The sequence below is a fragment of the Vicugna pacos genome, chromosome 23, assembly GCF_048564905.1.
Source record: "Vicugna pacos chromosome 23, VicPac4, whole genome shotgun sequence".
NCBI classification, from domain to species: Eukaryota; Metazoa; Chordata; class Mammalia; order Artiodactyla; family Camelidae; genus Vicugna; species Vicugna pacos.
The window spans coordinates 24,456,480-24,600,658 of NC_133009.1; the positions used below are offsets into that span (position 1 = coordinate 24,456,480).

At 43.7% G+C, this 144,179-nt stretch overlaps 1 protein-coding gene and 2 long non-coding RNA genes across 3 annotated transcripts; 2 read left to right on the forward strand and 1 right to left on the reverse strand.

The window, feature by feature from the left end:
* Window positions 1–1,442: 1,442 nt before the first annotated feature.
* Window positions 1,443–11,547, reverse strand: LOC140688630 (uncharacterized). Its single transcript, XR_012063333.1, has 3 exons — window positions 11,391–11,547; window positions 8,061–8,230; window positions 1,443–3,682 (listed from the first exon to the last, which is right to left on the reverse strand). It is a non-coding gene; the product is annotated as an uncharacterized lncRNA (long non-coding RNA).
* Window positions 11,548–57,448: 45,901 nt separating this feature from the next.
* LOC140688631 (uncharacterized) lies at window positions 57,449–59,145 on the forward strand. Its single transcript, XR_012063334.1, has 2 exons — window positions 57,449–57,646; window positions 58,808–59,145. It is a non-coding gene; the product is annotated as an uncharacterized lncRNA (long non-coding RNA).
* A 13,587-nt stretch (window positions 59,146–72,732) lies between these two features.
* On the forward strand, window positions 72,733–109,687 carry DUSP10 (dual specificity phosphatase 10). The gene is made up of 4 exons (XM_006198860.3): window positions 72,733–72,932; window positions 75,133–75,986; window positions 104,222–104,599; window positions 108,408–109,687. Exons 2-4 carry the CDS (start codon window positions 75,176–75,178, stop codon window positions 108,671–108,673), a joined length of 1,455 nt encoding a protein of 484 aa, XP_006198922.1. The 5' UTR covers window positions 72,733–72,932; window positions 75,133–75,175; the 3' UTR covers window positions 108,674–109,687.
* Window positions 109,688–144,179: the final 34,492 nt, after the last annotated feature.

Consider the following 144,179-nt stretch of genomic DNA (forward strand, 5'->3'; position numbering starts at 1 on the left):
CCACTTGGGGCACATAATCTATTGATTCTCCTAATGGTTGACAGCGTCAAGGACCACCTTCTGCCCTTGACTTTCCCTTCGTTTAATGTCGTCTCTGTCTGATGAATTTCAATTGCTATTCCTTCTTCCATTCACTCATACATTTTTTCCATTCCTTCATTCACTCAACGTTTACTAAGTGCTTGCTATCTGACAGGCTTACATGTCACGTCCTCCATGAAGTTTTCCACAACTTCCCTAAAAAGACTTAGTCACTTCCTCTCTGTCTTCCCACGGTGCTCTGTTCACACCTCTGATTATGTCTTTTACACACGTCCCAGTAACGCCTTACCCGCCTCCTCTACTCTGTAGACCCATCATGTTCCCACTGGAAGGGAGAACCAGTCTTACTCGGCTTTGTGCCACTGATGTCTGGTGCTCTTTGAGTGCTTATTGATGAAAAACGAAAAACAAATGGAAAGAGAGTGATGAACTTCAATAGAGAGGCTCTTACTGCCCAGAGAGGCAGCAAGGTTTTGTGGTTAAGGGCATAGCCTCCAAAGTCAGACACCTTGGTTTTCATTCTGGCTCTAAGATCTACTAGCAGGATGATCCTAGGCAGGTAATTGACCACTTTGTGCCTCACTTTACACCCTTGAACAACAGTAATAATAATAGTACTTCCTTCACAGTGTCACTGTGAGAGTTAAATAAAATAGCACAGAATAAACATGTAGAGTGTGCTAGGCATATAGTACATGCTCAGTAAATGGTAACTCTTGTTGCTTGTTCTTCTTTCCCTGTGGATTTGATTCTTTTTGGTAAAATGCTTATGCACTTGGATGGCCAGTTGGTTGCGTGTCAGATGTGGAGGACAGAGAGAAATTCAGGTTTAATTTTCAGGGAAAAGCAGAGAGGAGAAGTCAAGGAATTTCATGCTTTGCATTTATTCTCCCAGCTGGACTCGAGCTGTACCTCCTGATGCTCACTTCCAAGCTCTATAAGGACTCTGGTGCAAGAAGAATGCTGGAATAGAGTCAGATGGAGCTGTGAGGGGAATTTCTAGCCAAAGAAAATACAATTGAAGGGTAAATTATATAATCAAATAGGAAAAAAATTTGCATTTTTCTTATTTAAAAGCAAAGTGGGTTGGGACAGGTTTTGCTACATTAACTGCTAAGATAACTATGAGATAAGCGACCACGTTTAAGGAGCTGGCAGTAGGTCCTACTCTGGAGGCCTAATTTTGATGACCATTTAGGTCATCTCAAATTTTGCCTAGCTTCTCAGTAAAGAGTAAAAATAAATGTCGAATGACTTTCTCTGAGATTCCATCAGATGCCCCTCTCTGGTCTCACCACTCTAACCAGTGCTGGCCCTCTTGGTTCACTGTCACACCTTTGATAGTAACTTGTCACAGAACTCTTGGAATCAGTCAAATGAATCATTGAAAAAGTGCCCATAAACATGGGAAACCACTTGGATAAAAATGGATATAAACAGAAACAGATTCAAACACACAGAAAACAAATTTATGGTTACCTGGGAAAAAAGGGGTGGGAAGGGACAAATTGGGAGTTCGAAATTTGCAAATATTAACTACTATATATAAAATAGAGAAACCACAAGTTTCTTCTACATAGCACAGGGGACTATATTCAATATCTTATAGTAACCTATAATGAAAAACAATATGAAAGGAAATATATCTGTATAATTGAAACATTATATTGTTCACCAGAAATTAATATAACATTGTACACTGACTATACTTCAATTAAAAAAAAATAGATGTAAGAGGAAGAGTCAAAACACACAAAACGCTGCCCCCAAGTACCAGTGCATGGAGGACACAGGCTTCACACTGGACTGGGGAGACTGGGAAGAAGAGTCAGGGAGCAGGAGGGGGCGTAGAATAAGCACCGTGCAGAGCAGCACGAGGGGAACTCAGCGAGCTCCAGGCAAGTGGGGTCTAGACTTGCTCACACCCCTCCAACTGCCTGCTTCTCTTTTCCTGGATCTCCTGATGTTCAAACTGGACATAGTCCAGGTTTAGTCGAGTAGTAAGAGTGATGCAACCCCCATAGTCCCCATGTTCCAGCGTCTCTTCTGAGAAGTCCACATTTTTGCATGAGATCATTATGAGCTAAGTCAGGAAAGGCAGGGAGATTTCTAAACTGAGCCCTAGAGTCCGTGGGAGGGCTCTGGTAACCAGAAAAAGGGAATTACAGCGTATCAGTGTATGTGGCATAGAGTTTCTCAACACTTCATTGATTTATGCTGGCATGGTTCACCTAGAGCTGGGGCCCCCTGAGGTTTATTTGTATTGATTACACCATCACTAATAAGATAGGGAGATGTAATGGATGGCAGATCTCCAAACCTGAAATTAAAGAACAGGGTCCATGCAAGCCAGCCGTGCCTGCCGCTAGTCCAACCCAACAGTTGTTAATTGCACAGTGTTACAAGGAGGCACTCGGCCGGAGAGAGAGAAAAAAAAAGAAAAGAAAAAAAACAGAAAACTAATGAACTGGTATCTGGTAAACATCAAGGAGGCCCAGCCAGGCACATAGAGAAAATCTAAAACCTACCTGCATCTTGAAGTGTGGACTCACCATTTCAGAAGCCTGTCCTGTTTTGGGCGTATCAGGTGCATTCTTGGAAGATGACTGTTACAGATATTTGGGATAACATTTGTTGAGGCAGTAGGGTAGACAGCCGAGGCGGGTGGAGAATAGCAATGCCTCTTCTGGGAACTTGACTTCCTGCTGCTTCTCCAGCTTATGTCTTGAGAAGAGTAGCTCAGAAAGCAGAAGGGGTCAGCTCACCTGTCCTTCACAAGGACACGCTGCCAGAGTCGGGCCCCGCCGCCAGTGTCTGCCTTAAAAGTCTTCAAGCAAGAGTCTGGTGGTGGATGCCTCTGCGAGATCATCAAATTTAAATCCACTGCTCTTCCCCAATCATGTGCCAGAAAAGACCCCCCCAAATAAAGGGCTATACAAGGATGCACATGAAATAACATGTTCTCCCAGACCTCTGCCCGCCCCTGTAGCACATCTGCGTGTGGTGGTACACTAAGCACAGGGTAGTTCTAAAAACGCACAGTGTAAGCAAAAAAGGATGGGCTGGCGCATCCAAACCCTGGGTCCAAATCCTGACTCTGCCACTTTAAGAAAGTTGTTTAGTGATTTCTGATTCTCTGTTTCCTCACCAGCAAAACGAACAAGAACAGAAGCCTCATAAAAGGATGTCACCATGAATCATATTACTATATCTAATCATGGTACAGCAGCTATCGTAGAGTAACGGGTCCTCAGTAGATGAGAGTGGGCATTCTTGCTACTCTTCTAGAGGCTCCAGTTAAACTTCAAATTGCCTCTTTCTTTCCCATTTGTCAAAGCCCCAGGTCACTGCACCAATTGCACATGTTTCCAGGGAGATGCATCGCCTGATTGTAGAGCTGATTTGGGATTAAGGCTCAGAGGCCTGAGAGTCTATTCTCTCAGATTCAGGTTCTAGGGTAAGTGACCCCCACACAGGAAACAGTCTCAATGACGACAATCATCCCTCCCGCTGACTCCAGTCTCCTGGGCACCAGAGACTTCTTCCCCAGGGGAGAGTCAGGCCAGAAGCTCTGCCCCAGCCCATTAAAACTCAGTGGCTCTCTCTCAGGGGCCAAGATCACCGGGTGAAGCCAGGCAGCCTGTGATAAACAGAAAAGCATAAGTTTTTCTTTGTGGTCCATTTTAAAATTACTAATTCAATCTATTTACTTGAATGTAGGGTCACATGTTAATTTTCAGTCATCCCTGCTGCCTTTCTCTAACAAATGTCCTGAGTATATAGGAAAACATCCTGAATCTGTGGAACTCAATCCGTCATCAGTGCGGGTCCACTGCTGATCCACCCTAAGCCGCTCTCTGGGCCAACTCAACAATCATGATTGGATTATTTCACCACCTGACTATACTAGCAAAGCATCTATGTCCTGCCATTAACATTAACATCCATCTATCCATCCCTCCATCCATCCATCCATCCAACCGCAAATCCACACATCATATGAAGCTCTCACTATGTGTGGATGCCTTCTTGAAGCTGCAGATACTTGAATGAGTATGAGATCTGTTCTGTTAGAAGAAACATGAGAGTATCAGGCTGGGGGTTAAGCCCTCAATCTTGGTGGCCTTAATCTGTCCCTAGATAGCCAATACGTGTATGGAATGTACAATCAGTCCAACACCAAACTGAGCCACTGGAAGTGTTTCTCTTGTGCCCACCCATGGTCACAGACCTCTGCTTGAGCCTCTAAAAGCACCAGACAAACCTGGAAATGCTTTAGAGTAGCCCCCTTCTCGCTGACATCGGGGTTGGAGAATAAAGAATACTTTGCAAATCAAGCAATTTCCCTCTCCTTATCGGTGTGTTTCACATTTCTTCAGATTTTTTTTCCCTTAAATCAAAACATAGGTACATATTTGTTTTCAGATTTTTTTCCAAGAAGCTGTTCCATTCCAGAGAAAATCAAAACTCTGGCTGGCTCTGCCGGGAGGCTCCTGGTAGACCTTGACCATTTTATCTTCAGGGGAGGACAGTATAGAATCTGTTTAGCCATGTTCAGGGGGTAGGGGTTGGGTAGTGTTTTTCCCCAGACAAACGCAGGCAGCGAATCCCCCTGAAGGCTCCCACAGCCAGGCCTGCGAACATCACCAGTGACCTGGCTGATACAAAAGCAGCGGCGTTTCAGTGGCCTGTCTGATTTCGCTCTAGCACAGGTGGACAGCATCACGTGATGTTAGACATCTGGAGTCTGCAGTGCCTGAGATTCTCGGCCCTTTCTTTAATTATGCATTTGTTTGAAATTCACTCCACAGGCCTCCCCCAAGCCCCAGATTTTAACCTGAGAGTCTGTTCTTTTCGGTCTGCAGCTTTATATTTCACTACTGTTTTGTGCTACAAAGTCAATTTTCCCCTGTAACTCTGTTTACATTGTGATATCTTACTTACTTTTAGGATGTCAGAGACAATCATCATACTTTTTCTCTCTTTAATAAGCCCTCCTAGGTAGGTGTTTATGACACTGGAGCCTAAGTTTTACTGGTTTTTCTTCTTGATGTCACAACTGGGTCAGCATTAACAACACAGAGGTCCCCACCTTACAAAGGTGACTAAGTTCCTAATGACAGCAAAGTACAGACAAAGCTGGTCCAGGTGTCGGGTCGCAACTCATAGGGTCATAAGAGACAGGAAGTGAAGAGAGGGCTGGAGCAGCACTTAAAATGCCTTTCATGTTTATCGATGCTGAGGAAGTGATTACAATTAGTGATGACTAAAGAGAAACATGAAAGCTTTTACTGTTAATTCTTAATTCTGTTACTTCTGTTATCACCACCATGAATGGAAACTCTATTGAAGGAGGAAGAAGGGGGAGCTTGGGGTTGGGGAGCAGGGAGGAAATTGGGTGGGTCGGTGCTAATAAAGGTAACTTGAGAAACAACAGACTCTCCATTGTCTGTTCAAAAGGGAAAGTGATAACAAAGGAACACAACTTTGGGGACCTGCTATGTGTTGGACACTCTTCTAGGTCCTTTTTCTGTGTTACACCACTGAATTCTCAAAAACCTCGATAAGGTAGGAACTATTATGATCTCTTGGGGAAATAAATTGCTGTCACCTTGCAGATAGAAGGGCAGTATTACAATTAGAGAGATCGATAGAGATATTGCATGTAGACTGTGTGCAGAGAGATACATTCAGATCAAAGCACCATATGTCAAGATGGCAAACCTCCCTGGAGACTGACCTTTCCCTGAGCTCATAGTTTAAACCAGTGGCCCAGTTTAGAAAGTAACCTTGTGTCTCTAGGAAGAGTCAGGAACAAAATCAACTGGATAAACACCCCAGAGAAGATAGCCGATCTCAGATAGGTATCTAAGGCCAAGACTAAGTGTATGATCCCCTAGGAAGCTGCCGATGGGGCGTAACTTACAAGGAGGGAGAAGGAAGAAGCAAATACCTATGTGTCACAGGTCCTGAACTACAGGAGACCCCAGCTTTCTAATCATCTTTCCAATTTAATTTATTAATAATCTCTCAAACTAGCAGAGCCGGCACACATTAGGAACTCAATAAAAGTTAGTTTCCTTATTTATTTGGTAAGATGCAAATACTCTTATCAGTAAAGTACACCTTCCTAAGAATTTATTTGTAAGATTCATTCTCAAGAGTGTGTTTTGCTGAACGAGAAGGAGTAGAGATTTTGGAGGTACCAAGCCCCCGGGGGGTGGAAGGAGCAAACACTGCAATTAAGAGGAAGGATGTGGGAAAGACAGAGTGGCCCACCTAAAAGATACCTCTCACCATCTGCCCCCTATTGCCTGGGGCAGCCCTGGGGCCCCACCTGGTGCCCACGCCCACTCGGTGGGCATCTGGATGCAGCCACATTAGTGCCGCAGCGAACACACGTGCCCTCACTCACACACCTTATGCATGGCCATGTGTTCACTTAGCAGAAAAGCCACAAATGATTCTTCCAACTGAGGGGCCATCTGGGCAGTAGTTTGTGCGTATAAGCAGGTGCATCTGGCTTTGCAAGCTCTCCCTGCTTGCTGCACAGCATGGGAAGGTGCGGAACACTGATGGTGCTAATATTTAAATCCTTTCCAAATACTCAGCAACCTCTCACCCTTCATGAGACAGAGACCTCTCCATATTCCACTATCCTCTCTGCAGTCAGGCATCTTAATCATAGCAAACCTCCCTTAACCCCAAGGGCACCTCAACAACCAAGTAACATTCCCAGCAACCTTTACCTGTTAGCCAGTGACTGTGGTCTGAAGGGTTAAGCTTGCTTTCATCTGCATAGCTCTACTGCCTGACACAGCAAAGGTGTTCAAAAGTGAATTCGTAAGTGGTTTTACTATTTATTTACTCTTACTGATTACTATTTATTTAATATCAAAATATTCATTGAAAAGTGCCAGTCCCGTACCTAACATTGAGTTAGGTACAGCAGGAAACTAAAACAAGCCTTTTAGAAGTTTACAAAGCATTTACTAATAAGACAGACAAGTAGAAATAGCAAGGTATGATTAAATACTACAATTAGTCATCTATGTGTTATCTGTGTTTCTCAACCCTAGCTGGTGAATTGCTTGTGAAGCTTTGTAAAACCACAGATGCCTGTAGCTCGCCCACAGACATTCTGATGAGGTCTGTCTGGTCAGGGTCTATATTTTTTAAATAGTCCCCAGGTGATTCACAAGAGTATCCAGGATATGAATCACTGTAACAAGTGCTAAAGAATACAGTTTAAAGAGATGCCAGTGAGAGCCCGACTGGCAGGAAAACCTTATGATATAATTGGAACTTGTTTTGAACTTTGAACCAGAGAGGGGAATTAGATGGGCAGTGATGGAGAAAGGAGAACATTGTGGATGGGAAGGCGGAGTGGAGATACTATGAACAAAAGGAATTGGGAATCAAGTTGATTTGTATTTGCTGAATGTCCACCATGTATTGGAGGAAGGATGCAGAGGTTCGTGTCTAGGGTGGTACCACCCGGCTACATGATGGAGGAAGGAGCAGCCTTGGTGACCAGAGGAAGGACACAGGGGGGACGTATCCTTGGGCCAGAAGCCTGGAAAATAATGCCCCTTAGTTTGTGCCCACAAAACAGCCAAGAGTAGTAGCTCTCAAACTTGCCTTAGGGAAAGGTTGAGCTGGACAAAAAAATGCATGTGTTCTAAATTGAAGATCATATTATTCAGACTCTAACATGAAGCAGGTGCCTGTGCTCGGAGCCCCAGGCTCTTGGAACTGTTGCTCCTGGGGCTTCACCTTAACAGTTGACAGTCTTCCTGGCCCTCCTCAATTTTCAGATTGTCAGATGTCTTTTCCTTGATGGCAAAGTCGTTTGCCTTTTGGCTTCCGTTCTGGGGAGTCATAAAGAAGCTGGCTGGGGTCGGGGGTCAGGGTCATTGGAGGTAGGGTGGAGGTTCAAACAGAGGAACCAAAAAAATCTTAAGTGAGAAATGCTATAAATGGAGGGTAAGGGGGGGGTGGATATGCCTGGTTCTTACCTGTTAACTTGCAAAATAAGATAATAAAATAGAGATAGTTGTTGATGTTGTCCCAAACGATCAGGTGAGATTGTTGACAGCACCCACCGAATTTCGTCAGCTCGCTCATGTGCGTATTAAGGAAGGTTGCTGTGCATGAAGTCCTTTGAACAGCATTTGTGGGGACACACCTGAAAATTATGAAAAAAGCAACTCATCAGAGCAACTCAAGACATACTGATACTTTGCTGATTTCCTCCACTTACCACTGGTCTGTTTTGCTCCCCAGCTGAGGGCAAAGAGAACCAACCCCACAAAACAATAATAACAAATAAGAACTTACAGAAAATTAGAAGGTAAGACCCCCCAAATCCCCAGGGTCAGGATCGTGAGACGTATGTTGGTGTCCCGTCTGCCTAACAATGGAGCTGTTGTTAGAGCCGGAGGAAGCAGCAGCAAGAAAGACCTAAGGATCATGCCCAGAGGCAGAGCAGACAAAAGAACAAGTTTCCCAGGAAAGCAAGATGATTCCAGTTTAACTCATCCAACAAAACTCTTCCAAGAATGAAGCCAGAAACCCCAAGTGCATCTTGGAGGGAGCTGGAGGCTGTCCCATTACAGTGACGCCAGCTGCTGCCATGGGTGCCAGGGCCGGAGTCATTGTCTGCAGGCTTCGGTAGATGGCACGCCCATGTCTGTTCGGGGCAGGCAGCAACCTAAATTAAGGTAATTGTCTGGGTCCCCTGTTCAGATCAGACACGGGCCAGGCCCTCGTAGTGAGGATGTCTGACAAATCCCAGCTTGCCCCCTGCTTTCCCTCTACAGGCTTCCGATCTCTACAGCCAGATGCACGGGTCCCCTTAACCTCTGGCCTCAGTCCCCAGACCAATGTAGGCTCGAGACAGGAAGTACTGAAGCAGGCTGAGTACCTCCCCTCCTCCCAGCAGTGGCACCTTGATACCGAGTCATTCTCCCCACGAAGGCTGAGCCAGCTGACCGGGCTCCGCATCTTACCTGAGTCTCCCTCACTCTTTTTTTTAGCTCTGATGCAGCCCAGTGGGCTTCCTCCCTCTCCCTGGGCTGAAGTTCTTCCATCAAATAACAGCCCCGCTGTGATTACAGGGCACTTATATAGAGGCTTCTCTTGGGGAGATATTGGGTTGAACTTTCTGACCTGGGTTCTGCGAATGTAAAATATTGCCTACCATACCAGCAAACAAAGGACACTGCAGCCATCTGCCATCAGCCATCACCCACTCCCACCCCCAACGGTGAGCTGGAGGGAACTCAGGGTGGAGACAAGCAGGCTGCCTGCTGTCAAGCTCTCAGCCACGGCAGCCACCCCCAACAGTGCCCCTGAGGGGACGCAGGATGGGAAGTACTGGATGCTGGCCCTTGGTAGCTAAGGTACCTGTCCAAGGCATGTTTCCAATGAGCTCAGACTTTGCACCTTCCCATACGTAGAAATTGCCAAATTCCTTAACTTGAGATATTTGTTTTTCTTTAACAGTAATCTTTTGTTGCTCCAACCATCTGGTGTTTGTTGCAACAGCTCTTATATATCCTGGCTCCTCCTCTGCCTCTCTAAAACAGTCCTGCAGAGCAATCTGAGAGGCCAGGTCCAGAGCTTAAGTCCTCAGAAACGTCCACCGAACAAAGCCTAACTCTCAACTTCGACGTTGTGCACTTTTTTCAGTGGACAGTTCCCATCCCAGTGACTTGCTCTTGACAGTAACTCCCCATCGGAGGGAGGGTCGGGGAGGATTTAGCTCTGAATCTCAGCGCAGTGCTGGGGCCTGGATGCCTGTGGACAAAGCTACCAGAGGCTGGCAGCCGGCCCTGACTTCCAAGAATGACCCACCCCCTATTCCCAGCAGGCCCTGCTCACCTTTTGGCGTGGTTTCCCACTCCAGTCGGGACACCTGGTGCCAACTGTTCCGTTGAACGGGAGTGTGGAAGGCTGAGCTCCCTGCCCGTGTGCCTTCCCTGAATCTCTTTCAGCAGGGGGGCCTGCCCCACCCTGGAGGGCACGTCTCATGCCAAGTCTCAGTCCCTTTCCTTCCTCTGCTGCGCTGAGGCCAACAAACCTTCACACCTTCCGATAAAGCCTGACATGTGAGAAGCCCACGTGGGAATGTCAGATAGCTGAGAATGTGGGGTGGTGGGGAGGCCTCCTGCCCAGAACCTAATGTTAGAGTGGGCAGATCTCTAGATACGCGCAGAGAAATGGGGGCATGCGTCAAATGGCAGAAAACCACACATCTTGTGAACAACGGGGGACCTTGGGCAGACAGAGGAAAGCAGGATCCTCTGGACTGATAAGAAATCACACATTTTGGGGTGACAAGTCCTGAAGGCAGGTGAAGAAAGGTGGGAAAAGTCAGGAATCTCCAGTGTCTGAATGTAACTTTTGCCTGTTATGCCCTCATTACAATAAAATTAGCCTCTCAGATTAGAAGTATCCATCATGCACCAATGCCATGATGCTTCTGATCCAGACTAAATAAGGACAAAAATCCTCCTCCCCTCAGGAAGATGTGCCTGGGATGAAAATCGGGGAAAATGACCTCCAAGCTCCTCCCTCTTCAATGAATATTCCACCCATTCATTTTACACCCTATGTATCCATGTTGCCAAAGAAACTCACTGCAGCTACTTACCTGAATTTGCCCACTCTCCCCTTGAGAGCATCCTATCACATAATAAATCCTCACTTTACTTTCTTGACCTCTGTGTCTTTGAATTCTTTCTGCGACGAGACAAGAGCCTACTCTACTGCAACACTATCACCCACCTCTCTCCTCCCTGAGGATGCTCATTGATAAAAGATACCTGTATTGTTAAATGAAGATCATATCAGTTCCATTTAGGACTTTTTGTAACAGATAGAATAATGTAGGAAAACTTCCTGTTTCCGACTCAGAATTAAAGACAGCTGCCAGGCTGACTTATCCACCCAATTCCAGGCCAAGATACTGAGGAAAGTTGGGCTTCCCTGCTCTGAGGGGGCCTCACCAAAGGGCTCACCCACAGAGACTGACAGCACAGAACCCATTGCTCTGGGAACACAGGCTAATCCAAGAGAACTTGGGACATGGGGGAGCACATAGAAGCAGTGACCTTGACTGTTTAAAACTTTGTCCAATAGAAACATGGCCAACGATTGTTTCATCAATATTACTGCTCACATAAGTCATTCCTCTTCCTCTCAGGTGGAAAGTTATGGGAATGAAGTGAAGCCTGGAAATCCCCCCAGCCCTTCCCCCACATGATGAGTATTGGAGGCAGCAATGGGCTATGGAGATGATGTATCTGGGTCAAACGACATGTAAACAATAGAAAGAGTCCTACCTCCATGCACTGCTGGCATTCTGTCTTCCTCCTGTGTGTCACTTTTAGCAGGCTGCGGCCAAGAAAATCTCTGTGGTGTAGCCTAGGGTCAGCAGTCCACCTCTGCAGGCTACATCCCATCCAAGCCCCACCCTGCACAGGTCAAAGCTGCTGCACAGATTGGTTCCTGGGCACTGGATAGTCAAGAGACTTCTGATGGTGATGCACCCAGAGCAGAATGACACAGTGACAAGTAGATCTGGAAAATCAAGTTTTACCAAAAGTCTGATGAGCACATGCTTTGCATTGTTCTCACATCCTTTTCTGTGAGGAAGTTTTCCTCCAGCATTCCACGGTGCTCCATCCTGAGGCCAGGGAGAGATCTAAGCCTGGCCAAGGTTTTTGAGAAGTTGACCTTGATGCTCTGGGGTTCAGAGGGTCACAGAGTGGGTTACAAGTAGCCTCTATGGGTGGAAATTGGTTTCCTTGGAAAAGAAAAATGTGCAGGTCACCCTTTTCTTGGCAGCCACACACCAGAGACTATTTATAAAAGTTTTAGGAAAAGACAATCCCCCACCCACTGGCACAGTTACTGGCTACCCTTTTGGAAACAGACAGCCAGTCTGACTGAGCTCGCAGGGCAGGAGCATAGCAGGGAGGGTTCACAGCCTCAGACATGGTCCCCTTCAGAGCCATTGTTTTGATACCTGGTGAGATGGGAACTTCTTAAGATTATCCAGGACTTAGGAAGCCTGACTTCATTTTAACCCTTTCAGAAATATCTCATAGAATCATCCAAAGCTTGCCTGAAATCTCTAATTCCTAGATGTCAGATTGAGAAGTCATTTTCAGCTTTATGCGGTCAAGGGTTTCTACTTTCTACTCCTTTCCTATGGTTTAGTACTGGAAATGTATCCTACTCTTGAGTGCTTTATCTCCTCCATTGGTCCTCAAAATGTGGCGCCTGAAACAGAAGCACTAGTGTTCTAGAAATGCAGAATCAGATACCCTGGGGGTGGGGTTCTGCAGCCTGTGTTCATCAGCTGTCTAGGGGGTGTCTGATGCATCCTTGGGTTGAGAACCACTGTTCTGGGGCAACAGATGCTTTTGGCTTAACTCCTGCCTCTGATAAACTGTTGGGTTCAGACATCCAAGAAGGAGAGTTTTCAGGCAAGTTTGGGCCAGAGACCAAAACATGATCCAGTCTTGCTTAATATTTAATCAATACACAATTATTATTCAAGTCCTTTTTGGGAGGCTGCACTGATCACTAGAATCTATGGCTAGAACTCAGTTCTCTGGAACTTAACTTGTCAAAGTCCTCACAGTTACATTTTATCATCTTCATGTGCTCCAGATTCTATCAAATAATTTGGTATCCTTGGCATGATTCTCTTTGTCAACTAGCTCTCGACTGCTATTTCTATAATAAGATCCACTGAGAGAGACACCAAATGCTTTGTTAACGATCTATTCTATCCACGCTAATGAAACCCCCATTGTCGACCAAAATTGGAATGGTGTCAAAGCGCGTCATGGAGTTTTCTGAAAGGTTTCTTTGTTTCCTTTACCCACAGCTCACCTATTTATACCCTGTGAGGTCAGTTCTATCAGCTTTGGGTGCATTGTCTCACAAGTGAAATTAGTTGAATGAAAGGGTTATTCTGTTTACGCTCCATCTTCCACGGGTTGCTTCACATGTCAGAGACCTCCAGGAACCTTAATGTGTCTCCAGGCAAGGGATGCCAGTAAAAATCAGGCAGGGAGAGGAAAACCTTACCTGATCCCAGAACTGTGTCCACCACCCTGGTTATACCTTCTGCTCCCTGATTTGGCTTGACTCGCTGTTCCACTCCTCCAAATGGGAAAGAGCTATCAGAGCCCTTTGGCATGAATTTCTGCTAGTAGCCTGCTTCCCCATGCTGCCCATCTCTGTCTCCACATCTCAGACCAAATCCGACACATCTGTGAGAGCTCCTGTGACTGACCACGCTCACCTCATAGTTTATTTCAGCAAAATCCCATTAACTAGCTCAATGTGTCTCAAACCTCAGTGTGCATTTGGATCACCTTGGGGCAGGGTGGAGGTGGTGGGGGTCTTGATATAATACAGTTGTTGAGCTGTACCCTCACAGTCTCTGATTCAGTAGATCTGGGGTAGGACTCAAGAATTTGCATTTAAGAAGTTCACAGGCAAGGCTGATACTGGGACCACACTCTGAGAAACCTTGTTGTAGACTGGCTAATGGCAACATCTGGATGTGTTCTGATTATGGAGCCTCAATACCCTTCTATTCTCAATGGGTGCAGTGCTTCATTTATTCCTCAGTTTCATTCATTCCATTTACAGCATTACACCTCTTGCACGTTGCCAGGCAACTGTGATCTATTGTTTGAGCAAGCAAAATTACTACAAATCTCATCATCTTCTCATGACTTTTGTTTGGTGCAGAGAATTGACCTGGCTTCCAGAAAACAACACACCTCCTTGCCAAAAGTAAAACCTTTGGAGGGTGTTAAAACCACACGATATCCTATAGAAATTCAGTGCATCCCATGATATCTACTGATAGACACCCAGACACATGTAATAGGATTATAGATCAGCTTCATTTAAGATAAAGTTTGCTGGGGGAGATCAGAACTGCTCCCTATGGGGCTTAAATTAGGTACAAAGCAATTACCTTTAAGCAACCAAAAAATTGGCTCTATAAAAATTCCATTTCAAATTAGCTCTTAACTACGAGCTCATTACCAGTTACCTTCACTGCGTAAGAGACAAACAAGTCTCCAGAGATGGAAAACATGCACTCAATTTTTGAGACACTTTCTCAAATATGGAAATTGATGAAGCCTTACATCGGATCTCTCAACAAGCATCAGCTATTTCTGAAGACTTTCTGACCTTCCATTCAATGCTCTACCTGGAAAGACAAATCTGCCTATTCCTGAACACAAATATATTTGTTTTTTAATCACTTTGAAAGTATTTTATGCAGTTTTTAAAGGTTACTTTCCATTTATGGTTACTACGAAATATTGGTTATATTGTCCGTGTTGTAGGACGCATCCTTGAGCCTGCCTTACACCCAGGAGTTTGTACCTCCCGCACCCCCTGCCACCTTATATTGCCCGTCCTGCCATCCCCACTGGGAACCACTGGTTTGTTCTCTGTATCTGTGAGCCTGCTTATTTTTTGTTATATTCACTAGTTTGCTGTAGGGTTTCACTTTTGGTGATGGTTCAGTTGTATAGTATTAACTACATTTTCTTTAATTCCATTTCTTTCTCAGTGTGAGAATTTTAAGCAGCTTTTATTAAGAGCAAACACATCAGTTCAACAGACTTTTCACAAAGGGGGCTTCTTTGCCTGACACATGGAAAGAGCTTTGTAAGTGTTTGTCAATCAAAACATTATCAGACCATTAATTCACTGATTGCTTAGTTTGTAAATTAATGAAAGTAATTAAATTTTACACATGATTATAAAGTCACCTGGAGGCCATGGTCTAGAGATCCCTCCTTCATGTGAGAACCAGAGACATTGCACATCTTTGCAGAAATTCACTGGCCATTTAGATTTTCTCCTTTTAAAAAAAAAATCACAAAATTTGCCCATTTTTTTCTATTCACCTTTGTGTCTTTCCCTACTGATTTGTGGAAGTCTTTGGAGATTCTGAATAGAAATCTTTTCTCAGTTATATATATTGCCAGTACTGCTCCCATAGTCTGGCTTAGCTTTTCAATTACAGCACAATCTTGACTAAAATCCTCTCTTGGGTTTTCTAAGTAGAATTTGGGTCCTCCAAAAGTAGTGACTTCCTTTCATTTTCCATGGTTCCTCTTATTTTTCTTCCAAGCTTTATTGGTTTGGCCACAACGTCTAGAACAATTAAGATAGTGATGATATGTATGCTATGTTAAGCAGAGTACGTGTTAATCAGATGAATGAATATTGTTTCTGGTGAAGAATGGAATCAAGTTCTGTGTGTCTTGCTCTGTTATAGGAGTCATCAGTCCTTTCAAGCCATGGACTGTCTCTTTGGAGCAAAAGACATTTTCACATTTTCCATGGTACCCATATGCATTTGCACTTGTGTCAATAAAACCTCTGCTCTTTTCTGCATGGGATGTTTGTTTTTATGCCCGATAGTGAGGATTCAGTAGTAGAAAATGTACTTTTAAAGGAAACACATTCTTGTGGGTCATGAATGGATGGATGGACAAATGAATGCACGGACACAGGAGATGAATGACAAAAGGGCCTAAAAGCAAGAGGACAGGGTATGACATTTGGAAGGAGGCCTACAGGGCTGAGGTTTATATCAAAGAATATTCTGTAAAACTAAATAAGATCTATGTAGTGGCTATACAATGGAAAGCTATTATTTGTATTAGTAGCGACCACCATCATGATACTGTCAGTATCTCCACGGGAAATTTCTTGCCACTGGATTGTCCTAAAACTCTCTTCAGCCTCTCCGTGGGCGCAGCTGCAAGGAAAGCTGCACCTGGGCTGCCTCCTGTTTTCCGTGAGTCTAGTACTCCAAAGCCACGTGGGCCTGAGCACCACGCACTCACCTTCATGTTTTCATAACAGCTACGTAACGAGTGACCCACAGTAAGTGCTTGATACACATTTAGAAATTGAAATTATTGAAGTGGGAGAAATTCTGAAGACTCCTGAGCTCAAAAATGATTTACTCAGAAAACAGTAACAAAGAGAATCCTGTTGCTTCCTCACATGTGATGTGAGGATGTGAGAGGCTTTGCCAAGAGATGCAGGATGATATTCGTGTTTCCAGAGTTGGGCATCACTGAGCGTGGAAAGTGTGAAGAAGAGATGTCAGAAGTCTCGCTGAGATTCCCCAAGATGCACTTTGCGAAGCACAGACTTGAAAAACAGGCAGTACTGCTTCTCTTGTGGGGGCAGATGGGGAAGGGTTTCCTTATATTTTTGAAAGGTCATTTCATCCCAGCGTGATTAATTCTTTTAACTCGACTGTTGGAGAAGAATCGGTACCGACAATAAATTGTAAAAGCTCCGTCTGTAGACTATCATCAACCTAAAAATACCGCTACACTCTAATAATGTCAGGGCTTAACCTGTTAGGGGTCAATTCTGGAAAAACAAGGCACACATTCAGTTGTGTCATGTCCGCCAACCCTCACTGTCTCATCAACACCTTTCCTGGCATGCACAGAAGACTTCATCAGAATTGGACCATTTCATCAGGTTTTTTGTCTGGTTATTTTTCCCCCCAAGTGTCCCCAGAACATTCTTTGAATCGGTTTTCTCTGTCCTCTGTCTCTGCTTCCACCCTGAAGCTCATATGGTGCCAGAGTTCACCTATTAAGATGCATCTTGGCCGGACAGCACCAGCTCCCTGGGAGCCTCACACTGACAGGAGAGTCTGACTCTGTGATTTTATTACAGCCATTACTCACCTGCAGGAGACCGAGGCCAGGGAGGCGCACTGACCCCGGGAGCCACTGCCAAGTACGCAGTTGTATCATTAGTTTAACTTTGGACTGCCTAAAGACACAGTATGCTGCCGACTTAGTAGCGAAGTCCATCAGATCGGTGGCAGGAGTGTTTCAGATAAAGAAAACTAGTAACAAAATGTCTGTTGAGATGGAGACAGTGGGTACAGAGGGACGGCAAAACCAGATAAGGGGGCTCATTGAGAGTCCACACAAAGCGGTGCTTCTCCACAGCGGGACTTGCCTAAGAAGGGCGGCCATGGGTGGGGAGAGGATGGTAAAAGATGGGTGTATACAAGGAACCAGAAGTGGTTCCCAAAACACTGGACAAGCAATAGTGAGGAGAGAGTTTGGGGTCACTGTGTCCTGGCCCTAAAGCCCTGTGATTTCCGATCCGTGTCTGCTTTGGGAAACAGGAAGTACAGGACAACATATTACCACTGACATTGTCCTCTTTCAGTAATTTGAAACAAAATCCCTAGTTCTTCTTTCAGAGAACAGATTGGGTTCAAGGCATCTGAATGTAATTGTGTTCACTCTCTGCTCCATGTAGGTGACCAGTTGTCCTTAACCTGGTGTGATTTTCCTGGGGGAGGAAGATGGGCAGGGACGAGAGGGAACCATCTTCAGAATCCTGGGGGTCTGCATCCACCCTTCCCATTTCACCCACCCTCTCTAGGGCATCAAAGATAGCATCAAAGGGCACCAGTAGCATCAAAGCTATGGGAGGAGCCAAGAAGGAAGCGTAGCTGGAACACAGGGTGGATGTTCTTAGGGCAGGGTGAGACTCTTTCCAGTTCCCTTCTTTCACCCTCTATGCTTTTTGTTTTCCTCCTGGAGAATTATTGCGGTCACGAGACTCAGAGGTGGGTGTTAGTGTGTCAGGTGTGCTGTGTGCTCTCAAGGTAGAACACAAGGATCTCTGACACTGAAAGGCAAAGAAAGGCCAGAACGAGTGGACCCAGTTCCAGGCTGGGAAGCCAGGGGTCTGGCAGTGTCTCTCCCAGCTACTGGAAGCAGGAATACAGCCTGGGATCTGGGCTAAGAGCAATGCGTGCTTCATCCCTTGGGGACCTCAGAAGTGGGACAGCAGAGGGCAGGGTGCTGTGAAGAGCCAGCAGAGGGTCATGCACCCCAGAACACCACAGGGAGTCATGAGGCTGTTCCTGGAGCCAAACAGCAAAAGTCTCCAATTCCTTTACATTAGCAGCTAGGAGTATGGAAAAATTGGTAGATGTTTGTTTTTTATTAACAAATTAACATAAGCATTTGGGGAATGCCATTAAATATTTTTAAGATATAATTTTTACTGACTAATGTGTGTTCCATAATTAATCCACTGCTTTTAAAATATTTTTCTAATATAAATAATTCTGGGATGAACATCTGTGTTATGTATTTTTCCCCATTGCTGAAGTGAGATTGAAGGATCAAAGAATGGAAGTTTTTAAAGACTTCAGATGCATTTTCCTAATTGCTTTCTAGAAAAGTGTGCTAGCTGAGACTCCCAGCAGCTGGCAGAAGAGGATGGATAAGCTTGTTCTTGTGACTTAGAGTGTGGAGTTTGGGGAAAGAGGAACACCTGATGATCCTGGATCTCTGGGAATGGTGAATGGGGGGTTGGGGAGAGAGAGTATCCAGTCTCCTTCAGGGGTGTCATTACCCTCAACTGAGAAAGAGGAATTGAGGTCACACTGGATGTAAGACACAAAGTACTGCTTTCCATTTACATGTCAACTTTCCTTCTAAGAGACAATGAGGAAATGAACTTCAAAGAGGAAATCAACCAGGAAAGAAAGCGAAGATGGACTAATCTCTCATCTGGGAGCTCCTGGGGAAGGGCAGAGGGGGTTATCCCCAGGATCTGGGTAGAGTAACTGGTGCCAAGGCAACCTCAGGTCTGTTGAAGATGGCACGCTGCTTATTCTTGGGTAGATTGTCCATTCGTTGACCATGAATTGTCCGTGAGCTGGGAGTTTGAGTTTGGTAGATACAAACTATTATGTACAGAACAGATAGACAACAAGGTCCTACTGTACAGCACAGGGAACTGTGTTCAGTGGCTTGCGGTGTCCTGAAATTGAAAGGAGTATGAAAAAGAACATGTGTGTGTGTGTGTGTGTGTGTGTGTGTGTGTGTGTGTGTGTGTGTGTATGGCTGGGTCACTGTGCTGCACTTTGGAGACTAAAGCAGCATTGTAGATCAATTATACTTCAAAAATATTTTTTAAAAAATCTTATTTCATGCTTTCCTTCATTCAGCATTAACGGAGCACAAGGGGTCAGGCACTGTAAAAAGAAGAGTGGAAAAGGGAGGGTTCCCAGACAGGTGTGTCCGAGTAAAGTCATGGGAACAGGAACAGTTGCCAGACAGTTCCAATACAACACCCAATCCTGCAGAGTAGAGCAGTTACCCTGGCGTGAGTTTAGGAAGACTTCACGGATGAGGACCCTTCTAACCTGTGGAGACCAAGTCCTCTTTGTCCAGGCAGAGAAGAAGAGAGGATGTTCCAGGGAAAGCACTGAGAAGTCAAAGTCTCACTTGTTTGGGATTATGGTAGTATAAACCATGGTGTCACTGGGGACTTGGGGACAGAGGAGGGCAGGGTCACAGTGACAGGAAATGAGGCTGTAAATGGAGTTAATGTTTCTATTGTAAACGTCTGTATTTTGTTCAAAGGGCTTTAACCTCTCCTGTAGGAATGGGGAAACCAGAGAATTGCATTTATATAATCCATGCTTCTGTTATAAACAGATAACAGGGGACAGAGTTAATGAGATGAAAAATAGGAGAGCCTGGGATGGGAAGTGACTAAAATCATGACATAAACTGATAACATAAAGACATCACCATGCACAGATTTTGTGGGTAAACCTATTTTTTAAGCCAAGGGAGAAGGAAGAGAATATATGGCAGAAATGACCAGAAACCACGGATGAGCTCATGGTAGACAGTGAGGAAGTTTGAAGCCAGGGAGGCTGTCATTGCAGAGGATGAAACACAGCCAAGAACATCGCTAAATATTAGAATAATGTCACTATTGTTCCCTTACCTATGACAGTTGACAGGCCAGGGTGATCTATGATCTTTCTGGGGCTTTTATTACGTTCCCATCACTGTGCTGCCTTCGCAATCCACTGCCTCAGGGAACATTTGAGATTTGAATTTGAAAATGAGATTCACAAAATTAGATATTCTTCATAGTTTCCTTATTCTTTCTCCAGCTCCAAACTGACTTCTAACAAAAGGTTGTGAAGGATGAGATCTCTGAGTCTTTTAACCTTCAGCTATGAGATGGCTAAATTTTCAGTCCTCAAGCAAACATTTCAGAAGTGACGTCCTATTCTTTCATTAGTTGCAAATGTATGCTCTTCTCTTGGAGCACCTGCATGGGAGGCAGAGCCTGCCTGGGGGAGTCTTATGACTGGGCTCTCAGAAAGTGAAGGGAGGGGCAAGGAAATTTTAGAGGGTGTTCCGGGGTCAAAGAAATCAACCAATTAATGGCGCAAGGAGGCTGTGTTGAAAGAGGTTCAGTTAGGCAAGGAGCACAGAGAAGTTATTGCCTGGAGGAAGTTCAGTTCAATGAGAGCTTTGACAACGTGAAACCAGGAAGTGACCTTTAGTTAATCAAGCCCTGAAGATGTGAGGACAGAGATGAGCCTGAGGAAAAGAATGAGTGACGAAGATCATCCTGAAAAGGGAAATTCAAATTCCTTTTTCTCTCTTCTTATCATGTGCTCTGTCAGGCTGGTTCTCTGTGTCACTTGGATGCCTGGAGGAAAAGGGAAAAATTTAATTGATGACTCGAACATTTTCATGAAGGCTGAGGCTTTACATCACGTAGATAACACATCTGATGTATGAAGTGACCTTCCCCTTCTCATCCATGTTGTGACTCTGCGTCGCCACACAGTACTTGCTGATTGCCACCTCTGTAGTTTGCTTTGCTCCCTGGTGTCTGATCTTGCCCAGAAACTTAAAGACATCATGTCTACCTTGCCAGCCACCCCTGCCCCCAACACCAACCAAACGTGGGCCGCTGACACCTTCGTCTATTTCATAGCCTTGGAATCCAGCCTCTGGCCCCAGCCAGCCTTGCACTGCTCTTCCTGACTTTCAATTCCTGCTTCCATCCTTGTTCACAATTTGGATTTGCCTTTAGGCAACACAGAGTACACGACCCAGTGCAGTGATGCCCAGCCCCCAGGACATTTCATCGCAATATAGGCACCAGTGAGCAGAGTTTCAAGTGGCCTCCCAGATGATGCTTGAGCAGGTCTGCTCATTCCATGGATGACTTTCCAACACCAAGTTGGTAACACTTCTAGGACCTCGGGGCATCAGGCAGGCCCCCTACCACTGGCTCTTCCAAACTGCTCCAACTCATTTAGCAAATGTTTGAGTGACCTCAGGGTTGTGCCTTTGAATGGACTGCACTCTCTGAGGTGTTCCAAAGAATGCAAAATCCTAACAGAAAGGAGGAAAGGTCGGGAGACAGGGAACAAATTTTTTGTGAGAACAAGGGTTTCTCCATACCAGGGGCTTTATAGCCAAAAGTTGCTTCATTCAGCTCCACTCAGTATCCTATCCTCACTACCGAGCCAGCTTGAACACGAGTGTACAAATGTGACCCAGGTGACACTCACTAGAAAACTCAAACAGTGAGCAACTTCTCAGAAAAGAATGTCTGATGGAAACTTTATCTTCCTGAAAGACATTAAATGAGGGAGTGATGCTGACAGAAAGCAGTGTTTATGAAATGTACAAAAACGAAGTTTTCATTGTGTTTTATTCAGATGTGAATTTTTCTTTTACCTGGTCCCAGTGCATCAGATCCAATGAACCAAAGGCTCATGAGATTGAAATCACCCAGTAAATAAAGAGATCCTTCTAGGGTCCCAGATATTCCTGGTAAAAGGAGCCCTCACTCCCTACCAGCCATTAGTGATGTGATGACAATTCTTTTATTTTCTTGTGGCAAAATATGCACGACATAAAATTTACTATTTCAATAATTTTTAATTTTTCAGTTCTGCGGCGTAAAGTAAAATTCACATTGTCCTGCAACCATTGCCACCATCTATCTCTGGAATATTTCCATCTTCCCCAATTAAACTGCTGTCTTCTTAAACACTGATTCCTACTCCCCTTTTCTCTCAGCTCTAGCAACCACCATTCTACTTTCTCCCTCTATGAATCTGACTCTTCGAGGTGCCTCACGTAGGTGCAATTACAGTATTTGCCCTTTTGGCTGGCTTATTTAACCGACAGTTCTTAACTACCATCTTCCTCTGTCAACTTGTTTACGTCACATAGATCCAGATATACTCCCGGTGCTGGTGGAGGTCCAGACGTCCCTTTTCAACACCATCAGTGAACCAGCAAGTACTTATTGACTCCCTACCGTGTGTTTAGCAGAGGGTCGGGTGCCATGAGAAACAGAAGAATTTTGAAAAATGTACCACTATTTGCGTCCGTAAGAAATTTCTAATTTTGTAGAGCTGGAGGCTAAGCGGACACACACACAAAAGCATGTGCACACAGGTATGCAGACAAACACACACCTACACACATGTAGACACCCATACTCATTGCCTCATCTATGTGGTAATAAAGGCTTTAAAATGGGTGGTTGCAAAGATGACTCCTGAAAGATCAACACATTTTAGGCACGTCCACAAATATTTGGGGACACAGTATTTGGTGAATTGACTTGGAAATTTTTACTTGGGCCAGTGGTTTGGGTAAGCTTTTTATTTACAAAAAAAAAAAAATCTAAATAAATGTTAACTATTGAGGGTTTTTTTGTTTTTTTAATGGGAAGTGGGAACTTCCTCACACATCTGTTTCTCGATGTGTCTATTCACTTTAGATATTTCATTGTATGCCGTTAAAAAGCAGTCAGCTCTTTGCCATCTGTACTGAACAGCTGCAGTTTCCTTCCTATTCAAGCACAACATTCTATTACAGAGAAATTGGCATATTGTGTTTGCCACTTGCTTTCTGCATATCCCTGGCTGTGGCTAGAATAATTGGGGAGGGAAAAGAATCTTTATGTCGCAACTCCTGGGTAGGTCAGGTGACTCCACGTGACACCTGTGTCTCCTCGTCACCAGGTTAGTATTAACTTGCCTAGCTTCTTGAGACATTTGTGCACAATGTTATTTATGAATAGAAGGGAATGTATAAATACCCATGGGACCTCCTGGGAAATGTACTGGATTGAACACAAATATGTGTCTCTGCTCCTTCAGAAATTTTATTAAAATGAGAGAAATATACAAATCAACAAGGAGAAAGAGATCAGGAAAGATACCTCACCAAGTAAGAAGTATCAGTAAAATTTGTATCTGAGAACAGATTGAGGAAGGAGGCACAAGAAATAAGTCAACTTGATTTGCAGGTCCCTAGAAAACTTTAGGGATTGGAGGCAGTAGGTACCCCATGAAATGACTCAGCCCCTGACTTACTGGTCTATGATAAAGCCGGATGATGAGAGGCAACGCTTAACCACCACTCCAGCACACAAATGTTGCCAGAGCTTCTAAACCTCTCTCCCTCTTTCTTAAAGAAATATTTTTATTATGCATGGAGCATTATGTTTAATGTAAATAATCTGGAAAATATATTTTAAAACATAGAGAAGATATGTATATATAATATATATATATAGAAAGAAAATTGATTCAATTATGAAAATTTTTTATAGCAGTAAGTAGAATATTGAGTGCTTAATGCCCCCTTACATTTCTAGTAATCAATATAGCTTAGTTAATATTCCAGATCTGTTTCCTCGAATTTAAGGTGCTAAATGAAAAAAATTATTGTACCTTTTGAATATATCAGAAGGTCATTAAAAACCACTGGTGTGAACATTTGGCCTTTATCACTGAAGATCAATAAAGCCAGCCTTTTAGCTAGACCCTAATTGGACTTGTCACCTGACTCTCCAGCTGGGAATAATCACAAACGAGCATCATCAAATAATGTTAAAGAATAGCTCACAACAGCAGAGATGGTTCCCAGGGTGACCAGACCCTGCCAGTCATTCTTTCATTCATTGTATGTTTGAAGGCTGGTAATTTCAGAGAAGACAGTATCTCAATCACTCTTGGCGTTTTCCTCCGTGGAGTCAGGCTGTGTAACACCTGGAAAGGAGGGAGGGCAGAGAACACAGAAAAGAAAGGCATCAGCAGAACTGGGGCTGGAGGGTGGAGGAGAAGAAATATGAGCAGTTTGTGGCTGTTGTTACAAATTACCGAAGTGAGTCACCTCTTCTGAATCACTCCTCCCTCCCGGGATGAGGCTCTCTGAGTACCTAACCCCAGCATCCAAGTCTGTTTATAGCCAGGCAGCTGCTAAATGAGGCTATGTCGGAACTCATGTCGCCCAAACCTTTAATTACAGGTGCCTGTGGTTAAAACTTGGACCTTACCAATCCGGGAGATCTTATGTGTCTGTGTTGGCTAATTGTTAAGTCAGTTTTGATACCCAGCATTCTGATTGACTGAACACTTTATTCTGCATTCAAATGGGCCCCATTCACTTTCCGCCATGCCAACCCCATCTCCCCACTGCCCCCTCCTGTCACCTCCTGATGACTCCTGTCTTCTGCTCCTGATCCCCATCTGGCCTGGTAAAATGAGCCTGGATCTCTAAGGCACTGTAAGCATTCTTTACCAGAAGCAAATCCCTAAAACAACTAGGGAAAAGAAGTATGTCTGTTTTCTCCCAAGATGTTTGTACTGGGAAAGAGGGAGAATAGAGATCTAAGTTACTGAATGCTTAAAATATGTGCTCCCTGTGCTAGAAGCTTTACTTTTACAGTATGATGTATTCAAAGCAACAGTACTATAGAGCATGCAATGCTAACACAGGAAACAGAGACCCAGATGGGCTGAGTTGTGACCCCAAATCACAGAGCTAGTCAGTGGCCAAAGAAGAATCTGTTAATTCAGGTCTGCCTGACTGGAAATGTGGCCCACACAACGGCAGACTCTGAGCATTAACAAATTTGTGGTTGATGGGAGCCCTGAGGACAAACTGCATGGTTGTTATTATGCACCATGCACAGCAAATGAGGTAATGCATTTGAAAGGGCTGCGTAACTATACAAATATTATTACTGTTATCATGGTTATATTTATTACCTCTTTGCTGGGGGTGAGACTGCACACATCATAGAATAGCCAAATATTTAGAATCACTAGTCCCCAGTGAAGCAGAGTTAAGATTGTGACAAGCCTCCTTAACAGAGCAGAGGCACATCCTTGGGGCACAGTACAAATTCTTGATCAGAAGTCTAAGCTTCATGGAAACCAGAGTACCTGTCTTTTTTCTGCCTCTCACATCCTTTATTTTTTTTCCTGTCTCACTTAACTGTAAGAGGGCCCATGAATTTGATTCATAGTCTAGAGTAACAAGTCAGCTTCAAGGCTATATAACAAATACTATCCAAGAGTATGGCTATTTATGATAAAATGTGACTTTAAAAGGTTAATGTTTTAAATATGTAACCAGCTTTTAAAATCATTAATAAAAATGAAAACCTTTTAAGATCGAAATACAGTTGACATACAATATTATGTAAGTTTCAGGTGTACTACATAGTGATTTGACATTTGCATATATTATGAAATGAATACCATGATAAATTGTAACCATCTGTTCCCATACAAACTTATAAAATTACTATTGATCATTTTTCTTACACGGTATGTTACATCCCCATGGCTCACTTATTGTATAACTGGAAATTTGCACCTCTTAATTCCCTTCATCTAGCCCCACCACCCCCTTCCCTCAGCTGACCACCTGTTTGTTCTTGTATCCATGAGACTGTTTTCATATTGTTTGGTTTGTTTTGTTTTTAAGATTCCACATGTGAGATCGTATGGTATATGTCTTTCTCTGTCTGACTTATTTCACTTAGCATAACACCCTCTAGATCCATCCATGTTGTTTCTTTTTTTAAGGCTAACAACACCCTGTTATATATATATACACACATCACATATTCTTTATCCATTCGTCTATTGATGGACACTTAGATTGCTTCTATATCTTGGCTATTGTAAATAATGCTGCAATTAACATTGGTGTACACATATCTTTTCAAATTATTGTTTTTATTTTCTTTGGATAAATACCCAGAAGTGCATCTGTTGAGAGGATCATATGATTTTTACTTTTCAATGTGTTAATATGATGGATCATATTGATTGATTTGTGGATATTGAACCATCCTTGCATCCCTGAGATAAATCCTTTTGATCGTGGTGCATAATTTTAATGTAATATTGAATTTGATTTATTAAATTTACATTCATCAGTAATATCAACCTGTAATTTTCTTTTTTTGTGATGTTTTTGTCTGGTTTTATATCAGGGTGATGATGGCCTTGAAGGATGGGTTCAGAACCATTATTTCCTCTTCAACTTTTCAGAATAATTGGAGAAGAGGTGTTAATGCTCATTAAATGTTTGGTAGAATTCACCTGGAAAACCATCTGAGGCTATCTTGTTCTTACATTTGAAAGATACCCTCCTCTCTCCTCATTTGCTAAATGCATGAGAGATTCTAGAAGACAGTGGAGTAATGTCTTCAAAGTTGTGAAGGATTTTCAGCCTAAAATGCCACACACCACCAAACTATCCACTGACCAAGATGATGATGGGAAAATAAAGATTTTCAGATGTGCCAAGGCTCAGAATTGCACCTCTCATACACCTTTCCTCAGAAAGCTACTGGCTATAAACAAAAGAGTAAACCAAGAGGCAAAGAGTATTCCTAGGATGATTCCAATGATAAGTATCTGGACAACAGATGTGCATCTGGCCTCTAAAGCAATCAATGAAATTAGAATAAGATGGTAAATTACTCCAAGTAAGATGCCTTTGGGGAATATGAACAGAACTCATTGATTTTTTGATGTATTTAGCAATGTGAGAAGTTGCAGGCAAGTTTGAGGGGAAAAAAAATGATACGGACATAGAAAATTTTACAAACAACAAAAACAAAAATATCTAATTAGTAATCATACAAAAATAAAATGTTGCACATGCAAAAAATTAAATCTAATCATAACATACTACTTGTCTCAGCCAAGAAGAGCATTTTCATAATCATAATAATGTCCATGTTGACTCTTGATTTAAATATTGCGATTGCATTCTAATGGGAGAATTATGAGAGGAGAGATGGTGAGAGCTGTTGAGAGAAGAATGTTAGATTCTCAGCTGCCATCTTATGTAGTCACCAGTTTGGGTCAAAAAACTGATAAATTGAGAGTATTATGTAGTATTTTGTAGAAGCATATAATTTTGAAATATGGAAGTAATTACATAAAATAGTCAAAAACCTGAAAATGTCTGCCATTGGAAGTTGGGCTCTAGAGCAAGGAAGAATGGGCAGGGGTCTTCTCTCTTCTCTTTAAAGTTTTGTATTTATCCTGTAACTGTTTTACATATGTGTTTTATTAGTTTGGTAAAAATAAAAGTTTAAAGCATCTGGAATTTCAAACAACAAAAGTCCAATAATGGACTTGATTTGTTTTCCTGTAATCGAGTATTAAACCTCTTTAATATGATTGATGTGTTTACTTTTTAATGATAAAAAAATGATAATGAGATGATGATACAATTAAAAATCAGGGCACAGAAATATATTTGGCATATGATCCCACACTATTAAAAAAAATTGGTTGGAAAGAGAGATACATAAGTAGAGATGAACTCTATATTTTCAAGTGTTTGCACAACAAGGCTTCATCACTTTAATGAAAGAAAAAGAGTTACTTTTGTAAAAGCATATGGTGGCTCATTATTAAGTGAATATTCATTCTTTTGTAACTCTGCCAAGGACCAAACTAAAGAAATTAGTTTAAAGTGCAGGAGGGGAGATCCCAATTAGGCATAACAAAACAAATGTCACTAAATTTTGAAACTGGATAGCTGGGAAGGTCACAAAAATATTTTAAAATAAGATAGACAAACATCTTAAAATATTAGTGCTGGAAAGAAACACCAGGATGACCAATTTCAAGCCAATACTCTACAGATGAGGATACTGGGTGTCATAGAGTCTATATGCCTGTCTAAGGTCATGAAGCTATAAAGAGGTTGAGGCACAGGTGGATACCAGCCTGTGGGCAACAGTGCTGTGCTCTTTCCACTTGTACTATGTGCCTATCCTCCATGACTTGACTTCAGTGTTATTTAAAGGTCTGAGTGTGGACTTCATATATCTCTGTTCTTCAAGTCTGTTTCTTCTTTTGTTTCTACCTTAGCTCTTAATATCCTTTCCTTTCTGGCCTCTCCACAGAATGCTGTACTTAAAAGCATAGGATATTGCCTAACGTTATATCTTTTCACCTTCCTATGCAGCCATGCCTTGTCAAGGTTTTGTGTCTTCTCTGAGGGTGACATCTTCCCCCAGACAACCACTGTCAACTTCTGCAGGCAGGAGCTTTCTCAGCATATGCTGTGGATCAACATTCTCTCTCTGTATAAGTACACCTCACACTTCTTTCAAAAATCAAACTATACTTTTGTGTTGCCTTATTCTGTTTGAATCATTGAATTTAAGCAAAAGTTTCTACCTAGGTGTTTCTGTGTAACTTGTTTTTCTGGTGGAACACAATCAGGTTTTTAGCTTTGTAAAACTGGCTTGACTTTTGGAAAGAACATTAAAACAGTCTACTGGGAAAATGATATTTGGTCCAACCAATAGTTGGGAGAATTCATAAATAAAGTACTGAATTCATGAATTTTCTAGCTTCTGCTCCGTTAGTTTGGTCTTGGTGAGCTCTAAACCCAGATTTGAACTGGTGTGGAAGTGGTGGAGTTTCCTTAATGTGGGTAGGCAATGTCAGTGTTGAAAGTCAAATGTATTAGCTCCTGAAGGCATGCACCAAAGGTCACATTGCCCTTCCTGCCTCCTCTTTCCCACATTCCCTTTCATTCACTCGTAACAGCCATTTATTTAGCACCAGCTATGCCAGACAAGATGATAGACTTTGTCAACAATGATGCACATACACTGTGTACAGAGAAAGACAGTTCCCTTGTTCTCAGGGTGCTTATGTTTCTTTATAGTCCAAGATCCTGTCTCTACACTGGTAGGTGCACAACAATGATAGATGGTGGTAGTGGTTTCCTGATCATGTATATATGTATGCACAGATGTTCGTATGTATGTATATAACTGTCCTAGTCTGTTCTATCAGAACACAGCAAGAAAGCCATAAACGTAAGAATAGGGCACAACCATCAGGAGAACAGAGTGTGCAGCTGACAAATTCTGTGAGCAAAGAGGCTGAGGATGGGGAAGGGAGTAATAGGAAAGGAAAAGAGGGTTAGAACGCTAATAAAATTTTGACAAGGCAAAAGTTGACTTATGAGAAATTTTTTCAAGAAATATAAGGTAAGGGGGGAGGGTATAGTTCAGTGGTAGAGTGCCTGCGTAGCATGCATGAGGTCCTGGGTTCAATCCCCAGTACCTCCATTGAAATAGGTAAATAAACCTGAAAAAAAATACAAAGTACTAAAATATGGTTAGTGTTACTTTAAAGTGCACTTTGCCTATTTATTGACTTCTATAACAATGGGAGTAGTTCTGATTTGACAGGCATTTAACATAAAAGATATCATGGGCTAATGAAAAATAATATTTTGATCTTTAAAACAGAACTGACATCTGACATAAGACCTTCTGGGGAAAAAGGAAGTTGGTTTCTGGGTTGCTTCTGGGCCCACAAGGAGGTCATGACACCACCTCTGACTAAAAACTCTCCTGTATTTTTATTTTTTATTGAATAATGGAAGAGTTTCCTAGTGTATAGACCTAAGGTCACTTCAGCTATGCTGACATCTTTCTAGGAGGACACAGGCTGGACTCTAGTAGTTTTTGTGTGTAATAAAATATTATATCTACACATTTGCCTCTGGCATGAATCAAAAGTCGCTGGTGATTTAATTAAAAATAAATCATCTCATTTGTGCTGACTCTTCACTCTAGTGAGGATTAATTTCTTCCCCCTGGCAGAGTTGGGGGAGGCATTAATTGGATGGATGAGGAGCGGATCCCTTGGTCCCTAACAAAGACCAGCCCCTTAAGATGAAGGCTTTCCACACACAAGGCCAGGGGATGGGAATTCAGATACAACAATAACACGTGATTCAGGAAGGGCATATATAGTCCCCGGAGGCCCTTGGTGATGACAAGGCTTTTTCTCCAGATGTGATCTACAAAATAATCTGTCACTGATAAGAAGACTTGGAGACTGCACATAACAAGGGTAATACTATTCGCTGGCAAAGTTTTAATGAGTATTAGCAGGTAAGGATGTAAAGCTCCCATATGTATGGATGGCAAATAGAATGTGCTCAATAAATAGTACCTACGAGAGCAATACAATGAAATATAACAGTCATAATAATATTAATAGTAAGTACTCGTAGTTAGTAGCGGTCATAGTAGTAGAAGTGATGGGGCTTGCATTTTCTAGAGCCAGATATAGTACCTGTTTGCTTGTTAAGTTGATCAGAGATAAACATAGTAATTAGGCAGCAAATCTATTTGTTTTAATCAAGTAGTTTCTTGACTGGATTAATTTAATATCTGACTTAGTCAAATGGGCACTTTGAACAACAGAGGATAAAGAGGGTTCCCAAATTGCATAACGACCCTTTGCTTCCTGCCTACCAGCTGTGAGATAACCATAAATAACCCCCATGTGGGCAGCAGTAAGTCAAAGGTCTTCTCTTGGAACAACCCCCCACACACACACACACATACACACGTGACATGTGCAGCCAGCCCTGCCTGCAGCCCCGCCCATCTGATGGACGGGCCTCTTGGCAGGATGGCTTTCTTCTCCAGGGCCTCCACCTCCCCTGTCCCTCCCCTCTTGCCTTCCTCCAAAGCCCTCCTGTCTTACGGAGCAGTGCACCCCACAATCCAAGACTTTTCTGGGCTCAGCACTGACCCCCTCTTCCTGTCCAGGGGCTCTCTCGTAGCCCTCTGCTCCGAAGATCGCACACTCCACACTGAGCTACACGCTGCTCCCTGATGTCCCCCAAGCTTTCCCAGGTTGCAATCTGCAGCGCCTCCCCTCCAGACACAGGAATCTGGGCTAATCCACTTCCGGTCCTGGGCTAATCCACTTCCGGTCCTCGCTGCTTCCTCTGTTCCCCTTGCTCTTTCCCTCTGCCTCCTGACTCTCCTATTCGCCATCATCTTCCTGAAGAAGGCAAGGAACCAGGGAACACAAACTCAGACTCATGGTCTAGAGACTCCTTTAAAGTTTAAATCTACCCTGTGCTGGAAGAGATACTCTTGCTTGAGTAATGGACAAAGTTATCCTAAGGGAACAGGGAGTCCTGCCTGCCTGACCTTGTTTGACCATATTGCTTGAGGGTCCCCGCCTGCTTAATCTCGTTTCTGCAAAGTGCTTTCTCCACCACAGAGAAGAATGAGCATGAAAAGGACAGTCAATGAGGAGAAGACAAGAAGCTCAAAGAATAGATATAAGGACCCAGCCAAGACCCCAAGGACGGGAGTTCCTACATCAAGCCACTTGGGCTTCCGGCTCACGGGCTAGAGCACCCCTTTTCCTTCCCCTTGAGTAAATACAGCAGCCTTGCACTCTGTCCCTCTGCCTCAGCTGCAAATTCTTTCCAGTTGTCAGGCGTCAGGCAAGAACCCATGTTTTGTGGGATCCCCATTCTAGGGGCGAGTCTTGCACCCACTAACATTCCCACCAGCTTCCACTCGCCTGCAGCCCTGCCCCACCCGTGCCCCTGCAGGGGGAGCAGAACAGCATGGAAAGGACTTGGGCCAGGGAGCCTAGAGGGGCGGAATTTGAGCCCTGACTCTGCCCCCTTTAAAGCTGGGTGACCTGAGGCAAGTGTTCCGTGTGTAACGCTGGGTGGTGGCTGAGAAGATCCCGGGTAAAGGAAGGAGCCCACTGTTCAGCACAGAACAGCTTCATTGCCTTTCTGTTCTTAGTCCAAATCTCTCCTTGGTCCCAAAGTCTTCCCCAATACTTTTTATCCCTTGATTCCATTCACAAACTTCTAACGACTTCCTGGTGCTGTTTTATTCTCCAAACGGACTGTTAGATTTGGGTTTGTATGTAATCTATATGTCTTCCCTGTCATTGTGTTTTATGTCCTTGTCATCCAGTTAAACTTATGAGCTCCTGAGGCATTTGTGTTTACTTGTTCAATATATAAAAAATGGTTTATTTATTCAGTTTTCACTGTATGCAAAATACTGCGGGAGAGAAAAGATGAATGAAATATAAGCTAACCCTGTCTTCAGGAAGCACTTACTTCGGAGGTAGAGACAGACAGGTACACGTTTGTTGGCCCTACAAGGGTAAGTCCTGTCTGAATGCCCTGGGGATTCAAAAGAGGGCGACCTCATCTTCGCAATGTTAATCAGAAAGAGGCTTCAGAGGCAAGGGACCAGATGAGTGGGCCGGGAGGATGAGGTGGGCTGGAGTGTCAGGGCTGCCGTTAGGTTTTTTTTTTAAGTCACAGCCGAATTTCAGCATGAGACACGTTCAGGAAATGACTAAGGACCCTTTGTGGCCAGAACATAGGATCTGCATGTGAACATAGTGGGAAATGTGTCTGCAAAGAGGGGCTGAGAGCCGTGAGTGAGAGCAGAAGAATGAGCTGTCTTCCGTAGATGAGGGGCGGGGTTACGTAAGGTGAAGAGGAGAGTTTTTTAATGACAATTAACCTGCTTTTACAGACAATAAGGCTTCATAAGGAGAGCTCCAGGAGGGTTGGAAACTATTTGGAAGGCCTTGGAAAGAGTCTGGGGCTGAGGCAAGGGGAGCTGAACCAGGGCAGTAGCGAGTAAACGGAAAGGAGGTAAAGGGATGGATCATTTGAGACATCGCTGAGCATGAACCAGCGGTTTGGCAACTGATTCATTTTGCAGGATGTGCGTTTGCATCATCCGTGCAAGGGCACCCATTAACTCCAGCAAGAGTCCCATCCCTAGCCTGCTATTACCGATGGGGCCTCGAGTCAAGTCATCCCTGCTCTCTCCACAAATGTAATTACATGCGACGAAAATTGATGTAACGTGGTTAGCCCACAGCAGATGGGTTATTCCAGTGCCACTAGCATGACATCAGACTTCTCTGAATTTGATTATAATAGTTTGGAACTCCCCGCAGAGGCATCATGTTAAATGCTCTGAACCCTGGCATCGTTGCGTGCTGTTGAAAGAGAGGGTTTGAACCGACGGATTTCCTTTCCTTTCCTCAGCTGCTGGGGTACCTCCTGTGTACCAGAATAGATGTCAGGCTTCTGTTGAGGGTAAAAATAATTTGATATAGATTCCTGCCCTCGGGAAATGTACAGTTTTATAGGATAGACAGATCTAAAAACAGATAATTAAAAATACATGTAAAAGAAAGTGAGGAATGGTGAGGGCTACACGATACAGGACTTGGATCTTAAGGGAAAACTGGCTCCTGATATTACACTCATCTCCTTGTAAGAAGAAAGGAAACTTTAAGCAGAGAAAACAGCACACAAGCTACCAGATCATAACAGAGGTGAGCCTGGGCTATTTGGGGACGAAGGATAAAGTCACTGTGGTTCTATCACAAGGGTGGGTGTGGGTGACAGGAAACAAACGAGAGGAGAGGACAGAAATCTGGGTAGGGGTCAAGTCGTAAGAGAAACTGTATGATGACTTCACTTGGGATTTGTACTGGAGACAACAGGAGTCACTGAGGAATTAAGAAGTATTTAGTGGTCTCATAAGGAAATCTCAAATCTAGAAATCACAGCTAAAGGAAAACAGTTTCTCTACTTACAACACTTTTGACACCAAATGTGTGGGCAATCCATTTTCCAACCCTCTGGAAACCAACGAGGTGTCCTATAATTTAATGCAATTCTGACACTAATTACTGGAGTTAGTGCCAGATTCCACAGGTGTAAAGGCTCAGTCCCACACACTGCCGTCACCTCAGATGCCGGGCACAAGTGACGGACCCCTGGGCTACCCGCACTTCTGACGCACTCGACTGCAAAGCCGGGGCTTCCCATAACTCTCTGCCGCAGGCTTGGAGTTGTCTGGAATGACTCAACAAAACTCAGGGAAACATTTACTTATGTTTCCTGGTTTATTATAAAGGGTGTGATAAAGGATGCAGATGAACAGCTAGATGAAGGGATACCTAGGGCGAGGTCTGGGGGAGGAGGTCCCCAGCACAGGCACTTCTGTTCCTGTGGATTTGGGGTACATCATCCTTCCAACACGCCGTTGTGTTCATCAACCCACAAGCTCTCGGGACCCCATACTTTAGGGATTTTTATGGAGACTTCATCATGTACACATGATCAATTATTCACTCATTTTCCAGTCCTTCTCCTCTCTCTAGAGGATGGGGGAGGGGAGGGTAGGACGGAAAGTTCCAAGCCTCTAATCACCTGCAGGACAGGAAGCGGAGGCCTGAGGACTGGAACCCAGGTCTCAAACTCTGTCTCTGTATCTCTGGGTGCTGGGGGAACAGTGCCCAACGGCCCATCATCGTTTTCTCTTCTATCCCTCACTTACTGGGAGAAAGTCTTTCTGGAATTGCCAGAAATCCTTTTGCTCTAATTTCCCACCTGACATAAAGTGAGTGAATGGCTATCACTAAGGAAAAGCAGCATTTGTAGCTATGAGCGTCTGATGCCCTGTCCTCACGGGGCCCCCTGTAGAATTTCTTGATTAGGTCATCAGATCAAATCCGGATGAGCTCGGAACATTGTTGCAGGTTTATCCAGACCTCTGAACTCTTGAATCTTCTCTCATTGCAACTTACCACAGGGAAAGAAATACAGGACTGTATATGGAAGGGGTTTTAACTTTAAAAATAAATTTGAATTAAATGGCCATGATTTTCCTGGGCCATTCAGGCTTCTATTTTAAAACAAACTGCCTTTGGTTGAATAACAAGGAAATCATGTTTACATTTAACCTACCCTCCCCTTTCCCTGCCCTTCCTCTGGTCACACTGGTTTACCTGCAAGCTGTGGCCCCTTCATGGTGAAGGAGATACACAGGGTATCTCCAGAGACTTGGAAGGAAGTGCCTTAAAACTCGTGTTTACAATGAGGCTTCCTAGTCTTTAAGGCACAAGGTGCTCTGGGGTTTCCCCTGTATACAGGTGTGTCTGCATAGGTAGGGCTGCCACTAAGCCCCACGGGGGTACCCTAGGGGTGGTTGAAGTTCTGAGCGCCAAGTGGGGGCCCCCTGGAAGCAGGTTAAAAGGCAACACTTAATGATGGAGTCCAAAGTTTGCATAAATGCAAACCATGGGGAAAGCTTTCACAACAGTTAATATTTTAACGTGGGGAAAGTCAGTTGTTTTGTTTATGGAAGTGGCGTAGAGGAATGGGTTGGGTTGAAGGCAGCAGCTGGAGAGGGCACCGGATGGACTCAAGGGTGAAAGCAGACCATGCGGCTAGGTCTCGGGGAGTTTTCAAATCTTTCTTAACATGTGAACAATGCTCACACAGCCCGCGTCACCACCATTTCTATTTGGATGTTTGTTGGTTGGTTGACTGGTCAACTTTCGCAGGCTCTTGTGTGGACGGGATTGGGATTTCTAGACCTCGTAGACAGGAAAGCAAATGGGCATTCGTGCTGTCCTCTTGGTGTGCGCATAGCGCCTTAGCCATCAGTCTCAACCGACCACCTGTGACCTGCAGGAGGCCCCCGCTGATCCTGGCTCTGTTGACAAAGTGTGTCTGCACTGGAAGTAATTAAAAGGGCTGACTGCAATTGTCAGAGCTGCAAGGACCGAAACGCTATCTCTCACCAGGGCAAGAGTAATAGCCTAGCTCCTTTGCTGGGGACATAATGAAAAAGACGGGAGGGAAGAAAGCGCATTGTCAGCAGCACAGATAACATGCGTGTACCTGGGGTCTGGTTTAAATGCATCGTGATATCGGGAAGCACATTTCCTTATCTTCAGGTCTATTTAGCAGAACAGAGGAAATCATCCTGGTGCAACATTTATTTATCTTGATGTGGGTCCCTAGTAGTAACGACGGGAGTTCTTTAGAAACTTCTTGAGGAGGTCATTGGTCTTGCCTGGACAACTTACTCAGGTGGACACAAGGCTGGTCACCTTGGGCATCTTGCAGAAGGGCAGACCTGAGGAAGAGCATCCAGGAGAGACCCTTTTCAGGACTGAGATTTTTAAAATAACATTTCATTCGAAAATAAAAGGGTTTCCCGTCCCTCCTCCCCATTTGAGATACAATGGCAGGTAATGGGAAAGCAATTAAAAGTAGTCTGGGAAATGCTAGGTTTAAGGAAGCTGAGAAAGCTTTACTCCAGAACATCTCAGCGCTTGGACCTGCTCTGTGACCCTGCAAGGGGGTGAGAGAGAATGCATTAGAGAGCATTTCTCAAACTTACTTGACTATAGGCTCTTCTTAAGGATGGAGCTGTTTGCCAGGTTAGTGTTTCATGGGATGTACTTTGAGAAATGATGCTTTTAGAGCAATATTTCCCCCGTCCCCATTGGCCTGTGGGTTCTTTCCTAAAGCCTTAATTTTTACCTTGGCCACTTTTCTTTAAAAATAAATTTTAGAACTGTTCAGGCATGGCCAGTTCAGTTACATTCCTAGGTCTCTGAAAGACCTTGTCCTGGCCTTTGGCTGGAGATCGAGGACGATTTATATCAATCACTGGTCCCATCTTCCTGTTTCTACTGTACCCGCAGGCTCTCAGATGACAAACCTGGCTTCATCGAATGCAGGTCATTGTAGCTGGGTGCTGGGGTCTCAGTGATTCCGGTCCTCACCACTCTAAGGAGCTGGGGGACACTCTTTATCACGCTGTGATAGTTTGAGTTAGGAAGGGAAGAGACTTGGGGAAAATGGTTTCCCCAGGAAACAATTAGCCCCATGCTTTTTATTCTTTTCCAGTTTTTCCTTTTAAATATGTCTACTTTTTCTGGCCAATTTAATCTAAATAGCTCCCCTCATTTCTGCTTTGTGATTTGGCTTGCAGGATGCCAGTTGTAAAGTCTGAATGCGTTTTGCACCTCACCCATTTTTGTCACGGTCGGGGGCTGGCAAGGACTACAAGTGGTTTTGAGTTTTTGGCACTGAAACAAACCACTTCCCTCTCAGACTCCTCCCTTTGCCTCTCCCCACTCAAATCCTTGTGACCAGTTTCTCCAGTTCCCTCTCTTTTAAATATTAATGGTGGGTTCTGTTTTCCTGGTTGGACCCTGGCTGATGCAGGTATCCTGGAAAGCAGATTGCCTAGCTCAGTTCCTGCCCTCTGCTCGTCACCTCTCTCCCCTGGGAACAGCTTTGTGTGGAAGATGCAGGTGAAATCTGGATGGCGGCTGTCATCCAGCCCAGGATCAGCCCATGGCCAGTTCAGCCAGCCATCTGGAACTTAGAAAGGCCTGACACCTGTCTACCCCGAGTTCACTTTTCCTCCTAGCTGGAGGAATTCATTCATCATTCATTCATACATTCATCCATCATATTTTAGCAAACTCTTCCATCATATTCTAGAGAACCCTTCTATCTGCAGAAAACATTGCTGGAGACCCAATTAGGGAGAGCAGGATGTGAGCTATGAAAAGCACAGACGCTTCCTTCAAGTCTAATGTCAGAATTTCCCAGGCCAGCTGTGCTGAGATGTGATGTCTGGAGGAACTGGGGAGGGGAGATCACAGGCTGGAGGGCTCTGCCCCGATGCCCCCGAGCAGTTGACTCCAAGGGGCCAGTTGCTTTGCTCAGGAGGCTGGTGGATTGTTGAAACATGCACTCCAGCACACGGCTGGGGAAGAATAACGTTCTGCATTTTGTCTGCTGCAAAATGGTTCCACTCTGTTATCAACTCAGACACAGCCTCTCAGGTCAATCAGCTGTGACCTCTCCATGCCTCAGCGAAGAATGGGCAAGTCAATAGTGGTGCACAGACAAAAGATTTTAGAAGTCAGTATTTCTGAGAATGAAATAGACAGGGGAAGAGTGCATATCTGCCTACAGAACAAGACTGCTCTTCACTGATGACCTCGTAGCTGCACCCATCGTGAAGCCAGCACCACGCCAGGAGCTCTCCACACGGGGTCTCACTGTGTCCCCCCACCTCTGCCAGGTGAGCATCTGCTAATCCTCGTTTTACAGATGAAGAGTCTAAGCCTGGATCAAAGTCTGTAATTTGACCCAGAACATGAAGCTCCCGTGAACCCACGCCCATGGGATTCTCTAGTTGACTCTCCCCCAGACTGCTTTTCAGTAAAGTTTTCGTGTGAGCATCCTGGGTTTCTGGGTCACATACCCACAGTGGGTCTGGAAAGCAGGCTAAGTCACTTTGATGGTGCCAGAGCCAGAAAGAATGAGGAAAAGGCAAAATCAGTGCTGGAAAAACAAAATCACCAGTGACAGAGCAGGACCACGGGGCCCTCGGTGGCTTTGGGGTCTTCTAGTGTGCTTCTTCCTTTTACAGGGACAATTGTGAGTTCACACTGTGCCTAGGGGAGCCGTGGGAGACAGGAATGGCCTGGGCCGAATCTCAAAGCTTTCCTGGAAGAGGGTTCCCCATCACCGGTGACGCTGTGCTTCTGGAAACCCAGGATGATGGTGGAAGATGTGGACTGTGCCACTTACCAGCCACGTCAAGTTAGAGGAGCTACTTAAACTTTCTGAGCCTCGATTTCCGTGTCTATAAATGAGGCTCTTAGGAATTCTTCCATCACAGATTTGCTGTGTGGTTAAATGAGGGGCTATTTGTAGAACACAGCACACTTGGTGCCCGCACAGCCAGCTGCTCGCCTTCTCATTTTTTCCTTAAGCTCTCAGGTGGCCAGAGAGCACGGATGCCCTCTCTTGTGGACAAGATGTGGCTCTTTCAAAAACGCCAATGACCAGTATGGCCAAGGCACACTTGGCCCCCGGACCATGCTGCAGGACCTCAACTAACACTGACCCCTTGGGAGAAGGTGTCCCCCAAACTCTTGAGCTGCCAGCAGGACAGCCTTTAGACCCAAAGCCATACTGGGGGCCTACATGCACCCAGAGCAGCTTCTGACTTTGAACTCTAAAGTGATGGCCACGTGCTCTTCTTGAGGTTTCCTGGCCCAGGTGCACTTGACACCCCAAGTTTCTCATTCAAACCCGGTGGAGAGAGGACAACTGATTCTGGAGAAGTTAGTGGCAGAAGCGGGGACTGGCAGGGTGAGCAGGCACTGCATTTCCCCCCTATTTTCCTACCTCCTCCCCTTGGGGACAGGCATGCCACACACATACACACATGCACACACACGTACACACATGCACACACCTCCTGGCTCACTCCTGTCCACCATGTCTTCGTCCCTTCCTGTGACTTGCCCCTTTTTCTCAATGTCAGGCTGGATCCAGAACTTTCACTGCTTCAGCTTACCTCTGGCCTTGCCATCCTTTCACTGGAGATTCGAGCCATCTCCAGACAGCATTTTGGCAGAGGGGAGGGAAGGAGCCCACACGATAAACGCAAAAGCTTGACGCAAAATCTATCTTTCTGTGATGGGACTTTGGAGCTTCCACTCGAGGCTGACAAATTAAACTGACTCTGTGCGGGCACCAGTCAGCGGACTGAGGATGACACTGCATTTCCGAGGCCCGTTCACAAGATGGCCGAGGAGACAATTTATCATTTATTTATTCCAATTTGGCAACTGACGGCGGGGCCCAGGTCGGGGCGCACGCTGCGCTCTGGTACTCGGCTCTGGTTTTGAGGCCTCTGCCTCGCTCGCCTTTACCTCAGGCTCCCTCTTCTGCTCAGGGGGCTCCCGCCCGCATCAGGTAATGATCCTTCCGAGACAAGGCGACCGTGATGGATGGATGAGCAGTCTGTAACTGGGCAGCGGCCAGGTGACATCACATGGCCTCACTCCACTGCTTCCCCAAAGGGAAGTGGGTCAAGTGTGTTGAAGCAGAAAGGCCACGTGTGGCTCAGGACTAGGCTGTGGTCCGTGAAGCAGAAAGGATGACCTGTAGGCAGGATAGAGGCCCAAAAGTAGGGTGTCTGCCGAGGGTCTGAGCCCCTGTATAACCCAAGGCCAGCAGGGGGTCCCACACCAGCCTCCGTTCCCTCATCTGTAAAACGGACACAGGTACACCTAGAGAAAGCACTATTCTCTCTACCTCCAGAGTGCGTCTGCAAAGGGGCCAAACGTGAGGGCAAACCCAGGCTCTCAGCTTGCCTGGGTCTTAGGGACTCCATCCTCCTGAATATCGTCTTAGTGCCAGTCTGGATGTAACAACGGGAATCCTGCCTCAAGAGACTCTTAATTGCGAACTCACATGAAAAGGCTGGTTTTTTCACTCACAGAAAGACAGAGGGTTAGAGGTGTGATGGAATTAGTAATGAAGAGATCTCTAACACATGTCCAGGGCAGGGGACGGGGGTGGGATTGTGGATTGTCCACCAAGTGACAGAGGGTTCAGTGGGAGGAGCACGGCCTCAGGGAAACCCGAGAAGCTGGTGTATTAATGACTGCTGTGTAACAAGTAACCCCTAGACTGAGTGGTTTAACACAAAATGATCACCTGTTATCTTTCATGGCTCCTGTTCATCAGGAATTCAGGAGCTGCTTGGCTGGTGGTTCAGGCTGGAGGTCTCTCACGAGGTCAAAGTTGCAATCAGATATTGGCCAAACCCTGGTCTTTGTATAAATACTTGACTGGATGTGTGGGATGTTTCCAAGATGGTCCAGTCCCCTGCCGCAATCTGGCACTGGCTCTTGGTAGGAGGGTCCAGTTCCCATCCACATGGCCTCTTGTGCGGCCGCTTGAGTGCTCTCCTGGCAAAGTGGCTGGATTTCCCAGCTTACTGACAGATCTCAGAGTCAACGGCAGAGCCTTGGAAGTCACATTGCTGCTGCCACTTCAGCTGCATTCTTTTGTGGTCACACGAATCACCTCTGACTCACTGGGGGTGAAAGCTGCATAAGGATGTGGATGCCCAGAAGTGGGGGTCCATGGGGGCCACCTTGGAAGCTGGCTACCACAGTGGGCGGAAATGCTAGCTGAAAATCCAGGCAAATTGGACTTGAAAATGGGAGTGGCAGGGGAAGGATGAACAAGAGCAGACAGCTGTTAGAAAGGGAACTTGGGGGACCAGCCTTCTCCAACTGGAGCACGGGGTACAAATCCATGCAGAGAAGACTCATCACCATACGGAGCCTGCAAAGGAGGTGATGAGACTCAGGTCACAGCACTGGCCGGATCCCACTTAGGTTAACTGTCAGGGGGTTTGTGAGCCAGGCAGGGTCCCGTGCTCATCCCTGGGCCTGGCTTGTCTAGGAAGACTCCATGCAGAGCCCACTGGGTGGGGCAGAGGTGGCTCAAGAGCTTCTCTGTTCAAGTCAGGATGGGTTTTGGAAACAGAATGGGCGTCTGCACAGGGAAAACGGAACATCTGGGAACTTGGAAGTGGCAGAAGAGTTGGCACCGACTGTCCTCTGGCTGGCGGCCGGGTTCTGCCCAGTGTCCTGAGGAAGTACAGGACCACCCACGACTGGCTTCGGTTTTCAGTGTGAACAGACGCCGGGTCCCAGAGAGAGAGCCCTGAGGATGTGCACGCAAGCTCGGAACCAGCAGCCAGTCTACCTTTTTTATGCACCTTCACCCTCATCACGTGGAATTCGTCTCTAAGATTCCCCCCGACACTTCTACCTACATCTCAACTTTCCAAAGTCCTTTCAACAACATCACCTCCTTTGGGCTTCTGAGCACAAGCCGACACTGGAGATGAGTTGTCATGACTGATGTCACCAAACAGATGAGGAAACGGAGGCAACCAGACAGAGGAAGTTCTGTCCAGACATGCCTGATGGAGCTGAACACTCTGGCCTTGGTCCAGGCACCCCTGAGCTTGATGTCAGCTGAGCAGCCCCACGGAAGTGCTGGGTGCCACATGCCCCCGGGTAAAGGGACCGATCTGGGACCCCAGATGATGGACCTCCAACCATAGTTGTGCACATTTTTATGATTTTTTAAAAAATATACCTCACCATCCTTCTCTTAGCATCCTTCTCTTAGTGAACATGAGTTCACTCTGCTTCTGGCTCTGAGCACAAAGAATCTCTGTTTGAGGCTTCCTTTCAGCCTTTTAAATCGGTTGTTTCCTACTGTCAAATGAATTGCCTATCATCTGCTTGACTTGACTTTTCCAGCAGTCTCAGATGCAGAGTGGGAAACGTATTGGATCCTAGATGTCCTCTTAGTCAAGGTCCTTTCCAGCCCAGGATGATGAATGAACCAGGGCATCACCCCAGCCAGGCACTCTGGCTAGAACTCCGTGTAGGCAAACATGTTCGTCAGAGTGCGTGCACTTCTGGGGTCCCTGTAGAGCAGTGCCTGCCTTCTCTGTGGAGGTGAGGTTTGCGAGTAAACAGAAGAGGTGAGTGCTGTCAGGTTGGACTGGCCCCTCCGCCCCGTTGTGAGAGCTGGAGGGTGATGGCTCTGGGGTTTCCTGTCCAGGTCAGGATCTTCAACTTCCTGGCTTCCTTCTGGTTTGGTTGCAGGGAAGTCATCTCCTGGGGGAATGGGGAAGAGCTAGCCTTCTTGAAACGGCCACCGGGTGCCAGGCATGGAAGCAGGTGCTCCCTGCAGAACGCTTCTGAGGGGCGGGCTCCCTGAGCACTGTGTACAGACGAGGAGGAGGCAAAATCACTTGCTCGGGACCCCACCGCCCACTATTTGCTGGACCTGGGGTTTGAACGTAAGCCTCTCGGACTCCTCTGTTCACACTTTCTCCAAACATGTTGTCACCCTGGGAAGGAGATCTGAAGTCTTCAGATGAAAGTTTCCCCCTGTAGAAAACGATACAACAGTGGAGCAATTGAATGTTCTGGAAAGAAGATTTTGTCCTGCCACCTTGCTCTGAGACCCAAAGCAGGAGAGGGGGGAGTCTCCCGGAGGTGGTGGCCAGGCAGTGAGAAGGGACAATGTTTATGCAAGGCGGCGGCACCTCAGGGTGGTCTAGCATTTCTCAGAGCGTGGTCTACAAGTTGGCCTCTCGTGATGTGGGCACATTTTTTAAGTTATGAAAATGTCTGTACATCTGGTTTCAGCCTGACTTAGTAATCCGCTTACATAACCTCTGTGCCTCCCCTCGGGGGCCCAGAGGGCCGGGAACAGGAGTTTTACGAACATCCTGCTGTGTCTAACCTGCTGTACCTGAGAGTATCTATTGCACTAGCCCAGGTCGTGCCGCTACCACACACGGATCCGGCCAGCGCAGGGGTTGGTTAACAACTGTAACCAGTGAAACCACAGCGTTTTGCTTTAGCAAAAGGGCCGGGAACCGGAAGCAGGTAAATCCCCTCCTGCCCCCACCCCCGTGCTCTCTCCTCCCTTCTGTGAAGTTCGAGTCGGGGGCATTTCACTCCTCTCTGTTCCCGGGGCCAAACTGGGGGAGCCCACGAGCCTCGTATTTAGTTCCAAACACCCCTGGGCTACATGTGGGTTTCAGCACTTCCTTACTGGGGGAAGAAGCCGTAACTGCTCACTTCTTCTCCTCCTCTCTTCTCCTGTCTTTCTCTGTTGTTTCTCCTTCTTTAAAGAACCGTGGTCTTTCCTGGACCACTCTTTCCAAATGGACTTATGCTGGTCAATTCTCGGGTGTACTCCTTAACCAGAACTACGTTCTATTTCCCATAGTTGCCGGAGAAAGCTGAAGTGGTCCCACTGGTTTTCCTGAGAGCATCGTAATGTTTCAAGTACTTGTCCTGTATTTCTGCCCCTCCTCCAATTCTGCCACTCTCCATAAGCACATGACTCACTACTGAGCACATTGTAAATGCTGAAACATCATTAACTAATTAACTAGTTTCTTAATCCCATTTTTCTCCTTTTTTGTTATCACAAACCGTTGTGGGTGAGATGTTTCTCTTCCCTCAGAGAAGTTGCCTGTTGACTGGAAAACTCAAAACAGGCACAGCTTCAGAGAGTCACAAATGCACTAGCATCTCTTCACAAGGGACTTTCTTAGGTACCACAGGGGGAGAGCTACCCCATGGTCCTCCTCCCCAGCCCCTGAGCAAAGAGCTCTTCACTCACTAGCTACTGGCAATGTCAAGGGCTGCCAGCTGAGCGCTGAGAATGGTATAAGGACAATCAAATTGTTGAGACTGCTTTCTGTCTGTGAGTATTTTGCATTTAAACATGGGTTCATGTTCACTCTCTCATGTGGCACTCACCAAAAAAATCCTAAGGCTGACATGGTGAGTGTCTGCACCCATTTTGCAGATGGGGGTCTCAGATGTTAAGTGATTTGCTAAAGGTTGCACAGGTGCCAGATGGTAGAGCTGGGTCTGGTGAGTAGATGTTCTTCCAAGGACCCCTGTCTACCTGTCTTTCTTATTGGAGGCCACGTCAGTCACTTAGTTTATGGGTCAAAAAATGGCTCTAAGAGAAAATATATGTCTACACGAAAACCTGTAAATGAATGTTCATAGCATAATGAACCAAAACCAGCCCAGATCTCCATCAACAGAGGAATCAGTAAACAAAATGAGATGCGTCCATGGGATGAAACAGTCATCAAAAGCAACGAAGTACTGATCCATGCTACAAAGCGGAGAAGCCCTGAAAACGTTATGCTAAGTGAAAGAAACCAGTCCCACAAGGCCACATGGTGTGTAGTCCCCTTACAGGAAAGTTCCAAGTAGGCAAACGCACAGAGGTGAAAAGTAGGCTAGTGTTTGCCAAGGACTAGGGGCTGGGCGGGGGCTTTGTGAGGTGTCTGCTAATGGGTGCAGATTTCTTTTAGGAATGATGACAATATCTTAAAATTGATTGTTGTGGTAGGTGGTGCAACTCTTTGAATAAACAAAAACCTACTGAATTATATACCTTAAAAGGGTGAATCGGATGTCATGCAAACTATATCTCAATACATTGCTATTAAACCCCAAAAAACTGGTTCTGGGCAGTGGTTTCTTCAGGACTCCAAAGCTCCTGGCCACTTTGACCTTGTCATAGGGTGGGACATTCCTCCAGCTCCTTGCCTGCTCCAGGTTGTGGGGGGGAAATCAGGCACCGCATATTCCCAAATACATACAGCTAGAAAGAGCTTCTGTGCATCTCAGACAAGCATTCAGATCATCTGGTGATCATTATAAAATACAGATTCTGATCCAGCTGGTACAGGATGCAGCCCAAGATTCTGCGTTTCTAACGAGCTCCCGAATGGTGTCAGGGATGCTTCTGAGCACCACACTTTGAGAAGGGAGGGTGTAGACCCCATGACCAGGTAGTGGAAATGTTTACTTTCTAGCTGCTGGTTTTGCCACATGAGGATGCAGACTTTGACTCCAAAATGCCAGCCTGTACCATTGAACCAAATATCAGGCTTTTTTAAATGTATGCCCTCCGATGTCTTTTCTCTACTCTCCAATCAACTGTTAGGTGCTAATAACGGAAGATTATTGACCAGAGCTACCACCCGACTTGGGGCACGTTAATCTTTGTGGAAAGCACCTGACGACGTGTTTGAATAATTTTTCTTTGAACTAATCAAACTGGGCTCTCTGTGTTTGCATTAGAGGGAAAACCCCGAGTTGCCCTAAGTTTGTGCCTCTTTACTTACGACCCTACATTTTAAAAGTACAAGATTAATTTCTAACTCAACACACCAAAGGACGTTCAGAAGGCTTCCTCAGAAGGAGACAAAAAGCCAAAAGTTTGTGAACTTTTCAATGAGTTGAGGTAGACTTATGTATATGACTGAATTTTTATTTAATAAGCCTCTGTTACATGGTTGCAGCAAACAAGACCTTGCCTATCCATCAGCGAGGAAACTACATAAAGGGAAGAAGGCACTGTCTGTGCCCTCAGAGGGACCTGGATCCTAACGGGGAAACAGACAAACTCACCGAGAAAAGCAAGAAATGAAAGCGAGGGCGAGCCCCATTTGGAGCGGAGAGAGTGCTTTGCGCCTGCTCTCACTGTTTGGTTGGCTTTCAGTCTTCTCTCCAGATTTTGCTGATGTTGCTGGAAAGCTCAAGAATCCTGGACATCCTCTTAACCTAAATAAAAGTGCCATTTACACAGGCTTTGCTAAAGGCATACAAGGCGAATGACAGCAATAGTGTGAAGCTGTGGAGCGGCTCTTGAAAGCAGCCCTTTGTTGTCCTCCGGCTGGCTGGGATCTGAGGCCACAGGGCCTGTGGGCCTTTGATGAACGGAAGAGGACTGGGTTCCACATCTTAGAAGAGCTATAGATGTGATACAAAAAAAAAAAAATCAGGTTCAAATGCCATTCCTGCCAAGGTTTAGATGTCTGACAATCTAGCTTTGTACACCTGCTGGGCCTTTATTTCGTCTCTAACATCAAGATGATTATACTAACTGCTTCACAGGGGTAAATCCAGGACGACATGGGCTCAAGTATAGAGCAGGGCTTCGTGAACTGGAAAGCACTCTAGGATGTGAAAGATAATGAGGGTTTTTCTTCCCCCATGTTCACCAGGCTCACCCGTCCCTCTCCTCCCCTCAGATTTGCCAAACGTCACCGACCATCCAGCCACCGTTTCAGACAAGCTAAGTGAATGTGGGCTTTTCCTAAAGACAATGTGATGTGACGGTGATCAGGGGCCTTAGGTCTCAGTCCTGTGTGAATTCTCCGGGACTTCATTTCTGCTGCTCTAAAATAAAGGCCTTGACTGCATTTTGAAATTCTCTCTTTGCTAGAGAAATTTCTACCCCCCAGAGCAGGCAGGATTTCTATTTGGGGCACCATCTCCTCTCTTCTATAGGGAGAAAAGTCTGCAGTTCAGTTTTTTCTTCCCTGGGTTTTTTGAGTCTAAGTCCTTATTTCCCACCAGCTGGGAAACTAAACGCTTGGAATTGCTGTGATAACTCCGCTTGGTTAATCATCATCCCTTTTTCGTCATCCCTTGAGAGTGGGAGTCTGCATCCACTGCAGGTCCTCTGCCACCCCCTGCCTAGGAAGAGCCGGGGCGACTTATCAGCCCCAACTTTTCAGCTTTTCAAGCCAGTCCGTGCAGATTTTCTAATTCTTCTTATCCCCAGCCAAATAACAAGCCAGACATGGGACAAACTCTTGATAGGAAAAGTATTACTTTTAAATATGGCCAATAAAATAATAGCTGAGCCAGCAGATCCTTTCCTGATAAAGGCTAGTGAGCATCTCCAGCAGAGCTGCTGTTGAGAAGTTTGGTTTTTTTTTTTTAAACTCAGCCGCAATTAACCCTATCCAAAACTTGCCATCTAAATTCTCGCCTCCCGAAGGCGAGACAAATATGCATAATACAATATGCAGGCATATATATATATGCTCCATAAATTATTTTCAGGTCTCATTTGATGGTTCAAGGCTATAAATCCACTTTCAGGATGAAGAGATGTTCATAATTACTTCCATAGTGTTCGATATTTGCCAAGTGACTTGTGATTATTTATTACGTGGTTACTTTACATAGAACAGGGTTCTCTCTGATAAGAGAGAGCAGAGAATGAAGTCTGGGCTGTTATGAAAGCTCAGAAAGATGGTTTTGCCATCTTCTGTGGTGTCTGTGCTGGGAGCCCTCTCTGATGGAGACCACTGTGTGAAGCCTTATTTCCTTTGGTGTCTGTCACCAAGCACCTGTGGAACAGATAAGACAAGCTGGTGCTAAGTTTTAACTGCATAGCTGGGACCAAAGTCTTCTTTTCTTGACGTAAGGCTGCAACCACTTCCCAGACTTTCTTTCCTGTGAGGATGTCCTTAATTTTTTTTGTTTGGTTGGAGAGGGGCAGATAATAAAGGTTTGGATTTGAGGAGACCTAGGTCCTGGCCCTACTCCCTTACTAACTAGCTGTGTGCTCTTAGTCCAGTTACTCCACTGTTCTTGATCTCTGAGCTGTCTCTTCATGAGACTAGAATGACCACAGCTAATGTGTCAGGATATAGCAAAATTTCTTCTGCAAAAATAAAATAATGCGCTCAAAAGCACATTGAAGATGTTGGAAGTCCATCAGGTGGTGTTATTATTACTGTTATTCAAACAGTTTTTCCATCCCATCCTATCAGAAAATTGAAATTCCTTGGTCAGCATCCCTGATCTAAATTTTTGGGGGGAGGGGGAGGTAATTAAGTTTGTTTGTTTGTCTGTTTATTTTTAGTGGAGATATTGGGGATTGAACTATTGTTAAATAATATAACAGCCACGTGACTGCAGAAGAAGAGAGTGAGAATGGAGCAGAAAAAAAATTATTTTAAGAAATAGTGGCTGACACTGTGGAAAACAGTATGGAGGTTCCTTAAAAAGCTAAAAATAGAGTTACCATATGATCTAGCAATCCCACTCCTGAGCATATATCCAGAGGGAACCTTAATTCAAAAAGATACATGCATCCCAATGTCCATAGCAGCACTATTCACAATAGCAAAGAGATGGAAACTACCCAAATGTCCATCGACAGATGACTGGTTAAAGATGTGGTACACACACAAATACACACACACACACACACACACACACACACACACACACACACAGACACAATGGAATACTACTCAGCAATAAAAACGAAGGAACTAATGCCATTTGCAGCAACATAGATGGACCTAGAGATGATCATATTTAGTGAAGTAAGTCAGACAGAGAAAGATAAATACCATATGATATCAATTATATGTGGAATCTTAAAAAAATAAAGACAAATGAACTTATTTACAAAACAGAAACAGACTCACAGACATAGAAAACAAACATGGTTAACAAAGGGGAAGGAGGGGCCATAAATCAGGAGTTTGGGATTAACAGATGCAAACTACTATACATAAAATAGAGAAACAACAATGTCCTACCATATAGCACAGGGAACTATATTCAGTATCTTGTAATAATCTATAATGAAAAAGAATATAAAAAAGAATATATATATAGTATGTATGCTGTACACCAGAAACTAACACAACATTATAAATCAACTATACTTCAATTAAAAAAAGAAAGAAATGGTGGCTAGAAAGTCCCAAGTTTGAAGAAAGATATCACTTACAAATTTAAGAAGCTTGAGAAACCTTAAGCAAAATGAGTACAAAGAAAATCACACCCGGGCAATTATAGTCGCACTGTTACGAGCCAAAACTAAAGAGAAAATATTTAAAGCAAACAACGGGGGAAAGGAAAGATAAGAAAGGAAAAGGAAAGAAAAGAAGAGAGGCGATCTATCAAGCCATCAAAAGATATGAAGGAAACTTACATTCATACTGTTTAGAGAAATTAGTCTGAAAATGCTACTTATTGTGTAGTTGTATTCCAACCACACAACAGTCAGGAAAAGGCAAAACCACAGAGGCAGTAAAAGGAATTAGCAATTGCCAAGGGTTTGGGGGAGCTGTACATAGGTGGAACCCAGAGGATTTTTAAGGCCATGAAACTACTCTGTATAATTATAATACTGTAATAGTAGATACATAGCATTGTGCCTTTATTAAAACCCATAGAACGTGTAACACAGAGAATGAACCCTAATGTAAACTATGAAATTTAGCCAATAATGATGTATCAATTTTGGTTCATCAACTGCAATAAATGTGTCACACCAATGCAAAATATTAATAATAGTGAAAACTATGAGCAGGGGAGAGAAGGTATATGGGAACTAAAATTACTCTAAAGGTTAAAGCCTATTAGATAAAAAAAAATACACATGGAAAAATAATAAGAAATTAAGACTACTTCTCAATAGAAAAAATGGAGATCTGAAGGCACTGAAACAACGCTTTTAAAGTCTATCAACCAAGATTTCTATATCCTAAAGAAAAATAGCCTTCAAAAATAAGGATAAAATAAATACCTTTGTAAATAAACAAAAGGTGAGACATATACCAAGAAGTTAATATCGGAAATGAAATATAATACTAAACCTGCTCAACCAAAATAAGTGAAAAAAATTAGAGAAATGGAAGAACAAAAAAAAATGGAAGAGAAAAATGAAAAACAAATAGCAAGATAGTAGATTAAATCCAACCATATCAATAATTTCATTCCGTGTAAAAGCTTAGAACACTCCAATTAAAACGGAGTAATTGTCAGACTGAAAAAAGCAATACTTAATTATATGCTGTCTAAATGCAAAGTATGTGAAACAAACATTATGCATATAAAACTGTGTGTCTATATTAATAATCAGGCAAACTAGACTGTAAGACAAAGTATTAGTGATACAGGGAAAGATTATGTAATGATAAAAGAGAAAATCATCAGGAAGATGTAACAACCTACATGTAAATGCAACTAATAACAGAGTTGTTAAAGAGATATGAAGCAAACACTGACAGAATTAAAGGAAGAAATAGACAAATCCATCATAATAAGGATTTTAACACACGCTGTATTAGCCAGGGATCTCCAGAGAAACAGAACGTGTGTGTGTGTGTCTGTGTGTGTGTAAAAATTTATTTCAGCAAATTGGCTCATGTGATTTTGGGGCTGGTAAGTCTGAAATCTGCAGGACAGACCAGCGAGCTGGAAACTCAGGCAGGAGTAGAGATTGGAGTCTTGCTCTTAATGTCTGTCGGCTGATTAGATGATACATTATCAAGGAGAATTTCTTTTGCTTAAAATCGACTACTTTTCTTAAAGTCAATCTCTTACTTAAAGTTAACCACATCTACAAAATACCTTCAGAGCAACACTTAGATTAACGTTTGATTAAATAATGGGATAATAGACCCTAGCCAACTTGACACCCAAACTAGTAATTACACACCCCCTCTCAGTAACTGATATAATGTATACACAGAAATTCACTAAAGACAGAGAAGATCTGAAAAACAGCATCAACCAACATGACCTAACTGACATTTGTACAACACTACAGCAAAAATCTTCAGAATGTGCATACTGTTAAAGTAAACATGGGGCACACGTCAAGATAGACTATATTCTGGGCCATAAAATGAATCTCAATAACTTTCAAAAGACTAAATGCTGACTTGGCCACTTACTGACTGTGAACTTGGGCAAATTAATACTCTTCTGTAACTCAGTTTTCCTCATCTGAAAAATGGAAATGGCAATAAACACTATCATTATTATTGTGCTGTTATGATATTTTATGAAGATTAATTGAGTTAATTTACGAAAAACCCTTTGCAGAGTATCTAATAAATGGGATCTGATAAATGGTCAAATACAAAACAGTATTATAATGACAGTGATGATGATGATGATAATGGTGATGCACTGGCCCAAATGAAACATAAAATTCAGTGAAAGTCAGCATATAATCTATTATTAATAATAGTAATAATCCATTTATTCAGCAAGTGCTATTGAAGTGTTAGTATATGCCAGCATCTCTATAAGAGAAGAACAATGGTGCTAAAACTGTCACTGTCCCCGCTTCCACGAAGCTTGTCATCTAGTGGGAAAAAAATATATAGCAGAAAAAAAAATGTGACAATGAATATATATATGTTCATATATAACTGAAAAATTGTGCTCTACACTAGAATTTGACAACATTGTAAGATGACTATTACTCAATAAAAAAAATGTTAAAAAAATAGAACAAATTAGCCAACTTAAAAAAAAAATCAAATACACCTTGAGATGAGTGATGTGAAGGAAAGGTTATGATTCCATCAGAGCATATCAGGGGAAACTAACATATAAGGAAGAAGAGGGTTCCAGAAAGAGAAGAGAATGTGTGAAGGCTCTGCTGACATGCTGGGAGAAGACCCGTGTGGCTGGCATGAGCCAAGAGGCAGGGAGGTCTGTGCATGATGAGGCTGTAACTCAAGACGAGGCCACAGTTCATGGACCACAGACTCCATGCCATGTGCTTGTATTCTTGCATCCATTCTGAATAAATACTTGAGTGGTTTGATTTACTGTTTTCAGCAGTAGTAATTTCCCTAGAGCTTGGTTTAATTAACCAATAGATTTGTTTTGTTGTTTTTCTTCAGTAACATGCCGAGATTCATGTAGGGAGTAATGGCTTTTTAAAAAGTAACTTTAACAGAATATTTGGTAGTTGGACACCCATCCTGGTTTTCCCAAGTGGAAATACCTATTCCAACAAGGAGGTGACTGGTTGAGATGTTCCTCTTTTAAAGAATTCTGTGAGGGGCATAGATGGGGAAGGGAGATAATAAGGAAGCAGGAGACCAGTTACCTGGAAAGAGGGCTGGCTTGGCTATTTCCAGACAATGTGGCTTTGGGTAAGTTATTTAACTTCTCTTAGCCTCAGTGTCCTGATCTGTAAAATGGGAGTAAGGACTTCTAATACCCCAAGGATGAGGGTGAAGATTGAATAAGGCTACGCAAGGGAAGTGTTTATCTAACACCATGGCTGGCGTACTGTAAATGCTGTTATTATTCTTGCTATTTTTGTTAAGGGCAAAGTGAAGTGTCGTCCTAGGAGAGAGCTGGGGGTTAACAGAGAAAAGACTCAGAGGTAATTGGCTAAAGCCAAAGTCCAGTTATAAGAATGCAGCCTCCGTGGGGAAAGGGCTGGAGGGTGAGATCAGGACCCACATTCTGAGCAGCACAGAGGATCCTGGGCATGTGCCTTGGGGAGCAGTCCCTCCTACCTGCAGCCAGATTTATGCTGGAAACTGGGCACACAGCAGCACACCAGATGGCCAGGAGCTGAGCAGGGGGAGATGAGAAGCTGGATGCTTCAACCTGCCCTCTGTCGGCCCAGGGAGTCTCCAGCTGAGACACAAAGCACCAATGAGGCAGAAGAGTGATGGAAATTTCTAGAATGGGTCAGGATCTGTCTCAGTGCTGACTGCTATCTCTCACTGAGCCAGGCACGGTATTGAGTGAACAAACCAACAGAAGGCCAATGCTCAAAATGAACTGAAGTTAAGGAGAATAAACATCGACTTTTATTTATTTTTTTGTTTATTCTTGTGTTTAAAGCAAGTGCAGCAAGGACAGGAACTGACTCCTGGAACCTCTTCGGTAATTGTGTTTAAGTCAGCGATTTGAAGCTCAGGCTCTGTGGGAAGATGGGAAAAGCTCCTGGACTACTTGCTATGTAAGAGGTATCCATCCGGGGTGGGGTCCGGGAGATTCTGCCAGACATTGGGGATCTACCAATCAGCAAGACCAGTAGAGCAGCTACTGTCACTGCGGTGGAAAATGATGAAACTATAAAATAAGAGAAAGGCTGTCTGTCCTCGTGTCTGGGAGCCATACCTTTGTCTGAGGGATGAAGAGAGTTGGTCAGAAAAGTTACTTAAAACATGCAGACTCTTCCCCAAATTCTCTTTCCTGAGAAGCTTAAGATAAACTTCCCTCCTCTTCCTCTTCCATCATCTCCTCTCCTTTCTCCAATTCTTTGTTCTCCCGCCCCAAAACCTGCTCAAACTGTCTCTGCCCTCCTTTTGCCTAATCTCCTCTTTAATCTTTCCCCAAAGACTCTTCGCTTCTCCTGTAGAGTATCTGACCCTCCTGAGACTTCTCCAGTTTGCATTGTCAACCTCTTGAAAATGTTCAATTTTTCATCATTCATTTTTTCACTCTTATACATAAAACAAAAATTATTGAGCATTTGTAATATGTACCACGCATTGAGCAACTTTTCATATTTTCTAGTCACTTCTACCCTATGAACTATAGGTTCTGGTATTTTCCTGGCTTTACAAATCAGAAAACTGAGTGGTAGGGAAATTAAGTAACTTGCCCAGGGTTACCCAGGAAGTAGTGGCTGCCAGACTCGACCTCGGGTTAGCTGATTCCCAAGGCCACGCTCTCAACTATTATGCTGCCTTGTTTCCAAGTGATGGTGATTCACCCTGTGACCTCTGGATGACCGTCACACAGGAAGGGCGGCATTTCCAATGTAACAGGGGTCACAGGAAACAAGCTGACCCTGTGCATAAAAAGGGCAGCTGTGTTCTTTGGTGGGGTGGGGCGGGTCCAGGGGCCCTGCTACCCACTGTGGAAGTGATGCTCGGACTCAGCAAGATGACGGATAGAGCGAGCTCCCTCATCCCTTGGGACAGGTCTAAGCAGGGTGGCTTACCGCAGGAAGAGGAAAACACTCGAGGAGGCCTAGAAGATGGTCTCGGGAGCTGGCATGGAGGATACAGGAAGCGGAGATCCCAGCCACTGGGCTGGTGGGCCGGTGTCTCAGCATCCAGGAGAAGGACACTGCAAAGCCAGGCCATCTTAGGTGCCAGGGCAGCAGGAGAGAGATGGTTTCAGTCGTGCGACCACACTCCTAACTGCAGGCAGCCTCTGGCAGGATGGGCAGCTGTGAAGGTGGACACTAACGCAGAGGTAAGCCAGGCTCAGGGAGTCCATTTTTTTTTAACTTTTTAAATTCCAGTTTTATTGAGATACAATTGACAAACAGCACTGTATAAGTTTAATGTGTACAGCATAATGATTTGACTTAATATACATCAAGCAGTGATTATCACAATGTGTAGTGAATGTCTGTCAACTCGTATGGATACAAAATTAAAGAAGTAGAAATTCTTTTTCCTCTTATGAGAACTCTTAGGATGTACTCAACTTTCACACACAACATACAGCAGTGGTAACTATGTTTATTATGTTGTACATTACAGCAGGGATTCCTTTTTTGAAAATCGGTCCATTTCTTTGGTCATCAGGTACTCATGGAGGTGCAATTCCTGTGTTCCCGGGTCCAAGTCTGAGTACTGAGCATCCAGGACCGAACAAATCCACACATGCCTCTGCTCAGTGGAGATTTAATTTGTGCCACTTTTGTAGGAAAGTGACCAAAACGCACCAGGTGATGATGGTGATATGGACAGGCCAGCCTTGAAGCACGGTGAGAACTGCCCAAAGAATTAATCAGGCAGCAAATATTCACCGTAACAGGCTTCTTTGCTGAACAGAGAAGCTATTCTGGAGTCCTTTCAAACATGCACCACAGAGCGATCCCTGAGTACGTGCCAAAGGGAATCCAAGTAATCCGAAGTGTATTTATGCCCAATTTTTCAGAAATTCACCCAGGATAGAGAACAGGCTGTTCCACTGAGTAGGTGCTAATAAGGTGGCCTCATTTCCGTGGCTGGCACTGTAATACCTGGTGGAGTGACTCGTTCCACAAGTCATTTGATGGTAAAGCCAGTCCAAACATTGCAATTAACAAATGCCTAGGAACAACAACCAGAAATTAGAGTCTCTAATATTAATTGCGTAACCCACTTTTCTGGTGACCTTGAACAAGTCATTTCACTTTTGTAAATTTCATGCTCCTTTCCTGGGAGAAGAGAGAATGCCTGGGACAATTTCTAAGTTCCCTTCCCAAAGGGACCTAGTATTTCTGCTAGGCTCCAGGAAGGAAACCACTCCAGGGCATTAGTATGAATGGAATGTGGTTAAGATGTGTGCCAGATGCAGAAGAAAAGACCCCAAATCAGCCAGAGGGTCCCAGCTCTGAGAGCCAGGATCTCGGCATCCTCCTGGTGCTCCAGGTGCAGGACGATGCAGGCTGTAGGCATCACTCACATGTGAGATGCTTTGTTTTCCTCCCTGTGGCCTGAGGACATGTTGTTCCTGACCGTGTGTATGAAGACTTGAGGTGTTTTCAGGGCAGCAGCATGTGTAGGTGGCACCTTGGAGAATCAAGTGCTCTGCATGAGTGAATTCCCAAAAAAAACAGCCAAGCTTATTTCTGCAGACATCAACTCTTCCTTCACTAGGTCTAACCTATTTTCCCCAGGGCTGGTATGAGGAACACCCACTACTCTTCTGTGCTGTGCTATGGTGATAGATGTGGTTTGTTTAGGAGTATGGGTCTGACCCCAGACAACTGGGGACTTCCCATTTTTTATTTTTTTGCATTCTTTTTTATTGAAGTATAGTCAGTTTACAATATTGTGTACTTTTTATCTTTAAAGCTGTTGTTTGCTTCCTTGCTTCTTTGTTCTTGCTCTTCCCTCTGCAGTCTGCTGTCTCACTGCCCTTGCTCTTTTGTTTTGATTTGCGTTCGTCGGTTTCAGGCAGAACTGCCCAGTGGAGAGCCTGAAGGCGACTCCGCGCCTCCTTCCCCTGTGTACATTACCTGAGCTTCCTGACAGCTCCTTTCTCAGAATGAGGCTTTTGGAACTTTCTATCACGATAAGAAGCTGAAAGGCTGATCTTCACTGGTTATTTGGGTATGAAAACCTGTATTTAGACATCAAGAATTAATTCGTGAAATTAACAACTATTTGCTTTAATGAATGTCCCGTTTTAAGTAAGGAGGCTGTGGGCCTTGAGGGAAAATCAGGGATTGGCAAGTCAGGTTAGGGCCTTGCTCTATGAAACGTGAAAGACCACTTCCCTCCCTGAACGTCATGCTCTCTTATTTGCAAACTGAGAATAGGAACATGCACCACGGAGCTGGTGTGAAGTTCAAGTGCGATCAAGTGTCTGACGACACTTTGTAAAGAACAGCAGGGAATACACTGGTAACCATCATGAGGACACAGCGGTGCACTGTAATAATTTGTGGGTCTGTCCCGTCCTCTAAACTGTAAGCTATTTTAGGGCAGAAAGTATGCCTTTTATCTGAGGGTGACATTCAAAGTATTTAACAACTCGCAGGGCGTCAGCCAATCAGGTTGCACACTGGCCTCAGCAAAGCAGATGCGGGCTGTAAGGAGCCAGAACGCCTCCGCCAACGTGCAGACCGGCCCTGCTCACACCCTCGGGAACCCTCCAAAGGGACCAGTGCCTACCTTGCACGAAAGGGATGCTCAGTAAGTGAAATGAAGACATTATCTGCTTTGTAAAACTTTTTTTTTTAACTCATGAAGTTTTCAGTGGAACTTTCAGCGTAAAACTATATCTCTCTCTCTTTATTTCCCCAAGACTATTTTAGGGGCATATGATCTATCCCTGCCCTACTTGACTTCCCCACAGAATATTTTTTTCCAAGTTCAGTTCCAGGTACTAATCCCTGAATACCTGAAGCCTCTTTTCTTTTACCTGAGTTATGGATTCATTAACCCAGACTTTTTGGAAATGTTATTATTAGAACTTTAATCACCCATGTCCTCCTTTTAAGTTCTTTCTAAAATTACTTTCTGGCAATAATAATTATGTCAATCAGGGGCCAGCCAAATATAGCTGTGGCCCTTGAGCCAAATCAAGACAGGAGTTTCCAGCCATAATCTATTATTTCGCACCAAACGGCTGTGCTAGTTTTCCCCGACCCCCACCCCTACCCCCACCCTCCCTTCTCTGTCCTATCTGTCTTTCTTTGGCATCAAGTGACAACAGCAAATGGAGTCCTAAAGACCAAGGCAGAATGTCAGAACAGGGTCCTTCTTACCACCTATTGTTATGCTGGAGTCTGGAGCCAGATTCTGCAAGTCATTTCTTCAAGGAATGCAAAGGCAAACATGAGATGGTAAGTCAACAGGGTCTAAGTCAAGGGCAGAAGCCAAAATGGCAGTGCTGTGGCTGGAAGGCAGGGACTGGGAGAACAGTGAGACTAGGGTTGGAAGAGAGAGCAGTTAAGAGGTTCAGACATGAAGAGTAGACGACACAGGGCACAGGTGACAGGACTCTCATTTTGAAGGATAATCTCAGCCCCAGCTGCTTTGATGTGAACCAGGAGAGCTGTGGCGAATGTACCAGACGCAGGGAAGGAAGCCACAGCCAGTAGAAGCATTTCATCAATGACTCACCTGACTCCCAGCCCCTGCAGCCTCCCGCCTCTGTCACAGGAGTTCTGTGGGATCCAGGCTCTGAGATCACCTTGGCCGCAGTCAGACAGCATCTCGGGACCCCTCTCTCATCACCTCGGCTCAGTGTGAGGTGAGCCAAGTTGGCCCTTTCTGCTTTGACTTCATTCATTCATTCAACAAACATGTACTGAGAGCCTCTTATTTCCCAGGTGCTGTGCTGGGGTTTGGTGTGACAAAGATTCTAGCCCTAGGAGTAAGGAACTGAGAAGACAGACAAGGAAACCAAAAATCACATTTGTAGGGAGCAATGTGCTTCAATAGTCAGAGGTCAGATAAAGGGCACATGCCAGTAGTTCACAGTACCTGGCTTGTGAGGAGATGACTGCGAGCTGTTCCAGGGTGTTTCCGTGGACCATAAGGGACCATTCAAGGGTTAACCAGGGGAGTGAGGGGTTTAGATTTGGGCTTTGATAGCCCAATAGGGCAGCAGTGTGGAGAATAGTTTGCCCGCAGCCTGTGGCAATACCCAAGCAAGCTTTTGGTAGTCTGGACTAGGTTGGTGATAGCGAGGATGGAGAGGACTGGATGTGTCTCAGAGGGATGTTGGGAGAGTGTCGACTAGCCTGGTGAATGATGGGCCAAGGAAGGTGAAGGAGGTGTGGGGTAAACTACCCTCTGCCATGTTTCTGGCTCGGAGACCTGGTAGGTGGACGTACCAGCTCACTGAGGAGGACAGTGAAGGAGCAGAAGTTGGTTTAGGAGGTGAGGTGATGGGTTCAGTTTGGGGAGAGATGTCGATGGGTTATTGACATCTGTCAGTAGGAGACTGGACATACTAGTGTTACCCAAAAGTACGTGCTCTGTGCACCGTGATGCAAAAGCGAGGCCAGAGAGAAAGTAAATTAATACTTTGCTCGTTTCAAAGAGAGAAAAAAAATTCAGCTGAGCTGAATAGCATGCTTAATAATGTTGTTTATTTGCATTCTGACGCAAGCTGCTTCTCTGAATTTAGACCAGCCACAGTCAGTGTGTGGTCCCTCACTGGTCCACGGACCACATTTTGAAAAGCTTGGGTCAGGAGAGTCTGGGTACAGGTAGAATGTCAGTGTGCAATGCTCTTCTCACTGCCTGGATTGTCCTGCCTCCTTCTTCGCTTCTCAAACTGTCCTCCTCAATACTTAACGGAATTTTTACTTACATTTCCTTTTCATCTCTGAAAGAAAGGTTCCCCCTGACTTTCTAACACTTGCCCTTGTCCTGCTGACCCATTCACCCATCCTCTCTCCTCCAGGACTTGGTGCTGACAACTGCTTTCTTCCTCTCTTGTACCTTCTGCATCTTATTTCAACCAGCAACTCAACTCAGCATCCAAAGTGCCCAAATCCTCCACTGTGAACCATGCAGAGTCCCCTGGTTCTACTGTTATGGAGTCCAAACTCATTCTACTCGCTGCTCGACAAGCCAATAAATCGGGAGACGAGGTGTTGGGGAAAGGAATAACGACTTTATTTGGAAAGCCAGAAGACTGAGAAGATGATAGACTAATGCCCTGGAGAACCATCTTACCCAAGTCAGAGTTCAAGCTCCTTTTATAATAAAAAGGGAGGGGGTGTGGTTGATTGTTGCAAACTGCTTGGTGCCGAATCCTTTGTTCTTGCAGCTGTCCTTGTGGGCCAGGTCATGATGTTCCTGTAAACTTCCAACAGGACAAATGTTATTTTCTATTCTGCAACTTTTTATCTCTTGTGGATGGCAAAGTATTGTACTCTTAAAGGTCAGAGCCTTGAGAATGGGCTCTCTTGAGTATTTCAGGCTGTAGGCAATATTCTTTTACCAAAGGTGCAGAACCACCAAGACTAAGCACAGGAAACAGAGCCCAGGGTTCGAGTCAAAGAAACAGATCTCTTATGGAGTCAGATTTGCTCTTCCCTACAACACTACCACTTCCTCCGTCTGGCTTTTTAGCTCCTCCCTTTCCTTAATCACAGAACTTCCTGAAAGGGGTGGGTCTTTGACACTGTCACCTCCATTGTCCCTTGGCTTCCACCTCCCTGCCTCTCTGCAACCTGCTCCCAGTTGTTATGCCCAAGTCTCTTCTCTGACCTCGACCTACTAAAATTCCCTACAACGTTGGGTGCTTTATCACTCTTTTCTTGAAACTCCCGTTTCTAAGGTCCTCTTTTTCCTGGTCTTCCTGCATTTCTCTGACTGTTTTCCCACAAATTCTTCTCCTTCCACAAGTGCCTTGCATATAGGACCAGTGTATTCTTTCTGGAACTATTATTGAAATTGTATTCCTGGGTAAGCCACTTCAAGTCTGTAAGTTTGGAGCTTTGTACTAGGACACTTGCAATGTCTACTCCAGGAACAGTTTGATTCAAGAAACGTTTATTAAATGCTTTTTACATACAAATCAATTTGGGAAATGTACTCAAGAAGTCTGAATGCCATTTGCAGCAACATGGGTAGACCTAGAGATTCTCATGTTAAGTGAAGTAAGTCAGACAGAGAAAGACAAATATCGTATGATATTACTTATATGTGGAATCTACAAAAAGGATACAAGTGAACTTATTTACAAACCAGAAGTAGACTCACAGACACAGAAAACAAACTATGGTTACCAAAAGGGAAAGGAGGGGATGGAATAGATTAGGAGTTTGGGATTAACGTATACACAGCACTATATATAGGATAGGTAAACAACAAGGACCTACTGGATAGCACAGGGAGCTACATTCAGTATCCTGTAATGATCTGTAATGGAGAAGAATATGAGAAAAAATGTATATGTATAACTGAATCACTTTGCTGTACACTTGAAGCTAATACACCATTGTAAATCAATTATACTTCAATCTAAAAAAAAGCTTGAATGACATTAGGAGTCAAAGGTCGCCTGCCATCTGCAGTGTGACAGCAGCCTAACCAGCTACTGCAAGCAGTCTGTGGAGTGAGGCAGTGCTAGTCAGGGTTCTCCAAGGAAACAGAACCATTAGGATGCGTGGAGATATAAATAAGAGACTTGTTAATTGAATCGGGTGGCGCAGTTACGTGAGCCCCAAAACCCCACCGTCTGCCGTCTGCAAACTGGAGCACCGGGAGGGCCAGTAACTCAGTCTGAGTCCAAAGGCCTGAGAACCAGGGGAGCTGATGGTGTAGCTCCTGGCTCAAGGTCAAAGTCCTAAGGCATAAGTCCCAGAGTCTGAAGGCCAGAAAACCAGGAACTTCTATGTCCAAGGGCAAGAGAAGGGGGAGAGAACTGGCCCTTCTTTCAACGTTTTGTTCTGTTTGGGCCTCCAAGGGATTAGATCATGCACGTTGGTGCAGGTGTCTTCCTTACTGTGATGATTTCAACGCCAGTCCCTCCAGAAACCCCCTCGTAGGCCTCACCCAGAAACAGTGCTTTGCCAGCTGCTTACTTAACACATAAACAGGCAGCAGACAAATAAGCAAACAAGTAAATGTGATCAGCCTCGTTCACGCTCGCTTTTATTTAGCTAGCCCGCAGCTATTCCCTCTGCCCCTACTCTGTGTCAGACATCATGCTAGCTGTACAAATATAACCACTGTTGCTAATCCTCGCAAAACCCTGGAAGGCAGTGTTATGATTCCCATTCCAAAAATTAAACTGAGGCTCCGAACGAGTAAGGTATCTTCACAGAAGGAAAAAAAAAAGAGAGAGAGAGAGAGAGAAGTTGGGATTGTACTTTGTAATCTGTTTATTCATGCACTTTCTGGTTTAATGTCTGTTTTCTCTTCTAAACTGTAAACTCTTTGGAGCAGAGAATATGTTAATTTTGTTCAGTGCTGAATCCCTAGCATCTAAAAGATAAACACAGGGTAGGTTATGGGACTGAGTAACAAATTGATCCAATTAAACACCAGGGCCTCTGGATTCTGAGGCCCGTGCCCTTTGTGCTAAAAGACTTGGTCCTCTGTAAATACTATGTGTGTGTTACAAACGTTTGGGGGGACACAAAAGAGAGTTTGTCTCATTAATGAATTTTTGAGAAGGTTTCCATGTCCTTTTGACCAGGCCTTGCTAGAGAGCATACACTCTGACAGGTAAGCCCAGATGGCCAAGCAGTGTCGGGAGTGAGTTTAGAACGGGTGGGCAGAGGGGTGCAGAGGCCCTCACTACAGCAACAGTTCTAAGGAGCCAAGGAGATGGATTGAGTGCCTGGCAAAAAGTGTCCAGAGAACTAGGAAATTCACTCCCCCCTTGCCAATGCCTCCGGGGCCAGCTCTGGTGATCTGGGGCAGCACCAAGAAAATATAATGCAAGCCACAAATGCAAACAATATATGATCATTTAAAATTTTCTAGTAACTCCATTTAAAAATGGAAGAAGAAAGGGGTAGAAGTAGTTATAATAATGTTTTATTTAGCCCCGTATTTCTAAAATGTTATTTCAACATGTAATCGATACAAACTTATTAATGAGATATTTTGTCCTTTCTTTTTTCCTATTGATTCTTCAAGATCTGGTATGTATTTGACACTTACTACCGGTAGAGGTTCATTCAGACTAGCCACAGCTCAAGGGCTCAAAGCCACGTGTGGGTAGTGGCTACCATATTAGACGGTGTGGGTCTAGATATGCAAAGTGTGGTTTGTGGACCAGCTGCATCAGAGTCCCCGGAAAGCACGTCAGGAAATGCAGAATCTCCAGTCCCACCCCTGACCTACTGAATCAGAATCAGAAGTTTAACCAGACACCCTGGTGATCTGTGTGTACGAATCTGGTCTAGGGAACAGGCAGGGAACTTCCAGTCTGCTAGAAACTGAGAGGTGTAGTTCATGGTCGAGCACTTCACACATTCCTGAGAAAGAGCCAGGGAAACTGAAAACATTAGGCAGCTGCAAAAATAGAGTACATTTTTGTGTCCAATGCGGTTTTGTGAACCGTGACCTCTTCATTTTGCAAAATCCACTCCGTAGGCCCTTATGCTGAGATCTTGTAAGAATTCATCGGTATGTCAATTAACTTGGGAAAGCAAAAGCAACAAGGAATAAATATCTGCAACAAGATGTCAGCATTAATTTGGGGATTTAAAATCGCTTTCTCAATACATGCTAGAAAATTGGGAAAGCAATCTGTACTTACTGTGGAAACTCCTGATGGGCTCAAAAATTTGGGATGTTTAGATAAAAATTAAATATGCATTTGGGGGGAAAGCAGAAATATTCATAACTTTCTTCCTTCAGGCTAAATGGACACACATCAGAGGCTCAGAAGCATATCTCAGATTTATTTTTATCTTTCCGATTCCTAGATGTCTTTAGAATCCCAAAGCCAGAGCTTCACTGGGTTTTTGTTTTTTTTAACTTTCTCCTAATAAATTATAGTTGGGGGAAGGGGCAAGATTTGTTTTCCTTATTAATTAATAATCATAACTTAGGTTTTCCTATTAAATTTTTTTCTATCCCAGATTTATTAAGTGTATTGTCATCACCTTTTCAGAGTAGTTTTAAACTCTTGGAAATGAAGGCACTCAAGGATGGAGAGGCACTCAGTTCAGTGTGTCTTTAGTAATACAGGACAGGCATGGAGAGTTGTTGGCACTTGATACAATGCTCATCTCCCAGACTTTGGTTTACTTTGTCCACAAAGGGGAAGAAGGATGTATTAGTAAGAGTTCTCCAGAGAAACAGAACCAATAGGATGTGTGTGTATACACATACACACACATACACACACACACAGGGAGAGGGACAGATGGGGGGAGAAAAAGAGAGCACTTTTAAGAAATTGGCTCATGTGAGTATAGAGGCTGGCAAGTCTGAAATCTGTAGGATGGGCCAGTATGCTGAAGACCTAAGAAGGGCTAAGGTTGTCATTGAAATCCAAAGGCCATTTGCTGATAGAATTTTTTCTCACTTAGGGGAGATTAGTCTTTGGTCTACTGAGGCGTTCAACTGATTGGGTGAGGCCCACCTATATTATGGCGGGCAGTCTGCTTTGTTCAAAATCCACTGATTTAAACATTGGCCTTATTTCAAAAAACACACTCCCAAAAATATCTAGAATAATGTTTGACCAGCTCTCTGGGCACTGTGGCCCAGCTAAGCTGACACTTGAAATTAACTATCTCAGATGGAGATCACAGCAGCTTGGAAACACATAGGGAAAGCTCTGCCTCCTCCTGAGAGAGAGGCACAGTCTGTTCCTCCTACTGTGAAATCAGAGAAACGTGTCTTTGGGGTTCTCATAGGTTTGACTAGAGCCTCTGGGCCCACACTTGGACTCACTCAGCTTCCCCAAGGGTCAGTACTAGCTCTTTTCATACTTGAGGCCCCCTGGCCTGGCACAGAAGCAGTCAGTTAGTATCTGGCCCAGAGACATCAAGATGGGAAGCCCTACTGCTTCCTTCTCATCCCAGGAGTGTGAGCGCAGCCTCTGCTGGGGACAGCTGGACTGAGCTTCAGTGCTACCTCATTTGTTGGCTGCAAATTTTCAACAACTCCTTTCTGGGGCCAGATTCTGTTCTAGTCTATTTAGCTCATGAAAACAAAAATGTCTGGTATTGGCAGCATTTCCTCTACTTGACCAGGCCTTGCCCTTTCTCTGCCCAAGCATACCTTTCCCAACCTTTTTATCGAAAATACAAGGGACTAGTTTAAAAACAAAGCAAAAAAAAGAAAGAAAGAAAGAAAGAAAGAAAGAAAGAAAGAAAGAAAGAAAGAAAGAAAGAAAGAAAGAAAGAAGGAAGGAAGGAAGGAAGGAAGGAAGGAAGGAAGGAAGGAAGGAAGGAAGGAAGGAAGGAAGGAAGGGAAAGAAAGAAAGAAAGAAAGAAAGAAAGAAAGAAAGAAAGAAAGAAAGAAAGAAAGAAAGAAAGAAAGAAAGAAAGAAAGAAAGAAAGAAAAAGAAAGAAAGAAAGAAAGAAAGAAAGAAAGAAAGAAAGAAAGAAAGAAAGAAAGAAAGAAAGAAAGAAAGTCTCCCTCTCAGTCTTCCTTTTTCCTGCCTTCCTTCCTTCTTTTGATTCTCCTTTCTTCCTTCTACAAATCATCTCGATGACTGGAAGGTGGGAAGTGGGAAAGGAAAAGTTTGACCTTTAGGGGATGCAGTCACAAATTCTAGATAAGCTAGAAGAAAACACCGGTTCAATATGCTGGCTGATCTCAATGAGTGAATAACTAAGTCTCTAATTTATCTAGTTCATACTCTGGAAAACTCACATAACACATGGGACCCTGCATTGAAAGGAGAATCAGAATTTATTGTCATTTCTGTTCCATGCAGAATATACAGAAATCCCCTCATTGGACGGGTTGCTGTCATGAATCCAACCTAAAGTTCAGATTAGTAGTTTATCAAGGGGCAAGAGTTTTCCTAGTTCCTAGGAACAGGGATTGCAAACTGAAGCATGAAAGAGTTCCCTGTGAATGATATATTTTAGTGTGATTCTATAGAAAGGGGAGATAGTTGTTCACTTACTCAAACATGCCACATCCCAGGTCAGTCTGTGCATTGGCAGATGAATAAAACACAGTCCAACACTTCATTTGGTTATGTTCTGGTCCAATCTATTTATCCTAATTCTAAAGTTTTGTGAGCTGGAGGTTTAGGGCATCCATTCTCCCTTCTCTAAGATTCCAACTTGAGCTAAAAATGCCATCAATTCCAATAGCAATTTTTCTCTTACCTAATTGAATATGTTGAAGTGACTTCACCTGACCTGACTTGAATTCACTTGAGCACCTACTACCGGTACTGCGGACTCAGTACTCAGCACACAGTGAATACTTCAGCTCACCCAGGAAGGGACTCATCCGCCACATTTGTACATTCTTGGCACTTGCAGGCCATGAGTGCAATTCTAAAGTGGTGGGTTTATTCACCACATAAATTGGGATAATACTGAACACTCCATCTAGGTAGGAAGTCTCAGGGGACACAGGCCACCTTCAGAGAACACTAGAAGCAGGACTTCTCGGGTCCTCTCCAAGCACATCATCCAACTCCTAGGAACATGAGAAACTTGTTGACTTTCACTTACAGGTCTTGATGAAATGCCTCTTTCTGGATAAAAGCTATTTATTGGCATCAGTCATATGCTAGACAATAAACACTGGCCAAGTCCTCTGTCAGGGAGATGAGCACAATGAAATAGATGCCTTTGAGTGCTGGAAAAGGGAAGATGTTGAAAGGGAAAAGGAAGATACTTTCATTCTGCTCAAACTCAGTGAAAAATATGGGGACATTTTCCTAAGCATGGAAGATGCTCCTAATGTACAGAGTGCTGGCAAACACAGCAATGCAAGTATTGGGTGGGTCATCATCTGATGGATTATAATGAGCAAGATACTGACATTCTCATAGATACTAGGGGAAAAGAAGAAATTGGAGTTAAACGGTAAATGGAAGACCATGGTAACAAATAAATAAGTCATGGGTAAACAATGGGGATCCCCACAGATAGACAGTTGATTCATATCTGCATGAATAATTCAGAAGAGGATTGAATTTATGGACTTCAGGTGTCCCTAAACTTCCAGCTATCAGAGAAGACCAAATCAGTAGCCGGAAAAGTGTCAGATGAGCCAGAGTGCACATTTGGAAAAAAACCAACAATTCAAGGGTATGTATAAGAAGAATGCTAGTTATTCATCAATTCATTCATTCATTCGCTGACTCATTCGTTCATTCAACAGAAACATACTGAGCTCCTGTGCCAGGTGGTAGTGAGGGAATGGCACCCAAGATGTGGTTGGCAAGAGAGGTGTCACAGGCCCTTCCTTGAACCTGCCAGTTGAGCCTGCAGCAAAATCCAAACACTGACAAAGTTTAGAGCACTATTTGGGAGGATTCTGGAAACAAAGGGGAAGTGTATTCTTTTTATGGCTGAGTAATATTCCATTTTATAAATATACCACAACTTCTTTATCCAGTCCTCTGTCGATGGACATTTAGTTGCTTACATGTCTTGGATATTGTATGTAGTGCTGCTATGAACATGGGGGTGCATATATCTTTTAGATTCAGAGTTCCCTCCAGATACATGTCCAGGAGTGGGATTGCTGGATCATTTGGTAAGTCTGTTTTTAGTTTTTTGAGGAAATACTGATGGACCTGGAGATCATCATTCTAAGTGAAGTAAGCCAGAAAGAGAAAGAAAAATACCATATGATATCACTCATATGTGGAACCTAAAAAAAGAGAAAAGAAGACACTAACGAACTCATCTATAAAACAGAAACAGGCTCACAGACGTAGTCAGCAACCTTATGGTTCCTGGGCAAAAGAGGGTGAGAAGGGATAAATTTGGGAGTTCAAGATTTGCAAATATTAACTAATATATAAAAATAGATAAAAAACAAATTTCTTCTGTATAACACAGGGAACTATATTCAATATCTTGAAATAACCTTTAATGAAAAAGAATATGAAAATGAATATATGTATGTATATATATGAATGGGGCATTATGCTGAATACCAGAAATTGACACATTGTATCTGACTGCATTTCAACTTAAGAAAATACTCAAAGGAAACTTTGAAAAAAATTAAAAAAAAACAAAACAAAACAATACAACAAAGTGGAAGTTTGATTCGGTCCCAAACAAGGAGGATGCGGTCATGAGAGAAACCACAGGAGGACATAACAGACGTTCGGGAGAAAGTAGAGGAAAAAACAGCAAATTCTTCTGAAGAGGCAATTAGAAACATCCTGGAAGCCTGGAGGCTGAGGGGGATATGATAGAAGTTTATAAAATCACAAAGACCGTGAATTAAATAACACATAATGTTTAAAAGCAGATGCTCTGGTGCCGGATTGTCTGGGTTCCAATGTTGTCTCTGCTGCTTTCCAGCTGTGTGACTTGGGGCAGATTACTTAATCCGTCTGCATTTCTGTTTCCTCATCTTTGAATTAAGACCAAAAAATAAAGTACCTACTTATGGCATCAAAGCGGATGGGAAGACTGAAATGAGTTAATACACTGCGTGGCTTTCCACAGCGCTTGGCACCAAGCAAAACACTGACAAATGCTATCTGTGGTCACTTTTTCCCCCCAAGTGCTGAATCTTTAGAATCAATTCAGTCAATGTTTAATTGTAAAGGAAAGAAGGCACATTACGGCACACTTGGTCATCTAAAGGGAACTTGTAATATCCAGAAGCAGTGGGTCTTAACCTACTAGGAGATGCTGAGAAGGTTAGATTAGTTATTTCCTGCTAGACCTGAAACGAGTCCTAAGGGGGCACAGGAATGCTTGGGGTGCACGTTTACTTATCTTTGCACCCCGCAACATACACAACACAGTCTGATGCAGCCTCCTGGGGCTGAGTGAGTGTGGGTCTGCAGGCGTTTCCTAATGAGAAAATGATTGCTCAGCTTGGCAAAGGGGAAAGTGTCAAGGCTTTGATGTAGCAACACGTAATAACAATAATAGACCATCCACTGCAAAGCAGAGCATTGCTGGAGACCTAGGGCCAGAGAGCGCACTTTTGTTTGTTGTTTCCATAAGGAAAGAAGTTGGTGTAAGGAGCCACACACTTGGGCCTAGCCACAATTCTCTTTTGACAAAAGCGTTTGTGAGGCCGTAAATGGGGGTGGGGGGTTGGGGGGAGTTGAGTGGAGGGGAAGGAAAAACTAACTGCCTGGAAAGGGGATCTCTCACTGCAGCTGAGACAGAGAGCTGCTTAATTCCCCCATGCCAACTGGTCAGTCATCTCCGCTACTGCCAGGCTGGATTTTGAAATGAGGGCTGAGGTCAAGTCTTGAGCTCAAGCATGGTATTGACCATGCCCTCTCCATTCTCTGGGCCTCAGATTGGTTTCAGGTAAAAGGATGGACCAGGTTTAAAAAAAAATAGAACAAATAAAACAACCAGGATGTTTTCTTCAAATGAAATCTTACTTCGGAGTTTCAGGAATAAACTATACACACCTCAAGTGTGTGTGGCACCGGGGGTGGGGCTCAGGGCTCCATCAGCCACTGCTGCTCCCTCTTCAATCACCCCTACTTGCATTGCATTCCCCTCCTCTGGCTCATCCTAACACAGTTTGAAAACCACTGGCCTAGATAAACTCTGAAGTCCCCTCTGGGTCTAACATTCTGTGGTTTTTGTGCCTTTGGCACCAAAGTGACCTCAAATCAAACGAGTAATTATAGGCTCTCGAAGAGCACTGTCCAGTGGAAATATGTAAACTGCCTAAGTTACGGAAAATTTTCTAACATAGTCTAAGAATAAATAAAAAGAAATAGGTAAAATTAATTTCATTCACATATTTTATTTCATCCAACATACCGAAAGTATAAATAATTCAATAGGCAATCGATACAAAAGTATCTAAGATAGCTTACATTTTTATATAAAGTTTTCAAAACCCAGCGTGTGTTTTAAACTTCCAGCACATTCCAATTCAGATCTGCCACATGTCAAGTATTCAGTCATCACAGGTAAGGGGCTACCACACCGCAACACACACGCACAGAACCTTAAATGCCTCAGAGCCTTTTCCTGAGTCACAAGTGCCCCCTACCCATGAATTGAAAGGAAAAGACCTGCAGGCCTCCTGCATTCAGACTCATGACAGTGAGACACGTGGATGGTCCTGTCTGTTTCCATCAACCCACAAGCACTGCAGGGGCCCCATCTTTCAGAGGATCCTTTTCATCAGCCTCTCAAGGTCTGGAGGTGTCACAGGATGTCTCAACAGTCCGGCTTCAGTGACCTCGACTGCTCGATCCCTCACTTTTCTATCCCTCAGTTCACTCCCCACTTCTTGCTGCTTTAATATCACTTTATCCTGCAATTTTTTATTTCTAAATGTTCTCTAAGCCTTTCTCTGCCTTACTTCCAGTACCCCCAGGAATCCACTTTGACCCTGAGTATTATTCCCAAAATCTGGCTCTTACCTAGTCCCTACCCTCTGCCATTACCTCACACATTTAACCATTTGGGTGCACACACAGTCATTTAATATGTTTGTTCAGGCTTAATTATATTATGTCTCTCATGTTGGCTTAAGATATCTTCACCTTTTTGCTTTAACACACAGTGCTTTGCACTGAAAGGAACAATCAGTATTTTTCTTGTGCTGTTTGTTTGTAGGAACAAAGAAATGGCTCGGTACAATTACGTTAGGACTCTCAAGTACAGTAAAGAGGCATCACTGTTTCTTTGGGACTGAAACTGAACATTAAGGCTTTGCTGGTTATTTGTATCCAGATCAGTTTCATGATCATTGGCTGGCTGATAGTGCTAATTTTAATCTAAGGGTAGTACTTCAGATAGTATTTCCACATTTGTGACTCAGAAAAATGGAACAAAATCACCCCTTTTTGTACAAAAGAAGCCTAGAAGAGTAGTGATTAAAAAATAATCCATCTGTAACCTGTTTCTTTTACCACTATAATTTGAATTTAAACTATACATTTAGATATGCTTAATTTAAAAAATAATTACATCTTTGCATATGTTAATAACATGTTTATTCCATGTTTCAGTCTTGATAAATGATGAGGGATTTTGCCATCTTTCCCAATTTTTCAGCCTGGATGGCTTAGATTTTTAGTCAATTAATTATAATAATCCACTAGTTTGAAACTATAATAAAATAATCATCTCATTAAATGAGTTACAATTCTTTTTGTAGTTAGTTTCCTCTTTTGGGCCTTGTAGAGAAGGCTGTTAACTATTCTGCAATTGTATAAATTCTTACTTTGTTTGGGCTTAGATACTGAGGCATTAGCAATGAGTTCATAATTTATAGATCTTCAGTACCTTTAAATACAGGCACCCCATTTCCTGAAGCAAAGACACTGCTTCCTTTACCGAATGCTTTTTATGAGCAGAGAATCCTTTCTTCCCCCACCCTGAGTTCTTGCACCAGAACTTTTTACTTTTTCTCCTGAGCTGGGATATTACTATTTTACAGCATGAATACATAAAGTCAGTGCCTTTGGATGAGCAGATACAACAGATGAGGGTCAGAATCAAGACATATCCAGAGCTCTCCAACCTCGAGTCAGTGAATGTTTCTCAATAATTATCTATGGTTAGGAAAAGGCAAGCTATTAAAGCTCCAGGGTTGACCCTCTGGGAAGTTTTTTTTTTTTTCTGATTTCTGTGGAAGTTACCAGAACCCACCTTTCCTGGCCAGGACGTGCTGATCCCCAAAGGTGTAAGGTCCAAATGATGTGCCCTAACCACTAATTAGTTATCATTAAGGGGTAGTGTGTGTGTGTGTGTTGATGTGTGAGTGGAGCTACAAAACTCCTTTGCTGTTAAAGATGATTGTATGCATTTATTTCTATTTGAAACACTGTTGTGAAACCTGGGCTGTGTATGTATGTATGTATGTATGTATATATATGTGTGTGTGTATATATATATATATATAAAATATATATATATATATGTGTGTGTGTGTGTGTGTGTGTGTGTGTGTGTGTGTGTGTGTGTATACCTAAAGGGATCTCTCAGCTCATTGAGCATAGCTGGCTGGCCGACCAAGGTTTGGCATCTTCAGATTTCAGGTCTGCACTTAAAGCGATTACATGACTATGTCGTCGCTGCCACTTAGCTTGCTTATCAGGCTTGGAGCCCGAAGTATGGCTCTTAACACCTTCAGTCTGGTAAGAGAGAATCATAGCCAAACATTCTACGTGCTCATATGTATTACTTCACTGGAATTATTGCACTCTTTCGCCCTTGCCTCTCTGAGATAGAACGGGAGGGGTGGGGTGTAAAAGCCCTATTCCTTCAGGGTTCTTCAAACTCTCTGCAGTTCGTCTCCCCATCTCCACTTCTGTTCGTACCCCAAGACTTTCCTGCAGTTTCCCTGATACTTCCCTGACGATGCGCAGGAGAACTCGGCCCACCCCCGATCCAGCCTCCTTCTGCTCCGATGAGCGCCTCGCCCCGCGACCACTCCTGCGGCGAAGTCCAGAGAACCCAGAGGGGAGGAGCCTCCTCCAAGACACTAGGCTGGTCACACTCAGTCTGATTATTTACACTCAGCTCCGGTTCCTTTCCGCCAGCCGCTGCTGTTCCAGAAGCTCCGGGGCTGGCGGTCCTCCGCCGACAAGGGCCCTACGGGTGGCGGGCGACAGCCGAGGCGCGCGGGGCAGTGGGGCTGCGGGCCGGCGGCGTGCGATTCTTCGGGACGCGGCGGGCGCGGCGCTGGGCCCCTCCCCGCGGAGTGGGAGAGGGGGCGCCGGCGAGCAGGGGACCCGGCCCCCCGCGCGTGGCGGGCGCAAGGCGAGCCCGGAGGACGCCGGGCCTACCGGGTGGCGCCCGTGCCGCCCCTCGAGGCGCACTCCCTATAGCTTCTGGCCTGGGCCCAGGGGCACCGCCTCCGAGCAGCCCTCCTCCGTGCTGCCTTGGTGCTCCGGGTCGAGCCCCGGGAGGCAGGCGAGGGAAGCGGGGGCGTGACCGGGGCGCAGATGTAGGCGAGCCAGAGGGCGCCACGCCACCGCCACTCTGGGTAGCAGTAGGGCAGCCGGAGGGGCAGCGACATCTGCGGGCGGGCGGCCGACGCTTCCTGGCGGCGCAGGGCCGAGCGGGGCCGCCCAGAGGACGTGGGCCGCCGCGAGGCTGGCCGGGCCTCACTGCCAGTGGACGGACGGCCGACTCGCCAGCGGAGCGGGAGCCCAGGTCTCTACTGCGTGGCCCCGGGCCCCGGACGCGAGAAGAAGCGATGCCCCCGGCAACGCGCCCACGTCCGTCCCGAAACAGGCGGTTCGGCGACGTCAGTGAATGTGCAGTTGGGAGTTATCAAGTCACCTCGAGCGACTCGGAAAACCTGTTTTTCCCACTGGGGGCAGTGATTATTCTTGTTGCCTCTTGCCTTTAGAAAGTTACTCCAACACGTTTGCTTATCCGTCCAGAATAAGAAGGGAAAATAAATTGCGTGGTCTGTTTCCGGATGAAGGGGTGTAGGGGGATCCCGCCAAGTGGGCAGAGTCAGTTTTAGCCGGAGCGGCGAGTCCAGCCCATTGACAATTCAGCTCCGGAAAGGGTTAACTGCATCCTGCTGGTTCGGTTTACATGTAAATAGAGAGCAGCTGCTCCGCGCGGGCCCCAGTTGGCCCTTTTAAGTTTTTGATTGGTTGCCAATGACATCACCGCCCGTGTTATAACACTGAAGACCCAAAGCGGCGTCGGATAAGCCCTCCTTAAAAAGACAAGGCCACGCCCCTTCTCCGCCCCCTCCGGACGCCTATTGGTTGCGGGCTCCTGCGAAGTAGCGGTCAGCTTTCTTCGGGCTCCTATTGGCCCAACGCGCCGTCGGTCGGTCGCCGGCCCGCCCCCTCAGAACCGTACATTTACAGTGTAGCAAAAGAGAAAGTAACTATGTTGCTGCTGGAGATCAATGAAGCCGAGTGAGTGAGGGCTGAATGTGCGAAGCCATAGCTGAAGAGGAGCGCCAGATGGTGGAGGGTTACACTTATTTATGAAGTAAGTGGAAGTCACCGCGGCTACTCCTGAGAGCCCGGGAGTGTAAGGCGGTGGGGTGTGTGTGTGTGTGTGTGTGTGTGTGTGTGTGTGTGTGTGTGTGTGTGTGTGTGTTGCGATGCTCACAGAGGAGCCACAGCAGGTGAGGTTATAGGGTTCTGGCTATTGGCTCCCGCTGCCCTGTGCGTTTACTCTCTCTGCAGTCTACTTGGATTGGGGCGAAGAAAAAATGAGGTTTGTTGGGATGCTTTGCGGCAGTTTTAAATGTCCGGGGCTTGTTAGTACGCTATGTTGCGAAGGGAGATTTTAAGTGCCCCAGGAGTGGGGAAGGAGCATTCTCTAACCACTGAATTTTCTTTCCAGCCCCGGACTAGAGGTGGAAGGACGACTAGCGAGGGAGAGGGGATAGCTCAGTATTTCTCTGGGAGGTTTCCTGGGCCAATCTGGACGGTTTCACGGGCAATATATACGCCCGAACCTCTGCTGCAGGGATGCAGAGCTCTTTATACACTCCATGTGTGTGTGTGTGTCTGTGTGTGTGTGTGTGCGCGAGCGCGCGCGCGCACTCCGTGTGGATGTGGGGGTCCCAGCTTGTGTCTCCGAGAACAGGCTTCTGCGTCTCTCTCAAAGGAAATGGACTGTTGGTCCTGGAACATACCCTAGCAGGTAACACAATAGCAAAGACTTTCAGCGCTTGGTCCAGCTGGGAAACAGTTATAGCTTCTGGAATAGTACTTGCTCTTCAAAAAATACTACGCAAGGGAGGGAGGGAGAGCAAGGGAGGAAGCTCGGCAGGGAAGAAAAGAGGAGAGGGAGGGAAGGGGTTGGATCCTTCTCGCCCATCCAAAGGTGGGTGAGAGAAAGCCACGTTGGTGGGGATCTGTGGATGTGAGAGGTGTGTGCCCCTATGTGTGTGCCAGTGTGTGGATTCTGCCTGTGCCACTTTGGCTGTGTGTCAGAGAATGGTGACAGTCGTGTGTGTAGATGGATATTCTATGACATTCTTTTTTTCCAGGCAGCTCTTAAAGTTCGTTTAGATGAGTGACTCTTGCAAGGGGTTTGGTTTCTTTTCTGTGTGTATGTCTAATAGGAGAGGAGCCAGCAGGGCCCAAGTGTGGAGTGCCCCTGTGTCTACGGGGAGGAAGGAACTGTCCCTTTGCAGGCGCCCTCTCGTGAGACAGGAGGTGGACCCGATGGGCAACTCTTTACTTCCCACAGGGACGGGCTAATTGGAAAGTCTTCTTAATGAATCCATCCTCTTGAAAGGGAGGCATATCTGTGTGAGACTGAAATATTATGCTTAGCGGCTGCCTCCCATTGAGAGAAGGATGCACAGTCTGTGCCCATGGGGAAAAGAAGGAGGGAGGAGAGTTGAAACGGTCTTTTCCTTAAAGGCAGGAGTGGAGGGGGTGGTGCGGCAAGAGAGCAAATGGTGATGGATCTGCCAGGGTTGCGATTTCCAGACCTGACTCCTTGGCTTGAGGCTTCATTTTAGGAGACCGGTTTGTAACGAAATAGGAAATGCAAATTAATGTATAAGAGGCTAGTAGGAAACATGGGAGGTTTAAATATGACTCTGCTGTGCTTTTTAAAGGACTCAGTAGAATGGAAAGTAAGACTAGCTTGTAGTTAAAGAGAGTCACTTAGGGGGATGCTTTCATTTTGACGTGCAGAAAGTTGACAACTGCCCCTGATGTATATTTAGCTACTGTATATTCCCGTGAGCCATGCCAGTGCTCTTGGTCATTCCTTTGCCTTTGCAGTGGGTGACGGGATTAAACGGAAAGTATGCACAGGTGGACGCACGGGTCTTTCTCGAGTGGTTGCAGTATACTTCTGCCCAGGAGATGAGGCCCTGCAGAGATGCCTCTTATGAACCTTCCCTTCTGCCTCCAGCTTTTCTAAATCTGTGTGTGTTTACCTTCTCTAAGGCTGAACTTTGATGTAGGTCCATGAAAGGTTGTTCATCCACATTTGCATGGACTTTGCACCTCACCTTAGACTCAGCAAGCAGTTGGGGTCCTCAGGTTGACATCCTCTTTGACTCTGTAGCCATGAGGTTCAAGCTCTGAGAGTGGCAGGATAAAGGGCTCTCAGGAGGACTTTGCTCAGAGGGGCGCAAAGGCCTTCCCTAGGGATTGGATTCGACTGCCTTTTGTGTCACGTGACTTGATTCTTTCTTTCCCCCTCCCCTTCTTTACAGACTGTCTTGAGTTCTTCTTGAATTGCCAGTTTTCAGCCTCCTCATGCCTCCGTCTCCTTTAGACGACAGGGTAGTGGTGGCACTGTCTAGGCCCGTACGACCTCAGGATCTCAACCTTTGTTTAGACTCTAGCTACCTTGGCTCTGCCGCCCCTGGCAGTAACAGCCATCCTTCTGTCATCGCCACCACCGTTGTGTCCCTAAAGGCTGCGAATCTGACGTATATGCCCTCATCCAGCGGCTCTGCCCGCTCCCTGAATTGTGGATGCAGCAGTGCCAGCTGCTGCACTGTGGCCACCTACGACAAGGACAATCAGGCCCAAACCCAAGCCATTGCCGCTGGCACCGCCACCACCGCCATTGGAACCTCTACCACCTGCTCTGCCAACCAGATGGTCAACAACAGTGAGAATGCAGGCTCTCTAAGTCCATCAGGTGGGGTGGGCAGCCCCGTGTCAGGGACCCCCAAACAGCTAGCCAGCATCAAAATAATCTACCCCAATGACTTGGCAAAGAAGATGACCAAATGCAGCAAGAGTCACCTGCCGAGCCAGGGCCCCGTCATCATTGACTGCCGGCCCTTCATGGAGTACAACAAGAGCCACATCCAAGGAGCTGTCCACGTTAACTGTGCCGACAAGATCAGCCGGCGGAGACTACAGCAGGGCAAGATCACTGTCCTAGACTTGATTTCCTGTAGGGAAGGCAAGGACTCTTTCAAGAGGATCTTTTCCAAAGAAATTATAGTTTATGATGAGAATACCAATGAGCCGAGCCGAGTGATGCCCTCCCAGCCACTTCACATAGTCCTCGAGTCCCTGAAGAGAGAAGGCAAAGAACCTCTGGTGTTGAAAGGTAATGCCCCCGCGCCCCCACCCCCAGCACAGTCCTGATGCGTCCGGGGTCACTCTGGGTTTTCTCGTACAAGTACCAGCATTCTCTTTCCCCCGGGCTGCACAAGACTAGAACTGACTTTCTTCTTCTCGACTTCCCTTCCGTGCCTTTTCTTAATTATCTGAATGTAGGGAGAGAGACTCCTACAGTGGACGGAAAGCCAGAAGACCTGGGCTCCCGTCTAGTTGGGTTTGTCACGTCCCCTCTCAGAGACCGTTTTCTCATCTTTCTAAAAAGGGGCTTTATGACACCAGATGGCCTCTCCCATCATGCCTGGTCTGGTAGCTCTCTTCCCATCCGTAACTCGTTGGAAAGTTCTTGTCTCTCAGACTTAGCCAAGGCTGATGGCATGGAGGAAACAGCAACTCTGGTGAACAGCAAGTAAACTGACAGGTGCCACTTCTTTCTGTGGGAATTCTTCCTCTTTCTCACCTCTCTGAATAGCTGGGATGATCTGTGACTTGTAAAGTGACTTTCAAGAAGGGCAGAGATCCTTATTCTCAGTCTCCTCAGAAAGTATCAGTTCACCCCAAACATCCGTTCCTCTGTCAAAGCTCCAAGGGACAGTCCCTTTTATGAAATACTCCCCAACCTATGATTCCTTCGGGCCTCACCTGACAACCGGTAGCATCACGGCTCCTCCTGAGATGGGGGGTGGGCCACTTGCCCCAGGACACGGAGCGCAGAATAATTGGGATGTCAGAGTTGCTGAGCACTGGTGGGAGGAATGAACTTCCCGCTGTTCTCTGAGCTCCTTGTGCACACTGCTGCTGAAATGAGCAGAGGAGCCCTCGTCCTGTGCCCATCCCTGGTGCGCCTCCTTGTCCTCGGATGTCATCTGTTGGCACCCTGCACATCACTTTTCCTGTTTGGTGTCTTCTGTAGGGTGGTGGTGGTGGTAGTGAGAGATAGTAAACTTCTTTCTTCTTTTCTCTTGTATTTTGAGCCAAGGCACCCAGTTGGGGCCACCTCGTTAGCCAGTCTCCTGAAGTGTGTTGACCCAAGGCATGGCTGGGTTCCTTTGAATGCCTTGAGTACTTAAATTGCAACAAGCCATTGGGGTGGGCAAGATAGTCATTAGTCAGGGCGGGCCAGCTCTGCCATCCTTCTTCTCTTCTTCCCAGCGATGCATTCTGCCTTGGATTAAGCAGTGTTCTTAGAAATATGGTTCAGAATTTCTTTGCTATCATCCCGCCTGCCCACCCTCACTGCCTCCCAGTTGCTCTCATCAGGCTCAGCCCACACAAAGATGCAGCTTTCCTTGGGGCTGGTGGGCTCCGAGGGAAAGGAGAACATGACGGAAGTGGCATCCGGAGGGTTCCAGCAGCACCCAGTCACTTTTTGTTGTTGTTGATGGGTTATGGATCTGACTTCAGACTCTCAGATTTCCTCTGTGTACCTCTGTATTTTATTGTTTTATATCCTTGTTTGCCTTCCCAGATGGGTTACCCAGCTAGTGTTCTGTCACTGTGATCTTGGCTTGTCTTATCTATTTGAGATGAGAAAATACAACCTACAAACTTCTCTTTTGTAGTCATCTGTCTTGGGGAGCCAAGAGAGGGACAACCGGTGGTCTTAAGGGTAGTCTCTTTGCTCACGTAGAGTAGATGGTGTTGAGCAGAAGCAGGCCTTTCGTGTCTGTGTGACCTGCAGACAGGCATCAAGCAATACAAAGGAGGACGACCCTGGACTTGAACACGAAGGCAATTGGGAGGACTTGTAGGCTCCACCCTCTGCTTTGCAGTGGGCATTGTTGCATATGGGAGTGGCTTGTCAATTTCTGGGAAATGAATCTCCTAGGTGTTACTGATCAAAGTGGGGTTCCTTCCCCCCTCTCCCGTGGATGCAGCTGAGAGTCTGGGCAGCCTGAGCTTACTCCTCAGTGTCAGTAAGACTGCCTCCATGGGGCGGGGCCGGACCTGCTGCTGACCTCACCACTGGGCGCCCTGGGTGGCCGCCGTGCGGGCTGATCATTTTCGGGTTGGTGAGACACAGTGGCAGTCGACCTGGAAGACGCGCCGGTGGTGGAGGTTGGATTCTTTGTAGCTTGGGTGGGGGTGGGGGTCTTTCTTCAGTTATCTGGGAATTGGGTTGAAGACGTGTAGTCCAGGAACAAGGGGTCTGCGATCTAATTCATTTATTGTTTCCTCTCATTAGTATCGTGATCTCTTTTGGGGGAATAGCCAAAGTTGGGACCATGCTGGGAAAGAAGGGAAAGGGATCAATGTTAGAATGCCCCTACTTACCCTTTCCTCTGGGGAAACCAAAGGTTAATACCATAGCACCATTGCGGTGAAGGATGGGTGGGCATCTTTCAGAAGGCATGGCCAGCAACTTCTCCTAGGTTCTTGAGTGGGTCAAGCAGACCATTCTGGTCTGGCCTCTCTGCTGAGGGTCTATTTTAGTACTCCCCTCCCTTGGTGATGTAAGATTTTATTTTAGCAAGAGTGGGAATGGCACCATTTTGGAGTGAGTGATTTTTGCAGGCAAGATACAGTGGTAGGGATGGTTAGAATCAAAGGTAGAGACTTCTAAGGCTCCCTTAATTTATTTTCAGATATTTCAGTACAATCTTGGGTAGTTTATGGCTAACCCATCTGATTCTCTGGTTTATGTTTGTAAACACTGGTTGCTACCTTCCCTGTCCAAGTTTTATGTGCCCCTGTTTCAATGCCACGTTCTCCATTTTTGGTGCTGCCTGTCAAGTAGAACGGCTGCTCAGATCCCATTTTAGTAATGCTGTGTCAGGTTGGGAAGAAACTGATCAGAGGCGCAGAAGCCCCTGGGATTAAGTTACTGTTCTAATTTACAGTCCCCTCCCCGTTGTGACCTATGTCTGAATCTGTCTTTTATTCTCATCTTCTGAAGAATAAATGGCATCAGGCCGGTGCTTCTACTCAACCTGGCAAAAATGATCCAAAGGAGTAAATATTTAGAGCTTTGCAAAGCCTTTGAAAGAACTACAATCCATTTTACCTGAAGTTGATTTTTAATGTGATTTCTAACCAAACTGAATAAGGAGGCGAGGCAATTCTGGGCTTTCCACGATGAGGGCTACCATCTTTGTTATGATGTTTATAAGGCTCCCTTTCTTTTCAGCAAGGCTGGATCAGAGAAATAATTCATCACTTACCTAGGTGGGAAAGCATACTCTACTCCTGCCTCCTCTTTAAAGACAGTCTATGCGTTGAAATTTTATTGTAGCATTTTTTCAAATACGCAGAAAAGAGTGTAATGAGTACCCATATACGTATCACCTTCGATGACTATTAACATCTTCCCTTCCTCTTCCTTTTTATGGTTGTTGCAATATGTCATAGTATAGACCACATTCTACTGTATTTAAATAATTTTCATGTTTAAACGTAATGTTTGCAAATGAAGAAGGCTGAAAATCATTTATAGTATGGACAACATTTTCATGCCCATTTCTGAGAGCTTTTCAAGCTTGGAATTCCACTATAACTAAGTCGCGATCAGCTCTCTGGAGAAGCGTCCCTCTCTCAGAGGGGGAGGTTTCCAGGCACCTCTTTGGGGGACTGTAGCTCCCCCTTCCATGTGGGTATGTCAGGGCTTGTGCCTGTACCTGCTCTGTGCTGTCACAAAACAAAGAGAGACTGGCTGCTGCAGCCTCTGACAGACCTGCCTCTGTATCAGAGGCATTTATTGGGGGGAGGGGGCTGGGGGAGGAGGAGGAAAGAGCATCAGTTTAGGAGGCTGATATGTAGCAAAGTTTCCATAATGTAGGAAGTTAGATTTTTATGCTCTCAAACTTTCCATCATAACTCTTGAGAAATGAACAACCCAGGCTGCACATCTTCCCATAGTCAAAAAAGAGTCTGAAGTTAACACTTGTAGGCAATGTCGAGTTTGACGACAAAGTGAATGGCCATGCTCAGAAATCCAAGATCCTGGAAAAATATCCTTTCAGTATTCTGCTTTGTTGTTTGTGTGTGTGTGTGTGTGTGTGTGTGTGTGTGTGTGTGTGTTGGGAGTGGGGAGACTTCCTCTTGTCTGTTAGGAAGTTTTCTTTTTTTTTTTTTAAAGACCTGTGAAATAAAGGCAGAATCTAAAGTCACAAATTTAGTGTTGCTGTTCTGAGCTTCTGTATATCATCCACACGTGATGACATTAGCCTTGTAGCCAATGGTGGAGACATTCAGGCAGGACTTGGGACCCAGCCTGTCTGAGTCCTCACCTTGCCTCCCTTCTTAACTAGCTGTGTGCCCTTGGGCAATTGCTTCTTCCTTTACTTCCCTACTTCCCCCTTTACAAAAATAGGATATAACAGCAGCTCTCTCATAGCGTTAGTTTCAGAATTAAATGAATTAATGTGTGCAAAGTGTCTAGAACAGTTCCTCATACATGGTAAACACTCAGTAAATGTAGCTTTATATTATTACTACTGTTGGAGGAACAGGAATGATGGTGGCAGTGAAAGTGTAATTTTGGCTCCTCTTCCAAAGTAGTACAAATCACAAGCTAGGTGTAGCACTGTGTGTGTGTGTGTGTGTGTGTGTGTGTGTGTGTGCGTGTGCGTGTGCGCGCGCGCGCGCTGCGATGGCCTAAAAATAACTTGGTGACTGTTACCTAATTTAAGTAGGATACAGTTGGAATGCCAAGTAATTACAAAGACACATTGGGTCAGGAGGGCGCAGTAATTTGGGCCTATCCTAGAATTATTTATTTGTAGGGGAATTTGTAAAAACGTGATGATAAATCTGTCCAGCTCATGCCCCATAACTAAATAATGAAAGCATAAAACTACTAAGCTTTGCTTTTCCTGGCCTCTCATCAGGCTGATTTATTTTTGGAATAAGGATTGTAGTCTGACTATAAAAGGGTCGGTGGAAGGAGGGGGGGATGTGTGCTGCATTTTGAGAAGTTCTGGAAGCTTGGAGTTGTGATGAGATGAGACGTGAAGGGGAAAGGAGGGAAGTCACTGAAGGGCCTGCTCATTGATTTAAGTCAGTCTGAACCTTTCCCTGAGCCGGCCCCCACTTGCCTCTACTCTCTCTGAGCATTTGCAGGGACTGTCCTTCTTCCGAATTAAAATGTAAGTGAGGAGTCTGTTCCCTGTTCACTGTGTGCTCAGCGACGCGGAGTTCAGCTCACCTACACCTGAGCTGAAATCGAGGCTCTTCCCTAGACCCACTAGAGGTGTCCTTAAGCAACTGGGGTTGCTGCTCTCAGCCCGTTTTTCTCCATCGTAAATCAGGGGTGCTTCCAACATCACAGGATGGATTGAGACAATGTAAACAGACCATCTGGCACGCAGATAGCCCTCTGTAAATCAGGACCCTGGGCTCTGCTCGCCTACCCCCAGGCCCTTTCAGAACCCTTTCCATCAGTCAGCGGGGGCAGGGAAGGGGTGTCTGTTACTCTAAACACAGTGCTGTGGGAACAGGTTAAGTATGAGCCGCTCGTCCTCACCAGTTCAGATCAGTGAAGTTACCCATCTGGCTTGTCAAGGACAAGTTCAAGGAACTCCTCTCCTAGCACTGGTAGAAAATGCTTTTAGATTAGAAAAACGGGGTCGGGGAAGGGAGGTTTGACAAAAGTCCCAGGAGCAGAAACTACCACGGAGCCTTGTGGTGCGCATGCGCTCAGGAGCTAGCCGCGGGCCTTGGACCTCCGACCTGGTGTTGTCAGTGGCCAGAGCTTCCCCGGCCCAGCACCGCTGGGGAGCAGTTTGGGCATAAAAATGTGTGTGTGTTTGCAGTCCCTGGGCAGTTTAACTCGAGGAAGTAGATAAGGGTACACGACCCTGTGACCGGTGGGTGGGGTGGGGGGCGTGGCACTGGCGGGGCAAGCAGAAATTCTAATCCAGGAGGGGCCATCTCACCTTTCTGAACTCAAGAATCCTAGGTTTTAGAGGAGGAAGAATTAGAGGTCACGTAAGTCCAAGAGTCTTCACTGTAGGCTGCTCCTTGGAATCGCCTGGAGCAATTGCAAACCTGGGAGGCTCAGTGCCCACCTCCAGAGGTTCTGATTAAATTGGTCAGGGGTACCACCAGAACATGAAGACTTTTAGATCTCCCAGGTGATTCTAACTTTGGGAACCATCCATCTAGCCCAGTCTTCTCACTCTGCGGTTACAGAAATGGGGCCTGGAGAGGCTGATCGCTCATCTGAGGTCACGTGCATGATTAATTTCAGAGCCTTAGTGCAAAAGTAGGTCTTGCTAGGTTGATAGATGTGTGTGTGTATTATTATCTGATTATAACAGTATCTAGTGTGTAGCATACAAATATAAGTTATTTAATCAATCATTTTGTGTATTGATACCTTTTTTGTTGAATTTTGAGATTTCAGTCCCAAACTATAAGGACCTAAAGTCTAAGATCTTTTGAAACCAGCAAACTCATGATTCTGATATTTCCCTGAGTCCTAGAAATATGGGACAGATACTAGTGACGATTCAGTCTCATCTTCTAGGGAATTTAACGGTTTAAGGAAGAACTGGAAAACATTTATTAAAATGCATTCCTGTACCCAAGTGCCTCAGGTTTCTAGGGACTTTTTGGTTCGTTGGTCTCCACGGATGTACAGCCTTGTGGATACAGGAGATTCACTCATTTGTTCAACAGATAGTACTGAATGCCTTCTACGTGCTAGGCACCCGTGCTCAGGCTAAGGCATCAACCATCATGACTCTTATAATGTAAACGTTGGAATATACGGACCATATACGGACCAGCTAATAGCCCAGATTCTTTCCACCTGGAAGATGATGTATTTGGCCTCTTCATCCTCTTCTGCCACACGGTCTTGTTTAGGGAGCGGTTTATCTTCAAGAAATCTCATTCTCCTGGAAAGTACATGTTTGTGTGACATTTGGCATTTTTATCGTTTCTTTTTCTCTTTTGTGGTAGTGTCTGGCCTCTTTTAAGCACATCTTTATGGGCCAACAGAATTTCTTTCCTAAAACTTGATCTGGTAAGCATTCTCTTTTTTGTTACTATTATTTATTGGTTTTTAATGGAAAAGGAAATATACCTCTTCTCTCAGCCTCAGAAGCTCATGGCTGACAGACCTCCTCCATGCATTGGAGTGGAACTTTGTAATTTGAACCTCACTAATTTGAGATACGTTGCTGATAAGAGCAAGACCCGTGTTTATTTTTTCCTGCATGCTCTCTATGAAAAGGGGACATGCTAAGCAAACAAACATTGTACATGGTATTTCAAAGATAAAGTTTTGGCCTGCTTAGGGGAAAAAAAAAGAATTTGCAAGTACAGTTAAAAACCACTTTAAGGGACAGGGCTGGTTTGAAAACACAACTGTCTGTCATTTCAAAGCCCATGATATTTCCCCTAAGCCATGTGGGTCACTTTGAGGCAAATTTTTTGTGCCTGTGTATCCATACACTCGACATTCACGTCACATAACCTCACTAATTCAGAAAAATTGGTGGGGAGAGAAAATGATGCGTATGAACCACAGCCTGAGTTTTATTGTGGATCATATAGAAATAGACATTTTATATTCAAGCTGAGGTAGCGCCCTTTCTAATTATGAAGTCTGACTCTAGGTGCTGAGAGGAAGGCCTTAGTATCCTTTTTTTTTTTTTTTGACCAGCTAATGTCTGTATCATCTATTATTACATAAAAAGTGAGAACAAGTGGCTCACAGGGAAAAAAAGGTTTGCGGATTCACCAAATTATCTGTATTGCCTTAATGTTTTATTTGTGGTGAAGCCTACTCGTCTCTCCCACCAGCACCTCAGGACTAGAACTTCGTGGAAAGCAAAGCAAAGCAAAGCTCTTCCTGAGTGCTTCAACAAAGGGTTTCGTTTTCTTTGTCTTGCCACCAACCGGACCCCCAGTCAGGCATCTGTTGCCTTTCAATTCTCCACCAAGTAAAAAGATGAAATTGCCTGGTCCAGGGGGCAGTGTCAGGCTGTCCTCCCATTATGATGTGAGCTCAGCTGATCTTATTTTGTGTCCCTGGGTAAAGAGGCTGTCACCACTTTGCGGCAGAACATTATCACCCACTCTTTAATTCTTCATACTTATTCTACGGGAGAAACAATCCCACGTTCTTTGAATCATGGCCCTGAGGTCCACTACCACTGGGCTGAACATCACCAGCTGTTGCTACTGGCAAGTGGAAAGAAAAACAAATTGGGAGGAGAGAAAGGAGGAGCCAGGGAGTAAAGGCAACAGCGCACTGTGAGGGCAGGGGGTGCTTTCAGAGTCAGAGAGACTGGGTATCTTCTGGCTCCTGGACTTGAGTCTTGGGTCCCAGGTTTCAAGACTGTGAGTTACTACCATCCATTATTACAGAATGTCTGCTTCCCTCTTATAATAATAAGATGAGACAGACTTCTAAGGGGGGTTTCCTTGAAGGGACAGAGGATATTTTCTTGGGTCTTATTTTTATTTTTCTAGTCTCATTAAACAGCACATTTTTTTATGATAAGATTTTTAAGAATGGTCCGATGGTTCTCATAAAATGGTATTTTAATCGAACAGTGGAACACCATTTAATGACATGTAACTACTCTGAGTCTGATCAACCCATCATCCCTGAAATTAGAAAATTATTTCCCAGAGAGTTTGGGGAAAAAAAATAATAGCTATTGAATGCTTTCCATGCACTGGGCATTGGGCTGTCACATATGTGTCTTACTTAATTCTCAATGCAGCTGCTTGAGAGAGGTTTGAGACGCTCAGTTTTACAGATACAGAATCTGGGGAACAGATTAAAGATTCTTCCCCAGATCATTAACCAGTGAGTTGCAGAACAAGAATTGGAACCCAGACCTAAGGATCTCAAAGCCCAAGTTCTTTCTAGGCTGGCCACGTTCTTATTTACAAGTGTGCGTTGTATCTCAGCCTTAGGGTTGCTCTAACTGTCCTTTATCTCTGATTGCCCTCGGTTACAATAATTTCCCCTCCCCCCCATTTTCTCATATCTCCTCAACTGAAAATTCCAGTGCTAAGAGTGACCAACTCCGTGTCTTCAGAGAAGAGCTGGCTTCCCAGTGAGCTCAGCCTGAATTATATCCCAGCTTTTGGAAACTTCAAAGTTTGGTCACAGCCAAGGCTTTGAAGTAGAGTGAGAAATCAGTGAAAGAAACTTTCGAAAACTACAATGATTAATTGTAGCATTTATGAAATGTTTGCTGTCTCGCTGACTCTGTGATCAGAGCATGACATTTCATGGCAACACCCCAGTCTGCATATGAGCGACTGAGACTCAGAGAGGTCCAGGCACTTGTCCAAGGTCACTCAGCTGGTGCCTGGTAGAGACCGGGCAGAGCGCTTTTCTGCTTCTGCCTCTGCTTGGTGCGTTTTCACCGTGGGGAAATTTAGAGGGCATTCTCTTTGTAGCCTGTGGAGTTGGGAATGCTACTTTCTTCTTTTGCACATGTTAATGCACTCACTGACTTTGTAGAATGGGAAGGCAGACAGGTATGGAAGTTATATATCATGAGTAAGAAGGAATGTTTGATGGGGATGTATGATTACATCCCAAAGACTCTGGTACCCAAAGATATTTGATTCCTTATGTTTTATATTCATTATCCATTCTATTCATGTGGATAATAATATTAATTATGTTTTTTTTCCCCTCAAGTGCGTGAAGAGAGAATCTCTAGTTGGTTATCATTACCCTTTGGGAAAGGGAATTCTCTGGGATAAGTGAACAAGAATCTTATCAAACTATTTACTATGTACTGTTTACTGTTTTCTTTTCTGTGTTCCTCTCTTTTCTTATCTTTCTTCTTTCTTGCCATAGTCTAAGCTTACAAATAACTCAGATAATCTGGGAGTGTGGCAGGAACAGACCCCAGAGAAAGCATAAGTAACCCCCTTGAGAGATAGCAGAAGGGACCCCTGGGAACCCTGTGCTTGAAGTAGCATTCGTTCAGGCAGAATTATTGAGCATTCGTTTCAACTGTCCCATTTTACAGATGTGGAAACTGATCACTTACCCAAGAGCACATAGATAACAGAACTGCTATAGGATCCTTGTTTCCTAACTCTTAGTTCAGATCCCCGTAGGAGTATATACAATCCTTTGATTTGATTCAGGGTTGTTATTAAACAGGCAAATCTTGGGGGTCCAAATGTTTGGCCAGGTTACTTCATGTTTTCTTTCCTTTTCTCTTTGTAATGAATTTATTAAGCGCCTTCTCAATGAATTGGTCTGCTGATTTGCAGTTGTATTCAGCCCACCTATTAGAAATTATCTTTTATAGCAGAGGAAATGTCATGTGGAAGGTAACAGCACAGATTCGAGAACTGGACTGTGAGTTTAAGTTCTAACTTTGCCACTTATTAGTAGCATGAACTTGAGCAAATTCAATTCCGTGTGTCTCAGTTTTCCTACCCATAAAACAGGGAGGGCAATGACAATGCTCCCATAGGGTTAATTGTGGATTAAATTAGATAATATGTATACATGTGCTAAGAACAATGCCAGACACAGAGTAGCTCACATTTGTTGAAAATGTACCATGATTTTAATATCGAATATCTGTAATAAAAATTCATCATCATATACTTATCTCCAAGGGGCATATGAGTAATAAAATTCAGTCAAATGAATTGACATTGCCACTGGTGCCATGTAATAGAAACCACTCTTCCATGCCTGGTAGATTTTTTGTCGTTGTTTAAAGGTTTGGAAAAACCCAGTGTTTCTAGTGGGATGCCTAGAAAACTGCATCCATACTTTTTTCTGAATCAGTTCCAAACAGGAAAATTACATACTAGTGCTACGTGAGGAAATCTTATAAAATTAAGTCTTAGCAAAGACTCAGTGATATACTCATTGTTGGAATCTTAAGAAAATTTAGACAAAAAAAAGAAAGAGACTCAGATGACATACTAATCCTCCTGACTGGCCTGGTTTCACTTTGACAGAGTCTCTTCATTCTTTACCCATATATGTGCCTATTTTGCAGAGGTTTTCATATAGAAACTGAAATTCATTTTCACTTTATACTGCAGGTACTTTTGCTTCCGGTAAAGTCATCACAGGTTTTCTTTAAAGGTTATCACATGTCTTATTTTAGGGATGTGTCCCATTTTACTTAACTAACTTGCCTATTAACAAAGTTAAGATGGATTCCAAGTTTTTGCTATTACAAGAGAAACCTCCAGAGGGAATTCCTCGTTTGAGAGCCTCTCCACTTTCCCGCTGAGGAATGGAGGGTCGGGGCCAGCTACCTTGGGTTTATTTTCTCCCCCTAACCCCCCTTTATTTTTTTCATCCCAGCTCTTCTCTTCAGAAAGCAAGAGCCAACTGTCTGTTAAAGATACTGGTGTGGAGGGAAGTCTTTATCTTTGATCACGGGTCTTTGCACAAATTCCGATTGTGTGCTGCAGCACACGTGCCCTAAGGCACGTGCTGTGAATCTCGGACTTGGAGGTTGGTGAGCAGAGGGAGGAAGTGTGCAGGCAGCACTCAGCACTGTTCAAAACCAGAAGTGACTGTGGACACGAATGATCTGGCCAACACCACCTCCTTGTTTCATAAGTCTGAGTCACTCCCAGTTTTATGCTGTTGATAAGACACTTTGAAAGGGACATCGTTACAAATAACAGCAGAAAGGGTTAGACCTTGTGAGATGCTGTGTGATACGTGTTTGTGTCCCCACCCCCCTTTTTTTAAACCCTGGGGTTTTAGTGCAGTGCTGAAGTGTTCGGAGTGCTTAAGCAAATGCAGTCAAAAGAATACATCAGAACGGAAAGACAATTCCCATTAGTTCTTTTTGCCAAATTAAGGTAAAATGCCCTTTAAATAGGACCTAATTCTCTGATAGATAATTAGCTTGTCTTTCCTGATAAAGTATGTAAATTGGATTGAATTTATTATAATTAATCTTGCATATTATGTAAAAATGCATTCATCTGCCCTTATTAGGTGTATCTCTTCGTTCCTGCCTTAAGGGTGACTCAGAACCCCCCCTCCTCCAACTCCAGTGAGAACTGAATGAATTGTATCAATCCCAGGGTGATGGGCAGCTCTCGGATACAAAGGTTAGGAGAAGCTGAATGCTGAGCACCACCATTCAAAGGGACAGAGCTTTCATAAAAATGTCTGTGCATCTTAAAAAACAAAACAAAACAACAATGACAAACTTCGATTAGGTTTTGAGTCCTGAGAATCACATGCTTCAAAGCTGCCTGAGTAATTACCTTGAAATCAGTCTCCGACTAGTGACATTCTTCTGGATTTACAATGCGGAGCATTTTCCAGGGGAGTGAAGAGTGGGGTGATTGGCAGGTACACTTGCTGGGGTGTCTGGGCAGTGACTGTGGGAGGGGGCCCGAGGAGGAGCAGAGGGGCCGCTCAGTGACTCCAGGAGCCCAAGCTCCTCCCTGTAGTTTCGCCTCCTCCCCACCCGCCAGCCGTTCAGAGTTTTCTGAGACTCCCCATCTGGCTGCATTCAGGGCTTCTTGTCTCATTGAAAGCTATTGTCCAGGGTTGCTTGATTTTGCCAGTATCAAAATGTGTGTTGGGGAGATGTGGGAGTTTGGGAATAAAAGAGCACACTGTGGATAATTCATCCAAGAGCCTCTCTCCTCCAATTTGAAGTGTTTCTTTTCCCGAGAAGAGAGCAGCTATTTGATATTCTGTGGGGGCTGCCTGACACACGGCGTAGTTTAGTCAATGATCACTGCCTATACGTGTGTGTGTGCATGTGAACACACACACGTTCATTAACGTTTGTAAAATGGGGACGCTAATGGCACCGAGTGTTAACTCATTTCATGAAGATAACAACAGTTATCTCTATCTGCGTGCCCAGGATGGTAGCCACAGGTCACACGTGGCCACTAAGCTCTTGAAATGGGCTACTCCAAACTGAGCTGTGCTATACACATAGGTACACACTGGATTTCAAAGGCTTTGTATAAAAGAGGATGTAAGAGATGCCACTGATAATTTTTTCAAGTTGATTACATGTTGGAATGATATTATTTCAGCTGTGTTGAGCTAAGTACAATATATAATTAATGTTAATTCTGCCAGTTTCTTTTTACTTTTTTAGATGAGACTGGGCACATTCAGGGTGATATGGCCATAGACCTCTTTTCACTTTTTAAAATGCAGCTACTATAAGAAGATTTGTGATATAGTAGCTGGCATCACATTTCTATGGAATGGTGCTGATCTCCATATAGTATTAAGAATATCATTATCTACTTTTTAGATAAGGAAACTGAGGCTCAGAGAGGTTAGGTAAATTCCCAAAGTCACACAGAAGAAAACCAAGCTCAGAGCGGTCTGACTACAGAGCCCGTGTTCTTCCCCGGGACAAAACTGCTCTATGATGCAGAATTTGTCTGGCTTTTGCTCTTGGTGGTCCCTGGGAGGTAACCTCTGGTTACACCTGATCTTATGCTACTGAGATGATTTAGAACAGGGGTGGGTCATCAGAAAGACTGACAATATGATTAGAGGGTGGGGCCTTTGTATTGGCCTGACCTCCTCCTGAGAGGGAAGAAGGGGGCTGAAGATTGAGTTCCGTCATATGAGCAATGGTTCAGCCAATCATGCCTCCGTAACGAAGCCCATATAAAAACTCAGCACCAAACCTGGGTTCAGCTTCCTGATTAATGAACACATCGGTGCCCTGAAAGGGTGAAGAGCCCTTGAGGGCACAGAAGTTCCCCGTTCAGGACCCTCCCTGACCTGGCTCTAGGGTCTCTTCTTTTTGGTGATCCTGATTTGCATCCTTTACATAAAACCGTAGCAGCAGGAAGGCTCTTTCCTGAGTTCTGTGAGTCACTCTGGTGAATTATCCAACCTGAGGCGGGTGTGGGAATCCCAGAATCCTTGGTCAGAAGCGCAGGTGGCCTGGGAGCCCCTGGACTGGGGCTGGTGTTGGAAGTGAAGACAGTCTTGTCGGGAACTCTGCCCTTAACTGGTGGAGGCTGCTGACTCCATGTTGTTAGGGTCAGAGTGGCCCTGCAGTTTGACAGGAAAAGACCGTTTGTCATCTGGATGTATGCTGTAGTGGTACACTATTTGGGAAAGCGATGTAGTCTCTCTAACCTCACATCTGGGTGACAGTGGCCAGTTACACCCTAGACTGGTAGAATGACTCCGTCTTCCAGAAACAGCGTTTGGCCACTAGGCTCAGCCTGAAGACAGACAGGGTAGGCTCTGACAGCAACCACCACGCCCAGAACCTTCCAGCCTGCAACTCTTGGGGTCCCCTCTGCTTCATCCCCCAGGCAACACCACATGGGTGGCGGGGGCATATATAAGTTCTGTACCTCCTTGATATCGAGATTCTTAAATATCGGTGTTGGGATTCAGAGCCTTATAGGAAACTGACATAGGGTGATAATGTGAGTGCAAAGTGTTGCGTGACGTTTTGTTTTTTTAAATAATCTGTGTCGTTGAAAGTTTGACTGTTGTAATGTGTTCTGTTACATCTTAAGCACTGTGTTCAGATCAATTGTCGTCTTTTATTTTGGGGATTTTGTTTGAATATTTAAACCATGGTTCTACATGTTTTCTTTGGCTGTTTTGCTTTGGTTTCTCCTTCCTGCTTAAAATAGACACTGCGTCTCCCCCGTGGTCCTGCTAATCGTACCCTTCTGTTCATGCTCAGGCCTGGCTCTTTTCCCGCAAGGCCCTCCTAGGTCACCAGCTCCTAGAAAGTGGACTCACTGCAAGGGCATCTTGGGGCTGCTCCGGAAGGCACATTTCTAAGAAAAGATAAACTTAAGCTGTGTAGTTATTGCCAGAGAAGGGTCCTTTACCGATGAAAGCCAGGAATGAAACAAAAAAAGCTTCTCGAGTTGGAGAAGAGGTGTCTTGAAATGCCCAAGATGACTCGATTTCTCCCTGCCTGGGCCAGCTCTGGGCATGTTTCGTCCTGCCACTCTGCCCGGCTTGCTCTTCAGAACTGTTCAGTGTGAACTCTTAGGCACTCTCAGTAGCTGTGAGAGTTCAGCCCCAGTTTCTAAGAAGGAGAGAGGATACATCAAAACCAACCACAGAGGCACAGAAGACTGGGTGTTTTCCTCTCACGCTGTGCCCCCGAGCATCTCACCTTCCAGAGGACCAGAGGCCCTGAGGCCCCTTCCCTGTCTCGTAAGAGCACCCGGAAAGTTACCCCTGTGGAACAAGAAGGGATGTAACCATCTTTTTTTTTTAGAGAAGAGGAAAATCCTGTGTTTGAAGAAAAAGCTCTTAAGATACGATTATGTTTTGAAATGGCTTCGTGGTTAAGGAACTTGCCTGAAGGTGGCAGGTTTAGTGAAAGGGACAAGAGGAACCCAGAATTCCTGGTTTTAGATCCAACGTTTAGTCCCTTCGACAGGAGGCAGAAGAAACAGCCCCGGGATGGTGAAGATACTGTGTGAATCCATCTGTTACCCTCACCGTGTCTGAGTGCGCGAGTCAGTTAGCCGGACCAGGTCTTGTTGAGTTTTGTGCTCTCAGTACTGTGCCCCCAGCCCACACTTAGTGCTTAACAAATGTGTGTGGAGATGGACTGGGGTCCCCCGACATCCCTCAGGCCGAGCGCTCTCTCCTAAGTCTTCTTTTCTCGTTCTGGTTTTTTCAATCCCTTTATCACTTGTGTAGAATGTCCAAGGAGGATGCGAGGAGAGAGGAGAAGGGGTTAGAGGCCACCAGGTGTGAATTGTCTGGGACCCCAGCCGTCCCCTGATGTGGCTATTTGTCACACTTACACCTGACCCTCCTGCAGGCTGTCCGTTTCCGTCAGCCTTTCCGGCCCCGCTTCCCAGCCAGGGGAGTGACAGGATTTCTGGGTCCTCATGCTAAGTTCACCTGGCTGGCCCCAAACCTGCCCTGCCCAAGTCACAGCCAGATGGCATTATTCCTGACGTCTTTAAAACGTGTCTTCTGCCAGGAGTTTCCTAAGTTTCCTCTAGTGTTCCTTCATCTCTCCTCCTTTCTCTCATTAGATTTATCTTCAGGGGCTGTATATATTTCAAAAATTGTGTTAATCTCCTAAAACCCTAGCATTATGCCGAGCAACACATAACACAAGCTTTACAACTAACTGGCCCTCTCTTGTCTCATTCCGAAGTTCGTTTACTGGAGAAATATTTAATGAGCACCTGCTATACAAATCAGGTGTTGCTCTAGGTGCTAAACAGTGAAACTTACATTTTCTATTAATAACTACCAGTATTAGCTGATTAAGTCCTTGCAATAACTCTGTTGTTGCCTGTTGGTACTATTATTAGCCGTATTTTGCAAAAGAGGAAACTAGGATTCGAGAAGGCCAAGGAACTCAGCCAAGATCAGACTGCTGGAAGGTGCAGAGGCCGCCTGAGCCACAGCGCAGTGATGCTGTGCTTCCTCTAAAACAGACAACAGCTCGGCTTTCTTGGGGTCCACGTTATAGTACTAACCACGGAGTGATGATGTTAACAAGCATTTCAGAGAACTGATGAGAGAAGACGACAAAACTTTGAAACGCCATGATTTGGTGAAAGAGCTAAGGGAGGAGGACCGCTGTATGTGGGACGTCAGGGAGGACCTTTGTGAGGAGATCCCATGTGATGTGAGATCAGAATCACCTACGTGAGGATCTCGGGGAAGGGAGTTCCAGGAGGAGGGAACAGCCAGTGCAAAGGCCCTGAGGTGGGAGGCAGATCACCCAGGCCTCACCCACCCTGTGACAGCTGGCCTCGTTCTTGCTGTCATTTCATCAATGTCACTATATCCAAACTGTGCTGAAGTAACAGAATGCTGGAATTGGGAGACACTTACAGACGATCCAGATTCCTGATTTTCTGCAGGTGGCAGAAGAGGTGGCAGAGCTAGCACCCAAGGTGACTTGAGGGTGGAAAACAGGGCTGCTTTCCAAGTCCTTTCTGTCAGGACGTCTGTCCCCCTGAGCAGCGTTAGGCATGGCTTCAAGGGGATGTGGGTGGGAGGTCTGATGGTGCCAGAGGTGGGGTGCATCCCAGGTCCCCTCTCCTTCCCCATGTCCCAGGCTGAACTGACCATGACTTATCTGGATTTCCACTTAGCCTCAAATGCACGTCAGCATTGTCTAATCCCAGCCCGCCTCCTCAGAGATGTACTGGCCTCTTAGTTGTTCTGTTGTCCCCTTCATCCCAGAAGATAGTCCATGACGTGGGGTCATGCTGGCTTTTGACCTGATGGAGACTCGTGTATCTGTCAGTGCACAGAGGCCTCATCGGGCTTCAGACTGACCTCCCCAAGCAAAGCCCTCATGCAGGGGTCTGACGTTGGCATGGCTGGCTGGGTGAACCCCTGTGCCAGGAGAGCTCACACCTGCTCTCTGGGGCAGTTTATACTTAATGCTCAGCCTTGCTTCATATTCTTGCCAAGTACAGAATTCAGCTCAGTGACTTGGGGAAGTTGTTGCTATGCCTTTTGTGAACTGAAAACCTTGGTTCAGTAAAACAATTCACATTTTGATGTTGACGCTTGATCCTTTCCCCTACCGCTTCCTGAGTTCCCTAAGCCACAGCCCTTTGACCTCCAGATCACGTTAAGACACATCATGGTCCAAGCTGTTTGTCTGGACACGGGGTTCATGCACAGCGAGCCGAGATGCACACAGTGTTCTTTCCTGGGCGCTTCCATACACTTTGTTGTGATGGAACCCGCCCGGGTTTCACTAGTGTGACCTTGTCTTGCTTTCTGCCTTTTCTCCCTCCTCTTGTCATGGATGTTTTTAGATGACCTTTTATGAGAGTAATTTCCAGTGGGATGTTTCCCAGTAGAAATATGTTCTCTCTGGAGGCTGGCTCTTTGAGATTTCTAGAGATTTATTTAATTGGACTCTACTTAAATCCCATTGGGAAACATACTTTTGCTGTGAAGTTGTGATGTGTTTAATTTGGAGTCGAAGATAAATGTTGGTCCTCAGGGGAGGTGGGTTGAGCAACAGTATCCCTTTTGAACAGTGGGCTTGTTTAATGAATAGATTTACTGGCTTTTCCTCTGTTTGTTTGTTTAGCAATGCTTCGTTATTTAAACTTCTGCACTGAAAAAGCAAAGAATGTTTTCCCTCTTCAGAGAGTTAAACAATAATGGAGAGTATCTGCTTGGGCTCTTGGGGAAAACATGGCTTTGAGTTTTACAGCACTCTCCTCCTGTTAACATTCTTCTCTCTCCAGCCTTCTGGTATGATCTCATGGATTTTTTTCCCATCCCTTAATCTGTCTTGATGGATTAACAGGTATTGAGTTTTGCAGCGAACAAAGAAGGCAAAGCCCTAACATGGTATTGAGTGGCTTCCCAAATACACAGAAAGCTCCAGCTAAACTGTTCTTCGGCCCAGAGAGATGCTTGGGGAGGGCATGGGTCAATGCTGACCCACAGGGAGGGTATAACTGATGAGGAAGCATGTGTCTTTGGGAAGAAGTGGGCTCCTGGGCTTGTGGCTGATTTGTGGAATGAAGGTTCTGGAATATCCCATGGATTTGCCCCTTAGGAGCATGCCAGTCCTTCAGGCAGCATCCTTGTCTTGACTTTGGACCATTTCTGGCTTGACTTTAAGATACGGCATCACCTTGGGTTGGCTCCCAGAGGCCAGGGTCTCAGGCAGTCCAGGGGTTTTGGTATGGTTCTTCAAAAGTAAGAATTATAATTTATATTTTAAAAAAGGAAGCTATCCTGGGAATTAAAAGGGACCCTGTGTTTGTCTGCTGGGGCTGCCACAAGAAATTACCATAGACTGGGTAACTTCAACAACAGACATTTATTTTCTCATAGTTCTGGAGGGTGGAAGTCTGAGATCGGGGTGCTAGGATGGTCAAGTTCTGGTGAGGGCTTCCTGGCTTGCAGATGGCTACATTCTTGCTATGTCTTTGTCCTCAACGGGAGAGAGAGAGAGAACAGGGGAGAGAAGAGAGAGGCAGAAAGAGACCAAGCTCTCTGGTGTCTCTTCTTATAAGGGCACTAACCCCCATCATGAGGACCCCACCCACTCTTATGAGCTCATTAACCTAATTATCTCTCAAAGGCTCTATCTCCAAATACTGTCACATTGGGGTTAAGGCTTCAGCATGTGAATTTGTGGGAGAGACACAATTCAGTCCCTAATGGGGATAAAACATGTATTCTGGCAAAGAAAGGGTATGAATTTTGTCCAGGGCTTGAAATATAGGTACATTGCACCTAAATCTGATGAACTTTTTTCTAGCTCTCTTTTTCTCGCCCTTGTCCTTTCAAACCCGTATCGATCACATACTATGGACTTCTAAACATTCAGGGGCCTCCCTGAACTTAGGATAAAATCGCAACGGCTGAATGTCCCTGAGAGGCCCTCTGCGGACTTCTTTGCCTTCCACTGGCCACTCTCCAACTGTCTCCCCTGCATGTTCACACTGCTCCCCATCCTCCATCCCTCTGAGTCATTGCAGGCCTCCTGAGTGTCCTGCCTTCCCCACCCGCTCCCAGTGTGGTTCTATCTGCCTCCGCTGGACTATCCTCCTGGCTCCCTCCCCGATCCCTCTTTTCTAAACCAGTCAATCCCTTCTTATCACCAGAGGAGTCTTCCGTGAACCCTGATCCAGTTAGTCCCCTCTCCCAGCACCCAGGAACCGGAGGGCACCTCATAGCCCTAATCATCATTAATCATTACCTTTTTGTTTGTGTGTTTGTATATTTATCATCCATCTCCTCCCACTGGACCCTGACCGGTGGGGAGGGAGGGAGGAGGGGAGACGGAAGGGACATCTTCAGCCCGTCACTCAAGTCTATAAGTGGCTGGGAGGGCTTGCTCCCAGTGAAACGTGCGTTCATAGAACTGGGGTGGCTGAAGAAAACCCAGAGACTTGCGCTGCGTGTTTATGACGTTCCTTTTGCCCGGGGAGCTGGTTGGTCTGGGCGGACATAGATGAAGTCTAGACATGGAGGGTTAGAGAAATCAGAGGGGAATCTGAACTTGCAAGTGGCCAGGAGCCTGAGGCTGGAACATGGCTGTTTTTCTTTCCCCTCCATAAACCCAGCCTGCATTTGGACAGTCGCACTTCTTGGTGGCAAGCTGTTCACGTGATTGACTCCCAAAGCCCCTGGGCGTCATGAGAAGAAACACTCTCTTTCCTCGGCAGTTTTGTAAGTGGGAGTGCGGCTCAGTCTAGGGGTTGATGAACTCCCTGTGAAAATGAGACTCTCCCAGGCGGGGCTTTGGACAGACTCGGGGGATGAAGGGGGCAACTGGATCCCCAGAAACTTCTGCTCTGACCAATCCAGGCTCCTCCTGCCCCTCAGGCTGAGCAAGTGACTTGGGGAAGTCAATTACGCCCATCCCCTGCCCTCCACGTGGTGCTTCTTGCAACCTTTTGGAGGTAGAATGGGGATCGTGGGTGTACAGATGGGGTTCTCTGCATGAATGGAGCCTCAGGGTGTGGAGGGCGGGGACGGAGACTTGACCACTTTTCCCACCCCCACCCTCGACTCTTTCCAAAATAGGTTAAAAAATATTCTGTGGATTCATTGGATGTTTAAGATTCTAGGGTATTCCAGGTAGCATCTGCTTCTGTCCTGTTTTCCTCCTGAAGTTTATGGGGAGGCGGGGAGGGACGGAGAGGAGCCAAGACAGGCCAAAGGGTGCTGTTCCTTAAAGTCGCAGTGACTTCTGCAAAAATCCAGGGCTTCCTGGCTGTGGGAATTCTGTGATCTTAACAGTTTGAAAAGTCATCTGCTCATTAAAATAACACAAAGCTGCTTAATTGTTGTCTTTGTGGAAAATTACATGACTGTCATCAGCTGTTGCTTCTGGCAGTGCTTTCTGTTCTAATGTAAATAAATGAGGTAACAGATTTAAAGACACAGGCTGTATTTATGTGCTTGTGAAGTAGCCTCTCAAAGATCTGCCCGTGTTATTCAAATATACACAAATTAAACTTGTGGAATCATAAACACTGGTTACTCATTAAAGCCTTAAAGCAGGGATGGTCAGAAGGGAGCAATAGATGTGTATCTCCCTCCAAGGGTGCTAACCGGAAGCTGGCTGTGTGTTTGTGTGTATGTGTGTGTGTGTGCGCGCGCGCGCACAATCCAGAGCTGCTTCAGCAGGTTGAAATTTAATCCCTGGCCCTTTTCTGCACCAATTCTGTAGTAAAGGGACTTATATGCACCTGGGGCAACTTCTTTTTTGTGTGTTTGTTTTTGTTTTGCTTTATTTTGTTTTTAAAGTAGCTTTATGGAGCTATCATTTATGTACCATAAAATTAGCTCATTTTATTTTTTATTGAGTTGGAGTTGACATACGATATTACGTTAGTTTCAGGTGTACAACACAGCGATTTGATATTTTTATACATTCCAAAATAATCACCATGGTGAGTCTGGTTACTGTCCGTCACCCTCCAGAGTTATTACAATATTATTAACTGTATTCCCTATGCGATACATTTCATCTGCATGACTGGTATATTTTATAGCTGGAAGTTTGTATCTCTTAATCCCCTTTATCTATGTTGCTTGTCCCCCTACCAATGAAACAAATGAACAAACAAAACAAAACAGAAACAAACTCATTAGATACAGAGAACAAACTAGTGGTTGCCAGAGGGGAGGGGGCAAAGGCGACTTTGAGCTGAGGGTGAGGTGGTGGAGACGGAAAGAGAATCTTTTAAACTTTGACAAAAACATGCTAGGGTCAGCATTTCTTGGAAGGCATACAATTAAAGCTTCATTTTCAATTTTTGCAAATCATAGTTCCCAAGTCATGGGAACTTTCTGACTCAGTTCACTTTCTTGAGGGAAATATTTAGGCGGGATTTAAAAAAAATTTTTTTTTTTCCATTGAGGGCATTACAAAGATTTTTATCAGTCAAAGAAGGAAGCAACGTATTTTAAAACATGAGAAATAAAGAGCCCCCAAACAAGTTAATAATTGAAAAGAGTTGTAGAAGTATGTAGAATCAAAAATTTAGCTGAAAGCACGTTGTAAATTACACAAAGATGAGGAAGGAGCGAAAGTTCTTGTTTTTAGTTCTTGGTATTTATTGTAGTCAAATATTAGCTGATTTCCTGAATGCTAGATTTTATAATCTACCAAATTGCTGGGGTGAAAGGGATGGCACATAATCTGAGGGAAACAAAAATGAGGTCCCTGAGTTGCAATGATGCTACAAGCAATATCTATTTCAGGTAAGCATCAGTAGTCTCAAGTATGATTTTTGTCCAGCAGAAGAGCCAACGAAAGGATTGTATCATGAACTCAAAAGTTGAGAAGACTCTGGTATAAACTTTTCACGAATTTTCTTTTTGTTCTCTCGGAACCTCACTAAATACAACTTGGTTAGATTACTATTAAGTAAAAGGACAGGAGTCCTCTTTAGTCTGTTATGGGAAGACAGTTTGGGGAGGGGCATTCTTGAAGTAATTCTCCTTATGTCATTAGGTAAAATAGATACCAGAGAGATCCTTTTACTTCTCTTTTAATTTCTGTAAATTATTCCAAAAAGAAACTGATCACCCGTCCACGACCAAGGGATCAATCAGTTCCCTACAGCTTTTGGTATCAAACGTATCAACAGATCACCTGTCTTCCTGTGACACAGCTAAATCCCGTGTACAAAGGGATTTAAATAAGACTACCCCAGCACTCTTCCCCTGCTGCCTTGTAGAGAGCAGACTGCCTTCTCGAGTTCGCTTTTAAAATAAATCCCTAGAGAACTTGTATCTCCAACCAGAGAGACCAGACAGTAAAAAAAAAAAAAAACTCCATGCGGCAAGGGACTAACATATATGCAGATATATCTTCCTGGAACACTTAATGATATTTATGCAAATAATCAACATGTGCTCAACTGAATTCAAGATCCTAATTTTTTTTCAAAGAGTGTTAAGCTGTATGGTAACTCCTTGCTTAAGTTTTTTCACGCGTTGGACATTTCACTTGTGAGCAATGAAATGATGTGATTATAGGGGAACTCCTCTCTGACTCATGGTCCCCACCAGCAAAATGATACAGCCTCCCTTAATTCCCCTTAGAGAAGAATACACGTTCCCTGGGGACAGGATCGTAAGACAGTTGAGGTGACACCATCTGGCGTTGAACTTGAAATCATTCCTACTACAAAATACCCAGACCTGTCTAGAACCTATGAAGACAATCTGATGGAAAACAAGATCTAGCTAATATCCCTAATCTTTTTCCTGTTAAGGTGATGATTTTCTGCCCTGAAAAGTATGAAACAACTCTGACCCCTTCTTTGGGAGTTTCGAGTCAGGAAGCCTGATGTCAGTTCCAAATTATCCAAGCTCTGTTTCTTCCACAAGGATCCTCGTGAGAGTGGAATCCTGACAGTCGGCTGAGAGGGACTTCAGTTTCCACGGAGAACCCACAAAACAGCATCCATGAAGACCCACTTTACACTAGTTATCTTTCCCATTTTTAGTGATGTTATCTACCTCATGTAGCATTTTACCCACATTAAAAGCCTGTGAGATGGATACTGCTGTTAACTCCACATTATAGATGCAGAGATTGTGGTGCAGAGGTGTTAAGTAACTCACCAAGGTAACACAGTCAGTTCGTGATAGGAGCCAGGATTCTAAACACAGACAGTCTGGCTCCAGCATCTCTGTTCTTAACCACTATTATGAAGTACCGTTTTACTTTAAAAAACTAGTCACCCGGTAGGAAAAGCTAGACAGCAAAAAGGGGCAATCGGTATACTTACAGCAAGCTTGTGGAAAAGTCCAGCTTGAGTGCCCACCCACCTTTCTTTGGGTGTTAATGCTACTTGCTGACCTTCAGTGAGAGTTTTCCTTAAATTTCTGGAAAATGCCCACTTTTCAACTTACCATCAAGCCAGAAACACCTGTGTGCAAAAGAGCTGGCCATCTTTGGAATATGGAAATCTCTTGTTGATAGATTCTGCAGTTGGATGTGGTTTCTTTAAATTGCCACCCAGAGCACTGCTTCTGAAGCACATGACGCAGGACCCTTGTGTTTCTAGGCCAGCAATGGCCAAAACCGCTCCAGGGGCTGAAACACGTCCACAAAGAGAGGTTCCCCACTGAAACTAGAATCCATGGCCTCCGGGGCACCACCACCTCGCTGATCTCCTGTTGGAGGAAACTAGCCAGTTGGATGGCTACACATTGTTTAGGGGTGCTGGGCAGTTTTCGTTGTGGCCATTCGGAATCATCGTGCTGACCATACTCATTCTGGCAGAGAACCTGGTTTGGAGATAAGGTTTGAAATGTTTGCTTCCAGCATTGTTGCTCCTGCCTAGAAAACGTTTGCACTGATAACTGTGGGCATTGAGTGTCCATGGAGACGACTCAGCCTGCTGGGGACATGGGGGCACGGGGAAAAGGGGGACAGAGAGGGGACAAGAGGGATTTTATTGATAACATCCAGTCTCCTCTGGAAAAGCCAGGACACCGAAGCCATGCAGGCTTTATTGGGAAAGCCGGGACAAAGAAAATGACGTCAGAGGTACTCATTTAGGAAGGAGAGGGAGCTGCTTCTTTCTTTATGAAGAAAAGTCTATTATTTAAACTCGAAAAACTGCTCAGATACCTTGGTTTCTTGTTCTTTTTCAATAAGCTTTTAAAAATAAAGATTCTGGAAAATTAGCTTCCTTATCATTTAGAGTCTTTATATTAAGTAGATTTAAAAAAAAAAAAGAATCTTTAAAATGGTAGTTTTCCCAAGCAATGAAAAAAGTGCTTCATATGTGCTAGATACTGTTTCAAAGTATTTTTTTTAAGTCAGTTTAATCGTCAAAACCGTCATGTAAAGTAGGTGTCTTTGTTTTATATGTGGGGAAATGGGGAAACCAGGAGATCAGAAACTTGCACCAGGTCTCAGAGGTAGAGTTTGGCGGTGCTGGGATTCAGGCCCGAGCATTCTGACCTCAGGATCACCGCCCCGCGTTTAGGGTTCTCGGGGACCTCTGGGTGCCAAGATCAACTGGCAGTAAGGACGGCAGGGATAACATTGGAGTAATAAGACATTATTTGTCGAATGCCTGATTATATATCAAACTGTTTACCCAGGCTTCCTGTACCACAACTCTATGGGGAGGTGACATTTTTATCCATTTTACAGATTGGTATACTGAGGCTTAATGAAGGAAAGGGATTTATTACAGGTCTCACAACTCTCATGAGACAGCATCCCGTTTGCAGCCTGGGTCTGCCTGCCTCTACCCCTTCAGTGAAGCCACCAGGCTTCACTGCCTCTACTTTAGTTGTTAGTTATCACGTTGTAATGTTCCTATATAGTAATGACAAATATGAAATAATCAAAACTCCTCATTAAGTGGCCAGTCTGTTCAGGCTCTAGTAGGCCACGATGGAGTGGGGTAGAAGAAAAGTAGTTGGAAGAGAGAACCATATTAGCACTCCTCCTTCCCTTTACCCCTCCCCGGCTTCCAACCCCAAACCCCTAAGGGAAGGAAACCATCTTCCCTGCAGACATTTCTCTCTAAAAACCACCAGTGTGAGCTTCTACTGGTTCATCTGGCCGTAACACCGTCCCCAGAGAGAGTTCTTTAACGGCAGCATATAGATGTGCACAGCCCTTAATGAGAACTGATGCCGCCGCTGGTCAGCAGACTGGCAATTGAACAGAGTGTTTGTTCCTATCGCTCCATGAGAGTTTCCTTGTTGAGCGAATATGTGTGAATTAGAATATTTCCTTTTCTATTCACTCTGCCTCCAAATATGCGATCAACAGAGTTCCCACGTGGCTTAAACATACAATATACACATAATTTTGCATGTGAACACCCCCTGGGATTCAGAGCATTCTGTGTCTGTCTGTCTCAGATTCCCTCCTCCTCCCTCCCCCATGGGTTTTTTTCCCCCCATTAGGCAAATGGAAGGCCCATGCCACCTGTTAGCATTACATCATTGGCTCCCCAGAACACAGTTGTACCAAAGGCCTTAAACAAAGTAGTTCTTCTTGTATTGTTTGCACTCAAAGAGCTGATATCATGCCAACTGATGTCATTGTATGTCTTTGTGTAACTGCTATGGCAACTGGGCAGGTGGGGAGCCTCCAGCTGATGTCATTGGGAAAGGAGGTGTTAGAGACAGAATTTTAAAAAGCTGTATGCTGCTTTTTTCTGTGTGTGTGGTTTTCTGGCATGCATTTTTTTTTAAGCTAGCTGCTTTTAAGACAAATTACAGCCTGAGTACCCTAAGTAAGAACAGAGAGAACCCCCTCAACCCACCCCCTTCAAGACTTCTTTTGAGTTTTTTTTTGTTGTTCTGTCCTCTCATCTTATATGGAAAAGTGTAACAACTGTCTTTTTCTTAAGGGGGAAAAAAAAAGTGAATTAGGTTCCCATCACAGAACCAGTGTGGAACTCTTAACTCAGATTTTATGGAGACAAAGCTGAGCAGATTTTAAAACAACTCTTTAAAGTCTCTTTTGTGGAGGTGACAGTGGGTAATTTCAAATTTTTGTTTAGATATTCACTCATGAACTTTTTCTGGTGGCTTCCATTTCTTCTGTCTACTTTAAAAATGATCTCTTTGGATCCAAGAAAACTTTTTTTAATCATTATTTCATATCAGAATAAACTAATAATACGTCAAGCCAGAGTTTAATTCTAGAAATCCATTAAAATGAATTTATAGTTCCTGTTCTTCTTTTCAAAAAGCGAAGGTAGGTTTCAACACTTACAGGTGATCATAACATTACCCCCATCGTATGAGCTCTGAGTCATTGCCGGGTATACATGAAAACACGACTTCTCTGGTCCATGCGACCCACGTGCATTGGCTCTAAGCGGCCCTGAGACTTGGTCTGGGTTACAGTCTGGGGCTTCCTGCTGTGGTTGCCAAAGATGAGACTCAAAATGGAGAAGGACATATGTTGGGTTCAGAAACCAGCGGACAGATAGACTTCCTGTATTTATTTCAACACAGCCATATCCTGTTCACACTTTATGTTTCCTCCCTTATCTGCTGAAACTATCAAGACAGAAGTAAGGCATCTCTCTGGGCTGGGGTGGGGGAATGTTGGTTGTGGTGGCTTTCAGCTTCTAGGAGATCTCCAACTTCCCCCTCTGTTCAAAGGGAAGGCCAGGGTGTATCCAGTGGATAAGAATTAGAACTCATTTGGTAGTAATAACATCAACTCAGATTTCATAGTCCTTCCATGTATAGTGTGTAGCTTGACCTTTGTAATAATCCTTTGGGCTTATCCATGTGTGCCATGCATCTAACAGATATTAAAGAAAAAGTTGAAACAATAAACTGTGATCCAAAAATTTCCTAACTGAAACAAGTGTTCTTTCTTGCATGGTTCTTCAGCTTTTGAGCACATGGATGGTGAATGTTTTTGAATTGGCTTTTTTCATTTAATATGAAGTAGAAACATTTTCTTAATTCTCACGTTCCTTTCACAACTTTTAATGGCTACATAATATTCTGTTGGGTAAATATGACAACTTTTCCCTTTAAAAAAATGCTTTTGAATTTTACTTGGCTTTTCCAGAAAACAGATACTGCCGTTGCAAACATCTTTATGCATCTAACTGGATATCCTGGGACAGATGATTTCCTTAAGACACCTTGCCATGAGTGACACGGCATTTGATGAGGGGGAAGTTTGCACATTTTACATGCACTGGTTCACTCCAGGCTCCCAATCACACTAACAGGTATATGCCATTACCCTCATTTTACAGATGGGGAAATTGAGGCACAGAGAGAGAAATTAACTTATCCAGGTCACAGACTGAGGAAGTGGTGGAACTGGAATGATAGCCACGATAATCTGGTTCTTCCAAGGTCCCTGCTCATAACCACCCTGCTGTACTTGGCGCAAACTTGGCCTCCCGGGTGATGTGAGCTTACGAAGGGCGCAAGACACGCCCCTGCACTACCCAGATACTGGCTGAGATCTCTGCCAGAGGAAGTCATCCGTGCCTTCCTGGGCGCCCAGAGTACAAGGTTCTATATAGGCCACTGAGCATATGGCTCTTTGAGGCAGATCAGATTTGCTGCTAATGAAATTTCCTGATGCTTCATGGAACTCTTTCCAGGGGCACATGCCCCAGTTTGTATTAAGAGCACGTTTCCAAAGTCCTGCGTGTAGGGATACCTTCAAAGTTTGCGCTGGGTCTTCAAATCGCCTTTTGTTTGTTTTGGTTCTCTTTTCTTTTCTTTTTTTTAAAGGTAGTAAGCAACCACGCACACTCATTCCTATGGGGAAAGTGGCGTTTTCTGCCAGCTCGGAGGTTCTGGGGCGGTAGTCATTCTCCCTTGCTGTGTTTTTGTTCCAGGTGGACTTAGCAGTTTTAAGCAGAACCATGAAAACCTCTGTGACAACTCCCTCCAGCTCCAGGAGTGCCGGGAGGTGGGGGGCGGCGCGTCCGCGGCCTCGAGCACGGGCACGCTACCTCAGCCCGTCCCCAGCACCCCCGACATCGAGAACGCAGAGCTGACGCCCATCCTGCCCTTCCTGTTCCTTGGCAACGAGCAGGATGCTCAGGACCTGGACACGATGCAGCGGCTCAACATCGGCTACGTCATCAACGTCACCACGCACCTGCCCCTCTACCACTACGAGAAGGGCTTGTTCAACTACAAGCGGCTGCCGGCGACCGACAGCAACAAGCAGAACCTGCGGCAGTACTTTGAAGAGGCTTTCGAGTTCATCGGTAACTGTCTCCCCCGGGGCTGCTCATCTCCCGCCGTCCTTTCCCCTCTGGCTTTTGCTTTGATAGCAAGTCCAAGATTTATGCCTGTGTTGCGGAAAAAAAAAAAAAAAAAAGCTGCTCTGAGGTGTTCTCGGGCTCGGCCACCTGGTGCAGCCAAAGTATGCTCCCCAGTCATAACCCATCAGGTGTATGGGAGCCATCAGGTTGGATAAAACAGAACCATAATTCAATTGGGTTGGGGTCTTTCAACTAGAAACCCTCATCCCTCAGGTTCTCAAAGGAAAGGGGGTAGGGGTTAGCACTGAGATGCTCTATAATGTAACGTCAAAAGAACTGGTGGAAAGTAAGAATTTGGCGGCCAGAGCAGATGGCGCGGTTTTGAGGTCTGCAAGCATCCTTCTGAGCTTTGCAGGCAGTAAAACACAGTTGGCCCTCGGGGTCTGCGGGTTTCCCATCTGAGGATTTGTGGATTTGGAGAGCTGACTATACTGTACCATTTTATATAAGGGCCTTGAGCATCCATGAATTTTATGGGGGGAAGGAGTGTCCAGGAACCAATACCCCACAGATCCCAAGGACTGGCTGCATTGTGAATATGATACCACTTCCAAAATCACCCTCCCCTCCTTTACTTGGAGTTAAATTAATTTGCATCTGGTACAGCCTCTTTCCATGAGGCTGGGGCGAAGGTAGTGCTTGCTACATGGGTGTTTCTGAAGGATTTTTCTCAGTAAAACATGATGTTGCAGTGGACATCTTTATGCATCACATCAGTGCAGAGGAGAGAGAGAGAAGTGCAGGGGGCTGAGGAGTGTTTCCCTTCTGTTTCCTTTGTCTCAGTTCTTAAACATGGGGCCGCCAAAGGGCACGAACGTGAGTGCTAATGAGATGGCCCTAGATTTCCTTAGTTTACTCCAGACTCATTGAAGTAGGAGCCAACAAATTGCATAGCCCATGTTGTTCCCCAAAAAGGAAAATTCTAGCAATAGCAGGCTTTTAATCTCCAGAAAGAAGCAACGGCCAGCCTAACCCTAATTCTAAATGTGGACTTCCATTGCTTCTGTAGCCTCAAACTGTTGCAAGGCTCAAATTACCATTTGGGGAGCACCTGGCACCTCGCAGGTACGCAACGTCTTTTTTTTTCAGGTGACTCCAATCTTTCTTACCATGCAGAGGTGACCCAGTACTTTTCCTAAATATTGTAGCAGATTGTTACTGGCCTCTGTCTCAGGAAGAAATGTCTCAGAATAAACTCTATGAAATATCTTATTTAGAAAACCAAAAGATAAGCCCCAAACTGAAAAAATGTATTTGCAAAATACATAGCTGATGAAGGATTTGTGTTCAAATTGTACCAAGAACTCTGGAACAAGAAGCCCCATCAAAAATGGGTAAAGGTTGGAACAGACACCTGGCCAAAGGAGATACACAGAGAGTAAATGAGCAAACAAGGATACACTCAACATCATGTACCAGTAGGGAATTACAAATTAAAAAGACAATGAGATAGCCCTACACACCTATGAAATGACCCCTCCCCCGCCAAAAACAGACACTACTGGTTGATGAAGAGTGAGGAACAAGAGGAAGACTCCTAAAAAAATAACAAAACGAAAAACTAAGTAAAACAGAACAAAAATGAGGAGCCCTCATGTTTGGTGCTCCTCTGTCAGGAAAAAAATAAAAGACATAACAAACAAACAAACAAAACCTTGGGTTTAATAGCCACCCATCAGGGTAGGTGGATGTGCTGCAGAGCTGGCAACTCTGGTGACTTTGCCCAGGTATTTCCTTTCTAACTGTGCTTTCAACACAGGACCATGCAAGGACAGTCTGGAAGGAAATTCTGAGTGGTCACTGAACTCAGAAAAGTAACATGACTTCTCCAAGGTCTTAGGAATTTTAGTATCAGAGAAGGGGCCAGAGCCTGGTGCCTTTGACTCCAAGGCCAGGGGCCTTTTTGCAATACACCAGGGCAGTGTTTACAAGTTCCTAATGGGCCACATTTGTGGTTGCAAAGATAATCTAGATTCTTTATTACTAATCTCTGAATCAAACCTTGAACCCTGGGAAAGAAAATTTGTCGCCAAGTAGATGAGGAACTTCCTGGTAGATACATGATGTTATGCCTGCAATTTTACCTGACTTAATTCCAGTTGGGGGAAGTTAGGAAATCGTTTTCCACTTAATGAGTAGCATAAGATATGCTTGTTCTAAGAGGATTTCAATCAAAGCACCCACATTCCTTGTAGATTATTCAGGCTTACCTGGTTTTTGCGGAAGGAAACAAAACAAATAGTAAATAGCTTTTAACTTGGAAAACAATTTCCCATCATGGCCTGCACAGGCATGGTTTTTTATTTTCATTGCTCCATCATTAGATAAACTGAAATCTTACAGTCTTGCTTTAAGGAAAACACAGCTGGTTTTATAAACATAATAACATCCGCAGAGAGTGTAATATAAACTAAGCAGAGTCTAGGTTTAGGGTTTAACTCTGCCCATTTATTTATTCCTGAATTGGGTGATATTATTCCCATGCTCCCTAAGCCTGCTTAGGGAATGTTATTCCCATTATTCAGACAGGAAGACTGAGGCTCTGGGGAGTCGTGACCCACACAAGGTCCACCACAAGGGGGAACCAGTGGTCTCACACCTAGCACTTTGTGGCTCATCTTCTTACCACCAAGCTTGCCAGTCTTCAGGTGGAGATCATTAAATAGTATGTGCTCAAGAGAAGAAATTGAAAGCAGGAAATACTTTCCCAAAATACTATTATCTATGAGAAAGAAGCTAAATCTCTAGATTTTTAAGATAAAAACTTGCATGATGTTTCTTTCTTTGGTCTATTGGTGAGTAGCCGACAGAAGTAGTTTATGTTAGAACGCTCTCTCTCCATTCCTGCTCTTCAACCAGTTGGTAATTTTTGCAGGGATGCTTTCTTTGGGATGATTTTAGTTTAGAATGTCATTAAGAATCCATTTAGGCAGTGCCCACAAGCTCTTCTCCTGGGCTTTTGATATATCTGAAAACCTTTACAGTATTACCTTTTCCATTGTGCTGGATTCTGAGCCATCACTGGAATTCCTCCTTGTTCTGCATCATTGCCATGTTGGAAAGGCACGCGCGGATGTGGAGGGGTTGGAACTGTTCAGATGTAGGTGACACCCTATGTTTGAGCCCTGCAAGTCTTTAACTTGCAACAATAGGGTTTTCTAGTGAGAAGCTGAACATAGTAACTTTCTAGTTGAGTTTTGTTCCTTCTACCTCCTTTAGAGTTTCATAAGACTGAAACTCTTATCCATTCAACACCAGTTCCTGTACAGAGCAATTCTATCGTATAAAAAGGAAATTTTTTTTTCCTCTATCACAGGTGGGAGAGACATCGTCAGTAGCACTAGTTTTGATAAATCCCACGACGTGGTGATAGGAATTAACGTCCTTCATCAGAAAGCCCTCCTGAATCAGTAGCTTGCTTAACATTTAAGCTAATTGGGTCGTGACTCCCACTTCACTTGGCCGCCATCACGTGTGAAGTTAACTTTGTGAATGACTCATTCACCCTGTCTTCTCTTTAAATGTAGAAATATAGCTTCTTATATGTGCTAACATTGCTGTTAGCCAGTTCTGGACGTAGTGACATAAACATACACAATTAACTGGTAAATTATACTTTGATTCAAAACCGTTTTCATGAATTCTTTCTCTACAGCATATGGCATTGTCGAGTCGAGATAAAAGGTTAACCTCTCTCCTTCCCTTTCTCTTTCTCCTTCTCTTCGCCTCTTGCCTTTTTCCCTTGCTCCAGAGGAAGCTCACCAGTGTGGGAAGGGGCTTCTCATCCACTGCCAGGCGGGGGTGTCCCGCTCAGCCACCATTGTCATCGCTTACTTGATGAAACACACGCGGATGACCATGACTGATGCTTATAAATTTGTCAAAGGCAAACGACCAATTATTTCCCCAAATCTTAACTTCATGGGGCAGTTGCTGGAGTTTGAAGAAGACCTCAACAACGGCGTGACACCGCGAATCCTTACACCAAAGCTGATGGGCGTGGAGACGGTGGTGTGACGGCAGTCTCGCTGGAAAGGATTACTGTTCTCCATTAGGAGACGAAGAGGAAGGAGGATGGATTCGTTCTTTTCTTTTCTTTTTTCTTTCTTTCTATTTTTTTTTAAGATGGGGATAAAGGTTGTGAATGGAGACAAACTTGTTTAAAAGCCTTTTTATTTTTAACAAGTGTGAGAAGAATTTAACTTTTGATGCCATTGAAATTTACTTCCCGCGAACTGACAAAGCAGGGAGGCTAAAGAAGTGATTTTTTTAAGCCGACGATAAAAATATGATCAAACTCGTTTCTCCCCCTTTTTCCTTTTAAGCTATTTGTAGAATTTACGATGAATTAGTCTGTGCAGGTTCATAGACCGAAGATGCTACACTTTAAACCAATTAAAAAGAACCAAAAGTTAGTAGACAAGACCTTGAATCGTGAAGACCCGGGATCTGCCTGGACGGTCCACACAGAAAACAAAAACCCAACCAAACCAGGCCCTGTTGTGCTCAGCGGTGCAAAGAGAAGACCAGGGCAGCTTAAGTGGTCTAAGAACTCTTCACACTCGTCAAAGAGGCAAAGGATACTGTTGATTTTGTGTGTTTCATACTCCGGATTATTTTTCTCCCTTTCTGGGTTTCAGAGGTTTTTTGAAATAGCAAGGAACTGACCATTATACCATATGCCTTCACTGGCTTCTTGTGCAATAATGTGGTGTTTTGAGTGTGCAAACGAGTTAGAGCTGGCAGCCGAATGACAGACAAATAGTGCAACGTTGCCAGTTTGGAGATAGAGAGGGATTAAAAGAAACCAGTTACTTTCTTTCCCACCTTTTCCCTTTGTTTAATTTTCTTTTCTTTGATTTGACTCTGGTTACAGTGCCATAAACCTTGTTACATATGTATATCAGAATGTAAAAAAAAAAAAGACAAAAATTTATTTAAAAATATTTTTCGCAAAAAAAAAAAAACTTGGTGTGTTTCTGTTGATTGTGTAAAAATTTATTTTCATTATATAAATGAAACTCATTTGGAGATGTGTCTTTTTTCCTCCTCTTTCCTCCTCAACGTAGGCTTAAGCATCTCTTACCTCTGGTAACTTGTACGTGTTACCCCAGTGGAAATAAACACACATTTTCACACAGGGGAAGAGCGATGGGGAAGGGAAAAATACTCTCTGGCCTCAGTGTGAAGCAGAGAGAATTAATAAGGATGTAAAAGAGCTCCAGTCAGTCCAGTCATGATCCCCTCTATTGTCACAGCCCCACCATCCACTTCTGCCAAAGTAATTCCTCTTACAAACCAGAAGCCTCGGGTAGCATCTCCTGAAAGGAGTGAGGGGCCTCGACACCAGCCTCTGAGCATTGGTGACGAGGTCACTGCGAGATTAATTGGTTAGAAGTCCGTGATCTCCCCAGTGGCTCTTTGGTAAATATTTGTGACGCTCTGCCAATTAAGGGTCTTGACACCCCTCCGCCTCCACTGTCATTTTCTCACTTGGCATCTTTGGTGACAGTGATCGCCGAGTGTGCATTGCAACATGTTGCTAGTTCCTACTCTTCTGCCAGTGAACTGAGTTCATCTTCGTAAGCGCGACTTCGCCGTCACACCTGCTGAACGCATAGCTGGTGTTCCACAGGTTCCCAGTCCACGGAGGAGCAGTAAGGGCTGGGTAGGGGAAGAATACAATCCACGTGTTATTTTATGTTTTATTAAAATAGATGCCTAGAGGGAACTGGCTACAAGGAAGATTCACAGCAAACTGAAATTTGCCTGGGGTTAGTAAAAGAGTTGAAGAATTTGAGCATTTTCAATTCTGTAGGACTTCATTTAGAGATACCATTTTTGTGAACATTTTCTGACAAATGTGATGATGGAATATGTTTTGACACTTAAAAAAAAAGCTTTTCTAGTAGAAGTGATTTAACTTTTTTTTTTTTTTACCAGAACAGTAGAGACTGAATTTAACAGGAGTTAACTGAGAGCTGTTTTGAATTATTTTGGTTTACTACAAAGTGTTAAGGTGAAAAGCCAGTCTCTTATGGTGCCTTCTGCTCTTCAGACTAACAATTTTCTTTGTGCTAGAAGATATTTAAGGAACAGGGGGTGATACATCACTGGTAATTTAAAATACACGATGATTTACTAGATGGTTCTTTTGGTTTATTCTAAGTCCAAATGTTAAAGTTCTGATAGTGTAACATTTATTCCCTTTCTTTTTTTCCTTTTTTCTTTTTAACAAAACAAGGCAAAGAATCAATATAGTTTCTCTTCTTTAACTACAGGGAAATAATTTATGTTTTTTGAACTTTCTGATTTTGAGAACAAGACTGTCCTGGGGCAGATAGGAATCCTGCCAACCAGCATACCAAGAATTCTGAGAGAGACTCAGGTCTTTTTCGCTAATCTGTTTTGAGTCACTTAGCCTCTCTTTCTTCATGAGGAATGTTAACCACTTCGTGGAAACAATATGGGTTAGCCGAGCCATTGTTCTAGGAAACAGACTCCCTACGTTTTGTTACCGAACCAAACTTCGATCTGCTCACCCATGCAGTAAAGCCAGTCTGCTGACACCAGGTCGTGGTGAAGGAAAGTGCAGTGTTTATTGCAGGACACCAAGCAAGGAGTCGAGGGCAGCTGACACTTAAAAAGCCCTGACTCGCTGATGGGTTTCAGTGAAGCATTTTTAAAGGCCAGGTGAGGGAGGCGTCCCAGGGTATGTGGTCAGCTTGTGCACAGTTCTCTTGTTGATGATGAAGTAGCAGGGCGGTGTCACAGGGGTTGACATCATCAGCCTGTGGCTTCCAGGGGGCCTGGGGGCTGTGTGCTCATGATCATTGAGTAGTTAACGTCTTCCGTTTGCCAGGAGTTACAGCATCTGCAGAGCAACTCAGGACATGTGCCTCAGACACTATTACATGGGTGCTGCAGAGAGGATGTAGAGCAGCGGATACGGGGGAGAGGCCTGTGCCACGGAGGCCCCACAGGGTCCTGCTCAGTTAAAGCTTCTGGGCCTCAGTGGTCCCTGGGAGCTTTGAGGCTGAGGTGGGAAATTCAGTGTTGTCTTCTGAGAAGCAGAGTCTGACTGACAGACGCATGCATCGCTCTCAGAATCCAGTGAGGGCTGTTTCATGCCGGATAAACTTAACAATTTAATAGAATGAGCCTATAACTTACCTAATTAAAAAAGAGCAGATGCAACAGGCATTGCTACTTTACATGAAACAGAACGGCAGCTTCAGCTCCTCTGTAAGCATTTATTTCCACAGTTAATACATTTCCAATCAATGGATGTTAACCAGGATATGGAGTTCATATTTCACGGAAAAGCCTGTGCCAGCCGCTTTTGAATAAGGACAGGTAGGGTAGGAGGTGGGACAGGGCAGCTGATAAATGGAGGCCATGAACAAGGGGAGATATGAAGGGAGAAATCTACCGAACCCATCAATTACATATTGATAGCGAATGAGGAAAGATAACTTTCCAAAGGGTGATAAAATACAGGGAATAGGAGAAACTGGGAGCTTATAATTAAAAAAAAAAAAAAACAAAAAACGACAACTCTCTCAGAGTAAAGAGCTAGGAAAACGGAATCATACTTGTGAAGTTAAGATAGAATGCTGGTAAATGGCTCAAGCCAAACTGAATAGAGATCAAGCAATAGGGTCGTCACCCTGTTTGTGAGTAGGCTTTGGTAAATAAGCCACAAGACATTATATCTATGTTTAATTGCCCATGCGTGTAACATCCAATCTCAGGAAATATGGATTGATGTTGGTTTTAAGTTCTAATTGGAGACTGTTGTAATGTGTGGATATGTGTGAATAAGAGGTGAAAAATGACGAGGAAAGCATTTAGAAACAACTGTCCAAAATTAAATCTGTCTAAAGAAGACTTTCTGACTTTATGGAGTGGAGACTCTGAATGCCAGGGTTTCCTTCGTTCCCAATTTCTTCCTCTGTGACAACCTTTGCCAGTGTTTGGAGGAAGACACGTGGGATAAGACACTCTGCGCCTAGTGAAGAAGTCAGTGGGAGTGTGTTGCCTCCATGTGAATGATGGGCTGAAGTCTCTGTGGGTCAGCAGAGCTAACGGGGACAAAAGGTGGGCATGAAATAAAGGAGAATGAGGAAGAACTGGAATTAGGAGGGAAAACCAGAGCCCACATTTGCCTTTTACCAACCTCCATGATGTGGGTGACTTTGGAGAAGGATCTCGTGCCCTTTCCCACGTTGCGGAATGTATACGTGGTGCAGGACCTGTGAAGCAAAGGAAGAGCTCTGGAGAGAGCTTTAGGGGCTGCAGTCACAGCTGCAGCCTTAAGTTGAGGGGAGCTACCAGGTCAGTGAAAACTTGTGCCAGTTACCATAGTGCTCTCTTCAGAGTGTGACGGCTGCTGCTTCACTTCTGCCTTCCAAATCTCATGCAGATTTCTCTTAAGGCTAACCTTGACCCAGTGTGAGACAGGAAAAGGAATTCTGGGAAATGCAGTTTCTGATTTAGCTAAGTTGATACTGGACAAAACCACCACAGTCCATTCCTTGCCAACTTTCCGTCCATTTACACTTCTTTGAACCATATATATGTATCTTCCAAGCAAAGACATTAGAAAATGATGTTTTCACCTGATAAGATGCCACTATCACCTCTGCATTGACAGGACACTAACCCTTCCTCCAAAGGAGAATGCATGGCCTCATGTGCTAATATCCATTTCGGGGTGATGTTCGTGCCTCTTGTACTTGAGATCCACTCTCCCTTTGATATCCTGTAATTTAAAACTGAGATATAAGGATATTATAGATTAAATTGCATTTGCCAAAAAGATGTTTTTGACATTTAAATCCCAGACGACATAAATGTGTGATCATATTTGGAAATGGAATCTTTGCAGAGGTAATCAAGTTTTTAAAAGGTCATATTGGATTAGGGTGGGAGCTAATCCAATTACTGGTGTAATTGGACCAATCCCTCTTATAAAGAGGGAAACTTGGACACCAACAAAGGAACCAGTGCTGGCTGATTATACTAGAAATGGTCCTATTTCAGGGGGTTGGTGATCAGTCTTTGTTCTGGGTGGGTTGGATGCTCAGCAGTGGCTATAGCCAGATTAGACATGATAATGGAAATTCACGTTGCTGAGCCCATGCATAGCCTCCATCTCTGCCACCATGGCTATTTTGTTCATGAGCCCGTTGGTCCAGGACAAGAGTGATTGAAGAAAGAGACTTGACAGAGATTCACAGAATGTGTCACCTTGACCATTATTAAGATCCTTCTATGCTGAGGTTGAGCTTCATTGAACAGTAACATGGTCAGTGCCATTGAGGGAGTTCTATCCATTTACTTCTTCCCCAGACTTTTCTGTCACCAATTTTCCAATGATGTTTCCTTAAAGTCCTTGATTATCCATATAAACCATTATCTACTGCTTATGAAGCAAAGTAGATTTATATCTCCGGCTATCTCTCAGACAAAATGAACAACCAGGTACACTGCTGGAAGTTCTGCCCACTGGGAAATTTTTCCTTCCACACTATCATCCTTGGCCACCCCAGCATGGGTCTGCAGTGATTTAACCATCTATTTTAGGATGATACCAGGATATCACACAAAACTCTGCAATCAAGGTCAGGTATTTTTCTTTCAGTCTGCTGGTCACAGAGAACTTCCCATGAAGTCATAAGTGTGAGTTCAAGGAGGTAATGTAGCAGAAACGAAGACCATGAGCATTTGGGGCACTTGTTTATTCAACTTACTTGTATCTGATTTCACATATTCCAATTCCACTTGATAATGGAATCATGTTATTCCTGTCCAACTTAGAGGCTTGGAGGGTCAACAACATTTAGTTGTTTATGAACAATTTGGGTTGCATTATAATTTGATGGTCCATAATAAAGCTTCCAGCTTCAAACTGCTATTCAAAAAAGGATAGTTTTTCAGAAGAAGCTGTCATAGTGTTGTTCCAAAATCCTAAATGTCTGCTGTGTAAGTCACCTATCAGATGAATGGCTTCATACAGGATCCCTGTCTAATACAGACCCTTCTAGTACCATGGGATGTACTGGATTTAGATGCAAGAGCAGCTTACATGACAGTCTTGAACTATTGCAGAGACTTTTCTTGCTCTGGATCTTTTGTTTCTGTACCCAGTTCCAATGTGTGGGTTTTTTTTTTTTATCCTATATCAAGCTATTTTTGGACACCAGCTGGGTGTCCTACAATTCAACTTATTCCTGACACTACTTACCTGAAGATAATGCCAGATCCTGCAGGTTAAGGGCTCCGTCCTACATGACTATCCCTATATCCCACTCCAGTCACCAGCCACAAGTCTAGGTTATTACCTGTGCTTCTGACCAAACAGCTATAGATTGTGGGTTCCAGTGATCCCCTCCTTGAGTTTGATTAATTTGCTAGATTGGCTAACAGGACTCAGAGAAACATTGTACTTACTAGATTACCAGTTTATTATAAAAGGATATAACTCGGAACAGACAAATGGAAGGGCTGAATTGGGCAAGATATGGAGAAAGGGCATTGGAAGCCACTCGTTCCAAATCTCCATGGGTTCACCAACCCAGAAGTTCTTCAAATCCTGTCCTTTGGAGTTTTTAATGGAGGTTCCATTATGTAGGCATGATTGATTAAACCATTGGCCATGGGTGACTAACCTCCCAGAGGTTCAGGTTGGGGCTGAAAGTTCCAACATTTTCATTACATGTTGGTTCCCCTGGCACCCAGCTCTCATATTTAGATGCTTTCCAAAAGTCATCTCATTAACATAACAAAATACACCTTTATCACTCTCATCATGAGATATTCCAAGTGTTTTAGGAGCTTTGTGTCAGCAATGGGAACAAAGATCAAATCTATATTTCTTATTATAAATCACAATATCTGCAGGAATCCACTCAAATTAATGACCTTTCATTTTACGTGGTAAATAGATTGGACTAGCATTCCCAAAGAGTTGTTTTCTCCAAAATCCAGAAAGGTCTATTAGACATTGTGCATCTTTCTTAGTAGTAGGAGGGGTCAGATGTAGCAACTTATCCTTTACCATGAAGTAATATCTTGCATGTTCCAAACCACAAGACCTCTAGAAATTTCATGGGGTGTAGACCCCTGAATTTATGGGATTTATAACTTGCCTTCCAGCATGAAGTATCTTAACAACATACTTGGAATAGTTAATTCATCCTCTTCATCAGGTACTGTCAGCACGATATCATTAACATGATGCACATGCATGATGTCTTACAGGATGGATGGACAGTTAAAATCCCTGCAGGCTGGGTTATGACATAGGACTGTAGAGCCGAAAGAGCTCTGAGGTAGGACAGTGAAAGTGTATCAGTGGTCCTGCCAGATGAAAGCAAATTGCTTCCAATGGTTTATGGGGACAACAAACATTTCCTGTAAAGGGCCAGATAATAGATACTTCAGGCTTTGCAGGACATATTGTCTCTGTTATAACTACTCAACTCTGCACTTGGAGCACAAAAGCTGTCACAGACAATATACAAATGAAGGAATGTAGCTATGTTCTAATAAAGCTTTATTTACATAAAAACATCTGGATTTGGTCATCTGGTCATCTAGATTTGGCCCATGGGGTCTAATTGGCCAACTTTTGGTCATTATTAACAAGTAAAGAGAAATAGATTGATACTATTCATCTGGTGCCAGGAGCTGTGCTGATTTCTTCCATCAATGAAACCACATGTAAAACAGCAACCTCAATTGGAGCCAACACCCGATTGAGATCTTTTAAAATCCTCTATGATTCTTAAAAGTTCATCTGTGTTCTGGATAGGCCAAATATGCCAAATAAATGGAGATGTGGTAGGAATGACCAGCTCTGCATTTTTTCCAGTCCCTGTTTGTGCCACTGATGTCCACAATTCATTCAGGAGTGCTGTGTTTCTGTTTACTATTTTGGCATGTAGCTTATTGCTGTATAAGGAACTATTCCAAAATTTAGTGGCTTAAAACAATAAAAATAATTTGTTCATTAAGGTGAAATTCAGTCAGGTTCAGCAGAGACAGTTCATATCTGATGAGCTTATCAGGATAACAAACATCATCGAGGGCTGGAGAATCTATTTCCAAGACAGTTCTTGTGCTTCTTATGTCGACTTGCAGCTCAGCCAGGGTGGTCCACTGGATATCCTGGTTCCTCTCCACACCGGCCTCTCCATGGAGATGCTAGGGTTTCCTCAAAACAGGGCAACTAGTTTTTAAGAATAGATCGTCTAAGAAGTCTGGATAAAAACTGTAAGGATTCCAAATCACCTAAACTCAAAAGTCTCATGTCACTTTTGCCACACTGTATTTATCAATTGAATCATTAACGTAAGCTCAGATTCAAGGGGAAGAACATTAGACTCCACCTCCCGATGAAAAGAGTAGCAAAGAGCTTGCGGCCATCTTTAATCCACAACAATTCATTTTACACAACAAAGCCAGGCTGTGAAAAAGTAGCCTACAGAGGGCAGTAGTGAGGGAATCACAGTGAGGAGACCAATATTTTTCATTTCTTCTGTTAATTTCCTTAAATGGTGCTGTGGTTCAGGGATATAACTTGAACTTTATTTACTCTCAACAAAAGATTATCATCCTCCATCCTCCACGCCCAAGCCTGGAGTAATGGAGGTAAAGGGCATCAGGGGAGAGTTGTGTCTAATGGATGATTGCTTCTGCTTCTTGTTCTGATAGGAGTTTGGGGTTTCTAAGAACCAAGCCACCCATCTTCTTACTAAGCAACAGTTAAACTTGCTAAATCACAGTCTACTTCCAGAGGATATTTATTCTCTGATCACTGGCTTTGTACATATTTCAGACCCAAAACTCTGGGCACCATGTTTTTCTCAATCTTTGCACCAGCACCTTTTATTCAGTTAGCACATGAGTGATTTAGCACCTTGGAAGTCCAAGGTTTGTTTGTTCTTCGGTATTAGTGTGATTTGTGATGGAGAGTACCTTGTTGGGCTGGGGGGATAAATGGGGAGATGTGATTAAAAAGAATTCCCTAAAATCCAGTTGTCTTTGGTGCCAGGATAAAGTTGAAGTCTTTAATCGTGAGGCTGCTGAACCCTCTACAAACATATCTGATTATATAATCCCTTTAAGACATACTTAAATTATAATTATTTCCCTCTGAATCATTTCATGAGTGAATAAACCTGAGGTTCAAAATGGAAATGATCACTTAAGTCATCTTTTTATTTTCATTATTACTGTTTTCACCATATGGGATAAGTATGCTTTCTCCTCAGGACAAATGCCAACCGATATGTCTTACAACATTAATCACTACATTCTTTTCTTAAGGATTCCTCTTGTATAGTAAAAATAAATAAATAAATAAAAAGCTATGTGTAACAGTCCTGTCCACCAGAGTGGCCAGGACCCAGCTCAACCTGCTAGTGAGCAGGCACCAGCTCCAGAATCCTCCCGGGCCCCATCCTGCTCTCCAGGAAGCCTGTTCTAGCCTCTGGACCAGCCTCACCCACCAGGGGGCACACACCAGGTGCAAGAAAACTGCAGTCCCATAGCGCATGGACCTAGCCTGCCCACAGCAGGACAGACCCCACCCTGAGACCAGCTGGGCCCTAGCCTTGCCCACTAGCAGGCCAACACAAGCTTCAGGACACCCTATATCCTATACCCAACTGTTTCAGGAAGCAGCCTCCCCCTGGCTCCCACCCCACCCCACGACCTGACATCAGTTCTAGGATCCCTGTGCCCTGCAACCAGACACCAGGAACTGGCTCTGCCTGCCAGGAGTCCAGCACGAACCTCAGGATCTGGCTTCACCTACCAGTGAGTGTACAACAGCCCTGGAGTCTTCTGGACCCTGACTTTACCCAGGAGGAAGCCTGCATAAGCTGCCGGGCCTCCTAAGGTTCCACAGTCAGCTGTTCTATGACCCAGTTCCACCAACCAGCAGCCAGCAGCCTCTGCACAAGACAAGGACTGGACGCCAACCAGACAAGGGGCCAACCAAGCCTGCCAGGCCACCCACGTAGTCAGCACACCACAAGCACAGGGCCCATGCAGCCTCCTAGGGGGGACCCCTGGAGCATGTGGCTTAGGTGATGAGAGGGGACTGGGCTGCTGGGGTGCATAGGACGTCTCCCACAGAGGGCTACTTCTCCAATGTCAGGAAACGTATCGAACTTACCAGATACACAAAAACACAAATAGCAACTTAGATAAAATGTGGTGGCAGAGGAACATATTCCAGATGAAAGAACAAGACAAAACCCTAGAAGAAGAACTAAGTGAAGCGGAGACAGGCAATCTCCTCACGAAGGTCTTAGGGTAATGATCATAAAGAGGGTTAAAGAACTCAGGAGAAGAATGGATGCACAGAGAGAGAATTTAGAAGTTTCTGGCAGAGTTAGAAAATATAAAGAACAACCAATCAGAGATAAAGAATACAATAACTGAAGTGAAAAATACACTAGAAGGAATCAACAGTAGATTAAGGACACAGAGGAATGGATCAGTGAATCAGTGAGCTGGAAGACGGACTAGAGGAAATCACTGATGCTGAATTGAAAAAAGAAAAAAAAAAGAAAAGAAATGAGGAAAGCTTAAGAGAGCTCTGGGACAACATCACGCACACTAATATTGGCATTATAGGGGGCCTTAGAAGGATATGGGAGAGAGCAAGGGGAAGAGAACACGTTTGAAGACATAATAGCTGAAAACTTTCTTAGCCTGAGGGAAAAATAAAACGTCCAGGAGGCACAGAGAGCTTATACAGAATTAACCCAGAGAGCAATATACCGCAACATATTACAATTAAAATGACAAAGATTAAAGATAAAGAGAGTATATTAAAAGCAACACATAACATAGAAGGGAACTCTCATCAGACTACCAGTATAAACCCTGCAGGCCAGAAGGGTTTGGCATGATATATTTAAAGTGATGAAAGGGAAAAACTTACAACCAAGCATACTCTGCCCAGCAAGGCTCTTGTTCGGATTTGCTGGAGAGATCAAAAGCTTTACAGACAAGCAAAAGCTAAAAGAGTTCAGCACCACCAAATTAGTTTTGTAAGAAGAGTTAAAGAGACTTCTCTGAGTGAAAGAGGAAAGGCCACAACTGGAAACATAAGAATTATGAAATGAAAAACTCATTGGTAAAGACATACATACAGTAAAGGTAGGAAATCATCTATGCACAAAGCTTGTAGGAAGGTGAAAAGACAAAAGTAATAAAATCATCTATATCCACAGTAAGCAGTTAAGGAATACACAAAACAATTAGATATAAATTATGATCTCAAAAAGAGTAATCTTGTGAGTTCAAGTGCAAGGCTGTTAAAATGCATTTGAAATTAAGAGATCAGCAACTTAAAACAATCACATATAGAGAGAGACTGCTATATAAAAGCCAAATGGTAGCCACAAACCAAAAACTTGGAATAAACAGACACACAAAAAAGAAAAAGGAATCCAAACACAACAGTAAGTACAGCCATCAACTCATAAGATAAGAGAACAAAAGAAGAAAGGGGAAAAAAAGAACTACAAAACAACCCCAAATCAATTAACAAAATGGCAATAAGAACATCCATATTAATAATTACCTTAAATGTAAATGGGTTGAATGCTCCAACCAAAAGACATAGAGTGGCTGAATGGATACAAAAATAAGACCTATATATATTCTGCCTGCAGGAGACAATTCAGATCTAGAGACACACACAGACTGAAAATGAGGAGACGGAAAAAGATATTCTATGCAAGTGGAATCCAAAAGAAAGCCAGAATAGCAATACTTACATCAGACAGAATATATTTTAAAATAAAGACTGTTACAAGAGACAGACAAGGACACAACATAATGATCAAGGGATCAATCCAAGAAGAAGATAAAACAATTGTAAATATATGCACACCCAACATAGGAGCACCTAAGTATATAAGACAAGTACTAACATGAGTAAAAGGAGAAGTCAACAAGAACACAATAATTGTAGGGGAATTTCCATTACACTTACATCAATGGACAGATCATCCAGACAGAAAATCAATAAGGAAACACTGACCTTAAATTACACATTACATCAAATGGACCTACTTGATATATAGAGAGCATTACACCTGAAACAGCAGACTACACATTCTTTTTGAGTGCGCATGGAACATTCTCCAGGACAGATAACATGCTAGGCCACAAAATGAGCCTCAGAACATTTAAGAAAACTGAAATCACATTAAGCATCTTTTATGATCACAGTGCTATGAGACTAGGAAACAACTACCAGAAAAAAATTCCAAAAAAAAAAAAAATAAAATAAACACATGGGGCTAAATAATATGCTATTAAACAACCAATGGATCAGTGAAGAAATCAAAGAGGAAATAAAAAGTATCTAGAGACAAATAATAATCAAAACACATGATCCAAAACCTATGGGGTGCAGCAAAAGCCGTTCTCAGAGGGAAGTTTATAGCAATACAAGCCCACCTCAGGAAACGAGGTGGTGCTGCGTCTGCCATCCCCTGGTACTTTGCAGTTAAGAGAGGGTGTCACATGGGTAGTTTGGATTGTCTGAAGCCCATGAGTTGAGAAAATCTAAAGAACTCAAAAACGATAGCCCGTATAGCTTATCAGAGGTGGAGAAACTGGGCGAGACTCACCAGCTGAGCTGCAGTGACCTGAGGACTTGCTTCCTGGGTCTTAGTGTTTTCAAGTTCAGAGAGTGATCTTTGTGGCCAGAAAGCCCCTCAAAGCACCCAGAAAGTCAGCAATTGCTTTTCCTGTCTGAAGGAGCTGACCTCTGCTGAGGGCAGCTTCTGCCAAAACTTGACTCCTGTGGATCTGCCTAGGATAGAGGGTTGCCTGCTGTCACACAGGCTCCCTAAGGTCAGGTGACTTGGCAGGAAGGAAAAGTGGGTTCAGAGGAGACAGGTGTGTAGCTGCAGGTGCACACTAAGCTGCCTCTCCATCTTGAAGATGTCAGTCACCGAGCTTTAGATTAGTGGGGAAGAACCCCTGCAATTACCAGTAGCCACAAACACAATTGAATATCCTAAATCAATTAGGAGAGTCCCCAGTATAGAACTATTAAATTCTCATTCCATATCTGACTTGATGGATGGAAAGGACTTGGCCCAGCAACTCACCAAAGGACCCTCAACTGCACACATCTTAGGGCAATGCCCAGAGGCCTGGTTGCAGACAATTAAGGGCTTCTAGACTGAATATCAGATGAGCTGAGTTTACCCAGATACTATCCTGGGAACCTGAGAAGCTGAAAATTTTTCAGATTGTCGGGCATTCAGAAACCCAAACAAACAAGCAGCTAAGCATTGAAGCAGTCACTTAACCTCCTAGTCTCTTCAAACTGGCTGAAATTACCTGGAAAGTCTGCTTTTATTCACTCCCCTCCAGTGAGCCAACTGGAGGTATAGCCCAAGCTTTCATGCCCCTGTGGATGTCCTGGCTACCTTGTTAAAAAGCAGGTTCTGATTCACTAGATGAGAGATGAAGACTGAGAATCTGCATTTCTGCCACACTTTTAGGAGTTCCGAAGCTGCTGATCCAGGGGCCACCATTTGGGTAGCTGGTCTCTAGGGACATATTTCACAGAGAGGTAATTATCATACCGCCTCAGTGGGCGGCCACAAGTTTTCAAGATGGCACCCTCTGGGACCTATTGTGAGCCCTGCCAATGGGGCTGATTTTATTCCCCACACTTCAATTTTTAGAAAATAGAGATGATAATAAAATCTGGGAAATGGAGATAATAATACCTACTCTTTCTCAGGCCCCTAGCCATATCCTGAGAAAATGATTTAATGGCTGCGAAGTGTTTTCAAATCCAGAGTCCTGTGAGCTCCTTACTTAGCAGTACCTTTTTAAGATGAAGCCCAGAAAAGTGCTTCATAACGATCCAGTGTCCACACAACTGGTTGGCATCAGAGGCTGTTGCAGTTACATGGATGGCATCCTTGCTCACCCTGTTTGTTTGTTTAAGTTGTTCAAGTTCAGGTGTAAGGTTTATGCTACACTCCTTCCCTGCCCTCCGTTCTAAGCTGAACTGTCCCTTTTAATGGGCTGGTGGAGAACTAGTGGCTTGGCTACTTAGGGCCCATAAGTGTCAGGATGCTTTCCTGGGGCTGACGTGGTTTTTCGCTCCTGAATTGTATCTGATGGCTAGTGCGTGGCTAAGAGGCCAGGGCATTTTTAGCTTTAGTTAAGCAACACCAAAATCCTCCAGGTTGCAGCTAAATCCCTCTTTGACTGCTCTTGGAGTGCTAGCTGAGGGCACTGTGTATCCTCAGCGCCAAAGGCGCCGGCACAGATGGGGCAGCTCCGGGCTGATTCTCCTATATTTAACACAGGCCTAATTACCCACAGGTCTCTGAGTGAGGAGGGCTGATGAGCAGTTCAAGCTCCCTGCATAGAAATAGCCCCAGAATAGTTCCAGTGTTGTTTCTAATTGCAATGGATGAGCAGACTGTCTCATTAATCCTTCCCCATCAGCCTGCAAACGGGCTGCCCCAGAATAGCCCTGATCCCAGCCAGCCCGCAGCCGGCTTCGCGGCTGGTGGTTTTGTACATATTTGGAGACGGAAGGTACTTCTCCCCAAGGATGGATGTGCGTGTTTGGGGGCAAGGAGTAGTCTACGAATTCTGGAATCTTAGGTCAGCAAAGGGACAGGATGCAAAGAGGACTACCACACGGGGGCTGGAAAAGCCATGAAGTAGCTGAAATAAGACCTTCAGATGTCCCCAGTGTGTTCTTGTGCCCTTTTGCCTCTACGGGTGAATATTTCATTCCGTTCAGTTCTCCTTGCTCTGCCCTGTCTGTCCCTGCTCAGTGATTTCAGTTATAGACGCCTTAGGATGGAGGTGCCGCTCGCAGGTTTCCACATGCTCGTAGCTTCACAATGAACAAAGGTTAGTTTCCTTTATACACTCACACTGTTAGACCCTCACCGCAGTCCTGTAGAGGTTAGCAGTGATGAGCATTACTGTCATTATACAAAAGAGGAGATTGAGGGCTAGCAAGAAACAGTTTGTGAGCACCCCAAGATCGCAGAGTTAGCAACTGACAGACCTTGAACAGGAAACTAGATCTCTTCTCTGATGGTTCTGGGAAATACTCATTTTCTTGTTAGAGAAATATGAAGTCTCATGGTCAGGATGATACCGTGGAAAGAGAAGACTCTGGAATCAGATTGGGATTTCAACCTCTGGGACTTTGGGCATGTTGTGAGGGTTAAATAAGATAATGCACATAAAAAAATCCCGAGTCAGAAGAGTGCAAGTAAGCTGAAAAAAAAAATCCTAATTCCTCAACACTAACTATTTTGTACTTTCCCTTGGGGAGGAGATAAACCTTTCAGAGCCCAGGGTTCATAAAGTATTATGGGGTCCAGTCTTCCTTCCTTTTGTCTCCCTCCTTCCATCTGCTCCTTTTCCTCACTTCCCCTCCCAGCCATCCCTGGGCCCCCTGTATGTGCATCAGTGGGAGATGCGGCAATTTGGAAGTCAAGTTGCCCTCAAGTTCCAGACCATTAAATCCAATCAACTATTTTTTTTTCATATCCAACTGCCTCTACAGTGTAGAGGAAAACGGAAGAGGGTTAAACTGAAAAGAGAACTATATGTAAAATTTATTGAGCAAGATTTTGGTTCTAGGCACTCAGATGCTTATATGTTTATATGCATTTATATTTTAAAGTATGCATGTGTATAAAATTGTATTTATTTATTATATTATATTGAAGTATAGTTGATTTACAATGTGTTACTTTCTGGTGTACAGCATAGTGATTCAGAGATATATATATATATTCTTTTTCATTATAGGTTATTACAACTTATTGAATATGGTTCCCTGTGCTGTACAGTAGGACCTTGCTGTCTATCTGTTCTGTATATAGTAGTTTGTATCTGCTAATCTCAGTCTCTCAATTTACCCCTCCTCCACCTTCCCCTTTGATAACTGTAAGTTTGTTCTCTATGTCTGTGAGTCTTTCTGTTTTGTAAATAAGTTCATTTGTGTCACTTTTTTAGATTCCACATATAAGTTGTATCATATGATATCTGTCTTTCTCTGTTTGACTTCACTTAGTATGACAATCTCTAGGTCCATAAAAGGGTATTTCATATTCACAAGAAAACCGTGAGGTACTCTTCACATGGTAGAAAAAACGTTCAGCAAAGATAAATAACTTTATTTAAAGAAGACAGGTTATTGTCTCAACTTATCATCCAATATCAAGAAGGAAAAAAAAATAAAGATGAAAAACAAAAATGATAGCTTTGCCCAAGAACACATAAACCTATGCAAATAAGTGTGGACCCACAATCTATAACCACAGATCCTTAGGGGACACATGTGGTTATTCTCTCTTCCACAAAACCGAGTCCTTCACAACCTTTAGACCCATCTTCAAAGTCACTATCTCTTTGAAGCCTTCCCGGATGCTCCTCTCCCTCTCCCCATCCCTTGCCCACATGGATTGGTCTTTTCCACCTTTGTGCTTCCAGAGTGTGTTCTATACACAGCACAGCTTGCACAGCAAGACTGCACTGTAACTTAAAAGATCACAGGTCTCATACCCACCTCTGGTGAACACCTTCAGAGGGCGGACGCCTGCAGTGCTTGACAAATCAACTAAGAAATAAACAGAAAAAGCCCACTTCTAGAAAAGAGGAGGCACTCTACAGTAACAGCTAAGTTACTGAGTATTCAGCACATCCCAAACACTGTCTCCATAAAGCTTTCCACAATGCTGCTCACCCAGTCCTGATAACCTCCCTCAAAGGTAACCATTATTATCCCTACTCTCTCTCTGTCTCTTTTCTTTTTTTTGATAGATGAAAACTTTGCAAAGTCTAACACCTAGCTTGGTCAGGGCCATGTGAGAATGGTGGGGAAACAAGATCAGAAGCCCAGTCTGTGTCACTCAAAGCCCTTGCTCTTTAGTCTCAATGTTCAACTTTCTTTTTTGTCAGCAGATGTTGGCTTCTTTGTTGCTTGGGTAACTGGATGAATGAATGAAAAAAGGAAACAAAGGGACAGAGGATGGGTGGATAAGTGTGCAAATGAATGATCTTCATCAGTCCTCTCCAACTCTTCTATTCTTCTGTGGGTTTAACATCCCGATTCCATCATCTCTGGCCGGTACTGATCTTCTGAGACATTGAATAACCATCCCAGACGATGTGGTACTCTGGAACACTGGTGGCATAAATTTCAGCACTGCCTGAAAGCTGATTTTCTCAGAACATTGCCCTCCATGCCCAGACCTGCCTGTGACCTTCTGTGATGCCCAAGATTTTATTCCTTTCGATGAGGGCTAGTAAAGTGCAAATTCCCATGGGAGGAGCTGTACATTTATTCATCATCGGCCATTAACCTCACCTCCACAAGTGCTAAGGGAATGTATTCTTTCTCTGTGGCTGCTCTAACAAATTAGTACAATCTTGGTGGCTTGGAGTGACAGAAACATATTCTTTCACAGTTCTGGAGACTAAAAGTCCAAAATTAGGGAGTCGTGGGACCACACAGCCTTGGAAGTCTCTCAGGAAAAACCCGCCTCTGGCATTTTTCAGGTTCTGGTGGCTGCCAGCTTTCCTCGGCTTGTGGCTGCATCACTCCTTAGTCTTTTCATCACCTTCTTCTCTAGGTGTGTCTGATCTCCCTCTGCCTTTCTCTTGTGAGAACACTCCTGCCATCGCTTAGGCCTACCTGGATAGTCCCAGACAATCTCCTCAAGAGCCTTAATATAACCACACTGTGCTTTTCCATAGGAGGCAACATTCACAGGTTTCTGGAATTAGGGTCTGATGTCTTTGGATGGAGGGGGCACTGTTCAGCTCACTAGGGGGAACTCTAACCTTCCCTTGGGAAGATGCAACCTTACACTTCCTCTCCAGGAACTCAGTCCCGGGATTAATTAAAAGGATGAATAGTCTAGTGCTTTGAAAATCACAGGCTAGGTTTCTAAAGCTCCGGAAGGAATGAAACATAGTGAACCCTTCTGAAGATTAAGGCATTTGGGCACATTTCCAGCCCGGGTATTTCTGTAGAGAGGAGGTGTGGATGGGAAGGAGTCAGCCAGAGAAAACCTAACAGCCCTGAGTAGAGATGAGACACTCAGCATGAGGGATTAACAGGGTGCATGGGACACTACGGGGGTGATAACTGCCTACATCAATTGGATTATCTCTGAATTTAAATTGATCTGTTTAATAAGGTGATGATGAGCTGCAAGTCGAACATACACCAGTATTTAAATCCTATTAGTTTGTGTGACCTCTACCAAGTGACTTGGCCTTTCTGATTTCCTTAAAGGCTAAAGTTGGAGTGATCCTACCTCCCTCAGGGAGTTACTGTAAAGACTAAGCTGATGTATATAATATAGTCTTTAGAATGAAAAGCATATGGTAAATATAGAATAAATGTTGGTTTTCCATCTGATTTGAATATCGTGACCCCATGAAGACCTTTATATTGTGGGTGAAGATTTTGGGCTTTTGATCTAGTTAGTAATGGTGAGGTGTCCTTCAAAATTCCATTTTAAGAGGTTTTATGGACACCAATAATGAGATAAACTGGCTTTAAACCCATGTGCCTCCTGACACAATGCATTCAGGAGGGCACAGCATTATCTGTGTTTCACCTACTGAAAATGTATTTTCAAGCCATCAATCTTGAAAATATCCAATAAACACAAATTGAGAAATGTCCTATAAAATAGTCACCCTATATGTTTCAAATATATTAAGTCATAAAAGACAACGAAAAGCTGAGAAAATCTTCCCATTTAAAGCAAACTAAAGAAATCCTTTCAATTCCACCTTTTTTTTCTCTCCATCTATCTCCATGTTCTTATACAAGGAAAATATGAAAAGCACATATAACATATATGAACCAACAAGATTTGACCAATAAGCATTTTGAGGACATCCGCGAAATCTTACTTCAAAATGGAGCTACCTTGTGGATTCTGTGCAGGGGAAGAGTTAGAGAAAATAGCTTAAGTCATGTTCTCTAGAGCAATTAGAGACCACTGTCCTCAGATGGACTCTCAAGTTTATAGACAAAAGAGGGAGTTAATAAAGTTGCCACAAAGAAACGTACAAAGTTGTCTGTGTCTCCGGAGAGATATTTGGTTGAGTCATTCGTAGCATCAAATTTAGATCCTGGGTTTGTTTTACGTTTCTTAGGTGTTGTTTCTGAAAATGAAAAGGCAAATGCCACTGTAACTTTTGTCCTTCAGTCTCCTATCAACCCTTTCCCCGCACCATGTGTGTGTAAGCCCTAAGAGATAACACTAAAAACTTCTTACTAAGAAAGTTGAGGGGTTGTTGTCTATTAGTTTATCATTGGGAGGGGAGAGGTCAATACTCATGTTTTTAACAATGTTTTTAATAATCTAGGATGACAGAAATAAAGTATCTTTTCCTTGCAAGTAAATGCAGCTTTTTCTATTAATGTATCATGGACGGGCTTCATTGCATTCAACCTTGAGAGACCAGTGATTTCCTAGCGGTGGGGTGGGGAGTGAGCTGCAGAACTGGAGCAGTTATTTAATAAACAGCATCTCACAGCTGTTCCCAACAGGAAATGAGGAAGAATGCTACAGACAACTGTTGGGATCCCAGGCTAGGATGCCACCATGCCAGCGCTTTTGAATACAAAACTCCCTTTGCCAAAAGACCTTGAGACATGTTGGGAGAGGGATGTCAAAAGCTGTTTGGCATTCCAAAAGAAAGCTGCCTCATTTTATTTTCCCTGTAGATTTGAATTGTTTGGTGTTTGTGTAGAGAGGATGGAATGTATTGGCTGGATGTAGACAGATTGAAAAATAGGGGATTAAGAAAGGGAAGGGACAGATTATCCATTTTCCTGCCTTCTGGCCAGTCACTGTCCAAGGTATTATAATTGATTGGCATTACCTAAAACTTTATTGCCAGTGTGTCCTTCCAGTTTAACGAGGAAATATAATGTGTAGTAAGATATAAGTATAAACCACACCTGAATGGGCATGAAATAGTTACAGGGTAAACTACCACACTGCTCTAGCCCAAAAGGGATGTATCATAGAAGGATAGGGGACATTTCCAGGCACTCGTGTTGCTGCAGGGGGTTGGGGTGGGACTCAGATTTTACCAATCTGAGAGGTTTTCTCCCTTGTAGAGAATGTAGTAAAACATCTCCCTGACATCAGAGCTACAAAAGATGAATGGGGCAACCAACTAGAAATAATAGTGAGAGCAAAAGCTAGAGTGTTATCCAGATAGGGAGAGAAAAGGTCTTCTCTGCTAATAAAGAACTGGTAACCCATGGCTTGCTAAGGTTGTTGAAGCAAACCCCAGCCTCCTCAATCACATCTTGGATGGAGATTCTCTTTATGTGCTTGCTCAAAGTTAGGTTTGAATTTGGAGCCTCAGCATGAAAATCAGATAGAAGCAAGCAACCATTCTGGATGGAACTGCAGAGGGAGAGGCTAACGGGGTCACCCAAGAAAGGATTAAGGAAACGTCAGTGCTGCAGTCTAGATGATTGCAGGATAGAATTTCCAGGCTGAACTGGCTAAAGATCTTCATGTGAACCTTAGAGAGAGGCAATTGGAAATTAGTACTAAAATGTTATTTACAGTGTTACTGGGTGAATATAATGGTACTAGAGTGACCAGTACACAGAAGTGGCTCTAGAATTTAAATACAGAAAGACTTAATGTTGGCAATCTGGATGGAGGAGCTGGGATCCTTAAAGTGATGCTGCATTTGCACAGTAAGCGTAAGTCTTTTACCTAGGTTGCACACCTGTTTGGGATAACTTGGGTGGCTATATTGGAATGGCTTGGCCTGAACTCTATTGTTGGGTGGCCTCCAAAGATTCTCCCAAGTAAATTTTTTGTCCTACCCACAAGTTCCATACCCTAGCGTGCTTTTAGTTATTTTCAACGTATCCTTCTGTATAAAGCCCTGAGCATAAACACCATTTGGGAGGTATTGACATGGACAGACAGTTGGTCCCATGTGGACTCCATGGACAACTGCAGTCCAGAGTATAGCATCCAGTGATGGCAAATCATGCAAGTGGCTTTCTGACCCAATGCTGCCTTAACAAGGCTTATTTACACTGAAGGGTGCTAAGCGTTATGTACAGAAACTAAATTTATACTTTAAAGCAGTGGTGGTCTCTCACTGAGTTGTTTTATTTGGTTAGCAATCTTCCTTGCAACCCATGCATAGTTTTCTGGGGAACTTCTCTTCCCCCAAATTGCATGGTAACAGCACTGTGAGCCCAGTAGCTACCTGGAGGTTGTACTACCGGATGGGGAATGGGGACTTGAGCAAGATGGGCTATTTATAGCTAAATCTCTAGGAATTTAGAATTAGGCAAGAGATAAGAGGTCAGATTCTCTCTGGGTAGCTGGACATGTACTATGCAAATTTGGGAGATACTGGTGTCTATGGCATGTGAGAGAAACAAAAAAGCAGACAGACAGCATAAGAGAAAAGAGCTGAGGGGTAGAGAGAGACCTGCCTGGATGCCTGGCAATTTTTCAGTTCTTGATTCCCATCCTTTTCCTCGGGGCGGGCTTATCTTTTCTTGACTTCTCTGAGCTGTTATCGGATCCTTACAATACAGTATTTCCCTCTTGCTGCTTAAGCAGCCATCAAGGGTCCTCCTTGGAAAGTGGCTCAAAAATACTGCTTATAATCCCAAGAAATTTGAACACCTGCCACCTAAGAAGTAGATCCACTGTCCTAAGAATGTTACTTGCTTCCCTGTTGGATTCCCCCGTAGTTGTCTCCAGAGGCCTTGCTGGTGATCATTATTATGAGTTGAGTCCTCATTTTAGAGACTGAAGAAGAATCAGTGCCATATACACATGATCACTAATGATTCAACTTTACACCGTGAGCATATGCTCCAAGTCATTGGGCCTCTTCACCAGATGGCTGGAGAGTAAGCAGGCATGTATCACAAATGCCTGGAAGTGAGTTTTCAGTCTTCAGAGAAAATAAGAGATTGTCATTCATCTCAACGTACTCTGACGGCCACCTAGTGAAGTCGTGATGGATCAGTATCAAATTTCCTAAATGAAGAGAATGAGTCCTAGAGCACTGTGTGTGTGAGATCGTTTGAGAGAAGAATACACAAGTAAATGCCCTTTGTTAACCAGCTCGTGCTCATTCACAGTTTTAATCATAACACATACTCACTAAAGACGACTTCAAAAACAGAAAAATTGAAGCTATTTACCTCTTTTCCCCTGTGTACATATTTTGGTTTATTTCCTAACACATATTTTTTTCTAGGCACTGTTTAAATATGGTTGTCATCACTCTGAAAGTACAATTTTGTACTTATTCTTGTTTAACATGATATTGAAAGTATTTTTTGAGTTATTACTTAGTCTTGCTGACCATTTTTAGTAATTGCCTAGTGCACCATCCTGTAAAAATATGCTCTGTTTAGTAAAATATGGCATATTGTTAGATATTAAGGGCGTTTCTGTTTTTTTCATAATTATGGACGTTATCAATGGTATATTTCAAATGAAGAGACATTTTGCCTAAAACTACCACCAAGGCTGCTCTTTCCTCTGACTGCATGACATTCTCACTTTTCTCCTAACCCAGGTCTGCTACTTCCTTCAAGTCATTTTGTCTTCACTAATGGCTGATTGTTCTTGAAGATATTAATTTTGTTTCTTTTGTAATGACTGTACTCCATACCCACTAGCTCTCATCTGTAAGGCTTCTGTCATGCTCTTTGGCATTTGTTCACATGTGGCTTTGCTTGTTTGCTATTTTATTGGGTCTTCCCCACCAAAGCACCTACTATGTTGTTTAGCACATATTAAAGTTTAGCAATTTCTTGTGGAAGGAGAAGATGGGAAAGGAATGAGAAAGCAAAGAGGGAGTGAACTAGCACTGCTTCATAATTTTTACTAAACTAAGTTACAGTTTTCTTATTCCTTGAATGACCAACACCAGTTTTGCAAATCATGTTATCTGTTATCAATATGCTTCAAGCTTATCATGATCTCTTTATTTTTTATGCCATAGCGAAATTTCCTAGTTTGATGCCTCACCAGTATCTACCTTTTAGGTACATATCTCAGTAGGGCAATATATTATGAAAGCTTACAAATATAACATCTTCATGATGGGGCATGTAATGACCATTTCAACAGGCTCTTTATCCATGAGCAAGGGATTCAACACACATTTCTTGTTTCTGAGACTCTAAGATACATTAATTCTTGAAGTAAGATTTTTCTCTGGGTGTTTTTTCGTTTGAGGATTTCCCCCTACTGAAACGTCATTTTTTAAAAGGCCAGCAGACAGTTGAAAACATACCTCTGAACCCTTGTTAAATTGGTTGGATTTTTAAGGACAAATCACTAGATCCAAAGAGCAGAAACATAGAAAGAGAGAAAGGACTTTTCCTTCAAATTGAAGGGTGATTCTATTGACCATCTTGCTGTAGGTCCTATGTTTTGAGTTTTCTTTTTATTTTTTAACTAAAATATTAGATCTTTGAGTTGGAAAGGAAAAGGAGAGCAGAGACTGAGGGGAAGTTTAGTCTTTATGTTTCCCCTTTTGATGAGATTAATTGATCGTCACCTAATGAGCAAGCTTCCTGTTTCTATGCCTTCTCATCCAAGCTCCATGGGCAGGACATCCAAAAACTGAGCAGTCTTGGGCCAAGCTTACTCTGAGAGGCAGATAAACCCACGCAAGTTAACCAAAACCACATTTAACTGTTTACCTAAAAATTATTGTAATGCATGATAATTAGGCTGAATGCTATGCAGTTTATATAAATAACTACAATTAGTATTATTTTTATACAGGCTAATCACATTTCACATTTGTTTTCCTTCCATGTTAGCTATCCAACATTCCTAATCAGCATTAATATAGAAAATGTTGCCTAAAGCTGTGTATATATGTTAGTTCTCATTTTATTCACATTGTCTCTCTCTAAATGCCTCTCATTTCAGATCATGAATGATATTTTTGTAAAAACTGTAATTGTGTTTGGGATTAGTATCTCAATAAAAAACTTTTTTTTTTTTAAATAAAAGGGAATAAAGTAGGGTTGAAGGAGGACTTGGAAGAGTGAGGATGCTGGTGATAAGGTAAGCCAGACTTCCTGTTCAGCCCCTCTGGCAACTGAGAAGGGTCAAGTGATTTTGGAAATCGAACACCTCTGCTTTGAATCCTAGCTCTGCTCCTAACTAGCTGGGCTGGCTGTGCTTACCTCTCTGGTCCTCTCTCATTGTGCTCAGCTTTCTGATCCTCTCTGAGATAGTTTGGAAAAGGTGCTGGATCATATTAGGGGCTTAGGAAGCATTAGCTCCTTTGGGACACCCACATTTGTTCATGTGTATTCAATGTAACAACATTTATGGAGCACCCACGATGTCAAAGGCATTGATACTACACATTAGAAATATAAAAATATATATGATGTGGCACCTACTCTGAAGCTGCTCATTATATATTGAGAAAGCTTTGGGTTATAATTGACTTAAAGCACAATGATGAGAAACTATGTTTTTTGTTTGAAAAATGGCAATGTGAGGTGAATTGTAATGATCTAAATTGTCAGTATTACATACAATGCACTGCAAATGGCAAGAATCCACAGTGATCATATACCATAGCTGTGCCACCCTATACGTCAGATTTCCCACCTGTAAAATGGGAATAATAGCGCTTACCTCACTAAGAGTGTTGTGCAGAGGAAATGAATTACTACCTGAGGAAAATTAGTCGCTGGCACATAAAAAGTGCAGTAAGATTGTTAGCTGTACCCGTTGCTCATTTCACAAGTGTTGAATGAGCACCTCCCATTTTTTCAGAATCTATTTTAGACTCCGAGGCTACGGCAGTGAATAAAATCGATAGACACAAAGTAAGATTTCGTTATTCCTTTTGATTTGCATTTTCCTGTCTAACAGTGCATTTGGTCATCTTTTCACTTACAAAATTGCCACTTCTCCTGGCATTTCTATGGAATGTCTATTTATATGTTTTTATATATTTTTGTCTACTCTTGAAGTTTTTGATCATTGTTTAGTATGCATATTAATGCCTTTCTGTGTTACAAATCCTCTTTACTCAAATCTCTGGTGTGTTGGTTGACTTTCCATGTGGCATCTTTTCCCATGTGATTATTGTTAATTTTTACGTTGCTAACAGTTTCTACCATTATTGCATAGCTTTTAGAGTAAAAGATTTAGTTAAGTTACATTGGACCCGTAGTTTCCAAAATATTTCTAACAAAGATTTTATTGCTCAATTTTTCACATTTAAATCTTGATTTGTAATTGACTTGCGAATATGGTGTTATAATGGGGTTCCATGTTTTTCTTCTAGTTGAAGAGTAAGATACGCACTTTTTAAAAATACCCCATCCTGAATTTAAATGAATATTTAACCTCGTGTATATACACTGTATGTTCCACTTCTGAAGTATTTATTCTGTCTACAGATCTGTTCTTATGCCCATGCCATATTGATCTGATCACATTTACTTGATGTGTGTTGATCTCTAACAAACCAGATTTCCCTCAGTCTTCTTTTTCAGTTACCTTGGCTCTTCTTGGACATTTTTTCATCCATATTGGCTTTAGGGTGATTTTATCTAATGTTAAAAAGCAGGACTTCTAAATGGAATTGCACTAAATTGATGTGCTAATTTTAAGAGAATTAATATTGTCTTTGCCTTCAAGAACATGGTACGCCTTTCCTTTTTATTCAGATCTTATTCTTATATTTTAAATAACATCTTATAGTTCTTCCCATACAGGTGAATTTCTTATTAAATTTAGTTAAACATTTTATAGATTTTGCTACCATTTTAAGTGAACTAAGTTTCCCATTTCCAGTTGCTACTGTTAGAGGAAAGAAAATGTCATGATGAGTTGATTTCATCTTGCATGCTGTCACTTTCCAAAATTATTCTGTTAGTTTTTATTAGGATATCTTGGATTTTGATTGGTAAAAAGAGAGAAAAGTTTCTTTTTACACTATATTGATATCAGCGATTTTGTGTTGTTTTCTTATTGAACTTATTAAAGCCTCCAGGGAAATGTAAAACCTAATGACGATAGCAAACATTCACGTCCACTTTCTCTTTTTAATTGGAAACAGCTTATTTTGTTTTTCAGTATAATGTACTGTTATTTAGGTATATATTATTTATTTTATTTAAAATGTTTCTTTTTATTCTTATAAATATTATCATAATATTAAAATAATATATTAATAATAATATTAAAATAAAATTCTCTTTCAGAATCAAGGGTATGATTTTCCTACCAAAATACATTGGTGTGTGGGTTTACACTGATAAATTTCTTCGTATTGAAACTCTCTTGCATTCCTGGAATAAATCTTGCATAATCATAATGCAGGATTCTTTAGTTATAAGCTTGTTTTTTTTAAACCAGGGATTCTCAGAATCTTTCATCAGGTAATGATTCTTTGACCCCCTAAGAGAATCTTCCGGTAGGAACATTTCCCAGGTGGATTTGGTTTCAGAGACACTTTCTTATGCAGAACCTATTAACATCTCTCAGAATGTGTCTTGGGAAGTGTAACACTGAGACTTCCTGCTGTTTTCTGTTGTCCTGTATGCATGTAGTGTGTATGACATCCTGAGCTTTAAGCTTTTTCACAGGTGAATGATAATGATCCAGACAGAAACTCCCATCTCCCATTCCCAATGGAGCCATCCCAGTTTCCCAGAGTTGTTCCTACAGATATCTTTCTACCTGAGCCCTGTGCACTCTGGGCAGAAAAATCAGCTTAATATCAATAAGAAGAGATGGTGATTATTCATTTTCTAATGATACCTAATGAATTAATTGTATAATGTAAAGATGATATTTTAAGGTACATTTTCTGGAGAGCCATAAGATGTTAAGCAACTTTTATTTCCAGGTTGCATAGCAAGAAGCAACAGAAACAAGACTGAATCTGGTCCACATCCTCTACGTCTCAGCACAGGGCTTCTGCATACTGTAGCCTAAAGGAAGAGAGGCCTTTCAGCTCTAATAAAGTAAAACCTTGAGGCGGGAAATCCTAGCAGACTTGTTTCACCTAGTTGCCTTGGTAATTACTTTTCCCATGCGTTTTGACATCCATCTGCTTTAATCACTAAATGATTGTTCCCACCAAATGATTACCCTTCTCACACCCCAAGGTCATAGAAAACAAATGTCAGGAGTATGGGCTCTGGAGTTAAGTGCCACCTCAATTTACTGTTTGACGACAGACTAGTTACTTACTTTGTGCCTTGGTTTTCTCATCTACAAAATGGATGCAATAATAGTATAAACTTCATAGATTTTATACGGATGGGGTGACATAAACCATAATAGCTTAGAACACAGTCCAAACATAGAAAGTGCTCAGTGTAAGTTAACCACTGTCACTATCACTATTGTCAGCCCTGCATCAGATAGTGATAGACAGGAATCTAGGCCCCCCTCCTCAGACTGCACTCTTATCTAAGCTAAATAACTTTGTCCCTTAAATCATTTGTCATATAACAGGATTTTGAGTCTTTTTTTCTCTTTCCAGTTTGCCAGCAATCCTTTGAAAGGGAGTGAATTAGATGTAGCCCCGGCAAAAGCTGGTACAGTACAACCAATGCACTGCTTCTTCTAGAGGTCACATTTCTAGAGGCTCAAGATAACAGTTTTTCTTGGCAATCACATCATTCTGTGCATGAGTGATCCTCAGTAGAGAAGAAGTGCGTGTTGGTATCACACAGGCAGTCTGACTAAACATCTCGATACGGTAAACCTGAAGCATTAAAAGAATCTGTTATACCATCTATTGACTATAAAGCTCATCAGCATCTTCCTGGCTGGTAGTGATAATCTGATGCCCCCAACCATACCCATAGGCAGGTGCCTACTCCACTTCTCTAGTTGTACCTAAAGCCAGCTTTGTTTCACCACATGCCTGACTACTAGCTAGCTATCAGGCAGTTTAGAGAGATAAGAGGAAAGAAAGAAAGAAAGAAAGAAAGAAAGAAAGAAAGAAAGAAAGAAAGAAAGAAAGAAAGAAAGAAAGAAAGAAAGAAAGAAAGAAAGAAAGAAAGAAAGGAAGGAAGGAAGGAAGGAAGAAAGGAAGAAAGAAAGAAAGAAAGAAAGAAAGAAAGAAAGAAAGAAAGGAAAGAAAGAAAGAAAGAAAGAAAGAAAGAAAGAAAGAAAGAAAGAAAGAAAGAAAGGAAGAAAGAAAGAGAGAAAGAAAGAGAGAAAGGAAGAGAGGAAGGAAGGAAGGAAGGAAGGAAGGAAGGAAGGAAGGAAGGAAGGAAAGAAGGAAGGAAGGAAGAAAAGAAATCTACTATACCTGACCTTTACGATTTGACCACATACAGAGTTCTGGTCAACCCATGTGTGCTGCTAATAATATAATTCTAATTCAACTTGCTGATAAGTTAAAAATTCAGCCAATCCAGCTGGTTATTCTGTTGGGGTGACTAGTTGGATACATTTTTCACCTGTATTACAGTAACTGAAGTTTTTAGGCCCTGGGTTTACATAACCTGCACATCCTATGCTTATTTGATTTAGGTCTGGTCTCTTCACAGCCTGTTGGGATTATTGGACGACATTCAGGCGATAGAATTTTAGGGTAAATCTCAATCGTTTTTGGACACACAAGTGTACAAAATCTAAAGTCAAAAGAAAATAGAGAAAAATAATTCAGGATTGTGATATACTGTCCCTTCCCCAAGTCCCACAAATAGAGGAGACACTTACAGAATAAGATAGGAGTCACAGTGGTTCTCATTTGTTGAGTGACTACCATGTGTCAGGTATGTTTTTACATCATCTAACTTAATGTCCCACCACCTCTATTAGGCAGGTATTGTATTCCACATAATCGTTCAGGAAATCAAGCCTCAAAGAGCGTCTTTTTGTTGTTGTTCAAAGTCTCATCACTGGTAATTAGCAGAGTTGGGACTCATATCTACGTTTGTCTCCCTCTAAGTCCTCATTTATGCTAATCTATCTCTCCTTTGTGACAAATTCACCTTTAAAGATTAAAAAACTAAATAACTAGAAAATAACCAACTTATGAGCTATAAAAATATTGTTTTCTTCAAGAATAATGCTGAGCAAAGTGAATTATGGTTGTTTTTGAAAGAATTACGAGATTAATGCACAAAGGAGGCTGTGACTCCAATCGTTTATATGAAAATGGTGCTCCCTTTGATTTGTCATGTAATGCAATTCTTTCAATTAATCTAAATTGGCTTCTTCGGGAAGCTTTTATTAGTGACAGAATGAAAATCCAATTGCCTTAAGTGTCTTTTGCAGGAAGCCAACTCCAGGCTGTGCGAGCTGTCCTCTGGACAGGTGTCTTGGTCTCTGTTGGCACTGGGGAATGGGGAGAGAACTCCTGGCCAAGGGTGGAGACCTTGCACAGCCTATGGTTCAGCCCAGCCCCGTGCTCTCTCCATATACTCCTTTTTGAGGCCCGAAATCTCCACCCTCCCCTCCTCTCTGTGTACTCAGCTCATATTGGGTTCATGTTTCTTTTTCTCAATAAAGCCTTGCTCAAAAATAACCCACCCAAATTGTCCCACATTGAGTTTCTCTTTTCCAAATTATTCAAGCATGTATTGCTGGAATCATGCAACTTGGCATTTAGTCATTTGCTGTCTTCTAGTATTGTCCTTAAGGTCATAAATCTTGATTCTACTATAAGTCATATAAGGTCCTAAGGGGGAGTAGCTTTCCAAGCAACACTGAATTCGAAGACACTAGTCCAATATCACAAGTTATTGGCTTGACTTGAATTCTCGCCTATTAAGAAATAAATTAGGACTGAGTCTGAGGGAGGCTCTGAAAGTCTGAGGAAATCTGTTCTCCTTGATTAGCTAAAATATGGTGGATGGTTATAACCAAAGCTCCCAGGGTACTTTTTAGTCCTTTCTGAAACCTCACTAGCACCCCGAGCAGACACAGGGTTTCAAGCCAGTCCATGCACGTCCTCTGCCTTAGCTTTTCCCAAGGCTTTGGCTTAGGTGCACACTGCTCCACTTCTATCGGAACCATAGTTCAGAATCCAGCAACCTCTCAGCCTCGTGAGCCTCCGCTCGTGGAATGGCTAGAAGATTTCCAGAGCTCTCATTGTAAAAGGATGGTAAAGGAAATCGAGCAGTACATTTTCCGTCACGCTCGTGTGAGGACAGAAACGTGAGCCCTTTTGAGCCCCTGCCAAGAACAGGTATGTCACCCATCTTTAACTCAGTGACACCAGGTGTGACTGCTGTGTGCTTAGCAGGGGCTGCCATTTTTCAGGGCTTCTGAAGCACGCCTTTCTCCTTCCTTCTCATCACTGGAATCACGGCACTTTTCTGCTGCAAAGTGCAGGCCATTCTGCATCCCGGGGAGCAGCTCGGAGGAAATCGGTGTAATTAAGTGCTATTTCATAGAGGACTGTGTGGAGCATAGCGTGTCATTTTGGGGATTAGCACTGCAATGTCCTGGAAAATTATGAGTGAAAAAAATTCGATGGTTCAGTGGACATACCTTGCTTTGATTTCAACTTCTGTCACAAAGCAGTTGCAGGGCCCTGGTCAATTTATCCACCTTGTCTGAGAAGGAATCTTATCCATCCCTGCATGAACAGGGATGCAGAAGTCAGTGAGGAACCCTTCCAGGCCCTCTGAACCACAGTTTCCACGGGGCTCGTTCTTTGGCTTCTCACTGCGCCAGATGTACAGTAGCCGTTCAACCAAGAGTTGTTTGGCTGATTGATTGTGTGGCTCTTAAACTGACAGGGATTCTATAAACAGCAGACACTCCTCTCCTCAAAAGTAAATCTGAAAAGTGCCTGCCGGGTTTGGGAGTATCTCATGGCCTGCAACAAATAATGGAGTGAGCGTGACTGGAACGAGAACAGACCTCGGGAGTCCTGGCCCCGTGGAGGCTCTCCTGGATGGAGATGCAGGCCTCCGGTCCATGAGAAGGACGGGAACCCAGGATGCTGAGCAAGTCCTCCTCCCTCCCGTTCAGGCAGCACATTTGGAATCCATTTCCAACCTACTCCGATACCAGAAACAGGCTGGAAAGTACCAAATGAAGTGAGATAATCAAGTTCATCCCATAGCCAACAAAGGAGGCCATCCAAAATGCAAGAACAAATAAAATGAAAACCTCTGGCAGAGCACAGAGAAAAAGGACTGCATTTCAAAAGGGAACTAAAATTACTTTTAATAGATCTTTGGTGGAACTGCCGAGAGACCTCAATCTCTCAGCTCTCTGTATTATTTATTAATTGGGCTGGCGTTCTCCCTGAATCATGAGTGCTTTAGAGAATTACGCAAGCTTTGGGTTGCAGAATGCAGCCCAGGAAAGAGAAGCCTTTGCCTGGGAGCCATTTCTTCGTGTTTTTTTTTTTTTCCCCTCATGCCTTAATTTCCTCATCAGGGAAATGGGGAAATGCATACAGACACTTACCACGTCTTTCCTTCTCAAAACCACCTCAGTTAGGCAGTCACTGTGCAGTGACAAGACTTTTCACCTCTCAGATTTAATTGTGAATTTCTCCAAACAACACTTATCTCAGTAATTTTCACTTGTAGCTCATAGGTCAATCAACCTGCAGGAAGAGAGACCTTAAGCATGAATTTTACTGCAACTCAATCTGTGGCTGCATGGGCAATTCAGATGTCTGACGGATGCCACTTGATCTGTAAGACGTCTTTTAGTCTTAAGCAGATTAGTTGCATAAAGTCAGACCTTGGGGTCTATCCTGGCTTTGTCACCAGCTTGTAAAGTCTGGAACAAGTCAACATATTTATTTTTTCTGACCTGTAAAATGAGGAGATGGCCTAGGTGCCTTTTAACATCCTTGCCAACTCTTACAGTCTATATTATAGTAATGAAATTTGTGACACTGCTTCTCTTTCAAGAAGCCAACAAAATATTGGCTTTAAAAGCACAGAAGAAAAATGATATCTTTCCTTCACTCCATTAAGAATAATCCCCTGTTGCCAAATTAGTGACATGGTAAATTGAGGCGACAGCATTCAGTGTTGCTGCTTGGCCAGCACAAGCTGGTAATCAGTCCCAGCTCTGCGAAATAGAACATTTTCTTTGAAATAAAGTTACTACCAGTAGTCTCAATAATAATGTAAATCTAGAAAAGATGGAAAAAGATTTTTTGCCTACATTGGTTGTTAAATAAGCAAGAATTCGTTTGTTTGTTTGTTTTTTAGATTCCACATATGAGCGATCTCATATGGTATTTTTCTTTCTCTTTCTGGCTTACTTCACTTAGAATGATATTCTCCAGGAGCATCCATGTTGCTGCAAATGGCGTTATGTTGTCAGTTTTTATGGCTGAGTAGTATTCCATTGTATAAATACACCACATCTTCTTTATCCAGTCACCTGTTGATGGACATTTAGGCTGTTTCCATGTTTTGGCTATTGTAAATAGTGCTGCTGTGAACATTGGGGTTCAGGTGTCATCCTGAAGTAGGGTTCCTTCTGGATACAAGCCCAGGAGTGGGATTCCTGGGTCATATGATAAACAAACAAACAAACAAACAAAAACAAAGCGTAAATACAGGACAGAAATAGACTCATAGACAGAGAATACAGACTTGTGGTTGCCAGGGGGGCAGAGGGTGGGAAGGGATAGACTGGGATTTCAAAATTGTAGAATAGATAAACAAGATTATACTGTATAGCACAGGGAAATATACACAAAACATTATGGTAGCTCACAGAGAAAAAAATGTGACAATGAGTGTGTATATGTCCATGTATGACTGAAAATGGTGCTGAACACTGGAATTTGACACAACATTGTAAAATGATTATAAATCAATAAAAAATGTTAAAAAAAATAAGCAAGATTTCTGTTTAAAGCTAAAGCAAGAATATGTCTTATGGCCAATGTCTTGTCTGTATATCCGCTTGTCTGTCTGTCTGTCTGTATCTCTCCATACCAACCCTCTTACGTCTGGTCATGGGTCTTTAATCTTGAGTTGGATAGACTGAAAATTCCCAGATCAAAAAAAGAAATCACCCAATCTTTGTATATCTGTAACGCACATTTCAAACATTTCTTTCCATTTGAGCCCTGAGCCAAAGATTGAGCTGTGTTTTGTTCGTTTCATTTTCACTTATTGGATGGTAGTGAGAAGAAGGTGTAACCTTCTTGGCTTTTGCTACAAGTGAGAAGGCCTAAAGAGGATTTAAATGAGATCCCACCAAATGATGCTACTTTTCTATTTTATACAGATGAGTTACAGGATTTTTTTTCCAGAAATCGAGAGAGCTGATGCCCGAGGAGCCACTGCAGGGAGGAAATGCTCTATTAGACTTAGCAGTACTGCTTTAACTCCTGCATAGACTTGTGTGAAATGGCAGGGAGTGGGGACAATCAGAGGATAAGGAGGGAGGGGAGGGAGAAGGACATGGCATTGTGGCAGGACCTGAGAGAGTGAGTGTATCTGTATGGAGGAAGAAGCAGGCAACATGAGGAAGAAATACTGTACATACAATGCTTGGCAGTGTATCTTGCCAACTAAGCTCATGAAAATTTGGGGCAAATGAGACCATCACTCAATACACGTATTGAGGCCCTCTGTGTGCATTCTGCAGGAAAACGTTGAAGCTACAAAAATCATATAATTATATTTTCAACTCAAGAACATTTCTTCAACATCCAACAAGCTCTCTTATAGGCTTGGGGAAAATGGAGGAAGAGAGCTGGAAGTAGGCAGCACCTCAAACAGGGTGATTTGCGCTGCGCAGTCCCCGAAGGGCTGCACTCCCAAGGTTGATGCAATCTGCAGTGGCTCAGCCAATTCGACTTTAAGGGTGTGACCACGAAGACATGTCCCTTGACATGTAAATGCTCCTTTCCAAACTGAATCATTCTTTCTTTTCTTCTCTTTTCTTTTCTTTTCTTTTTTAGATTCCACATAAGAGTGGTATTACATGGTATTTTTCTTTCTCTTTCTGGCTTACTTCACTTAGAATGACGATCTTCAGGTCCATCCATGTTGCTGCAAATGGCATTATTTTATTCTTTTTTATGGCTGAGCAGTATTCCATTGTATTAATATATCACAGCTTCCACAAAGGATAAGTGCTGGAGAGGATGTGGAGAAAAGGTAACCCTTCTATACTCTTGGTGAGAATGTAGTTTAGTGCAGCCATTATGGAAAACGGTTTGGAAATTCCTCAAAAAAACTAGAAATAGACTTAACATATGGTCCAGCAATCCCATTCCTGAGCATATATCCTGAGGGAACTCTAATTTGAAAAGACACATGCACCTTGATGTTCATAGCAGCACTATTTACAATAGCCAGGCCATGAAAACAAGCTAAATGTCCATCGACAGAGGATTGAATCATTCTTTTTCAAAATGAGTTCATATTCTTGTATATTTTTGTTATGCCCTTCCCATGTTTTACAATGACTTTCTCTTCTTTATCATCCTGGAAAACTCCTACTTATATTTTAAGACTCACCTTCACATCTTTTCCAGATGACATTTAGCCAGATCTCCATCAGCTCAACCATTTCCCTCCTCCCATTTTTCTGTACATGCCTAATAGCATCTTTGAAGAACATCGAATTCCCAGGTATTGTTCTGTGGTTTGTAACTAAATATCATAGCAAATCTTGGTTAATAACAGTTACGCTGAACATCATAAAGCAATAATTGCTACTTTTATATCCTGTGCTCATATCTTAATTTCTTCATCACCTTTAGCATTTTCGGTATAATTCAAAGGCATGACAAAAAATGCTGATGTTTCATCAGTATTTCTTATTTGATCAAACTCTTAGTTTCAATTTTTTTTTCAATTGAATCATATAAATTTAAGAATTTGAGCAGCTTCTGCTCAAAATCAGCAGGAAGTCATGGTCAAATTGCTATTTGATGCTTTGAAAATTGTCCTGCATTATGCATGTATGAGACATACCAGATCTCTTTGCTTTGAAATTTCTTCTATCTGTTCCCAGGGATTTGGCAGTTTCTCCTTTCTTCAGTTGCTTTGCTTAGTGTGTGCTGGGCAATCCTTTTTCATGCATCTCAGGAACAAAATGTAACACAGCTTAATCTACTTGGGATACATTCCCTTCTCAGATCTGGTAATATATTCAGTAGCTGCTTTGCAAGAAAATATGGAACTGTAGTTCTTTGTCTAACATCAAAATGTACATCACTAATATAAGTGTGCACCCTGCTGATATATTTCCATGCATTCTGCATCCATAATAACTTAATTTTCATGCCAAATTATAAGGGAAACTTTTGAAGACATTTCACATGGCAATTACCAACATCTGGCATCTCAAGTGAGGTAGTAAAAATATCAACATGTATGGTCAGGCTTGTGTAGTGACCACCACACCGCATACTGCTTCCTGGCCAGTGTGGTGGTTAAATGCTACTGATACTATAAGATAAATTTCTATCTCAGAAACATCAAAATGAGAAAAAA

Bases quoted from the DNA above. Each gene is read 5' to 3' on its own strand.
- DUSP10 (XM_006198860.3), top strand. From the start codon at position 75,176: ATGCCTCCGTCTCCTTTAGACGACAGGGTAGTGGTGGCACTGTCTAGG. The intron at 75,987-104,221 runs GTAATGCCCCCG...TTTTTGTTCCAG, and splicing joins AGAACCTCTGGTGTTGAAAG to GTGGACTTAGCAGTTTTAAG. The intron at 104,600-108,407 runs GTAACTGTCTCC...CCCTTGCTCCAG, and splicing joins AGAGGCTTTCGAGTTCATCG to AGGAAGCTCACCAGTGTGGG.